Raw genomic sequence first — 116,695 nt, 5'->3', positions numbered from 1 at the left:
GAGACAGAACATGCCAAACATTTGAAGAAAAATTCCTCAATAATTTTAAACTTCTATTATTAACAAACTTGCAACTGATAACTTCGATTTCGGAATTGCATGCTGTTACAGATGTGTGTATTACGGTAAAATAAATATCTTCTATCTTCAATTCATAACAAATTAAAGTGAAGCCAGCATTGCTTTCTTCATTCCAATGAATAAATGTGAATTCAGAACGTACAGAACTGTAATAGTTGTAGAATATTCTTCTTTATAGAATAGTATATATTTTTGTATCTATATAATTCGGAAAACAACAATAAAGAATCATCCGAATTACTTGAAATAGTATTATTTGTGTTGATTATTAATACATTTTTATCGTTTTCTTGGTAAGTATTTTTAGTTTTCGAAGAATAATTTCAACTAGAATTCATCTATTCTGCTTTCAAGTTACATATTGAAATTCATATCGAGATCATACAATTATAAAATTTTGCTGTGTGGTATGTTATCTAAAAGTAATGAAGGAATAATCTATGTATATATTACTTGAAAATAAAATTTTCAAACGAAGAACATTTTGTAGTGGTAGATACACTACAGTAGGGTATCTACCACTACAATTTCATTTGGAATTCTCCGGATTTAGGTGAATGCTATGATTTTTATAATGAAATATTTACTTGTAAATAATTTTTTTTTTTATTTGATGATAGTTCTCTACACAATGGTTTTTTTACGTCTAATTAAGAACTATAAGAATAAAAAAAAGAAACAATATGAAAGTTTTTTTTCTTCAATATGATGAATTTTTAAAATCGTTTTTTTATCCAAAGAATTCTTTATTTTACGTTTTTTAGTTTGTAATAATTTTTTGATAAAAATTGTTGTCAAAATACTTTTTTTGAGAAATTAAATGGTATAACATTATGTGTTTATGTATACTTCTTGTATATTCTAATGTTTGAAGTAATATGATTCATTCCGTTTTAAATAGCACTAGGTGGAAATGCTAGACTGCTATGAGGAAATAATTTTAGAAAAAAAACATTATTTCATGAATTTATTTATTTATTTAATTATTTATTGTTACACATACGTATTTAGGCTTGAGTGTTCATTACAAGGTGCGATTTACTACAAGCTCTGGTGAAGTTGGTAGGAAGGAAGGTACTTTATTTACGTCGCACTAGATTTGCACAGTGAGGTATCTTGCTCACTCTATGGAATGACTAGAAGCCTATAAATCTACATTAGTTTAGAAACTTACGAAATTGTAAGGAGCTATAATTATATAAGAAAGTATGGGTGGAAATCGATAGGTGGCGCTGTACGTGAGCTGTCAAGGTGGACACATGTGGCTTCCTCATTGCAGGCACCGATTGCCTGAGTTAAACAAACGCTGAGCTAATGGACATCCACTTCATCTACTGCCTAGCCAATGGAAATGGACGTGCTGCTGTTTGGTAGTATTGGGAAAGATATACAACGAGGAGTCAACCAAATTATCAAATATTTCGTTCGGGTGCACCAGAAACTTTCAAAGCATCCCTCCTTCACAGTCAAGATTGAAGGCACTGGGCGGGTGCGAACAATACAAACACCCATATTCGAAGAGGGTCTGTTGTATGCTGTGCACCAAAATTCTGGTGCCAGCAGCCGTTGCCGTTGGCACCCGAGCATCTCGATCAATGGACAATTACAGCATATCATAAATTTTTTTATTTTCATACCTAACTTATAGGAAATTCTCCCCTGAAACCGAAAATCTGACTGTTTTTTCGGCAAATGTTAATTTATTTAGTTATTAAACATTTAAATTGCCCCAAAAGGCCTCCGTAAGTGATGCAATCAAAAACGACCCCTGATTGGCTATGACGTCAAATGTGCCGAAGGGAAACATGCCGTCTCCATCCGTTAAGGCTATTTCAATGCTTTTTTAGTTTTGATATCACGTATACCGTATGAACACCCTTTGTAAATTATCAGTAAAAATTTTGTGAATTAAATTTACGGTTCTGAGAGTGTGTGCAAAATGAAAGAAAGATTTTAAAACTTCAAACGTTGTTATTTATCATTAAAATATCTGAACAAATGATTATGTAGCTCTTTACAGCGAATCAACATTTCTTTTCGGCTGAAATCAGAAGTGTTAAAGTTCATAGAAAATACTATTTCATTCCACTTACTTTTAAATTAAATTAATGCTTCTAATTGCAACCTAATTACTTAACTAAAATAAGTCGCAGATTGGATAGAAAATTTTATACATTTTGATATAGGATGGATGATTTTATAATTGGTTATTGCATTAAAACAAATCAGTATTTTCATAAATCTAGTCCATTGAAAAATATCAGTCCATCATCGTTACAATCTTTGTGCTAATGATCAAAAATTCAAATAATGTAATTTAATGTTGCTTCTTTAATTTATTTATTTATTACTAGAGTTGAAGGATTTTCTTTTTAAGTAAATATTTACTAATGCAGTTTATGCCATCTTTTTTTGTTTGTTTCTCTATGCATTAAATATTTAAATACACATTAACGCTTATATTTATTATTCTTAGCTTAAATAGGAATTCCGTTACAGTTCGAAATTATTTTTATTTTTAAATTTTAATTCCTTTTTCTGCAATATAGTATTAATAAAGTATGGTTATTGTTAATTTCTCTCCTTATTTTTGCAAGCTTTTTGTCAGTGCTTGTAATGAAGAATTCTAAAATAGTAAAATTAATACATTATACACTTTTAATTAAAAAAAAATTATATAAAATAGTTTTAAAAAAATCTCAGGTTATGCATACGGTATAGCCGAAAACGTATCAACACTTTCAAGAATCTAGTCCATTGAAATATATCTGACCATCATCATCACCATAATCTAGTTATACTTAAAATTTCACTTCATTTCTCATTTATCCATATCTAATTAACTTATTTATCCACAATATTTCAGCGAATATCATTAAGCTGGAAGTTTTTGTTTCACTAAAGCTAGAGAACAAATGAAAAATTAACTTATACAAAACGGAAAGAAATTCTAATGCACATTCTTTATTATTTATTAAATAATTAAAAAATATGCTTGATTTCAAATACTCTTATAACATAGTTTAAGGCAATTAAAGTAAAGTTAATAAAATCTGCAGGAATGTATATTATATATATATATATATATATATATATATATATATATATATATATATATATATATATATATATATATATATATATATGAATTTAAAGTTTTGCTGGGATCACAAGTTTTTTAAGAGGCTACTGCTATGAATACAATTACATGTTTTGAATTCACGCTAGAATAAATAGATAAAAATTATCAATAACTTAAGCTGTCCTACATTTTAAAATCTAAAACTATTTATTCTGCATAAGAAATTGATCCAACATTTCTTTCACTTAGGATGAAAATAAATCTTCCAAATGAACTTGAAGTACACATTAAAATTAAGATCACAGTTTAAAAATGAAAAAACGAAGTTATTTTGTTTTTATAACGCATCATTTATAAGCAATACCATGCACTTTTCTTATTGAACTAAAAAATCTTAAATATTCCGAGCTAGAAAATTTCGTCATATATTAACAATGTTTCTGTGGGTACCACTAAAATTTAACATTATAAAAATACGTTATATCAAATCCACATTTTTATTAAGCGATATTAAGGCGCAATTTTTTATACAGATAGCTTTAGACCATCTAAAATGGTTGGATTTAATTAGAAAATTTAAACGAAAGCAAGAACGTATTGGTTTTCACAGCACAGCCATTGTAAGTGAACGGCAGATGGACACGTGTGACGTCAGTTCGTGAATAATCACGTGACTCCCCGTTTCAGGCGAAAACGAAAGTAAGCGTTTTTTGATTGAAAATAACTAAATAAATAGTCTTCTTAGAAAAGTAATAAAATGTTTTCTGGGAGTTTTGAGGGATTCTGAATGCATTAAAATTAAAAAAAATTTTTGACTGTAATTGTCCATTGTTCACTCCGTAAGGAAACAATTGGATTGGGCTTGATGGTCCAGTTGCTTGCCCACTCAAAACTCCTGAATTATCAATTCGTGATTTTTTTTTCTGGGGTGCCATTGTAGAGCAATGTGTACGCGCATGAATATTCTGAAATGGACATGGCGGCACGAATCTCTGTTGTTACGATCAGTGAAGCGCCAGGTATCTTCGAAAATATTCGCCAATCCATATCCCGGAGATATCATGCGTGCATCCAAACCAATGGGAGCAATTTCGAACACTCCCTGCGATGCTTGTAATTTATACATTGTACTCTTTTATTGAATAATAAAGCGTTTTACACTGAATTTTATTTTGTAGTCTTAATGTCTTCATCTCTTTATTACGTTCTATGTAAAATAGGACAATTTTTTAAGGCTATAAGGGTCTGTTGACCTGCCATATAAGGGTCTGTTGACCTGATATTTTTAAGCATTTTATTACTATGTTAATTTATGTAAATGGCCTGTTGCCATCCCGATTCTTCTATAGTCTGTTCAACGAGAACTGATAGCGAAAGTAAACAAAGCGGCGTGCTATTTGGCGCAATACAGCTGTCTACTTGTCGCCGGAATAATGACAAATAGCGCCTATCAGACAAGCAAAAACTCTTATTTTTAGAGGGTTGTTTGTTTCGCCGTGGTGTCTTTTTGTAAGTGTTTCATGAGTAATATGGAAAATAAAGCGATGGATTTAAGTCCTCCTAGAAAACGACAGAAGAAATCTTACATAAGTAAAGCTGAGAAAGAAATAATATTGAACATTTATAAAACGGAAGTGCATTCAAAATAAATATCAATTCAAACGACGAGGATTCATTTTTACTTTTTAATGATATAATTATTCGTTATTATCCATGATTAAGTGATCATTAATACAGTAATTCTTAAAATTTTGTTCTTTTCTGAGTAGTTTAATATAATTATTTTCGTTATCGGTATAGTTGTTAATTAAGTACAGAAATTAAAATGTTACGTAAAATTAAATAATTTTGACACTTGATTCTATTTTTTCAAAAACCTATTGAATTCGAGGTTTACAAACTGCTTTTTTTTAATAGGTTAAGTGGGTATATTTTTCTTAACAAAAGATTTTGTGAGACATATAAAAGAGTTCCAAGTTTCTTTTAGTGTAATTATTTTCGTAATACTTCACTTAGAAAAATAAAGATAATTAACAATTTAAAAATGCAAGTAAATGCAGCTCCTTCTAATATATTTTTAAATCAATCGGTGAAACATAAAACTATTTTAAATATTATTTAACTTCTAATAAATTTTAAAAAAAAATTGTAATTATGAAAATAAAAGAGTATTTTTTTAACATTTTTTAACATAACTTTCAATTCTATACGACTTTTACGATGGAATTATAAAAGTTATGTTTTTCATAGATATTTATGCAAAATATATTAAAACTAATTTAATCAAAACTTAAAGAAATATAAATATATATTAAAACTATTCTTAAAATAAAATTATGTGTTTACTGAAACACTTAGAAACGTATTTTCATGAAAATATTTTAATTTTGCACTTTCTTATCTAATTTTAAGGTATTAAAAACCAAACATCGTTTTCGTTTTTCTATAAAAGCAAAAGCTCTGTCGATTCAAATGAAATCGCCCATTCAGCGAAGAAACCGTTAAAGTGGCAAACGTTGGCGATCAAACAGCAACCCTTTTGTTTACTTCCACTCTCAGTTCTCGTTGAACGGACTATAGGTATATTTTTTGTATTTTATATATAAGGGTATGTTGACCTTTTTTTTAATGTATTCCATTGTATTTGGCGTATGTGCCTATTGGCCTAGGCCGGTGTAAAACTTTCAAATCTCTTTATTACGTGCAGGTGACGTTTCCTCTCAAAGCTTTCCAATGTAATTATGGCTCCTAACGATGTTCTCTACCTCCCCTCCAAGTTTGTACGAGGCATTCTGTTAAATCCTGCATAAAAAAATTTGCATTTGTAAATGAACAAATGCCTGGAAAAGGCTAAACTAAATTAGTAGTTTAACTGTTACGCATCCGGGATGTCACAGAATCCTAAAATGGAAATATAGGCAGCGGGTTCAAATCTCACAGTAAACATGGATGCATTTACTTATTTATTGTTACCCACACATACGCAGACTTAGGTGTTAATTACAAAGTTCGGCTAATATGCCCTTGTCTAAGTAAAATACAGTTGTTGTTGTACTTTAATTACGTTGCACTAGAGCTGCACAATGGGCTATTGGCAATGGTCCGGGAAACATCCCAGAGAATGATTCGAAAATATGCCATCACAATTTTGATCCTCTGCAGAGGGGATGGCACCCCGCTTCGGTAGCCCGACTATCTTGGCTAAGTCGAGCACTTTACGATAAAACAGTTTAATGAGGACCAATACCACACAGCCTCGGTCCCCTCGTAGTCTGATCCAAGTGGTCACCCACCCGCACACTGACCACAGCCAGTGACACTTGACTTCGGCGTTCTACTGGGAACCTTGCCTTAACAATCAGTCCACTGCTGGACAGGAAATACAGATAGCGCAAGATAGAGACAGACAGCACAAGTATACATTCTGGGATACGGTGAGATTCGGACCAGCTACCTCCACATTAGAATAGATACATATTTGTTATGTCTTTCTCTAATTCGAGTAATATGTTTTTCAACTTCACCAGCATGGTTCCCAGTAAAAGACCAAATTTACTCAAGCATCACTGGCTGCGGTCATCAAACGGGTGGGTGACCACTTTGATCAGCCTGTGTAGGAACCCAGGATGCACGGTATCGGTCCTCGTTAATGGCTCGACTTCGCATGCAAGTTCTTGGGATCCCAGAGCGGGTAAGTCATCCCTTTTGCGAAGGATCAAAATTGTAATAGTATATCTTCGAATCAGGGATGTTTCCCAGACCGACACCGATATTTTCCATTACAATAATTTTTTTGTTTTCTCTCTTCTTTCCACTTTTGTACACGGCATTCTAATACACGCCGTAATTTTAAATCATGGTAGATACTTACTTATAGTGTAAATCGAAAAAAAAAGCAATTTACCCACGAGAAGTGTTTAGGGACTGTTAAGTGTTTACTAAATAAAATAAAGGGTATAAAATTGGATTTTTTTTGTGTCATCTCAAACTCTCTTAGTATTTTTAAACTTACGAATTTTGGTCAAAGTTACTAAATGTTTCCTCATTTACTTCCAAGCAGTTTTGTAATAGAAACCATATTTTATTGTTAATTTTACCAAAAAGTCAATATTTTACTCAAACATGAAAATTACTTTATTTTACGCATATTTCTGAAAATTTTTAATTTTAGAAATAAACCTAGTGTTTTTTTTTCTCCATATTTTGAGAAATACTTCAAAAGAAATACCTTACATAATTAATATCAGGTTTATTTAACGTTTCAAACTTCGAAAAATGTGTTAAAAATACGTTTTTTAAAAAGTGGCCACTATTAAAAATGCTACCACTGGTTTAAATTGTTTCAATCAGAAATGAACCTTGTAATATGTTTACCCTATTTTGAGAACTGCATCAAACGAAATACCTGACATTATTAAAATTAAGTTTATTTAAAACGTTCGATTTTTGACAAAAAGTGGTTAAATGTCTTAAAAAGTGGTCACTGTTAAAAAAACGATACCACTAGACAGTAGAAGATTCTCATTATTTTGCGTTATACTTCAAGACATCAAGGTTAAATAATCTTCGGAGTTTAGATATTGGCTTATTTATCTTAGTTTGAATAATTTTTCTCCCCCCTCAAAGAAAAGCTTATGAGGACGTCTTAATTGAAATTTCAACTTTAGAATTGGCTTGCATTTCATTTGGATATCGAATCAAATGCAGGATACATAAATTTTGATTAATATTTTTGAAATTTGTTTAGTACAGTTATCAAAATTATAGATTACAGGCCCATTGAGTTTATAGTAAGTCTATAATATAAACATGCGATTTCAATCCCATTATTCTCATTCCAAATTATTAAAACTACAAGTAACATTACATGGACTTTTGTCTTCCGTTCTCCACTTTAATATTGAAAATATAGTTGGAATTAGATTTGTTATTAAGAAAGTCAAACAAGTGAGAAAAACATCAGGTCACACACAATTAGAAATTCACAATAATAAATAAATAAATTCACGATAAAAAATCCTGAATAAAAAATTCACAACATTTCAATATCTCTTTTTATTAAGCAGTTAAGTCTCATGAGTTTAAATAAGCTTCCTTTGAAACACATTTAGATATTTACAAATGTAACTATCTCTGTCTTTAACATCGAACTTGAAGACATAGTTAAGTTATGTAATGCACAAAAATTTTATCATTCTATCATTTTAACAATGACAGATAAAATTTTGTTTTCAAATCTTTCTTACAAAAATAAATATTGTTTCAAATAATATTTTTCGAAATATTGATTTTAGAAAGTTATTTGGGTTTTTCCAAGGTCAAGAGCGCAAAAAGATAAGCATGTGACGCGTTTAGATAATCAGTATTTTAAAGGCAATAAAATTCCTTTTTCATTAAAAGTAAGAGAGTCAATTATATTGGATGGAATAGTATCGCATTGTGCTGTCGTTTAGCATAATTTCTAATATTTCATTCATTATTTTACTTTATCAATAGAAAAAATGAAGAAGTTAATATTAATAGCAGTTTTCTTAATATCATCATGTACCGTTAATTCGAGTAAGTAAAGATCAACTTTCTCCATTACATTTTTCTTCAATTAATTTTAAAATGTTTGTAAAAAATTAAATCTGTTAAAATTTTAAATCTTCTCTTATTTTAAACCAGTAAGACATTTTTGTTGATACTTGTGTCATTATAAAGACCGAATTTTCATGACACTTACATATTATTGTTATTTTATTAATATTATCTTTAATTTTGCATTCTTGGATAAATTTTTTCTCTTTTATAGTGCCTTTTTTAGATACTGTAGGACCCTTTTTCAGATTGTTGGGATATTTTTCATATTTCAGTTCATATTTTCTTTTACATTTTAAAGCATTTCTTGTACATTTTTTTTTGTATTTTGTAAATCTATACATGAAACTTTTTAATAATTTTACCTTTTCTTTTGTACATCCTTTAATGAATTTATATGTAAGCTAATAAAAGTATCAATACAGTTTTCCTCTCGTTTGTTGCCTTTTGTAATCTATGGATAAGATTAAGGAGTGTCGTTTTAAGACTGAAAGCCTTGTTTATAAGGGATTTTTTATTTTAAGGAGACTTTTTTAATAATTTTAAAGTCATGTTTGGGATCATTTAGATCATCAACATGTGCGAATGTTTCCCACTTAAATAAAGCTACCTATATTTTGTGCTATAACTGAAGGCTAAGAAAACCTATGACAATCAAACATACATATTAAAGATGTCATATAAACCACATATTTGCAAGGAGTAACTCTTCACCTCCTGCTGTATCTGGATAAGGAAAAAATATCGAATAAATAAAAAAGGAGGAAATAATGTGTTCTATCGAAAAAAGCCACTTCTGATTATTGGTAATATATGCGTCGTGTTTATATTTCAATTGAAATGTACATTGTTGTGTACTAGTGACTAAACCATGAAGGTCAATATTATCAATAATATGTCAGGTTTCAATGGTGTCAAATTTCAATTCAGCCACAGACTGAAACAGCTTCTTCTTTCTTTTCTTTTTTCTTTTGCATATACAGTCTTACTAAAGATAGCCCTTAAAGTTTTCTTGGAGATTTCGGACATGATAAAGGGCAGGTGATTCATAACACGCTCGCTATTATCAAAAAAAAAAAAAAAATTCTTTGAAGATTTCTCAATTAAAATGAATACATTCTCTTGCTGAAAATTACAACTTGGATCAAACAATTCCGGGAATCCGGTATACTTCATGCTGTCTAGGAAAAAAGTCGCGTTAAGTTTACCACCATGGCCGAAGCCAATTTTATTTAAAGTATTTTTTATTGACAAAATTAAAAATGCAAATAAAATCTGATGAAATGTTATCAGGGGTGGGAAACAGAACTATGACGTTATCGAAATTTCAGTTTTCGAAAACATTTGAATCTTTTTAGCTTAAATTTTGATATCGTTATTCAAAATTAAGTTGTTTAAATTGATGTAAGAATTTATATACCATTTAAATCTTTCCAGATCATTTTCAAAATTAACCAATAAAAAAAAATAAAACCTGTGTATCAATACTATATTTTGCATGTAAATTTATCGTCATCTTTGGGTAAACGAATACAGTAATAGCTAGACGTTTTTGATTGTTTAATTAGTTCTGCACTTACAACGAAAAATATGAAATTAAAAAATAACAAGGGTTAAAACTCTTGGTCGTTATTTCGAACTAAGTACTACAGAAAATGTGCTCCGAAATTACAGCGTTTAGTATGCGTTTTTAAAATCCCTGTCAAAAATAAAATAATAAAATGTCAACAGATTTGGAGTATCAAATTAGTGAAGTGAAGAAAAATTAAACACCACCAAAATCAAACTAATCACTATTGACTGTAAACATAAAAATCCCTTGGATCGCAGAAGAAGTTGAATGCAATTAAAAACGATTCTTAGAGATACTCAAGGTATCATCAGACAATCAAACCGTTTTCAAATTTATTTCATCTCACCTTCCCCACAGGTGATTCGACACATTTTGCTACCATTTTTGTTTCGTCAGCGTTTAAATATTTATTTGTGTCATCTATTGTATATGATTGCTTTACTTCAGTTTTGTCAAGGATAAAAAAAATGCATATGAAGATTGGCGATTATGAAACACCATGAGTTTATATCAATTACTTAAAATACATATATATTAATATTATATCAATTATTTATGTGAATTATTGTTTTTGAAAGTGAATGAGTAACGTGAACAAAAGTTATGTCAGACGTTTTTGATCATCGACTTCCGAACATTTTATAATTTTCTTAACCCTTCAATAAAAAGAAATAAAAAGGGGGAAAAAGTTCCCCGTTTCTTAAATGATTTATTTCATTTTGACAAAATCAAAAATTTACATAATTTAATGAAAAGGATGTGCTATATGACACTTGGCTAGATTAACAACTTGGTTTCGAAATTTGTTAGTTTTAGTCTTTAATCACCTCGAAGCTCCGCCTTCAACTTATTTTTTTAAAAAATAAATAATTAATTATTGGTTAAAAAAAGACAACAATTGAAAAAATATGCTGGAATGAGAAAGCAAATAACACGCATAATCTGTTATGAACATTTACAATATTGTAACTACAAATAGCATTCCGATTATGTTTATAAGGGGATATTAACGACTACGTCAAACTTCATCAATCAAAAGGTACCTCAATATTAAATTAAGTTAACGCGTCTTATATACTAGTAAATTGGTATTTTATATTTGTAGTGGTAACGCCACACTGCTCCTTTTCTAAAATTTAATCTTTGATAGAATTCGATGAAGGTATGCTACTAGTTAAATTACGCTGTTTATTTAATTATTTTATTCTAACACTCATTATTTTAATCTTTATTGGCCGGGAGATTTGTATTTACTTCACCGGATTTTTGAGAGCTAATTTATGAACAAGTCAACTGTTTATCGTGGACCATTCATCAATGTTGACGAGTACATATCACGTCCGGCCGGGGGTCAACATTAATGGGATATAATTATCGACTATATCAACCTTCTTCTATCTAAAGGTACCTCAAGGTAGAATCAAGTTAACTTGTCTTATATACTAGTGAATTGGTATTTAATATTTGTAGTGGTAGTTACTGAGAGTGTTGAATTTCTTATTCCCATTCAAAATTCGTCTCTTCCTTTTCAGGTTATTGCCCAACAAGAGAGACCATTGTTTGTATTAGATCAATCAACCGCTGCTGTTCAAATGATGATTGTCCCAGAGGCGAATTATGCTGCAGAGAAAATTGTGGAAACAAATGCAAAACACCTTCCTCAACCCCTACAAATGGCCGAAATGTTGTACCGGTCGTAGGATGCCGAATTGACCCTTTCTGAAGCATATTTAAATTATGGATACTAAGCAATACTCTCTCTTAAATAATTTTGAGACTTTTTGTTCAGGAATTAGTATTTTTTTGATTGATTTTCTTTTAATTTCATAATTAGGATTGAATTTTTAAATTTTTTTTTAATTTCATTATCTTAAAGGTATTAAAAATATTTACTGATTGTTTATTACAAGACATTAATAAAAGTTTTGATTTAATCAGTGATCCTTCTGGCATTATTTATAAAAGTTTCCTAAATCTACTGTTTTTTTTTTGTTTTTTTTTTTTAATTCTTCATAAAGTTCTTAAGAATGCATCTTTACACATTGAAATGCACATTGAAATAATTTTTGCGTTTTTAGCAAACTTACAAAGTCTTGAAAGACGCAAATATACAGTATGCAAATCAGGGCTCGAAAAACCACCCGTCCTCGGCGGTCAAAAATTCCCCGCGGGCAACAAATTTCTCGAATCCGACGTCCGCGCGGACGGCCATTTTCCCGCTAATGTTCGTGATACATTTTCAATTTTTGTTTTCTTACAAGAGTCTAGCACCTCACTCCTAAAATGACCCTCTAATCTAGAAATCCCGTTAACTCTTTTATTACTGAATAATGTAATCCTAGTAACTACTAATTCATTGTGCAATTATGTAAATGTTTGTAATAAATAAGAGAAAATTATATTTTTATTTATTTAGAAGTTACGGGTTAGTTTCAAAGTAGGACGGGTACATTGTTGGACAAGCCGTCCACGGGGACGGGTAAAATTTATGAGTTTTTTCGAGCCCTGATGCAAATCAAATTTTTTTTTTAAAAAAATGCTTAAAAACATCTAATTCTTAATCTTAATTTAAAGGAACCCTTCTTTTGAGGAAGGCTCTTGTATAGACAACCGAAACTGTAATATGCCCATTTCTATAATTGATTTTTGCTTAATTCGCGTTGTTTTTCACTTTAGTTTACGTAGCAAAAAGTATATTCTATTTTTTTACATGTTTTCTTGCATCATTGACACATTCATCAATGCTAATAAAGTCACATAGCGAAACTATAAGCCTCTCCAATGGTTTCAACAACTTTTTTACAGTTTTGAGAATTGGCCTATCACAAAAAGCAGCTGTGATATTTTGGTATGTATTCCAAGCGTCCCATGCGGCCCCTTTTCCTCAGATACAGAGTGAAATAAGGTTTACGCTTTTTAAAAGTTGAACTCACTTTATTATGATTCATATCAACCAGGATTAAATTATTTATTCATAAAAATAACTTATATAGGTTACACATTTACCTTAACACAGGATGAATAAATGAAGTATCGATTTATGAGAGGTGTATTATTTGAAAAAGGCTGTTACGAAAGCTTAGTTGAGTCAAAATTTAACCAAAATTAATATATGACGTTTCGACATTTCTGTATTGCAATATTTACCCCACTAATAATAAAATTAAGAAATAATGAAATAATAAAAAAAAATTTAATTTGGAATTAATCATTCCAAGTTTTTCAAATTTTCAGTTTTGCTCTAAAACCTTGAATATTGACATAAAAGAAAATTTCATGGCAAACGAAAATTCATAAAACAAAGATTTTTTCAGTTATCAAGGTTACATTTTAATATTTAAATGCAACTATTCTGCTTTAAACAACAAAATCGATTCTATTCACATTGATTTCTTACTTTTATCTGACTCGAAACAATATCCGATAGCACATACTTGAACGAAATGTTTATCAAAAGTTGCAGAGGCTCAGATTGACGTCACGCGTCAGATAAGTAATCGTTGGAGTTTCGTGATTAACAAGATTACTTTTCTGTAACTTTTTTTAACGATCAAGTGATTTGAAATGTTGCCACATAAAGTTACAGACGGAATGTCTCTCATATTTCTGCTCATTAATCTATTTTCTATTTTGATCATCATAAGCTGCGACAGTTCCGCGCAAATTCCAGATGCAAAGACAGGTTAGTGTATTTCCCATTTTATAAAATATATTTTCTATTAAAATTGAAGTAGTGAGTTATGGAAATTGTATAGCCTAATTATAAGAAGTATTACGTTTCTTTTGATCTAGAAAAGTATTATAAGTATTTATTTCACATGAAAAAAATTTACTATAAAAGGAATGAACTTAGTCTGAAAAAGTGATGTTCTGCCTTTTTGTTAGCAGCATTATATTCCTTCAAGCCCAAAAATTATAGGGAAAAAATATTTATTTCACTCGAAAAAACAAACAATATTCTCAAATAAGTAATAAAAATATTTAAAAATGAAAATAATTGTTCACCTGTAAAAATCTATTGTTTATATATATAGTCTTATTAACTTGTCTGGTCTTATAAATCTTAAAATGATCTTACAATATTTGGTCTTATAAAGCAAGTAGATTGAAACACATTTTTCGTTGGTTGATAGATATAAATTAGTAATGTTTAATGTGGATTAAAAATTACTATGGTGTTAATAAAACTTACTTTTTTCAATAAAATAATAAGAAGTAGACCCAGTTTAATGGTAAATACTCCGCTTATATTATATTTAAAAAAAAAAAAAAAATTCTTCTTCTAAGACATTTTGCCATGATGAATCTAAATCCATGATATCTATGAATCCATCCATGATACAGTGCTTTGTTCTAAGTAGTGACAAAGTTGTTTCATAATTTGCCTAGTACCGAGATAACAGATAAACATCCGTGATTTTATAATAAATAATAAATATTTCGAGGATAAAAATGTCATAGGCTATTCGTAAAGTCTGTATCCTTTGTAAACTGTCACCGCCATTTTGTACTGGGCAAAGTTGATTGGAAAAATACCCAGTACTTTCTAATCACCGCAACAAGAGCCATGGTGGCTCAGGGGATAGAGCGGTTGCCTTCAAATGAAGTGAACAGGGTTCGAATCCAAGCGATTGCTGATTGATACGAATTCCGCACCCAGCTCGCACAGACTACGGTGCTGACGTAAATTATCCTCATGGGTAGACGGATCATGTGTTGGAGTTCCCTTACCGTCAAACTAACCGTGGGATGTTTTCGTGGTTTCCCTCTCCATCTAACGCAAATGTGGGTTAGTTCCATCCAAAAGTATTCCAAGATGGCAAATTTCCCCCAATGCTTGATCCAGAAGTTTCTTTGTCTTCTGGATTGAATTAAAAATTGCAAGCCTACGGAGTTGAACATTAGTAGTCATAAACTCAAAATTCAACGAACTGTTCAAAGATCTATATGAAATCCTCATAACACGTTTTAGATTTATAGCAATTATACCAGATACTTTTAAGGTAATAAAAAATTTTGACTTTCATTGCTCATTCAGCCTTATTTATTACAGGCTGAACACAATGAGCCCATAAAAATGTTTTTAGACTGATTAAAAAATAAATCATTTACTCCTAAATTATCCAGTCTGCAATCGAATCCCTGGAATAATACAATGCTCATTTCATAAAGCCTAAGCAAATTTAAACCGATTCGTACACTTTTTGTGGACCCTAAATCTATGTGTGCTGAATTTTAATTAGCCTGAAAATTATTGATTTCAAAATTCTTAGGACTTTACCAATTAGTTTCGCTCCTTGCCAAATGACGTTGGGAGTTGAAAACTTTTCCTTTAGAAACGCAAAGCGGCACACTGAGGAGGCAAGCGGTAAGAATATGGCATACAGGTAGCGAATTCCTATACTTTTCCATTAGGATACGCAGAGGTGATGTGCGCACGCCAATGCATAAGTATTTTATTTTATTTTTTAACAGTCGTTGAACAGCTGACCCAATTTTGGGTGTGCAAAAATATTGGAAAAGTAATGGAATCTGCCTCTAATAAGTCTCTTACTAACCGCTTGCTTCCTCAAAGCATCAAGCTTGTTTTGTTATTTTTCTTCCCACCTTCCGCATACTATTTTTGATTTCATTTTTAACAAGGATTCTAAAGGAATGTACTGAGAGCAGTATAAACCCTGTATGAGTTTACATTGCTTTGTTCCTATTTTTTTGAAAAATTAGATAGATTTAAGTCCATTTTGAGTCCTTACGAAAAAATGAGGTATTTTTCAAAGGTATAAAGGAGGTTGTTATTTATATACGTCGTTAGGTTGAAAAGGATGCAAATGAATACCTCAAAATTAGCCTCAAATATACCTTAAATGTACCTCCAGAGGTATATATTTATCAACCAGAGGTGCTTAATTTTACATCTGAGGAGAGGTAAATATTTATTACAATTAAGATGTTTCATTTTCAACCTTAGGTTATTACTTATGAACCTGGAGTATATTTTTTAACACTTGTGGAAGTATTTATTCAACAACCTTAGGTGCTTCATTTAACACTTCAGGTTTTTATAAATCTACATCAGGTGTATTATTTGACTGTTGGAAAGGTAATTTTTTACTAACGTGAGGTGTATTATGTTCGACCTCAGGTAATTATTTTTCAACCTCAGGTATCTAATTTTATGCTTGTAATGGTATTTATTTATCAACCTTTGGTTTGCCATTTTGCACATTAGGTTGTTATAAATAAACCTCAAGTGTATTTTTTGACAGTTGGATAGCTAATAGTTGGATTTTTATGAACGTGAGGTGTTCGATGTTCTACTTTAGGTTGTTATTTTTCAACCTCAGGTATAGATTTATATAGTTGTGCCATTTTACACTTCTGGTTATTATAAATCAACCTCAAGCGTATTTTTTGACACTTGGAAAGGTTATTTTTTATTAACGTCATATGTTCCCTGTTCTACCTAGGTTATTATTTCGTAACTTTAAGTATTGTGTATTTTTAGAAGTATTAATTTATCAACCTAAGATGCGACATTTTACACTTCAGGCTTATGTAGCCCAACCTAAAGCTGTTTTTTTTTTAATAATTATAAAGGTAATAATTCCTAAACGTGAGGTGTTATACGGTCTAACTAGTTTGTTAATCTTTAACTTCACTGTATGAAGAATATCATACATATAAAGATATTATACATATTATATGAAGAATAATGTATATCATTATAATTTTTCATTAGTAGAGATCTTCATTTATCAACCTGAAGTTTTTAATATTAAATCTTTGGCAGTAATTGCTTCTATTGTTATGCTATAAAAGAAAGTTTCAAATGCATAATTCTTCTATAATTTTAATAGGTTGAATTAAATCATCTTGAAATAACTCTTCTTCTTCCAAATTCTACAGTTAGGAAAAATTATTTGTGGGAGCTCATATTTTTAAACGACAGTTGTCTAAAGTGCTTGAACTTTTAAAGCTATAAAGCTGCAAATTTAAATAATTAGTCAGCTGAAATTCAAATTACTTTTATTAAAAACTTCATTTCATTTTAATTTCATTTTTTTTCAAACCAACAAAATTATTTTAAATACTGTTTCCGTCTACCAGTTGAAACTTGGAAGTATTGGAAAGAAAAAAATAGGAATTAGTAAGAAAGTCATATTTACAATAATAGTGGCAGGTTTTAAAATATTAGAAATTGTTTTTTACTCATGATTTAAATTAACTGGCTGAAATTAATTTTCTTTTTCAGATAAATAGTATTTCAGATAATAGTATACTTCTACCATTTCAATTCAATCCTCATAGCTAAAAAGCATGAGAGGTACGACAGCCACAAAATAAAATACACTGAAAACAGTACTACCATTAACAACATATACAGAAATTCAAATATATAGAATTCCAATCTTATTATGAAATTTTAACACTTTTTATTTTCCTATACATCTGGTATCATTATGGTACTTATAAGTTTGATTATTAGATTTTCTTTCTTTTTTTCTTACAAATTTTTAAACTCAATAAACCTAGTCTATATTTTTAAACTTTTTGCCACACTTCATGAAACTAATAGCTTATTTATAAGTTTTTTACGCTGATTCTGAAAAGGACTTGTGCTGCTGTCAATCACATCATAGTTTCTTAAAAAAATACTTATTCTAATATTTTTTAGTCAATGTTATCAACAATCGTTTTATTATTAAATTATTTATTAAATTAAAATTCTAAAGTTACATACCAATTTTTGTGCGTTTTTCACTCAATCGAATAAAACTAATTACAAGCTGATAAGGAGCATTTGTTTTAAAGCTGTGAGCAATTTTATGTGAGGAAAATGTCTAAGAGAGAACGATTTGAATTAATATTTTTAAAAGAAGCTGAGTATAATATCTCCTTTATAACTTATAATATTGAGCAGAATAAAACTAATAGTTAGTTGTTACAAACATTTGTTTAAATATGATGAAATTCAAAAAAATGCACATAACTTTCAAACAATTAATGTTTTTATTTGCTACTGATTTTTATTCAATTCAGCATTAAAATTCACAAGAAACAATACTGACTTATTTCTAAAAAATTCAAGCTTTCCGAAATTCACCAATTTTTGAAATAGTGACTGCTGCATAGAAATGCCCATAGCCTTAAAACGAATAGTCATATAAATTTGAAATCAGGTTTTATTAAATTCTGCTTAATATTCTAATAAGCAATAGCAATCTGCTTAGTCAATAATTAACGCGGGTAAATTGCGAAAAAATAACATTTAGTGAAAAATGGCAGTTTTGTGATCAAACATGAAGTGAGCTAGTACAGTTACTAGTTTTGAATTATCAAATATCTGGCAGACTATTATCAACAATTACATAAATTCTGTAGTTTATTATGAAAGATTACTTTTTCTTTTTGGTATAAATTCAGAACTATTTCGCAGGGGAAGGCTTGCTAGCCACTTCTTCGCTGCTGCACATGTACTATTTACAACCTCGATCATCTCAGCAATATCAGGGAACTACTTGTGAATAAGCTCTATAAATATATATATATATATATATATATATATATATATATATATATATATATATATATATATATATATATATATATATGCTAAAATATTATATACTAGGAGGCTTCGCCCCCTGCTCGCTGCCGTTCGCCAACCCCCGGAACTGCTTTCGCAGTTCATTTAGGATTGCTTCGCAATCCGATGCTCGCTTTGCTCGCGCATTGGATACGTTCTTAACGTCTAGCTTTTGTATACTTTTTTGAACACTGAAGTTCCGAAAACTTTAACTGTAGAAAATTCTAAACCTGTGCATTTCAATATTAATTTGAAATTGCAAACAGTTCACATATTTTTCTTAATCACACTATTTTAAATTTCAGTTGTTGAGAAAAGTAACTTTTGTAAGTTTTGTTTTAAAGTCTTTCCCACCAGAGGGCTAAAACCATGTGTTGTAAAACAATATGAAATGGTACTGAAAGCCGGATGTAAAGCATCGGCTTCGATGAAGATAATTTTGTGAGAATTTTTTTGATAATTTGGTAAGAATTCACCCTATTAGACATATGATACGCTCACTACGTGCTCATGCGCGCCGAAGCCTATCAATTAAAAATGAAAACTGTTGCCAACTCGAGAAAAGAAATATCATCGGTTTTATTGATACATACGTATTAGCGTTTTATATAATATAGATATGAGAATATTATATATATATATATATATATATATATATATATATATATATATATATATATGAGAAAATACGGAAAATAATAAAAATTATAACAACGGAAGAAAATTATTAAAATTTTTCAAAAGTATTTAAAAAAAAATATAATTTTTAATATTTAAAAAGAATAAAAATAATTTGAAAATCCGGAGAACAAAACAAATATAAGATATAATCTCTTCATCAGCCCACAGGATACATATATATTATATATTGCAAAAAAGAATTGCATGTTAATTAGATTTAAAATGCAGTGTTATTATACATATTTTCTCTCATAAACAACAATATAAACTTTGCATTTAGATATCCAATCAAACGATCAGCATACAGCTGTAGTAAAATTTCAAAGCAAAATTGCTATTTTAAAATCTTTCAATTTTCAATGATTTATTTATAAGAGAAATTATGAACATTCTATAATCAGCTTGCATACTGCGACGTAAAACATGTACATTCAAGCAAAATAAAAAAATAGTTATACTTAAGCAAATAGCAAGCAATAAAATATATTATACGTAACCTGCTGTAACGATTCACCGGTAACGTTAGCCTAAACAGCGAGAGAAGTATTCCGATTGTTCTTTCTTATTGCTAAGCCTACAACAATAGCCTCTAAGAATATCCTCCGACTTAAATTATTTAAGATCAGGACGCGTCTTAAAAACAAAAATAATGAAATTTAAGTTTAAAAATTGAGGCATATTTGATTAAAAGTGATAAAAATTAAATTAATAAATGTCAAGCACACTTACCGAATTTCGAATAGACTTTCGATTGTCAACACATACGCCATTTGCCGGCTCGAGCGGAACTCTGGGAAGTGAGCTAGTTAATATGAAGTGTACTTTAAACAACCTTAAAACAAGCTTAGGCATAAATAAAATGACTTCATACACCTCAATAAATACCTCACTCCATTTAGTTAAAATAAGGTATATTTTTTATACCTCGTAAATACCTCACTCTCTTTAGTTGAAATAAAGAAAATATTTTTATACCTCATATCTTGCTACAAGTATCAGAAAATCAACCTGGTATACCTTAAAAATCATCTCATAAGTCTGGTTGATAAGAAGTGAATTCAAAACAACCTCAAATTAAGCTTAGGTATAAATAAAATGACTTCATACACCTCAGTAAGTACCTCACTCTTTTTAGTTGAAATAAGGTAAATTTTTTACACCCCATAAATACCTCTTTTGTTACAAGTATCAGAAAATACCTTAGAAATTACCTCATCAGTCTGGTTGATATGAAGTGATTTTTTAAAACAATCTCAAAATGAGCTGAAGTGTATACAAAACAACCTCATGCACCTCAATTACAACCTTTACGAGGTATACATTTTATGGTTGTTTTCTCAGCAACCTCAAATATACCTCATATATACCTCAAAACAACCTCGATATCTCAAAAATACCTCAAAATAACCTTATATATACCTTAAATTTTCGTAGGGGTCGTCTTTGTCATCAAATGTCTATACTCAATATCACTATTCTCATATGATTGAAGAATTATACATTTTAATGCAGCATTTAACCATTTCACAATAACCGAACCATCTAATTTTGTAGCAGTTTATTATACTCTGGTCTAACTCAGAATAAGATACTTGACAAAACTTGAAGCATATCTGTATGTCATAGTAAGCCTTTTAAATAACTAAATATTTTTAATTTCAGAAAATATTAGAACAAGGCTCTTCAAGAACAATGGACCTTGCTCGTATTATCAATTCAGATGCCAGAATGATAAATGTGTTGAGAGAGGAGACTTTTGCAATGGTAGAAATGATTGTGGAGACAACTCCGACGAACGGAACTGCAGTAAGGTCTTAAAAATAAATTTAGTTACTCAACATTTGATGCCTCCTAATGCAATTTTTTTAATTATATTGAGTATATAATTTAGTATATAATCCTAATCTAATTTGAAATTTCTTATGAGGCCGTATTATCATTTTCATTAGATACATCAAAAATATTAAAATATATTTGTTTTTTTAATTTATGCCTCCTAAAAAATGCTTTATTTCATTGCATTTTAGTCAAATAAGTGAATTTTCTCCTTCTTATAACTTTCTTTATATCACGTATTCAAATTGTATGTTTCTTTTGTTTTTGTGCCTTTGACCAGACTGGTATAACTATGGGTTATTGTATAACAAAGCATGTCATAAGTATAATCTTCGCTATACACTTTAAAAGCATATTTATTTTATTTGTGAGTATATTTAGAATAAAAAAGATTTCTTTTTCATGATATAATGTGAAATATTTCCCAAATAAACACTTATTTTAGGAACTAGTTCATGCCGAAACGGAAAGGGAATAATATGTGGAAATGCTTATTACAATTCGAACTGTATCCCAGAAGAGTGGGAATGTGATGGAGTTAAAGACTGTACTGATGGGCGAGATGAAAGAAGATGCGGTAAGATAAAAGTACATATTTAAGTATCATGGAAATAATTTTAATGTATATTTTGTATTTCAAAAAAACTCCACCGAAGGTAAAAGTATAAATTTTTACACTATGTTATTTTCAGAAAATACACATTGCTTGCACTTCCCATTTTAAGAACATTGCATTATAGTTTGTCTAAAGTAAAAACTCGCCTAGCCATTCGTCTGGATCCGTGGCGGTGACAGTGGTAACGAGGAATAATTTTTTCAAGTTCACTTTTTAGGATAGGCTTTGTCTCGGGTCTTCGAGAGAAAGGGAATCTTTCTAATAGGTGTATTGTGTTAGCCCTAGAGTGAGGAGAAGCTACCCTCCCTGAAATGCACTATTCTTGTTTCCCTAGCAGTAGACTGCCTCAGACTTAGTTTTGGGGGGATTTCTTACCGTAGACGAACTATAGATCGTCATACTATAGGTGAAAACTGTCGAAAAGAAGGCGAAAATTCGGTGATAACTTACAAATGTATTAAACAATTTCATTCATCATTTCGTATTTTCTCCATACTTTTGCATTGTAAGCTGCAAGCAGTTTCAGACAAGTGGGATAAAACCCTGACAAATGAAATTGAGTGTGGAGGATAAGGAAGAATTTTAATTTCTGTAGTTTTGCTTTAGGCATTTTTGCATTTGCAGTGTGTGTTTTGGTAATACCAAGCACTTAGACTGGAGGCTAGGTTCTAGGTTGTTTTACATCTTTCATCTAGAATCATTTCTATATTATAACCGATGAGACACGTTTCATTTAATCATAATGGTTAACACCTGCGCCAGAGCAGCAAAAACTTACCATATGGTTTTTTAGGGAGATATTACGTTTCGAAATGTGTTTCGGTGATGCATCTTTGTTCAACAAAGACTAAAGCCAACTAACACTAGAGCCAAATATACTATTAATGTTTCCCGCAGTCTGCAATGCCGCTATTCCACACAAGAACTTATACTTGATAAAAGTGCAAATTTTCAACCCCTCGTATTTCAATGAAATTAAATTTTGAAAAAAAAAGTTTATATTTTTAGGGCTCAAAATGGGATTTCTATTTCTTAAATATAGAAATAACTGACATAGAGCTTTCACTGTGAGCATATTTCATGAACTAAATTGACTAATAGTAAACTGCTAAAGTTAAAAAAAATAATTATTATTCTGAAAGCATTATATAAAGTGATAAAATGCAACGTAAATCAGCAAAGCAGAAAAAAAAATGTTTCCAAAAACTCGTGTCCAAAGAATATAAAAGAGCGAAGAATAAAAAAGAATATAAAAGAGCGTTTTTTCCAAAGTTAAATTTTTGAAATCTCTGGAAATAGTAACTAGGACAATTCTTCAGAGATGCAGTAAATTTAAACTATATATTGAAAATTTTGTTTTCTACTGTAAACTACGAAGAAATTTCTTTTCTTGCATTTTTTTAAACAGTTTTTGACCAGTTTTTGAGGAACTTTTATGTAAATATTCTAAGCAGTTTCAGAAGGAAAATCTATTTATAGATTCAATTTCAACTTTAACGCGTTTACACTAGGAAAAATATTTAATGATCTGTCTAATATTCTTAATAATCTTATAAAAAGGCTGAAAAAGCCTGGTTGGCAGGGCACTGAACTCGCGTTCGTGAGAACGAGAGTTCGAATCCAGCCGGCCGAAGATTTCCAACGCAGTAAATGGTGATTGGTACGCATTGAATTTGTCGGTCACAAAGTCCTCCATGTTCCCATAGCAAATTATACCTCTGAGGGCACTGAATTGGAAATTACTCGTTCTTTGGTCCAGGTCAAAATTACGATCTGTGGAAGAAAGAATGGATGTATGAATGGGTCCGCTCTATAAACGGTTGTGACGTTTGGGTGTGGCAGAAGTCAAATTCTTAGCCATAGATGGCGCCATTTTAAAACAAAAACAATAGTACCCCTTTCCTCAATGGCCTATGACAGCAACAACATTTATTAAAAAGGATTGAATTATTTCATAATTTAGTTTTTAAATTGTTTATATGGAAAATATATAAATTTGGAAATGTAAATAGGAATTAAATTTTGCCTCTTTTAGCCTTGCAGTCTCGATCCAGTTCTTTTATTGGTTTCAACATTTAGTATTAAAAGAAATAGAAAAAAATATTAAAACAGAACTTAATTACTTTATTTGAATGCTTTTATTTACCAAACTATTCCGATACATTTCGTTCAGTAGTTTATTAATTTATGGACTTTGAAGTGTGCTAGTATATTTTATTATTTATAAATTTTATTATTTAATAAATTTTATTTTTAATTACAGAAGATCGTTTTGAATCGGGAGTTTATCCCTATCAAATAATCAGAGCAAAATTCCTTGCAACGAATTGGATTTTAAATGGAAGGAATAATGCAAGCCATATTCAAAAGTGGGGTGTCAATATACCAAGGACTGCAGTAGCCTGCCATTTTTCAGAGAGTTCAATTCTAAATAAGAGTAAAAATTATAATGATGAATTAGCATATGAACTCAGCATTAGTTTGCTTTCCAAATTTGCTCTGTAAGTTGAATTTTACTCGCTTTCTGATTCTGGAAGTTGGCTAAAACTTGAATGAGTTTTTCTTTTTTAAAAAAATGTACTATTTTTTTTCGAAAGACGAAACTAAGTCATGTTATTTAATTGTAAGCCATCTTTTCTTTCTTTTTTTGGCACATGCCTTTAATATTTAGCGTCTGACGTGAAACAATTGTAAATTGCATTTAAAAAAGAGTTCAGGACTCAGAAATCGATAAATCTTGTAGATAGTTTTCATTGTCTATGTTACCGGCAAAGTATGAAATCTGGTATTATATATAATGCCTAAAACTAGTCTCTAAAGTAGGAAATGATTTATATTTCACAAATGTCCCAGGCATTATAGTATGCTGCAAAGTATGAAATAAACGCCCTGATGAGGTTATTCTGCAAATGATGTGCATGTTACTGTGAATGACCGAAATTGGTGGTTGTTGACTTTCACCGGTGAATGTTGGCAATCACATAGTCGCTTTGGTGAATGTCCGAAATATTTATTACATCCGATTTGATATTAATTTATTCGTGGATATAATTACATTTATTCGATATTTTAGTACTTATTGACGATAGATTAGAAGAAACATCAGTGTTTGGAGTATCGGGCAAATGTATACCCGGTTAATGGCACTTAACTTTAAAAAAACATCAGTGCAGGGTATACCGGGCAAATGTATACCAGGCAATGGCACTTAACTAGACCTAGTATATATTTCGGACATTTACCAAAGGTCTAGTTAAGTGTCACTGCCCGGTATACTTTTGCCCGGTATATCCTACACTGATGTTTTTTTATGGTCAAGTGCCATTGCCCGGTATACATTTGCCCGGATGTTTTTTCAAGGTCAAGTGCCATTGCCCGGTATATCCTACACTGATGTTTTTTAAGGTCAAGTGCCATTGCCTGGTATACATTTGTCCGATACTACAAACACTGGTGTTTCTTCTAATCTATCGTCAGTAAGTATTAAATTATAGAATAAATGTAATTATATCCAGGAATAAATCAATATCAAATCGGATGTAATAAATATTTCGGACATTCACCAAAATGACTATTGATTGTCACCGGTGAAAGTCAACAACCACCGATTTCGGTCATTCACAGTAACATGCACATCATTTACATAATAATCTCATCAGGACGTTTATTTCATACTTTGCCTAAATAGCATCCGGCATTATGTATAATGCCTTGGCAAAGTATGTAATACTTCTCACATTTCATACTTTGCCTAAAAACGTCAGGCATTATAAATATTGCCGGCATTTCATACTTTGCCGTATATAAAACTAATGCAACCCGAAGAAAGCGCTGAATTCGTTTCTTCCTGGGGGAAACGGTAATGAAATTATAGCATTAAAAACGAAAGTTTAATGAACTAAAAATCTGGTAGTATAGTGTCGCACTGCAGCCGCTTCACGAATGCTGTCGAATTTCAAGGTTCCGTATAATCCGACTTTACTCGTTTTCTCATTCTGTTGGATAAAAGTGGTAAAATATTTGGATACATTTTTCGAAATCACTTCCAAAATTCATTATAAAATTTCGTTATATTTGAGCTTAAAAAATAAGCAAGCAAACATAAATGAAAATTATTGCCCTTACCAATTCAAAATGTGAAATTTTTTGCAATTTCAATGTGTAGCGCTTGCGGAAGAAAATAGCAATTACTGTTTGGATATAATTAGTAAATGCTTATCATAAGTGTGGAGGCAGTGGGTGGGTTCCGGTCCGGAGGAAACGGAGTTCAATCTTCGGCTCCGCTAAAACTCATCGAGTACATGCTATTTACGTACTCGTAAAACCTGAGAAATCAAAAGTCTTGTGGTCGGTCGTCGAGCAGTACCATGGGTACAGAGATCTGAAAAAAATTTCCTTCTCCTTCAGATCTATGACTAAATTGAGGAAGAGGACACACAAAATAGTGATGGCATGTCTTCGGATCATCCTCAGGGATGTTTCCCATACCGTTGCCGATAGCCCATTGTGCAGCTCTAGTGTGACCTAAATAAAGTAACAATTTCCGTCAATACCTTTGTGCTGTTTAATGCAATTTTGTGCAAATTTATGTTATCCGTTCTTCAAAACTGATAGAATTTTACTGTCCATTCCTTGTAGTAAGAGCACAAACGTGCATATGCATGTAAAACAAATCTATTTATTGCTACGCTTATACATGCAGGCTTGTATGCTCATTACAAAGTGCGGTTTGTAAGTTCTAACAAGTTGATGAACCATATCAGTTAAGCTACTGATTTAGTTCAGCCTTGTTTAGGGTTTCGCATAATTATACATATATATATATGGCCATTAAAATTGCTTCACCAGGAAGGAATGCAAATAACAGAATGATATTTATTGGCCACATACATTATAGTTGGAAGAACAAGTGATTAAATTTTCAGTATATAGATCCTGAGGAATCAGTACTCAGAGCAGCCTTCCTGGCAGCAATAACAGCAGTTATTCTCCTGGGCACCGAGTCAAACAGAGTGTCCGAGTCAAACATAACATGGACGAGTACAGCACTCTATGCTGCTTCAAGAATGGGCCACAATTCTTCGGCAGTAGTGACTGACGAGCGGTGGCGTGCCAGTCGTTCGGCAACCAATGACCAGACCTTTTGCAATTGTTGCTAGATCAGGAGAACGTACTGTGCCAGGGAAACAGGTGAACATGTTCTGTGTCAAATCTCTTCCTTTATACACATTGTAGCTGTCCTTACCTCCACCTGCTTTGCACGAATGCGCTGATAAGCTAATCATTTGCATACCACTACATGCTTTATCTATCCTGCAAATTTCACGTTCGTGGTGTGTGGCCTTTCTGTTGTAGCAATTTTAATGGCCAGCAATGTACTCAATCGTTCCGTTTTGAACGAAAAGTATTGCAACTATGTAAAAATAACGACACAACTTAATATCCTAATATATATATATATATATATATATATATATATACAGATTGTGTCGTTTTTTTAATAGTTGCAATATTTTTTGTTCAAAATAGAATGAATGAGTTGATAAGGTGGAGGTACAATTTTCCCTTATGCAACAATTACTGTTTCTGTATATATGTCATAATGGTAAATTTAGTACCATTGTTATAGACAATATTTTAAATTAATAGAATGGTATTAAGCGCAGTATTTTTTCTTAGAAGAAATATGGAAGATATCAAGACATCTGAACTTGCGACTTTTGTCAATAGTTTTCTAGCATTGTGTATGAATCCTCGGAAATTCTATATGGTTGATTTGATTGGGCAGCTAAGGAAACGTGTGGATGCTGACAAGGTAGCAAACCCGTATGCAATACTAGCACTGTGTAATGCCCAAGATTTTATCACCTTAAATGATATTGAAAAGTTACTAGCTGCATTCCATAAAGCTAATACAGAGCACAGAACAGGTAATTTTTGATACATTCTTGACAAGTGCTTAATTATCCTTATTAATCTGTAATAAATATACCCAACAAATATTCAAATCAAGATAATATCATTTATACGTCAATCCTTTGAGTGTGCATAAAATTTTAGTAATAACTACATATATCTAAAAACAACTACATGATAACTACTTTATACGCTTTTCAAATTCAAATAATAAAGTATTTTTTCTCTTTCTGTTCGTATGTGTGAATCAGAGATATTTTTGCAATACCAAGCAGATGTCTCTGTAGCCCATTTTGATGACCAAATGGTTTTATTTAGAGATGTATTGGGTCCAAAAATTTCTCCAGGTCCGAATACTAGAAAGAACTCTAACCGGACCGTTTCGAAACTGAACTTATTAAGCTAACAAGTAAAGAAACATCCTTTCTGGAGAAAATTTAATTTAATGTTATCGCTTACTCGTTGTGTTCATGCCGGTTTCGATTCAATTTAAGTGTGAGTAAGCCTAAACTGAAAAGACTCAACTGTATTCTCAAATGAGCTTGTAAAAATAAAATGGGTTTTGACAACTTCCTGTTTAAAATTATGGATAATAGTTTTTCGTGAACTGTAAACGAGGGTTTTCAATGGTTATGTTATGTTTTCAGACACTCAAGCTATAATAATTATGGCATTAGCTTGCGCATCTGCTCAGCCTGACAGCAGTTTTAACCGTGAAGAATTACCAGACTATACATTGGAAATAAAAAAGAAACAATATAGAAATGGAACTGTTGAGAACATCAAGACAACAGCCCTAGTTTTGCAGGTATAACGCATCAGTTTGTTTTATAAATGTTTAAAAGTATTTATATTCATATAACAATAGAGTTTTTGTAAGACTAATCAGAGGGTCTACAATATAAACATTCTTGTGGCATTCGAACGAAATGATACTGAGGACACTGAAAAAAAAATTTTCGCTTTTGACAAAATCATTTCTTAGGGGATATTCTGGCAGACCATTTCGACAAATTAAGGAAATCACAATTTTCACTTGTTTAAAGGATATAAATTTTGTCGAAACTTTTAAAAAAATTTATTCTTTCTTCTTAATTTCAAACTATTGACAATTATTATCATAGATTACAGATATTTAGTTCATTTTTATTAAACTTACTGTCCATCCATCTTATGGCTCTCATTTGCAAACCAGGAAGCAAAATAAACAAGAAAATAGCTGGTTTGAATCTTATAGTAGTAGTACTTTATTAACATAGCATTAGAGCTGATCATTGGGTTATAGGCGGTGGTCTGGGAAGCATTCTTGAGGATGATCCGAAGACATGCCATTATAATGTTTATTCTACACAGAGGGGATAGCTTCCCCGTTTTGGTAGCCAAATAACCTGAGCGTGAAGTCGAACACTTAGTTTAGCGAGACCGATAGAATAGTTTAGCGAGGACAGATACCGCGTATTCTCAGTCCTTTCCTTGGCTGATCAAAATAGTCATCCACATACTCACTGACAATAATAAGTACGTTTCGGAACATAATAGAGTTATTAAAGGGAGAGTAAAAATACAATAAATGTTAAACATTTTTTTTGGAATCCCAAAAGAAAAACCAATTTAACTATCGTCTGCCACAAGAGAAATTACTAGCAGACAACAAGATCTCCCACAATGTCCTCAAATGAGACCTGTCAGTAATGAATTATATCTTCGTTCACTGCACACTTGTCCATAAATGAAGGATAATGCTAGATCTGTCAAATAAAGATTCAGAAACAAACAAATATGACTTATTCATAAATCCCATTTATTGAACAAAAAATAAAAAGCACTAAAGATGAAGTATGTATGATAGTATTCATAAAAAATACGATTTTGCAACCTGGAGCAATTGTGAACCCTTATAAAAATCTCCCTTATAAAAACTTAATATTTTATGGTTGGTTTGATGATTAGTACATTGCTTGAAAAGTAATAAAATAAATCGATAAACTCATGAATCTAACCAATTGTTAAAGCTTTCGCCGCATCGTGGCGTTAAGACCGTCAGGGCGAGTGTTGCCATTTTACTGCTCATTGAGAAAAAACTCATGGTCTTTTTATATGCTCTAAGATTAGGGTGGAAACAATGTATTTCTCTGAGATTAAAAACTACTATATCATTTAGCCATTCCTTTTTAATCTAGCATTGAGAGCTTTGCAACCCATTGGGCAAAACGAAACTTTAAAAAAATATTCGTAGTGACGTAAGAAAAGGTTGTTCTAATGGATTGTTTTATTGTCCATGATTTAAAATCAGCGATATAAATATCATGCTAACGCTGACATTTATTTTGCAATACAACTTTTACATTTTGGCAATGTTAAATAATAAAAATTTTCTTTCATCAAAAAATTGTAAACCAGGTTTTACACTTTTATTTTAACAAAATGCTTTTGTAAATCTAGATTTAAAAAAATAATCATTAAAATGAAATCTATATAATTGATAATTAAAGTAAGTGTGTTTCGACTGTAGATATATTTAGAAGCTAAAATATTTTGTTCGTTTGTTTACCAAAAGTTCAAGGAAAAAACTAGAAAACTGGAAGATGTAATTTTTGCAATTATTTATATTATCAAATAATACATCAAATAGTACAAAAAAAATAGCCACAGAAAGAATTTCAATGTAAAAAACATAGGTATATAATTTTAAAATAAACAATTTAAAATTAAACTGCTACCACCGGTTTGATTATTTAAGGCATTTATGAAGTTATGCATGAATACTTTCTAGAAAGTTAAATACAAATAAAATAAATGTGTCTAAATTATGTACTGGGCAGAAACTCCATGAAAGATTTTGATATGACGCATCTAAAATTGATTCAAGCTAATTGGCTTTCTGTATAGAATATCATAAATTAAATGCTAAGTACATTTGAATTTTTGTCGCATTTATTTTAAATCAAATGCACATCAACATAGTCTTTCGTTGAGAACATTTTTGTTGAAAATGGAAACTGTAAAAAAAAAATAATAATAATGATGATGATATTAAATAATATCTGCTTTTTAAGAGAAAGACAAACATGAAGAATAAAGTTTGACGACAGTCATATTCAGAATTTTTACGTCAATTCTGAAAAAGGCGGGCCCTTTTGTAATAGGAATTGCTTATAAGGCAAGGTGAGAATTTTTCTATATCATTAGTTTTTAAAAAAATTTAAATTTTGAACAAACTAAATGACACACACGGCGTAGTATTCAGAAGGCTTGTGATTTCATCATTTTTTATTATATAAAAGTATTTCTTCTGCGTCCCTTATTAGAACTTCTCATCTCGCGTGCTCCTTAAAAAGTCCATTTTTGAATATTTTTATTGGATTAAAAATCAAATTTAGAGAAAATTTATGACTTACAAAAGAATTTTCAATGTACGTGAAATTGTATCTGTTTTCATATGCTTTAGACAAATTCTGGTACTTTTCATCATCACAATATGTTTGTTACCCTTTTTCAATGTTTTCTTTTTCCTTCTTTTTTTTAATTGATGCCTCGCATATTATGTTTGAGCACTCAAACTCCTAAATTCCATTTTCTGAATAACTACTTTTGTTACTTTAAAGATTTCACTAAATTCTTTGAGGCCTTCTGGTTGGGGACAGAGAATCTGTGGATCTTGGTGAGGTCGCTGCTCTGCGCGCGGTGCCCAACCTACATCAACCAGGGTTTTCCCTGGAGGTATTTTTGCATCCCTTGCCCATTTTTCCGACTTGTTGCCATGGATCGCCACCAAGCCTACCTTTTTTTATCCTCTTTTTCTTTTGCTGAGAGGTCACGTGCGCGCACGTAGAGTCTACAGTATTCTCCGGATCGGGGTTAAGCTTTGATTGTATGTGAAATATAAAACAATTTAAGGGTGGTCTTTAATGAACATCCTGAATGTAAAGTTTCTAAAACCTTTGGTACATCATTACAGGCTTTGTTTGCATCTGAACCAGAACCTGACGATGACAACTTTGATGAAGAAAAAGCAATAAAACAGATTCTTCGCTCGCAAGAAAAGGAAGGATCTTTTGGTGGACTCATGAACACTTACTATGTTCTTCCAGTTCTTAGCATGTCTAGTTTGGTGAATATAAGTAGAAAACACTGCCCAGAACTAATTGAGGATGGTAAGATACAGTTTTTGAGAGAAATTAACCTTTTCCTTTATAGATTACTCACTTACCATAATAGTTACGTGATATTAAGCTCGTTAAAAAGGACACTACTACTACCGTCTCAAATTATTTTTATTTATTTACTAACCAGCGAAGATAAAATTAACTAACAGCGTAACCAGCAAAAATTGAAAAAAAAGGTATACAATCCAATTCTGCAAGTTTTATGTTAGTGATACTCCAAAAGCTTATTTAAAGTAGAACAAACTTGTATCATTATTATAGATAAATATTTTTATTTGCAGTAATTATAAATTAATCGAATTTATCACAAACTGTCATTCGGTGAGGTATTAGTAACGATGTCAAAACCGTAACCAGACGCAGATCTAAAAAGTAAATGTTAAAATCAATCAAAATTTTTATCACACGTTTGTCATTGCTTAATTTATTTTCTGTGTTGTATGCATCGCATTGCGTTGCATCTGAGTAAAGTTTTCGATCTATTCCCTAGGTTGTCCAGACCGTAACCCTGTCAAACCGTAACCTCAGCATTAATTAATTGAATTTAACATATCAGAAAGTAGTTTTTCCCCTATGTTTTACTAATTGAAGATATTTTTTGACAGAAAGTAATACATTTTATACATTTATATACAATTTTAATACATTTTATAACAATTTAACTTAATATTAAGATTTTTCAATTCATTTATGATACTAATAATTTTTTATGAAAAATAAAGGGTAAATATGGAAAATTCAAATTTTAAATTTTTTGTTTATACTTATATATATGTATATATGTTATATATATATATATATATATATATATATATATATATATATATATATATATATATATATATATATATATATATATATATATATATATATATATATATATATATATATATATATATATATATATATATATATATATATATATATATATATATATATATATATATATATATATATATATATATATATATATATATATATATATATATATATATATATATATATACAGAAAAACACGAAGAAAATTTTAAAAAAAACAATAGGTTTTATTTATTGCGCACAAGCTGTAATCTGGCAATCCTGTTACGAAAATATTTTAAATCATTCCTAAAAAATTTCCCGTTCATGTAAGTTCATTTGAATTTACTACTCGCTTTATAGATTATGTTATATGCTTTATTCTGCTTTTTATTTGTATTTTATTTTCTGTTTTTACGTGTTATTTTTACTTATTGTGTTCCATTTTATTTGTTGTAATTTCTGTAAAAAGTTTTTAAGTGCTCCTCACACTATTGCATTGATATATTTTGCTTTGACTATATTAATACAATATTAGAAAGCACTCTTTTTTGCGGATATAATCGTGTGGGCTGATTTGAGGATTATATCTTTTATTTTCCGGATTTTTTAAAAAAAATTTATCTTTTTTTTCCGGATTTTTGTAATAATTTTTTTCCCCCAGTTGCTTGTTATTTTTTATTTTCTTTTTCTCCTTTTTTTCATATGTCTGTGATTTTCCTTTGTTTTATCTTCATTTTGAACTTATTTTATGAGTTCTATTTACTTGCAGCTTATGCGCAATAAATGAAACTTATTGTTTTTCTTAATTTTCTTCGTGTTTTTTTGCTTTTAATTATTATGCTATATATATATATATATATATATATATATATATATATATATATATATATATATATATATATATATATATATATATATATATATATATATATATATATATATATATATATATATGGGTATACATATATAAAGTGGTATGGTACTTGGGTATATATATGTAAAAAGAGAGAGGAAGAGAGAGAAAGCATGAGAAATATTAAAGATTAATGAATTATTTCAAAAAAAGAATTAGCAAAAATGTATTTTAAAAAGCTTAAAACAAAAAAAGTGAAAAGGAGTGCTTCCTAATATTGTATCAATATAACTAAGGCAAAATATATCTATTCAATAGTGTGAGGAGCACTCAAAAAAATTAAAACAAAATAGAACACATTAAAAAAAATAAAACGTAAGAAGCAGAAAATAAAATGCAAAGAAAAAACAGAATTAAACACAAAACAAAATCTATAAAACGAGTAGCAAATTTAAATAAACTTACATGTACGGGAAACTTTCAAGAAATATTTTCGTAATAAGATTGCCAGATCACAAAATATGAAAACAGAAGCGCAAATGGACCTAAAAGTGTAAATAGAGGGATTTTGTTTTATGGAAAGAAAACAACATAAAACAAAATCCCTTCATTTACGCTTTTATCTCCTTTTGGGTTTCTGTTTTCATATTTTGTAATATGGCAATCTCATAAAGAAAATATTTAAATTCATTCTTGAAAGTTTGCCGTACATGTAGGTTTTGTCGTGTTTATTATATTTTTTTTGCTTAATGTGCTCTAATTTGTTTTAATTTCCTTTGGGTGCTCCCCACACTATTGTATTGATATATTTTGCTTTGGCTATATCGATACAATGTTATAAAGCACTCCTTTTTTGCGGATTTTATCGTGTGAGCTGATGAAAGAACTATATCTTTTAATTTTTTTTTCGTTTCCCGGCTTTTTAATATACTTTTCTTTAGTTTTTACTTTTAAATAATTTATTTTAACAATTTTTTTCTCCTCTTTTAATTAATCTTTAATATTTTCCATGCTTTCTCTATATTTTAAACTTATTTAATGAGTTCTATATACTTGGAGCTTATGCGCAGTAAACAAAACTCATTAATTTTCTTAATTTTCTTCCTTTTTTATCTTTTTTCTTTTTATACTTTTTATCTTTATTTTATATATTATGTTTTCGCAATGTAAAATATTTAAAATGCCTTTAAATGTAAAAAAATGTGATATGATGTTAAAAAATAAACTGTAATCTATTTAGAAAATGAAGGCCTGGAACGTTTAAAAATTCAAGTAGGTGAAAAGTGGAATATTATCTATTCTATTTGGATTGGGGATGACAAAGTCTTACGAAGAAGTTTAACTCTCAGTGTTCCTGCCAATACTTCATTTTATGGTATTATGGAGTATGCCGCTGGCGTCGATGACAAGTATAAGTAAGTTCATTTTGTAACTATTCAGGTGTTTTTAAAAGACGAATTTAATAATGTTTGAGACTTTGTTGCTGGTATTAAAATAGCAGCACTAAAGGTTTTGACACGTACTTCAACTCTTAAAAAAAAGAAAAGAGAAAGTTAAAAGAGGGTTTCGCCAGAAATCAGATAGATCAAGTATATGGAATTATGCCAAAAAAAGCTAAATAATTTAAAGTTGAATTTTTGTTTCCTCAGCTATATTCTCCTAACTTATCGCCTAAATAAGTACATCTATTTACACATATGGACTTCTTTTTTTTTTCTTCTTTTTTTGCCTCCATTAGACATTCCAAACAATATTCATCATTTGAAAATATAACCTTAGTTTAAATTCATTTACCTCATTTTATCACGGCAGAAGGGACCATGTACTCCCTCTAACTCCGCTTTGATCCTTTTTTTCGGGAAGAAGTGGGAGTTCTAAACCTCTTTATGGAAATATTTAGGAACTTTATGGAAATATTAGACTTCTCATGGAAATATTTAGTAACCGCACGAAACTCTTTTCCTTCCATTTTCCTAAATAAATTAAGTTGTTTTCTTCTTCATTTATTAATTTCATCTTAATTTTATGTTTCATGACAACAATTATCCAAAATTGCATTTAAATAGGTTCAGTATTAGATTTTAAATCGCAATTTAATAATATAGTGACTAATTTGATTAGCTAGCCAAATCATTAAATTACTATTCAACAGATGTTTAGATGTGAATTTTGGACGATAATTATTAGAAAGCATAAAATTAATATGAAATTAAAACCACTTACATAAATGAAAGTACCTGCTTTAAGACACGCGTAAAAACAGTAAAAAGCCCTAAAAGGCGGACAACAACATTTTCGTTCATGGGTTCTTGTGCACAAGAACCCATGGAAGAAAGAATCTTAATCCTTAAGAATCTTAATCCTTATAATGTGCTTTACCTTTCTCTTAAGTTAGCCCCATGATTTTAGAAGTTTCTCTGTATGTAAAATATATTTTTAACATAACATATATATTTAACAGTTTTAACATAGGAATACTTTTTTTCAGATTTGAGTACAATGTTAGGAGTAGAAAACCATATATATTCGCTCTATCGGGTATAATGGATGATCCGGAAATGGAGACGTTCTGGCACCCATACTATCTATTCAGCAATTCATCCCAACCTTCACTCATATCAAAAAGTAAGACTTCCCCTTCATTTGTTTTTCATCTTATGTCGACAATTATTTATCTGTCTAAATTGGCATTTCTATGCTTTTAATTATATTTATATATTTTTTTGAGTAAATTTATATTATTACTTGTTTAGTGCTTTCAATATATATCTTAAAAACTGCAATACCCATCTCTTGACCTGCTCTGCTTCCGCTGCGGTGAGAAAGAATATAGCTGCTTACTACAACTTATTTTGCGATGCAATATTTTGAAACAGAAAAATTTATTTTTAATAATGGAAATAAATTATATAATTTCTGAGTTCAAAACTCGCTCTTATGGCAGTTCCGATTTGGCCTCTTTTTACTTGTTATTACTGATTGTTCTTGCTGCAAACCGGGTATAGACATCATACGTTAGCAACGAGATTAAGTTCATTTTACAGATTATCATTTAGGTTTAAATTTCGAAACTGGTATATTGTTAACAACGTAAGAAGTGCTTTAAAACGATTTTTTTTTTTTTGGATGACAATTCTTACGTCATGAAATGAAAGGTCTTTAAATGATTTTTCTAACAATTTTTCTTTTAAACACTGGTGTATATAATCAGGTAAATAAATCAGGTAACAAATACACGTATACAAGAAATATTACTCTAGAAAGTCTAAAAACATAATTATCACGTTGTGAGCTAATGGGTTGAAAACACAAAAAAACAGTAACCCGGAATTATAAGCAGTCAAGAGCTTGCCGCACTCCCTGGTGTAAAAAACATCATCCATAACGAAAACTTTAAAAAGACCTTGTAAAACGAAAAATTAAGAACGTTAAGACGAAGATAAGATCGTTTAGAAGAAGGTAAGAACGTTAAGAAAAGTTGGAATTTTCATAATTTGTGTGACATAAAATGCATTTTAAAGTGCTTGTATTTTTGAATAAAGTCCCCTATAAAGTGATGTCATTCCACTGCAGTTTTCTAAGATGAAATACAAATAACATATATTTAAACCTGTGGTGTAATAAAGGGTGTTGCGTAAAGATCACCCTTCATATGTGTTTTTTGAATCCTTACCAAAAACTGAAAGAAATAAAGAAAGGAAGTTGGGGTGACAAATTAGTATTTAAGGTTGGAAAAAACAAAAACGATGTCAAAATCTGAAAAATCATACTACAGATAGTGCAGTTAGTAAGTTCATTTTAGTTTTATATTTAAACTAGCTGAATACTCGTTCTTCGCACGGGGTGAATAAAAAAAAATAATCCAGAAATCAGTACCGAGAAACACAACGCAATCATACTCAAAACTGAAAGGCATACACCGACACAATTAAAGTGCTTGAAAAATAAGATGAATGACATTTTGGGGGGAATTAATTAATTAGAGAAAATAACATAAAGTGGCTGCGTTAATATGGGTATGTTTAATATAACAGAACTGATCTTAACATAACTAATCCATATTACTCTTTTGTATGCTTGCATGATTTTTGTTTCAAATTATTCATTGGTAAATATAATAAAGCAAAAAATTACTAGTCCCAAATTCTAATAAATTAATAATAAAATAATTCAGATACATTTTCTTTTTTCGTTCTAAAAATGTTACTTACCTAAGTTTTCCACTAAATTTTTCAGTTAATACGGCTAAAATAATGTCATTTTTTTAACAATATATGTTGTAATCTTCGGTGCCTTTACGTTATTGATGTAAGAAAGGCTCGTTGTTTGTATTTCATACCATTGGAATAAGGACAAAATATATTAAGCTCGCGGCCAGTTTATGGTAGTTAAAATTTACCACTATTAAGTGATTTTCTCAGGTACATATCCTTTTCGAGGGGTCGTAAAACACTTAATTCCAAAATATCGATATCAAAATTGCTTAGTATTAATTCATTATTAATAATCACGGAATATATCAATATAATATTTAATACCAATATTAGTATATTTGGTAGGTACTTATTACATATCCCTTCATCATTTGAGTTTATATATATTTGTCAATGCAAACCAACTAAAGCCGAATTTTTTTTTTCAAAATACATAAAACTTCATAAGAATTTTGGGGCATGACCATTTGTCTATCTGACCTTTAATTTACTGTTGAAATATTTATAAGTACTGGTGGAAAAAAGTTATTTTAATTCTAATTCATTAATGTATTAATACACTGTATTAGCTACGACTGGAAAAATAATTTCTAAAACTATGGAAAACCCGTTGTAAAATTCATGTAAAAGACCGATTCGCCGATTACCATAGTACCAGAAGTATATATTACCGTCAGTGATACATATTAATTAACCGTCATTTGTGAATGGCGATTTTTTACGGCTTTCTTAAAAGAATTTCCCATTAATCTTTCCACCATGAGCTTGGTTTTTTGCACATTATTTTATTTTATTTCAATTAATACACATTATTAATATTAATAGAGCATTAGTGTCAATAATTATATGCAGATCTTTTATGGCTACCCAACACGCGAATAAGTATCTTATTTCCTTATTTTTGATTTCTAGTTTCAAAGTTACTTTTTTTACTTCAATTAATACACATTACCAACATTAATTAAGCATTAATGTCGTCAATGAAAGTATGATGATTTCTAACGTTTCTTCTAGACAAATAAATATCTTTACTCCATTACTTAGGCTTTCTAGTACAATATGCATATATTACCTTGATTAACGAAGCATCATTAGCGTAATTAAGCCTCATTGGCGTCAATTTTTTATGTCTCTCCTAAACGAATTAATACCACTTTTTCAATAATTTTGCTTTAGAATGAATAAATATTTTTTTCTGTTCCATCACGGCTGGTTTTAAATAAGTAATGTTTTAGAAACCCGTTTAAAAATATTAATATAAATAAAATAAATGCTCATTGCATCAGATAAAATATAAATTTGGTGGTGTAAACCACACGTGCTATCACGTATTGTTCATTAGTTTATCTGACATAGCGAATATAAAATAATTAAATACGTGTAATAAACTATTTTTTGTTCAAATAGAGCTATAAGTTAGCAATTATCCCTGATGTTATCTTTAAAATATGTGAAAAATTGAATATTTTAATTTAAAGCAATGGCTAACACACAACCAATCATAAAATTCCATTTCGTTTTTCGCTCATCCCTCTCGAACGGTTTTTCGCAGAATGTTCTAATATCGACAGTGATCTTCCTCGTGCTTTGAACTAATTGTATGCCAAATTTCATCGCTTTCTGTAGGATGGTTTAGGAGTCTATTAAGAACACACACACAGACATTAATTTTTATATAAAGATACTAGGGGGCTAAGCCTCCTGTTCGCTACCGCTCACCAATCCCGATGATTGCTTCGCAATAATTGCTTTTTCTAATCAGAAAATAGTTTTTCTTCTAAAGTTAAAATTATTCACTTAACATATATGTACTGAAAGGAATTCTGTTTGTTTACGCTTGCGCCTCTACTTCCCACGTCCAAATACTACTATCAGTCAGCATTATAAACATTTACATCTCTTGGTGAACAGAAGTGATTTTTCGAAGTAGTCATTTTCTAAAATAATATTTATATTCTTACAACATTATGTTGTTCAAATAAATTTGATGAGTTCGCAACCATGATTTAAAATTTTCGCTAATAATAGCAGTACTGGAAAATAACTTTAAATTAGGGATACAAAAATATTTAAAGAAAAACAATATCTTTACGACTTTTGTTAATTTTATGCTGATGACAACCAAAACAATTAGAAATAAATGAGGGAAAACTGAATCCCACCACGTGATTTTCCAGCCAATAAAAATGTTCCGACAACAATGGAAAACGGTATCAAACCATTATGATTTTATGTTATATAGAGATATGGATGGTATCCTTCCGCCTTATTTTTTTTTACAGGATTTAGAAAGCGAATGTGAATTGACATTATAAAATACACAAATTTCTTAACGAGATTCAATTAGGAAGAAATGCAAAATGATTTTTTATATCATTATTCTCTCATAAATATGATATTTTTTCATAAAATTGTAATTTTAAAAAAAAAAAAATATATATATAGGAACATTTCACTGAATTAATGAGAAAGAAATTAAATTTTTGAAAACTGCAAGGAAAGTCAATTTTCTTTAGTATTTTTCAATTTCAGGGGTGATAATTTGTTTATACATATACTTAATATATTTCTTTTTTAAAGAAATTCATAATTAGTTTTATTTCCAGTGTAATAATTATTATAATACACGAATTAATTTGCGGAATATATTTTCAAAATAAAGAAATAAACGTATAAAAAAATTTTTATTGCAAATATTTAACTAAAAAAAACATAATATAGTTTATTATGTTTTTTTTATTGTTAACTTTATTGTTGCTTTATTAGTTAAACATTATTTTAATTTTTTATTATGCTTTTACAGGTCCAGCCGATGTGATACCGAAGAACAATGAACACATGTTATTTTGGTATAGAAAAGTAGACTGATTTTAAGAGTAACTGGCATTGATGAACTTAAATGAACTATTTAATCGACTGTGGATAATGAATTATTTAATCCTTGATGGATAATGATATTTTTAATAAAATAGCTTTGACTTTTGATTGAGATCAAAGTGTAGTTAAATGAACAATAATTGTATTATAAATAAGAAAAAAAGTATTTAAAATTATGCTTTTTTCTCATTGTTGTATTGCTTTTTTATGTAAGTCAATAACTCATTTTGTTAGAGTGTAAACCTGTTTGTTCATTGTTTTCCATGGTAATTAATAAAAATGGAGCTGATACTTTTTAAAATATTAGTTTGATACTTGAACTATAAGACAGAGTTTAAATTTAAAAAGTTTGGTTTGATTTTATTTGCTTAGGAACTTAAATAGGAAGTAAAATCAATCCCCAATTGCATTTCCAGATAAGCATTTGTCTTAATTGACAAGATAGAATAGAATAATATTTTAATAGCATAAATATTGATGATGACTACATAAAGCCAATATCAAAGTATAAAAAACTCGATCGTGCTAGAAGTTTTTACTTGATTCAAAAACGTAAATGAGAACAAAAAGGAAAACCGTAACAGACGATAAATATGAAACCTTAAGGTTAGAAAAAAAATCTTCTGAAAAGTCAATTTACTGAAAGATTCTTTTGCGTGCATCACCACTTAATAAAATATTAAATCTAGTTTTCCTGTGTTAAAAAAAATCTCTATGATTTAAAAATATACGAAATCTCATTGATTATATTGAGGTATTTAAACAGTTGTCAGTTTTAGTTTAAAAAAACATAAAGTAAATTAAAACATTGGTAGGAGCACACGTCCTAAATTTTTTTACCTAATTATGTAAAATGAAGTCGAATGTTTTTGAACTTGGCATTTTAATTTGAGACACTAAATCTCAACATAATATATTTTTGATCCTCAAAATATGGGAGGTAGCCGAAATTTGGAATGTATTGCTCCAATAGTCTGTCAAAAATTGAACTCCTTTGTGTTAATTTCGCTTGTGAGTATTTTACCATCTCAAAGAAGTTGTAACTTCAAATTTTTATTTCTCAATAACTAATAGACCAATTCCCTCAAATTATATTATGGATGTTACTATTTAATATTGCTTAAATTAAATTGTTGTACAAACATGTATACCTTAGAGCTCAAATTGAAATGATCAGTAATAAACTTTACAATAGAAACAATGATTTGAAAACTGATATTCTCTGCTGTTATAATTTAATTAAAGATTTCATTGACCTACTTTCTTTAGTTTCAGTCTCTGAATTTTTCTGTAGAGATTACTAAATAACAAATTCTGATTAACATTATAAACAAATATATTAATTGACATTATCCGATTAAATTCAAAATGTAATAAAAGAATATATACAAGGAAGAGGCTAAAGCAACCCCTGAACAGAGGCTGAATTTGTTTCTTCCTGGTGGTAAAGTAATAAAAAATTACAACATAAACGAAGTAATAAGCTGCAAAAATAAGTTCTCTAAATTGCAAAAGCCTAACTAATGATGATCAAACCACGAGGAGCTATATAATCCAGTTTAAGTCATTTTTCATTCTGTTGAGAACGAAAAAAAAACGGCAATATATTTCGATACATTTTTAAACTTAAATGAGGAAAGAAATGGAATTTCATGTGTGATCCTAAAATGTGTAAAGTGATGTGATCCTTGTATGGAAGAAATGTTATCATTTCTTTCATTCAGAGCTTTTTTTGAATCATAATATACAACCCAGCAAAAGTGGCAATTATTAAAAAAATAATAAATATATGTATATAATATAAATGTAGTTTTATAATTATAGTGACCAGTCCTCATAAACATTACAGATATAATTTTTATTCAAATCAAATAATATCTTCTGTCAGAAATATTACTTCAAAATTTCGTTATTTTCGAATAAAATCCCCAATATTGCGACTAATTTTGGTTAGCTTAAAACAGTCATATTTTTGGATTAGGAAATGCCTACTGCACTAAAAAACAAACTTTTAATTCTCGAAATGTGAATGAAATGTTCGTTAGAACAGTGGTCCCCATCTCTGTTACGGAATCGATCTTCTTTTGGCTGAACCCCGACTTCATAAATATATTTCATAAGCAACGGTTAATATACTAATAAAAAAAAAAGACTGCGAGTAAAATTAGAGTAAATTTTTTCTTTGTTTTGTCATAAAGAGTCTAAAAGCCTGATTTTAATATTAAGCAGCTGAATTCACAGGTCTGCAGTGGTTCTCAGTTTTATAGTTTCTGTAGTGTGCGTAAGCTAAATTATGGTTTTTAGAAAAGAATTACAATAAGCTGAAAGAATGGTCATCAGCGAAAAATATTTCTTTATTCTTGAATTTGGCTATTTTATTTTAAGTTTGATGTTAAATTCTGAGGCAATTATTTCTAAATCCTTATTTTTTGTAATTCCTTTACGTTTTCACATTTTCTTGCAGTAATATATTGTTATTAGAAAGAATATATATTTATTTAAATTTTGCTATTTCTTTTTTTATTGGCTTTTTACTTAAATAATGTCATCAAATTCAGAAAATATTAAATAAATAATGGATTATTAAATGAGTAAAAACAATGTTAGAGATCCCAAAAATCATAAGTAGTTCGCAAAAGAAATCCTAACTCATGGAACCGAAGGAATATTGTTTCAAATATTATATTTTTGAAATATTGATTTTAGAAAGTTATTTGGGTTTTTCCAAGGTCAAGTGCGCAAAAAGATAAGCATGTGACGTGCTTAGATAATCAGTATTTTAAAGGCAATAAAATTTCTTTTTCATTAAAAGTAAGAGAGTCAATTATATTGGATGGAATAGTATCGTATTGTGCTGTCGTTTAGCATAATTTCTAATATTTATTTATTATCTTACTTTATCTATAGAAAAATGAAGAAGTTAATATTAATAGCAGTTTTCTTAATAGCATTATGCACCGTTAATTCGAGTAAGTAAAGTTCAACTTTCTCCATTACATTTTACTTCAATTATTTTTAAAATGTTAGTGAAAAATTAAATCTGCTAAAATTTTAAATCTTCTCTTATTTTAAACCAGTAAGACATTTTTGTTGATACTTGTGTCATTATAAAGACCGAATTTTCATGACACTTACATATTATTGTTATTTTATTAATATTATCTTTAATTTTGCATTCTTGGATAAATTTTTTCTCTTTTATAGTGCCTTTTTTAAATACTATAGGACACTTTTTCAGATTGTTGGGATATTTTTCATCTTTTAGTTCATATTTTCTTTTGAATTTTAGAGCATTTCTTGTACATTTTTCTGTGGTATTTTGTAAATCTATACATGAAACTTTTTAATAATTTAACTTTTTCTTTTGTACATCTTTTAATGAATTTATATATTAACTAATAAAAGTATCAATACAGTTTTCCTCTCGTTTGCTGCCTTTTGTAATCTATGGATAAGATTAAGGAGTGTCGTTTTAAGACTGAAAGCCTTGTTTATAAGGGATTTTTAACTTTAAGGAGACTTTTTTAATAATTTTAAAGTCATGTTCGGAATCATTTAGATCATCAACATCTAAGAATGCTTCCCACTTAAATAAAGCTACCTTTATTTTGTGCTATAACTGAAAGCTAAGAAAACCTATGAGAATCTAACATATATATTAAGGAAGTCGTATAAACCACATATTTACAAGGAGTAACTCTTCAGCTCCAGTTGTATCTGGATAAGGAAAAAATATCGAATAAATAAAAAAGGAGGAAATAATGGGTCCTATCGATCGAAAAAAGCCACTTCCGATTACTGGTAATATATACGTCATGTTTATATTTCAATTGAAATGTACGTTGTTGCGTAGTAGTGACTAAACCATGAAGGTCAATATTATCAATAATATGTCAGGTTTCAATGGTGTCAAATTTCAATTCTGCCACTGACTAAAACAGCTTCTTCTTCTTCTTCTTCTTTTTTTTTTTTTTTTTTATATGCAGTCTTACTAAAGATAGCCCTTTAAGTTTTCTTGGAGATTGCGGACATGATAAAGGGCAGGCTATTCATGATATGCACTCTATTATCGAAAAGCAACCACTTTGAAGATTTTTCAATTAAAATGACGACAGTCTCTTGCTGAAGATTGCTACTTGGGTCAATAATTCTCCCTTCAAATGCCAGTAAATGGCACTTTTTGGTACCCGGTAGCGACTTTACACATTGTCGACTCCCGGGCACTTCTTTGGCACCGTATTTTGAAATTCGCCAATGTTACATTCGCCAAGTCGGGTTTCAAATTTTCTCGCGAAAATCTTCGAATACTAATTCGCGCATGTTTCACTTGCAACATACGATTTAAAAAACGCATGAGTGAACATGAGGGGTGAATAAATTTAGCTGCTTTAAAAAATTTTGTGTATTATCATCCTCTTTTTATTCGGACTTCCTGAAACACATATTTATTTCTTACTTTTTTATTTCCTTTTTAGGATAAAGCTTTGTTGTGGGTGTAGGATATATGAGTATAGGGTATAGCTTTTTAATTATTTTTATAAATTTATTTCAAATAATTTATGGTGTCTTTACCAAGTATGTGGACGCAATATTCAATAATGCAGCAGGGTTTTGTACCTAATTGTTTAGTTTTTAAAACCTTTAATTTAAGTAACTACACAATTTATGAGTTTAAAGCATTTTCTTTTTATATACGTGTAATGATGAGGAAATTGTTGCTGTCAGCTTTATACCTAAACTTATTCTTTTCTACTTCTCTGACACTGATATCTATGATTAAATTTGATGTGATGATTCCCATTTGCAGTGCCAATAATATTTGCGTCCGAACAATCGCACTTAGATTTACCACTTTTTTGTAAATGTTATGTCCCAAACCATAAATTCCTTTATACGTATTAGCCAATTCCACAGCTTTGGTCGTCAAGACTTAAAAATTTGTCGCAGTTAAAGTATATTTATGAGGGGAACACTATTTCGATTAACGAAAACTTTTTATGATTTGTAAAATAAAAATATAATGTAAACAGTAACCATCAACTTTGACATTCTCATATCATAACTGTACAACAATTTAAGGGCAATCTGTTTATTTATTTCTGATTCATTAAAGACAAGATATTGAGTCAAATAAGAGAATCTTAACAATTTTTAAATTTAGCAATTTACTTTAAATAAAGAAAGACGTTTTAAAGCAATTGGGTTGAAAGGCTGAGGACTTACACTTTTCTCTAAAACAATTAATCGATGTTATGATAATAAAACAAAACTCTTGCGATCAGTTATCTCAGCAAAAGTAAGATTTTTATTACCAAATAAGAAACAATTATTACCATTCTGCAAGGGACAGTTAAAATAAAATAGGTCATACAGTTTTCGGACACACAGAATGCATGAAAATCTAAGAATAAATGTTTGAACTTTTAATGCAAATTACATACAATAAAAGCTATTGTGTAAAAAAAAAAATTTAAAAAAAAACAAGTTGTTACAAATGAGACTATTATATGATTCGAGCAACTAAAAAATTCTTTTGGAATTTTAAAGACTAATGAATACTATTAAATAATAACAGAAAAGTTTTCTGAGTCTCTTTTGTCTCATTTTTGAAGCAGAATATAAATTAAAATACACATCTCATTTTTTCTGTTCCTGCTTTTCTCTGAATCGTTCTTATTAAAATAGATGAATGGTGTTAAATTACGTTACCTTAAGTTAGTAAACGTGTTTTCGTAATTAGGAGGAAAAAAAAGTCTCTTTTTTGATTGACAATAAATGTAGTAATTTTCATAGTATTTTTTCCATATCTTATTTAGAAGCTCAAAAATTGAATAAAAAAATTATAAAATATATAGACCAATTGTTGAGTTACAGAATCTAATAAGCTAAAGTTGTTATAAAATTATAAATAAAAAGTAACAAGATGGATAAGTTATGAAATTAATGAAGCATAGAATGAAAGGCTAAATATATATATCAAAATATATGATAAAATTAATTAGGAAACAATAAAAACGAAGATGAGTAATTTCAGATATATACAAATAATAGTGATAGAAGCAAGAAAAATGGAAAATATCGGAAATTTTCCTGACAAATTTAAGAAACATTAAAAAAAGTTAAGCAGCCACAATTTTAAGTTTTAATAAATATGATTTGATGTTATAAAAAATAAATTAACTATACGAAAATAGTAGTGAATATGCCATAGAATTGTTTCTTTATGTCGCGGCTTTACTATAAATATTTTTTCTCCTTGTTTTCATAATAGCACGCATTTTACAGAAAATATTTCAACAAATTTAATAAAAAATATTTTCAAATTTTTTTGAAGACTCTCTTATGAAGAAAATATTGTCAATCAAAAGCTGTTCAGTATAAAATATACGCAATTTTTTTTAAGATATTGTAAGCATTTTGAAGAATATATATTTTTTCTAAAATAGAAATAATTGAAAAAACCAGGTAAAAATGAAGGAAATAAAAATTATTATTTTTCAAACTGCGTAAAAAAATTTTTTTAATACTTTTATCTTTAAAAATATGAACACTTAATAATGTGATGATTTATATAGGGGATTATTTTTTTAAAACTTTGTTTATTAATTAAGGTATTCAAAAGAAATTGATTATTCTGAAGATATAAATATTTCATTACTCCAGATTTTTATTTAATTTACAGGAATAGTTTCTATTTGAAAATTTATTTGAACTGAAATATTTATGTAATTAACTGAAATAATTGCGTGTATGTAAATTTTTCTTCCTCTTTTTTTTATAGAAGGACGAAGTATTTTGTTCTCGCTATTTGAATTTTTCTAGTCTTAAACGAGGATAAAATTTGAACTTAATTCAACAAGCAACTTTTAAAAATATTCATGAGCGCGAAGATTCGTTTATGACTTTTGCGAGTGCTGTATTGAGGCGAGCGTAGGGTTGCCTCTCAGTGAGGGTTACCACATAAGGCGGGGAAACAGTTGTCAAATAAAACCGCGGCGAGTGGAGGTGCCCGGGAGTCGACAATGTGTAAAGTCGCTACCCGCGATCCGTCATGCGGTCTGGGGAAAAGGTAACGTTAAGTTTACCACAGCTGAAGCCAATTTTCTTCAACGTATTTTTTATTGACATAATTTAAAACTCGATTAAAAGCTGAAGGGATGTTACCGGTCGAATTTTCCTTTCTCGAAGACATTTGAGTCTTTTTAGTTTAAATTTTGGATATTTTCGTTATACAAAATTAAGTTGTTTAAAATGATGTAAGTATTTATATACCATTTAAATATATCCGGATCATTTTCAAAATTAATCTATAAAAAAAAAATAAGAGATGTATGCCTATACTATATTTTGCAAATAAATTTATTTTCATCTTTGGGTAAGCGAATACAGTAAAGTCTAGACGTTTTTGATTTGTTTAATTAGTCCTGCACTTACGAAGAAAAATATGGGATTAAAAAATAACAAGGGTTGAAACTCTGGATCGTTATTTCGAACTAAGTACTACGGAAATAGTGTTCCGAAATGACTGCGTTTAGTATGTGTTTTTAAAATCCTTGTCGAAAATAAAATAACAAAAGTCAACTCATTTGGAGTATCAAATTAGTATTGAAGTGAAGAAAAATTAAATAATAAAATTAAATAAATCTAACTAATCACTATTGATCGGAACTGTAAACATCAAAATCCCTTGGTCACCGAAGAAGTTGAACGCAATTGAAAAAGCAATTCTTAGAGATACCTCAAGCATCATCAGACAATCCAACCGTTTTCAAATTTATTTTGTCTCACCTTCCCCACTGGTGATTCCACACATTTTGATACCATTTTTGTTTCGTCAAGCGTTTACATATGTCATCTATTGTGTATATTTGTTACACTTCAATTGTGTCAAGGATTTAAAAAATGCATATGAAAAGTGGCGATTATGTAACACCATGTGTTTATTACTTAAAATATATATTAATATTATATCAATTATTTATGTCAATTATTGTTTTGGAAAGTGAACGAGTAACGTGAGCAAAAGTTATGTCAGACGTCTTTGATCATCGACTTCCGAACATTCTATAATTATCTTATCCCTTCAATAACAATAAATAAAAAGGAGGGGGGGAAAAGTTCCCCGTTTCTTAAATGATTTATTTCATTTTGACAAAATCAAAATTTTACATAATTTAATGAAAAGGATATGCTTTATGACACTTGGCTAGATTAACAACTTTATTTCGAAATTAGTTAGTTTTAATCTTCATCCACCACGGAGCTCCACCTTCAATTTTTTTTTTTTAAATAATTATTGGTAAAGAAAAGATAATAATTGAAAAAATATGCTGGAATAAGAAAGCAAATAACACGTATAATCTGTTAGGAAAATTTAAAATATTGTAACTACAAATGGCATTCCGAGCGTGTATATAAGGGGATTTAGTGAACGACTATCTTCATCTATCAAAAGGTACCTCAATATTAAATTAAGTTAACGTGTCTTATATACCAGTAAATTGATATTTTATATTTGTATGTATATCGCCACACTATTCCCTTTCTAGAATTTAATCTTTGATTGAATTCGATGAAGGTATGCTACTAGTTGAATTATTTAATTATGCTGTATATTTAATTATTTCATTTTAACACTCATTATTTTTCTTATTTTTTGGTCGGGAGATTTGTATTTACTTAACCGGATTTTTAAGCACTAATTTATGACCAAATCAACCATTTAACGTGAACCATTCATCGGTGTTGGCGAGTACATATCACGTCCGGCCGGAGGTCATCATTAATGGGATGTAATTATCGACTATGTCAACCTTCTTCTATCTATAGGTACCTTAAGTTAAAATCAAGTTAACCTGTCTTATATACTAGTGAATTGGTATTTAATATTTGTAGTGGTAGTTACGCCACATATACAAATTTTCAGTCATTTAATCTGCAATTGAATGGCATGAGTATTCATTCATCATCCCCTAATCGACCGCTAGATCAGATAACCTCGTAATTAAACTATATCACTATAGCTCCCTCCAGTGATCCCTGAGAGTGTTGAGTTTCTTATTCCCATTCAAAATTCGTCTATTCATTTGCAGGTCATTGCCCAACAAGAGAGACCATTGTTTGTATTAGATCAATCAACCGCTGCTGTTCAAATGATGATTGTCCCAGAGGCGAATTATGCTGCAGAGAAAATTGTGGAAACAAATGCAAAACACCTTCCTCTACCCCTACAAATGGCCGAAATGTTGCACCGGTCGAAGGATGCCGAATTGACCCTTTCTGAAGCATATTTAAATGATAGATACTAAGCAATAATTTATCTCAAATAATTTTGAGACTATTTGTTGAAAAATTGGTGTATTTTGATTGATTTTCTTTTGATTTCATAATTAGGAATGAATTTTTTTTATTTATTTTAACTTCAATTTCTTAAATATTAAAAATATTTACTGATGGTTTATTACAAGACATTAATAAAAGTTTTGATTTAATCTATGATCTTACTTGCATTATTTATAAAAATATCCTAAATCTAGTGTTTTTTTTTTTAGTTCTTCCTAAAATTCGTCGAAATACGTTATTATTTTCCAGATTTCGAAAATGTATATTGAAATAATTCTTTCGTTTTTAGCAAACTTACAAAGTTTTGAAAGACGCTAATATACAGTATGCAAATCATAATTTTTTTTAAAAAATTGTAAAGAAAAATTTAACTCTTAATCTTAATTTAAAGAAACCCTTCTTCTGAGGAAGGTTCTTGTACAGACAACCGAAACTATGGTATACCCACTTCTATAGTTAATTATTTGCTTAATTCAACTTTTTAGTTTACGTAGCACTTAGTATACCTTATCATTTTTACATGTTCTCTTGCATTATTGACACATTTATCACTGCTAGTAAAGTCACATAGCAAAACTATAAGCCTTTCCAATGATTTCAACATGCATTTTTTCAGTTTTGGGTATTGGACTATCAGCCAATACACAAAAAGCAGCAGTGATATTTTGGTATGTATTCCAAGTGTCCATGCAGCCCCTTTCTTCTAAAGAAAGATGCAGAGTTAAATAAGGCTTACGCTTTTAAAAAATTGAACTCAATTTATTATGATTCATATAAGCAAGGATTAAATTATTTATTCATAAAAAGAACTTAGAAAGACTGCATATTTACCTTAACACAGGATGAATAAAAAAAGTATCGATTTATGAGAGGTGTGTATTATTTAAAAACGCCTTAGTTGTGCCAAAATTAAAATATTTTAGGAAAAGTTATCGCTAATTATAAAATGACCAGTTTTTTTTGTTGCTTTATGTCTTTTATTTAATTTTAAAAAGAACTATAATTTCTGGATTGAGATCACGTACAAACTGCAGGAACCAAAATTAGTATATCACGTTTCGTCCTTTCAGTACTACCTTATATACCCCACTAATAAGAAAATTGACAAATAGTGAAGTAATAAAAAAAATTGAATTTGGAATTAATCATTCCAAGTTTTTCAAACTTTCAGTTTTGGTCTAAAACCTTGCATACTGACAATAAAAAAATCACATGGTATTCGAAAATCCATAAAACAAATGGTATTTTAAGTTATCAAGGTTACATTTTAATATTTAAATGTAACTACTCAGCTTTAAATAACAAAATAGATTCTATTCACATTCATTTCTTATTTTTAGCTGACTCAAAACAATATCCGATAGCACATACTTGAACGAAATAGTTATCAGAATTTGCATAGTCTCTTAAAAATAATTATTTATTTTAGATTGACCTCACGCATCAGATATGTAATCGTTAGATTTGCATGATTAACGAGGAACGGAAATACTTTTCTGTAACTCTTTTTAACGATCAATTGATTTAAAATGTTGCCACATAAAATTACAGGCAAAATGTCTATTATATTTCTGTTCCTCAATTTATTTTCTATTTTGACCATCATAAGCTGCGACAGCTCCTCGCAAATTCCAGGTGTAAAGCCAGGTTAGTGTATTTCCCATTTTATAAAATATATTTTCTATTACAATTGAAGAAGGGAGTTACGGAAATTGTATAGCTTAATTATAAGAAGTATGACGTTTCTTCTATAAGTAATAAGCATTTATATCACATTAAAAAAGGGATTCTAAATTTCTAAAAAGGGATGAAGTTAATCTGAAGAAGTGATGTGTATAAATCTTAAAATGATCTTACAATCTTTCATCTTATAAAGCAAGTAGATTCAAACACATTTTTTTAGGTTGATAGACTTTAGTTAGTAATATTTAATGTGGATTGAAAATTGCTATAGCGTTGATAAAAGTTACTTTAGCTCATAAAATAATAAAAGTAGACCCAGTTTCAGTTTTAAGGTAAATACTCCGCTTACGTTATATTAAAAATGTTTTCTTTGTTCCTCCTCTAAAAAATATTGCCATGATGAATCTAAATCCATGATATAAATAAATTCATCAATGTTATGATCCATCCACGATGATCCAAAAATACATGATAAAGCACAGTGCTTTGTGATAAGTAGTGGCAAAGTTGCTTTATAATTTACCTAATACTCAGATAACTGATGCATCAGCAATTACAATAAATAATAAATATTTCAAGGATTAAAATGTCATAGGTTAATCGTAAAATCTATCTCCTTTGTAAACTGGTGCAGACATTTTGTATTGCTCCAGGTTGATTGGAACATTTCAAATCATCACAACAAGAGCCGTGGTGGCGCAGGAGATAGAGCGTTTGCCTTCCATTGAGATGACCAAGGTTCGAATTCCAGCGATTTCTGATTGATAGGAATTCCGCACCCAGCTCGCAAAGAAAACAGTACTAACGTAATCTATCCTCAGTGGTAGATGGATCATGAGTTAGAGTCCCCTTGCTGTCAGACTAACCGTAGGAGGTTTTCCTGGTTTCCCTCTCCGTGTAATACAAATGCAGCTAACTTCCTTCAAAAAGTCCTCAGCGAAGACATATTTCTCCCAATACTTGATCTAGGAGTTCCCTTGTCTTCTAGATTGAGTTCGAAATTTCAAGGTTACGGAGTTGAACATTAGTGGGCGTTAACTCAAAATTGGGCCTGCTGCTCCACGATAATTATAAAATAATCATAAAACGTTTTAGATTTGATGCAATGATACCAGATACTTCTAAGGTAATAAAAAATTTGACTTTCATTGATCATTCAACCTTATTTATTTCAGGCCATGCACCCATGAAAATTTTTTTAGACTAATTAAAAAAATAAATCATTTAATCCTAAATTATCCAGTCTCACTATACTTTGCAGTCGAATCCCCGGAATAATACAATGCTCATTTCATTAAGCTTAAGCAAATTTAAACTGATTTAAACCAATTCGTACACTTTTTATGGACCCTAAAGCTATATGTGCTGAATTTTAAATAGCCTGAAAATCATAGATTTCAAAATTCTGGGGACTTTACCAATTTGCTTCGCGTATTGCAAAATGACGTTGGTAGTAGAAAATGATTTTTTTTTTAGAAACGCAAGGTCTGACACACTCTGAGGAAGCAAGCGGTAAGAATATGGCATACAAATGGCGAATTCCTCTATTTAGGATACGCAGAAGTGATGTGCGCATGGTAATGCAATCTACCTGTAGCATGTCTCTTACTAACCGCTTGCTTCCTGAGAGCATCAAGCTTGCTTTGATATTTTTCATCCCACCTTCCCCATACTATTTTTGATTTCATTTTTAGCAAGGATTCTAAAAGGATATACTGAGAGCAGTACGAGTATAAGGCCTGTACGATTTTACATTGCTTAGATCCCTTTTTCGAAATATTTATTAGGTAAGTTTGGGTTCATTTTGCGTGCATTGTCTTTGTCATCAAATGTCTATACTCAATATCACTTCTGATATGATTGAAACAAACAAATTGAAGAATTATACATTTTGATGCTGAAATGAACCATCTCACAATAACCGAACGATCTAATTTCGTAGCAGTTTGTAGTACTCTAGCCTAACTCAGAATAAGAAAGCTCATATACAAACCTTGAGGCTTATATACACCGAAGAGCCATTACATTATGACCACCCTGCTAATAACATATAGGACCACCTTTAGCCCTCAAAAGTGCTAACACCCGCCGTGGCATTGATTCCACAAGGTGCTGATAGGTAGTCTGAGGCATCTGGTACCAAGCGCTCACCTCACCAACTGGTCCTGCAATTCCCTCACATTGCGAGGGGGTAGCGAGGCAGCACGAATTTAGTTTTCCAAGTAGGACCACAAATGCTCTATTAGAATAAGGTCAAGTGAATTTGGGGGCCAAGACATGACTTGAAAGTCACTGGAATGTTCCTCGAACCAATCCATGCCGATTCGACCCTTATGACATGGTGCATTATCCTGTTGGTAAACACCATCCCCCGCAGGAAAAACTGTTGCCATGGATGGGTGAACCTGGTCTGCAACTATGTTCAAGTAGCTTACAGACGTCAGGGATTGTTCTATGAGGATTATGCGTCTTAATGTGCCCCATGAAAACATTGTTCCTGGGCGAGAAACAATGAAAACCTGGACGAGCCCATTGTTATAGATGGTGGTTGGTCATAATGTAATGGCTCTTCGGTGTATATATGTCATAGTAAGCCTTTTAAATAACTAAATATTTTTAATTCTAGAAAATATTAGAACAAGACTCTTCAAGAACAAAATTGGACCTTGCTCGTATTATCAATTTAGATGCCAGAATGATAAATGTGTAGAGAGAGGGGACTTTTGCAATGGTAGAGATGATTGTGGAGATAACTCCGACGAATGGTACTGCAGTAAGTTTTTAAAAATAAATTTCGTTACTCGACATTTGATGCCTCCTAATGCAATTTTTTTAATATGTAAATAAATATCATTTAATTAAAATTCATACTCAATTATATTGAATACATGATTAAGTATATAATCTTTATCTAATTTGAAATTTCTTTTGAGGCTGTATTATCATTTTTATTAGGTACAGTCCGCAAAAAAAAAAGATATCACCCTGAATAACTTTCGTTCTAATGATCGGATTTTCACGAAATAAAAGTCAATCTTAATGGTTCCCGGGGGTGACCTCAAATATGCTAATTAATTAGTGCTAACTATTAATTAAGTTACAAAATCAGACACAAAAACGTACTTTCTCTGATAAAACATATATTTTTTTTTACATATTTGGAATCTAGACACTTGAATTAGGGGGGGTAGACATAATTTTGAAAAAATTGGGTTGTAAATTGGGTAGCAATAAAGGTTTATATATTTGGCGATAGTCCAGAAAACCGCCAAAAAAAGTCGCCAGCGCAAATGAATATTTTAAGATAACCCATTGACGAATTCAAAAGCTTAATGCTTAATTTTACTAGGTTGCTAGGCAACCTAGTAAAAGAACTATGAATGAAAAAAAAATGAAATAATGTTCTGTGATTGCTGGGAGAGGTTTAATTAATTGTTAATAGAAAATATCTCGAAGTTTCAAGGCAATAGACAATTTTTAAGCTGATTTCTGTCCAAAAAGCAACAAAAAAAATTTTTTAAAGAAAAGAAAATTTGAATTGATATATAAATTATTTATGATTTTTTAAGTTTTTAGAATTTAAATACATGAACTTTTTATCTGATATTATTTAGATATGTTGTTTTTGCTATATTTATTCGAGGATTTCTTACTAAAATCAAATTTTCATAACTTATTATAGCTATATACAAAATTTCAGGGATAATCATTTTTACAGATTTAATCGAGTCTTCTAGGCAAGAAAGTTTGAAGAAACAAAAAGTGCTTGAAAAAGAAAATGTAGATTGTATAGTAATTCTAATACACATTCACAAGGTTTTCTACAATTTACGATATTTCTTTTTTCTATAACTCAAGGAATTTCTGAATGTTTAGTGACATTTTAAAAACATTGAAACATGTCATATTCAAGAATAAGATATTGAAATAATATGTTGCATATTGTATGATTCATTGTTTAAAAAATCGCTTCATTCTGCTAGATATTTAGGTTACATGGTTTTCTTTGGATAAAGATGATTAGCAAATAGCATCCTCATGTTTTGATACATTCTGAAACTTACGTTCGCAAATTCACCATAAAATGTCGCACAGCATATTCTTCAATTACGATAAGCTACATTTACCCCCAAATACTGCTACTATGATTATTTTGGTTTTCTTATATCTATCTGATACTCTCTTTTTAAGCAGAGCTTGTAAGATCCTTAAGATACTGAAATGGGGCACAAAAACTTAAAAGATAAAATATTTAATTTCATTAACTCAAAATATCTGGTCTCAAAATTTTAATTTTTAAGTTAAATATATCTTTTACAATATTGATGCTATTACGTTTTTAAAGACCGCATAAATCTTGTTAAAATATAGAAATGCTTATGTTTACTTTAACGAGTGTAAAATCCTTATCAAAATAATGATCAAGACTCAAATGTAAAACGGTATAATTGATGATAAAAACTCACCTTGCCTCAAAAAATATGAAGAGGGAAGTAAAAGTCGACATGTTTCGAGCTTTCAAATATAATCCCCCATTCTCAAAACTTGTCAAGCTTGAATAACTTGTGACTTTTATTATTGGACACTCAAAACCTGTCTATTTTTATTATCATCTATTATTTTTTAAATCAATGAAGTTTTTATATTTTCGATTCAGTTTCTAAGGATTATCTATTTAATTACACAACATATTAAATTATTTCACTCGATATTAAAATAAGTTTTACATAAGCTATAGGCACAGGCTCTTTGATTGAAAAAAATAATAATTCACTACTTTCCAAAAAAAATCAATGAATTTTTTTTTTTTTTTTTTTTTTTTTTTTTTTTTTTTTTTGTTGCAAGCCTTAAATTTCAAAAGTCGAATGTGAAAATGGAATGTCCCCAGCCACCAGGAATCGAAATTAAATAGTTTCAAGGACAACTATTTCAAAAAAGTTTGCGTTTCCGTCCTACTCGAAGTTGTTTGAAAAGGTATTTTTTATATATCGATTCCAAAGCTTATTCTACATATATTTTAGGGTATACTTTCGGAGTATTTTAATCGAGTTTATTTTTACACCCTTATTTGCTTAAAATTATTAAATAATTTGCTTAAAATAAAATATTCAAGCTACCTGATTTAATGCATTTTTAGTATAATAGTAAACGGGGCTTCCATCGCATATCCTTAACCTTGATACCGCTATCATTAAAAAAATAGAATAAGCTTAGATAAATAATAAAATTAATTGTTTTCTAGTTTTAATTTTCAAGGAAATATGTTTCGATCAAACAGATTTCATTCTGGAAATAGCGAAATTATTGAGTAGGTCCCTTGGAGCAATATCATTCTTATCCTCTTTTGACGAAATATAAGAAAAATTGGTTTTCACAATTTCTGAAAAAAGTATGTTAGCCTTCTTGCCACGTTTTTTTTATTTTAATTTTTCTTAATTTTTAATCAAAATAAGATCTGAAATTGCGTATTTTTTATTGAATTTTTTTTAAAAAATCAGATGATTCCAAAATTGGCACGGCTTCGGAATCTTCTTACAAATTTCAATTTTTATTATTTCCTGCTTAACAAAATAAGACATTTCTCCTGATTACAAATTATACTACAATAATATCTTGGGAATCGTGCTAAAGAAAAAAATTAAACAAAATAGTTTAGCATATTATCCGGAAAAAAATCTACATGTAATCATAAAGAAAGAGTAAAAGATATAATGAAATAATTATTGAATCACGCGTGGTCTGATAATTAAAAATTTAATTTCACAACTAAGATGTTAGGACGACATTTAAGATACTGAGATATTTTAAGACGCTTAAAAATTTTGGCTACGTATTCGACAGCTTCTTACGTTCCGTATCTTTAGACTCTTTGTAGTGACTTCTAAAGCATCAACACTATTTTAGATAATCTATGTTGAAGTCACTAGAAACAAAACAAAAAAAAGTCTATCAATGATTTATATTCCTTTTTCGAAAAAAATAGTATGCTTAGTAAATAATCAGCTGTTTTGCATTAAATAATTGTAAACAGTGGAATGTTTTTAATTTCTTAACAAGGTTTTATTCTTAGCTAGCAGACAGTAATTCTTTAAAAAAAAACTTGACTATAATTTAAAAAGGAACTTCACTTTAAAGAAAATCTAAATTAAAGTACTAAAAAATTGATAAGTATATTAATGAAGAAATAATAAACGTAGTAGGGTAAAGAATAAGATTTTTAAAAACGTTAAAATTTAATTAAATAGTTGGTAAAATAGTTTTGCGAAACACTTCCGGACAGGTGATTAAAAAATTATATAACGATATATAAGATGTTGAGAAATTTGGGATGATGTGAAGTATGCTTAAATATGTTTACTACGTATTTATAAAAAATATTTATAAAAAATATATTCAAGAAATTGATAAATATTTTATACCAAATCTATTCATACGTATGTATATTATTGGAATTGTATCAGTTATTGAGATGAAAAAACTAAAAACTAAAAAATAATCACATTAAATAAGCACAATCTGGTGCATAATCATATTCTATCAGAAGCATGCTTTTCTAAAACTCGACATTCGTTGAATAAAATGTTTTTTATTCAATAAGATGTTTTATTCAAATTTCTTTACTAAATTACAAATAGAATTTTAGACTATTAAAAAAGAAACATCGTATTTTATAGTTTTAAAAAAATAAAAATAAAAAGATTTGCAAACGATTATTAGCGAAAAAAATATGAATGAAATTTTCGCTACGCGCGCTAAGTGAAGTTCCTCGTAAGTTTATCACATTTTAATATTTATCGCCCCACTTAATCATTTTTTCATTGTCGCCAAATTATTTTTTTTTAAAATAATTAATTTTAATTTTTCTCATCTTCTAATAAATAAAAACAGTTGAAACTTTAGATTTTTCAGTTGAAAAATATGTTGATTAAAATGGTATAAAAAAATTCATACCTTTTAATTCAACTTTTTTTCATCCTCACTTTAATTAAATAATAAAAAATAATAAATAATTATTAAAAATTATTTTTTTCATGAAATTATCTTTGGGTAAATGAGTTTTATGAGTGGGTGCAATTTTTTTTCCAATTGCTTCATTAGTTTTTAAAATATGACAGAAAACGCAAAAAGCAAAATTAACATTAAGGGGCCCGAACTTTGAATCGCTCTCCTGACCAAACTATGGGGACCACATTTCCCAGATTGCGGCTACCCCCTATATTTTGAAGATGAAAAATCCAAATATGTAAAAAAAAATGCATGTTTATTCAGAGAAAGTACGTTTTTGTGTCTGATTTCGTAACTTAATTAATAGTTAGTACTAATTAATTAGCATATTTGAGGTCACCCCCAGGAACCATTAAGATTGACTTTTAGTTCGTGAAAATCCGATCATTAGAACGAAAGTTATTCAGGGTGATATCTTTTTTTTTTTTTTGCGGACTGTACATCAATGTTGTTAAAATATGATTAATTGTATTTTTAGGTTATTCCTCCTAAAAATGCTTTATTTCATAGCATTTCGGTCAAATACGCGAATTTTCTCCTTCTTATAACTTCCTTTATATCGCGTATTCAAATTGTATGTTTCTTTTTGTTGTCGTGCCTCTGACCAGACTGGTATAACTATGGGTTACAGTATAACAAATCATGTCATAAGTATGAGCTTCGTCATACACTTTAAAAGCATATTTGTTTTATCTGTGTGTGTATTTAGAATAATAATGATTTTCCCAAATAAACACACATTATAGGAACTAGTTCATGCAGAGATGGAAAGGGAATAGCATGTGGAAATGGTTATTACGATTGGAACTGTATCCCAGAAGCATGGGAATGTGATGGAATTAAAGATTGTACTGATGGGCGAGATGAAAGAAGATGCGGTAAGATAAAAGCAGAGATTTAAGTATCATGGAAATAATTTAATGCATATTTTGTATTTTAAAAAAATTCCCCCGAAAGTTAATGTGCAAATTTTTAAACTATGTTATTTTCCGAAAATACACATCCCCATTTGTCTGAAGTAAAAACTCCCTTAGCCATTCGTCTGGACCAGTGGCGATGACTATAGTAACGAGGAATAATTATTTCAAGTAGGGGTGTCGCGGGTCACTGTTTAGGACAGGTTTTGGGTCGGCGAGAGAGAGGGAATCTTTTTATTCAGTATATTGTGTTAGCCGTAGAGTGAAAAGAAGCTACTCTTCCTGAAATGCACTATTCCTGTTTCCATGGCAGAAGTCAGCCTCAGACTTTGTGGCGCGGGGAGTTCTTACCGTAGACAAACTATAGGTCATCAAGAATGAAAACTATCGAAAAAAAGGTGAAAATTCTGTGATAACTTACAGATATATTAAACAATTTCATTCATCATTTCATATTTTCTCTATACTTTTGCCTTGTAAGAGGCAGGCTATTTCAGACAAGTGAGATAAAACCCTGACAAATAAAATTTAGTATGGAGGATAAGGAAGAAGCTCCAATTTTAATTCTTGTAGTTTTGCTATTGTCATTTTTGCTGTGTGTGTTTTGGTAATGCCATGCAGTTAGACTGGAGACGATCTGTAGAGACCAATCTAGGTTGTTTTTCATCTTTCTAGTTTTTGCATCTTTCATATAGAATCATCTCTATATTATAAACGATGAGCCACGTTTCATTTAATCATAATGGTTCACACCTGCGCCAGAGCAGCAAAAACTCATTGTTTTTTTTTGTTACGTTTTGGAATGTGTTTCTGTGATGCCTTTTTGTTCAACTAATACAACAGCCAACTAACAGTAGAGTAAAATATACTATTAATCTTTCACGCAGTCTGTAATGCCGCAATTCCACACAAGAAATCATACTTGATAATAGGTCCCGCAGTGAACTGATCGTCAAGACACGGTTCCCAGTAGAACAGTGAAGTCAAGCATCTTTGACTACTGTCAGTGTGTGAGTGACCACTTTGATCAGCCTGCGTAGGGACCGAGGGTGTGCTTTATCGGTCCTCGTTAAACTGTTCTACATGCTCGACTTCGCATGTAGGTCATCAGGCTACCAAGGCAGGAGAGCAATCCTCTTTGCAGAGGATCAAAATTGATTGCGATGGCGTGTCTTCGGATCATCAGCAGGGATGTTTCCCAGATCGTCGCCAACGCCAATAGCCCATTGTACAGCTCTAGTGTGATGTTATTAAAGTACCTACCTACTTGATAATAGTGCAAACTTTCAATAAAATTAAATTTTGAAAATTGTTTTAGAACATTTTTAGAGCTTAAAATGAGGTTTCCATTTATTATATATATAGAAATAAATGACATAGAGCTTTCATAACTCCTCTTCTCTGCGAGATAATATATTTTATGAACTGAATCGACTCGTAGAACACTGGTAAACTTTAAAAAAAAATATTATTCCAAAAGCATTAAGAAAGTAATTAAATACAACGTAAATAAAGAAAACAGAAAAGAAATAAAAATGTTGCAAAACTCGTGACCAGAAAATATAAAAGAGCGTTTTTCCCAAAGTTAAATTTATTAAATCTCTTGAAATTGTTGCACGAACAAATCTTCAGAGATGGATAAATTTAAACTATATATCGAAAATTTTGTTTTCTACTGTAAAGAACGCAAAAATTTATTTTCCTGCATTTTTTAGACAGTTTTTTCATCATTTTTTGAGGAAGTTTGATTTTTTTTTAGTTGTCTTTCTGCAAAAAACTAGTACATCAACTTGTATACATATAATCGATGAAAGTTTTCCATTAATCAACTGTTGGTTCGGTCGTACACCATTATAAAAGAAAGGTTTTATGGAAGAAAAGCTATGCATTGGCATTTTGTTTAATATCGCTCTAAGGAACTATTTTTTTGCAATACACAAGTTGTGAAAGAAAAGTTCTTTAACAGAAAACTAATTTATTAAAATGTCTTACTGAGAAAAAAAAAAAAAAAAGGAACTCCGAAAATTTGCTCAATTTTCGCAGTTGGAGTGACCTTGCTCTTAATCTTATAACGGTACTCGATAATATCTACATAAAATCGATACTCGAATTTTATGTAAATATTTTAAGCAGTTTTAGAAGGACAATCTATTTATAGATTAAATTTCCTCTGGAATGCGTTTACACTTGGAAAATATGTAATTCTCTATCTAATAATCTTAATAACACATTTCGTATCACATTTCACATTATTCAGACACATTTCGTTCAGTAGTTCATTGATTTATGGACATCTGAGTGTGTTAGTATACTTTATTATTTAATACATTTTATTTTTAATTACAGAAGATCGTTTTGAATCGGGTGTTCATCCCGATCAAATACTCAGAGCGAAATTCTATGCAACGAATTGGATTTTAAATGGAAGAAATAATGCAAGCCATATTCAAAAGTGGGGTGGCAATATAGCAAGAACAGCAGTAGCCTACTATTTTTCAGAGAGTTCAAATCAAACAAAGAATAAAAATTATAATGATGAATTAGCCTATGAACTCAGCATTCGTTTGCTTTCCAAATTTGCTTTGTAAGTTGAATTTTATTCCTTTCTAAGTTGGATAAAACAGTTTTATTTATTTTTTTTTTTAAATGTACAATTTTTTTAAAAGACGAAACTAAGTCACATTTTTTAATTATAAGCCATCTTTTCTTTTTTTATGCCACATTCCTTTAATATTTTGGTCTGGAGGGAATGGTGTTCGATCCTCGACTCTGCTAAGACCCATTGAGTATATGCTATAGACCAGGGGTTTCCAACTTACATGAGGCCGGGGGCCGCAATTAAAAACACCAGTCAAATGGCGGGCAGCAACTTTATCAAAATTTTATATAGGACTCTTTTATGTTTGAAGGAACATTAAATATTACTGTCAGATTTTTATCAAGTTGTACAAAACAAACGTATTAAATTACAAATTAAAACTAGAAGTAGATTTTTAAGCAACATACACGATTATTTTTGTATTTTAATAAATATTTTCTTGGATGCGAAACTAGAGAAATAAATTTTTTTCCTCCGTTGCTATGTTAAATTTCACCGAAACGAAGAAATTAGTTTGTTTGTTTTCCTAACGAAAGAAAAGTATTTTAAACACATATAGTTTTTTTTACGAAAATTGTTTGCAAGAATGACAACTAATATATTTAAGTTCGCGGGCCACAAAAAAAAAAGGCTTCGCGGGCCGGATGCAGCCCGGGGAAAATCTGTGAAATCGAAAGTCCTGTTGTTGGGAGTTGAGCAGTACCTTGGGAACAAAGATCCCCCCAAAATTCTCTTCCTATGACTAAACTGAGAAAGGGGTCACACAAAATTGTAATGACATGTCTCCGAATCATTCTCAGGGATGTTTCCCAGAATGTTGCCAATATCCCATTGCGCAGCTATAATACGATCTAAATGAAGTACCTATCTACCTCAATATCTTTCAGCTGCCTTTTTCAAATTTATGTTATCCGCTCTTCAATATTGATAAGAGTTTACTAACCATTATCTGTACTGAGCGCACGAGTGTACTCAATATAAAGCCTGTAAAACAAATCTATTTATTGTTACGCTTATACATGCAGGCTTATGTGTTCATTACAGAGTGTGATTTATAAGTTCTAGTCAACTTGATGAACCATAACAGTTAAGCTACTGATGTAGTTCAGCCTTGTTCAGGGATTTGCATGATTATAAATGTGAGTTTTTTTGTAGTTTTAAAGATAGGTAGATGTTAACTTGTAGCTCACATGAAATGAAAAGAAAGCAAAGCTAACAAGAATTCACTAAACAAAATAGAAATTATTAAATTGACATTTTTATGTTACCTCAAATTTTACCAGAACATTAAAATTACATCATCTACCGGTAAAATTTTTAACTGTACCAAATTTACAACTAAATAATTGAAACAAAATTTTTAGTTGATTTTAATACACTTCAGCAGTAAGGTATTAATAATATATATATATATATATATATATATATATATATATATATATATATATATATATATAATAAGAAAATCATAAACTAAAAGCATTGTCAAAAAGTTCCAATCTTCTCCTCAGAAACTTTTGGGTTGTGTAGATATTTTCATAGGGTTGCACTTTTTTTTGGTTAAAAATAAAATGAATAAGCTGATAAGATGGAGAAACTAAATTTTTCTCAATGCAACAATTAGTGTTTCTGTATTATATGTCATAATGGTAAAATTAGTACCATTGTTATAGACAATATTTTAAATTAATAGAATAGTATTAAGCGTAGTATTTTTTCTTAGAAGAAATATGGAAGATATCAAGACGTCTGAACTTGCGACTTATGTCAATAGTTTTCTTGCCTTTTGTATGAATCCTCGGAAATTCTATATGGTTGATTTGATCGGGCAGCTAAGAAAACGCGTGGATGCTAACAACGTTGCAAACCCGTACGCAATACTAGCACTGTGTAATGCCCAAGATTTTATCACCTTAAATGATATTGAAAAGTTGCTAGCTGCATTCCAGAAAGCTAATGCAGAACACAGAACAGGTAATGTTTGATATATTTTTGACAAATGCTTAATTATCCTTATTAATCTGTAATAAATATACCCAACAGAAATTCAAATCCAGGTAATATCATTTATACGTCTATCCTTTTAGTGTGCATAAAATTTTAATAATAACTACATATATATATATATATATATATATAAGAAAACAACTACATGTTCATTACTCTTCTATACGCTTTCAGCTTCAACTAATAAAGTATTATTTTCTCTTTCTGTTCGTGCGTGTGAATCAGTGATATATTTGCAACATATGTTAACATATTGATGAATGAGCAAAGATGCCTCTGTCGCCCATTTTGACGACCGAATGGTTTTATTTAAAAATGTAACGGGTATAAAAATTTTGCCAGATCCAAATACCCGGTACGTGGCAAAAACTGAATCCTCTACCTGGCCGGTTCCGAATAACTGGCTAAGTGTTATAGAAGTTATACAAAAGTATGAAAAAATTCACATTTTCTAATGAATCAATATTTTGCAAGTTATAATAAATTTATTACGCTTTTATGTTAATGTAAACATATGAATTTATTATCTCATTTTTATACATTTTTGAAACCATATTTAAAAAAGAATACAGAAGGAATTCGAGGGGGGGGGAATTTCGGGTGTAAAGCTAAGATTATATAAGAGCTAAGATTTAGCTATGAAAACAGCTGCCAAGGGTAGACTTACTAATTTATTCGTTTTTCATTTATTTACTTAATTTTTAACAATATTTGTTAATGTAGCTTCTGTTAAACGTAGGATGATTTCAAAGTACTTTAATAAAGTGAATGAAAAATTTCTTCACTAATTATAAAGCATATCTTATGTGCATTTGGAACTGCATTACTACAAGCTCCTAAATCTTTTGATACTCAGGGTGAAAATTTTATATTAATACTAACGCTGAGCAGAAAACGTTGAAACCAAAACGTGTACGCAGATTTGCAATTCTAATGATAATGATTCCTTGCACATTTAAATCCAACATGAAAAATAAAATACTTCTTAAACTCGCGAGAAACTTTTTCAGAAGAATTCAATTGCTTTTGCGATTCATTGAGAGTAAGCATGGTTAGCCCGACGATAAAGAAACTCTAAACAGACCGTTTGGAAACTAAACTTATTAAGCTAACAAGTAAGAAGCATCCTTTCTGGCGAAAATTTAATTTAATATTATCGCTTACTCGTTGTGTTCATGCCGGTTTCGGTTCAATTTAAGTGTGAGTAAGCCTAAACTGAAAAGACTCAACTGTGTTCTCAAATGAGCTTGTAAAAATAAAATGGATTTTGACAACTTTCTGTTTAAAGTTACGGATAATAATTTTTCGTCAGCTGTAAACGAGGGTTTTCAATGGTTATGTTATGTTTTCAGACACTCAAGCAATAATAGTTATGGCATTAGCTTGCGCATCTGCTCAGCCTGATAGCAGTTTTAACCGTGAAGAATTACCAGATTATACAATGGAAATAAAAAAGAAACAATATAGAAATGGAACTGTTGAGAACATCAAGACAACAGCCCTAGTTTTGCAGGTATAACGTATCAGTTTGTTTTATAAATATTTCAAAAGTATTTATATTCATATAACAGTAGATTTTTTGTAAGACTAATCAGAGGGGCTACAATATAAACATTCTTGTGGAACGAAATGATTATGGGGACACTGAAAAAATATTCGTTTTTGACAAAATCCTTTCTTAGAGAATATTCTGACAGACCATTTCAATAAATTAAGGAAATTATATTTTTCTCTTGTTTAAAGGATATAAACTTTGCCGAAACTTTAAAAAAAATGTATTCCTTCTTCTTGATTTCAAACTATTGAAAATTATTTTCATAGGATACAGATATTTAGTTCATTTTTATTAAATTTACTGTCAAACCATTCTCTGGCTCTCTTTTGCATACCAGCTAACAAAATAAACTCAAAAAAATAGCTGGTATGAATCTTATAAGTAGTAGTAGTGCTTTATTAACATCGCTTTGGAGCTGCTCAATGGGCTATAGGCTGCGGTCTGAGAATCATTCTTGAGAATGATTCGAAGATATTCCATCACAATGTTTATCCCATGCAGAGAGGACAGCTTCCCCGCTTTGGTAGTCAAATGACCTAAGTCGAGCACTTTACAATAGAATAGTTTAGCTGGCTGATCAAAGTAGTCACCCACACACTCACTGCCAACTGATAGTGATGCTGGACTTCGGTTATTATTATTATTTATTTTTTTTTTGGATCTCAAAAGAAAGACAAATTTCACTATCGTCTGTCACAAGAGAAATTGCCAGGAAAGAACAAGATCTATCACAATGTCCTCAGGTGAGAGCTTTCAGTGAGGAATTACATCGTCGTCAACTACACACTTGTCCATGAATGAAGGATAACGCCAGATCAACCAAATAAAGATTTAAAAACAAAACAAATATGACTTATTCATAAAGACCATTTATTAAACAAAAAATAAAGAATACTAAAGATGAAGTATGTATGATAGCATTCATAAAAACTACGATTTTCACACCCTGGTGCAATTCTGAAAAATATCTTCCTTATAAAAACTTAATGTTACATGGTTGGTTTGATGATTAGTATATTGTTTAAAAATAATAAAAGGAAACGATTAACTCATGCATCTAACCAATGGTTAAACTTTTCGCCGCAGCGCGGCGTTAAGACCGTCTAGGCCAGTGCTCATTGAGAAAAAACCCATCGCCCTTTTATATACTCTAAGATTATCGTGGAAGCAATGTATTTCTCTGAGATTCAAACCAACAATACCATTTAACCATTTCCTTTTAATCTTGCATGAGAGCTTTGCACCCCGTTGAGCGAAACGAAATTTTTAAAAAATCGTCAAGAGGATGTTAGAATAGATTGTTCAAATGGATTGTTTTATCGTCCATGAAATATAAGACTTTTAGTGAAGATTGTTTTGCGTCATAGGAACAAACAAAATAATAATTATAAAAATGAAATCTATATAATTGATAATTAAAGTAAGTGTGTTTCTACTGTAGATATATTTAGAAGCTAAAATATTTGATTCTTTTGTTTACCAAAAGTTCTGGGGAAAAACTAGAAAACAGAACGATGTAATTTTTGCAATTATTTATGTTATCAAATAATACATGATGTACAAAAAAATAGCCAAAGAAAAATTTTCAGAGTAAAAAACATGGATGTATAATTTTAAAATAAACAATTTAAAATTAAACTAATACCACCGGTTTGATTATTTAAGACATTTATGAAGTTATTCATGAATACTTACTAGAAAACTAAATACAAATAAAATAAATATGTCTAAATTATATACTAAAGAGGAACTTCGAGAGATATTTCGATATGACGCATCTAAAGTTGATTCTTAGTTCAAACTAATTGGCTTTCTGTATAGAATATCATAAATTAAAAGCTAACTACATTTGAATTTTTATCGCATTTACTTTAAATCAAATGCACATCAACATAGTCCTAGCTTGAGAAAATTTTTGTTGAAAATGGAAACTGTAAAAAAAAAATAATAACAAATAAATAAAATCTGCTTTTTAAGAGAAAGACAAACCTGAAGAATAAAATTTGACGACAGGGATATTCAGAAATCACAGTTTGGTGGCAGTTTTTATGTCAATTCTGAAAAATGCGTGCCCTTTTGTAATATTGTTTATAAGGCAAGGCGAGAATTACTCTATATTATTATAGTTTAGAAAAAAATAAATTTTGATCAAACTAAATGATGCACACGGATTAGCATCCAGAAGGCTTGTGCTTTCCTCATTTTTTTATTATATAAAAGTATTTCTTCTGCGTCCCTTATTAGAAATTCTCATCTCGCGTACTCCTTAAAAAGTCCATTTTTAAATATTTTTACAGGATTAAAAATCACATTTAGAGAAAAACTTTTGACTTACAAAAGACTTTTCATTGTATGCGAAATATAAAGCAATTTGTGGGTGGTCTTTAATGAACATCCTGTAAGTAAAGTTTCTAAAACCTTTGGTACATCATTACAGGCTTTGTTTGCATCTGAAACAGAACCTGACGAGGACAGTTTTGATGAAGAAAAAGCAATAAAACAGATTCTTCGCTCGCAAGAAAAGGATGGATCTTTTGGTGGACTTATGAACACTTACTATGTTCTTCCAGTTCTTAGTATGTCCAGCTTGGTCAATTTAAGTATAGAACGCTGCCCAAAACTAACTGAAGATGGTGAGATACAGTTTTTGAAAGAAATTAATCTATTCTCTTATAGATGTGTTTACCTTAATATTTACGTGATATTAAACTTGTTAAAAAGGACACTACTACTACCGTCTCAAATTATTTATATTTATTTACTAACTTTTAAATTAGTTACATACTAGGTGGCTTTGCTTTTTGAATGCTTCTCTCACCAACTCTCATGCTCCAGAATAATTTTTTCGTTATGAAACTGAAATTTCCTTGAAAACAGAAGATGTTTTATTTCATAAATTTTATATTATTATTATATATGGCACAATAAAGTTTACCTTTCATTTTTCATAATTTTGACAATTCAGAGGATTAATATTGTGTTAAGTTCATCTTTGAGGAGGATATATATATATATATATATATATATATATATATATATATATATATATATATATATATATATATATATATATATATATATATATATATATACTCACACAGAGAGAGAGAGAGCGAGAGAGAAAACATGAAAAACATTGAAGATCAATGAATTATTTTAAAAATTATTAATATAAATTATTAAAACTGATTATTTAAAAGTAATTATTTAACAAAAATATATTTTAAACAGCTGGAAAAAAAATGAAAAGATATAATCTCTTCATCAACTCACACGATTTATCCGCAAAAAGGAGTGCTTTCTAATATTGTATCATTATAGCTAAAGTAAAATATATCAATACAATAGTGTGAGGAGCACTAAAAAAATTTAAATAAAATAGAACACATTAAGTAAAAATATATCGCGAAAGAAACAGAAAATAAAATGCGAAGAAAAAACAGAACAAAACACAAAACGAAATCTATAAAGTTATAAAATCTATAAAGTAACGTATTCAAATGAACTTACATGCACGGGAAACTTTAAAAAAATATTTCCGTAATAGAGGGATTTTGTTTCATGGACAAAAAAAAAAGAGAAAAACATAAGCAAACTCCCTTTATTTAAAATTTTACCTTCATTTTGGCTTCTGTTTTCATATTTTGTAATCTGACAATCTCATTACGAAAATATTGAAAATCATTCTTGAAAGTTTCCCGTACATGTAAGTTCATTTGAATTCGCTACTCGCTTTATAGATTTCGCTTTGTGTTTTGTTCTGTTTTTTCTTTGCATTTTATTTCATGTTTTTTACATGATATATTTTTTGCTTAATGTGCTCTATTTTGTTTTAATATTTTTTGGGTGCTCCTATTGTATTGTATTGTATTACTCCTCACACTATTGTACTGATATATTTTGCTTTGGCTATATCGATACAATGTTAGAAGACACTCCTTTCTGCGGATTTTATCGTGTGAGCTGATGAAGAAACTATACCTTTTCATTTTTTTCCCGGCTTTTTAATATACTTTTCTTTTAATTTTCATTTTTAAATAATTTATTTGAATAATTTTTCTTCTCCTCTTTTCATTAATCTTTAATATTTTCCATTTTGTCTTCATATTTTAACTTATTTCATGAGTTCTATACACTTGCAGCTTGTGCGCAGTAAATTAAACTTATTAATTTTCTTCCTTTTTTATCTTATTTCTTTTTATACTTTTTGTCTTTATTTTATACATTATGTTTTCACAATCTATACATCTATACATAATAATAAAAGCGGCTGTGTGTGTGTGTGTGCGTGTGTGCGTGTGCGCGCGTGTGCGTGTGCGTGTGTGTGTGTGTGTGTGTGTGTGTGTGTGTGTGTGTGTGTGTGTGTGTGTGTGTGTGTGTGTGTGTGTGCGTGCGCGTGCGCGTGCGCGTGTGCGTGTGCGTGTGTGCGCGCGCGCGTGCGCGCGTGCGTGCGTGCGTGCGTGCGTGCGTGCGTGCGTGCGTGCGTGCGTGCGTGCGTGCGTGCGTGCGTGCGTGCGTGCGTGCGTGCGTGCGTGCGTGTGTGTGTGTGCGTGCGTGCGTGCGTGCGTGCGTGCGTGCGTGCGTGCGTGCGTGCGTGCGTGCGTGCGTGCGTGCGTGCGTGCGTGCGTGCGTGCGTGCGTGCGTGCGTGCGTGCGTGCGTGCGTGCGTGCGTGTGTGTGTGTGTGTGTGTGTGTGTGTGTGTGTGTGTGTGTGTGTGTGTGTGTGTGTGTGTGTGTGTGTGTGATCACAATATATCGCCCCAGAAGCCTCGCCCGGGCACGAAACTCGGCCCATAATTGTGTTTTTGACATAATGAAGAAGTATTTTTTTTCTTTTTCAAAAATTTTGATTAGTTATTTAGTTATCAGTCATTTTGTAAGTCTATGCTTTTCGTCTGCTTTTTCGTCTTCAAAGAGCCATATTCAAAAAACTATTAAAAAATGCATATACTTTTCCCCACTCTTATAAATGTATGCTAATGCGAACCTCACAATTGAAATATTAATTTTCGACAACTTAAACCAATAATATACGAAGTAATTAATAATTTAATTGTAAAGTTCGCATTAGTTTACATTTATTAAAGTGGAGAAAAGTTTAACTTTTGTATTAAAAATGTGGCAACATATTCGATACGTAAATAGAACGCTTCGCTTTGATATATTTGTCGCTGTTCATAATTGTTATAATAAGTTTTTCTTCTTCTTTCCACGCTCTATTTTTTTTTCTTAAGCGAAGACGATAATTTTTATAGCGATATTGTAGTACTTTGTACAACTAAAAATTCTTTTCACAACACTTTAAAAATATTTGCTTTATTTTCTTTATATATACAGAGAACAGTCGGCAAAGAATTCGATTAGGTTGAAAAACATTTCGCTAAAAAGGAACGAATTCCAAAAGAAAAAATAAACAACTTAAAGAATAAAAATGTTGATGCCAGCCAATTTTTTGAAAGTTAACTTAGAAATAACAAACCAAACGATGTTAACAAAATGACGTAGAAAGCGCAACTAGATCAAAATCATACAAGCACAACTAGATCAAATTATAATACCTGAGTGCTTGACGTAACAGATATAGAAATAGAATTTGATACCATAAAAAATTATATAGAAATAGAAATTGATACCATAAAATGTTTATTCGTTTTCGTGTTCTTTTCATGTATTTAGCATTTTAGTTCTTTTTTTCCTTAAGCGTTGCAGCTATATAATTTCAAACATCCTCAAGAGCTATAACACATCTGCAGCAGAACTGGATATGAAGACAAAATTGCTGGACAGGAACACTTTAATTGTCCACTAATCTTCAGATTTCCTGCCATGTTTTAAAAAACTTTATTTGTGAAAACCTTCAGCGTGGCGGACAGCTGGCCGCCTTTGGCGGCTAGTATAAAATATTTAAAATGCCTTTAAGTGTAAAAAGATGTGATATGATGTTAAAAAATAAACTGTAATCTATTTAGAAAATGAAGGTCTGGAGCTTTTAAAAATTCAATTAGGCGAAAAGTGGAATATTAGCTATTCTATTTGGATTGGAGATGACAAAGTCTTACAAAGAAGTTTAACTCTCAGTGTTCCTGCCAATACTTCATTTTATGGTGTTATGGAGTATGCCGCTGGCGTCGATGACAAGTATAAGTAAGTTCATTTAGGTGTTTTTAAAAGACGAATTTAATAATGTTCGAGACTTTGCTGCACGCATTAAAATAGCAACACTAAAGGTTTTGACACGTTTTTCTACTGTTAAAAAAAATAAAAAGGAGAAGTTAAAAGAGGATTTCGCAAAAAGGCAGATAAATCAAGTTTATAGAATTGCACTAAAAAAAAACTAAATAATTTGAAGTTGAATTTTTGTTTCCTCAGCTATATGCTCCTAACACGCATGGACTTCTTCTTTTTTTTTTTTTTTTTCCTTTCTTTTTTTTTTGGCGTCCATTGGACGTTCTAAACCAGTGATTCTCAACCACTGTTCCGCGGCACTTTTGTGTGCCGCCAAATATTAGAAATGATATAATAAAGATAATAATGTTTTTTTTTTTAATTGCGAGTAAAGTTTAAATTAAAGAAAAGTGTGTATATATATAAAATATTGTATATATTTATATATACATTTTATAATTTTTCCACGCTTTAAGCAAGCTAAATATTAACTTTCAAACGGAAATAAAAGTTAATCATTAAAGTAAGCTTTGCTATTAATAGTTATAAAAACAAATTGACAAAGGATAACTAACAAAAAAATAAGCTAACAATTAATAATCAGCGAAAGAACTAGTTATCAAGAAATCACAAAAAAATAACAGTTAATAGCTATAGAAAACAAGCTAACAATTAATAACTAGCAAAAAAAAATAATAATTGTTACTAACTAATAAAAAACTAATCGAAAGAAATAATTAATCCCTTAATAAACGTGCTTTTGTAGTGCATATTTTTTTATTTCACATTCAAAATTATTATCACAAACTATTTAACACGGTGTATTATAGGTAAGTAAACAAGTTTGAAACTAATTTTTTTTCATTGTGTGCCGTCAAATTTCGAAATCGTTTAAAGTGTTCCGCCCCCCAAAAAAGGTTGAGAATCACTGTTCTAAACAATATTCATCATTTGAAAATGTACTCCTATGTTTAAATTGATTTACCTCATTTTAACACAGCGGATGGGACCATCTACTCCCTCAAACTCCGCTTTGATCTTCTTTTTCTCGAGAAAAAGTGGGAGTTCTAAACCTCTTAAATGGAAATAGGGACAAGGTGGACGACGACATTATCTTTAATGGGTTCTTGTGCAATTCTTACCTTTCTTTTAAGTTGGCCCCATGATTTTAGAAATTTCCCTATACGTGAAACATATTTTTAACATAACATATATATTTAACAGTTTTATCATAAGAATACTTTTCTTTCCAGATTTGAGTACAATGTTAGGAGTAGAAAACCATATATATTCGCTCTATCGGGTATAATGGATGATCCTGAAATGGAGACGTTCTGGCACCCATACTATCTATTCAGCAATTCATCCCAACCTTCACTCATATCAAAAAGTAAGACTTCCCTTTCATTTGTTTTTCATCTTATGTCGACTGTCTAAATTGGCATTTCTATGGATAGTGCTTTCAATATAAATGTAAACAACAACAATGCCCATCTCGCCGGCCAGGTGGCAGAGCGGTTAGCGCGCCTAACTGCGAAGCCAATGGCTGCGGGTTCGAATCCCGCTCTGGGCATGGATGTTTCTCTCTCTTGTGTTGTCCTCTCTTGTGTGTGATGTGTGTACGTGGCCCACCCTATAAACGGGTTTGTGGCAATGTGGCGTGGGTAATGTTGCTCGCCTCCGTGACTTTGGTTAACAGGTGCCCACTGGGTAACGTGAAATGAGTAGCACTTCCGGCATCTTCTAAGGCGAAGAATAATGTTCAGTGCTGCCATTTGAAAAAAGAAGAGAAATAAAAAGAAGAAAAAAACAATGCCCATATCCTAACCTGCTCTACTTCCGGTGAGAAAGGATACAGCTGCTTACTACAACTTATTTTGTGATGCAATATTTTGAAACAGATAATTTTGTTTTTAATAATAGAAATAAATTATGATTTCTAAGCTCAAAACTCGCTCTTTTGGCAGTTCCGATTTTGCCCCTTTTTACTTGTTATTACTGCTTGTTCTTGGTGCAAGCCGTGCATCATCATACGTTAGAGTTAGCACATTGTTCGAGCAATGAGATTAAGCTCTTAAACACAAATAATGAATCAGGTAACAAATACACATATCAGGGCTCGAAGAAAGTCAGAAATTTCACCCGTCCCCGAGGACGGCTTGTCCAACAATGTACCCGTCCTCCTTTGAAACTAACCCGTAGCTTATAAATAAATAAAAATATAATTTTCTCTTATTTATTACAAACATTTATATAAATTGCACAATGAATTAGTAGTTACTAGGATTACAAATACTAGGTTACTAATAGTAAAACCTAGCATTTCTTTCATGAAATAATTTATTTCTTTTATGAAATAATTTAAATGACAAAGGTCAAGTTATCTGGAATGTCAATTTATCCGAGGGTACTTCGTTTTTTTAAATGAAACAAATATGACGTTTGCCAGTTCCACAATCAAGCCAATGATTTACAGAGGTTTCTGCGCAGAAATCTGAAAGGGGTTTTCCATTTAGGTGGATGTTCATAATTGCGTTTAACGCTTCGTGTTTAAGACCAGTACGTAATGCGTTTTTTTGTAAGCTCATTGCTGAAAAGCCTCTTTCAACCACTGCAGCACTCCCAGACAGAGAAAACATCAATTCCACCAAGCGCAGTATGTTGCTGTATTTCTAGATTAGAGGGTCATTTTAGAAGTGAGGCGCTAGACTCTTGTAAGATAACAAAAATTGAAAATATATCACGAATATTAATGGGAAAATGGCTGTATGCGCGGACGTCGGATTCGAGATATTTGTTGTCCGCAGGGACTTTTTGACCGCAGAGGACGGGCGGAAGGGTGGTTTTTCGAGCCCTGATGTACAAGAAATATTGTTCTAGAAAGTCTAAAAGCACAATTATCACGTTGTGAGCTAAATGGCTTCAAAACACACCAAACGCAGTAACCCGGAAGTATAGGCAGTCAAGAGCTTGCAGCGCTCCCTGGTATAGAAAACACCATCCATAGCGAAAACTTAAAAAAGACTCTGCAAAATAAAAAATTAAGAACGTTAAGAAGAAGATAAGATCATTAAGAAGGTAAGAACGTTAAGAAAAGTTGGAATTTTCATAATTTGTGCGACATAAAATGCATTTTAAATTGCTTGTGCTATAAAGTGATGTCAATTCCACTGCAGTTTTCTTTCATGAAATACAAATAACATATATTTAAAGCTGTGGTGTTATAAAGGGGGTTGCGTAAAGATCACCCTTCATGTGTGTTTTTTTTAATCCTTATCAAAGCATGAAAACAGTAAAGAAAGAAAAGTTGGGGTCACAAATTAGTATTTAAGGAAGGAAAAAACAAAAACGATGTCAAAATCTGAAAAATCACGCTACAGTAGAGTGAAAGAAATAAACAGCAAGGCTAGTTTGATTACTGGAGGAAACAGAAAGGAATCGAAAAATTATTAGAAACACATTTTAACTTAAATGCTCAAATAAATAAGCTTGGGTGTTTGTTATATTAAACATTAATCCTCAACCCCCAATGTGTTTACTTTTTGCTTTCATTTTTCTAGATCTACTTCTAGATATACATATTATGGGCAGTCATTTCTGAACATCCTGTTTAGTCTAAAGAAACAATAAAAATCAATGTTGGGACAAAGACCAAAAAGATACTTAGAAATGATATTGTTTTCCATCACTAGTGGTCACATAAATTTGTGATTAAATTAATCTAATGACATTATATTAATAAAAATTGCAATGTTCCCACATTGAAAGTTGTACTTTTTTAAAAAAAAAAGAATAGCAATGGAATTTAGAATTATATCATTTAGTCGGTTTGCAGTCAGTTTTACAATTGTAATAAAATGGCACTTTAAAAAACTTTATTCAACTAAATACAATTTAGAGTAAAATTCTAGTGTAACGCTTTAAAAAAATCTGCATTTTAATAAAAAAAAAATGAAGAATTCAGTCGCAATATAATCCCTTTTATTTCATATTATGTTCCTAAAATTATCAATATGATGATAGTACAGTTAGTACGTTAATTTTAGTTTTATATTTAAACTAGCTGAATACACGTTCTTCGCACGAGGTGAATAAAAAAAAAAAAAAAGAATCCAGAAATCAGTACCAAGAAACGCAACGCAATCATGCTCAAAAATGAAAGGCATATACGGACACAATTTAAGATCTTGATGTCATTTAGGTGAAATGGCATTTCACCCAAATGAAAAGGGTGAAAGACATTTTTCAATGAAAAGAGTGAATGACATTTTTAGGGAATTAATTAATTAGAGAATATAACATAAAGTGGCTGCGTCAATATGGGTATGTTTAATACAACAGAACTGATCTTACGTTCCATATTTTAGTTAAGTTCCATATAATCCATATTAGTTTTTAGTATGCTTGCATGATTTTTATTTCAAACTATGCATTGATAAATAAAATAAAGCAAAGAATTATTGGTTCCACCTTCTAATAAATATGGCAATAAAATAATTCGGATACATTTTCTTTTTTCGTTCTGAAAATGTCACTTACCTGGGTCTTCCACTAAATTTTTCAATTAATATAGCTAAAATAATTTCTTTTTTTTTTTTTTTTTTTTTATTTAACAATATGTTGTAATCTTCGGTGCCTTTTCGTTATTGATGTAAGCAAAGCTCGTCGTTTGTAATTCATGCCATTGGAATATAGATAAAATATATTAAGCACGCGGCCAGTTCATGATAGTTAAAATTTATCACTATTAAGTGACATTATAAAATACAAAAATTTCTAAAAGATGTTCAATTAGGAAGAAATGCAGAATGATTTTTTATATCATATATTCTCTCATAAAAATGATATTTTTACATAAAATTGCAATTTAAAAATATATATATAGGAACATTTTACAGAGTTAATGAGAAAGAAATAAACTTTTTAAAAACTGCAGGGAAAGTCAATTTTCTTTAGTACTTTTCAATTTCGGGGGTCATAATTCGTTTCATAATTTATTTATACATATATTTATATAATTCTTTTTTAAAGAAATTCATAATTAGTTTTCTTTTTCAGTGTAATAATTATTATGATTCACGAAATAATTTGCAGGATATATTTTCAAAATAAAAGTTTTTAAAAATATTTTATTACAAATATTTAAGTAAAAAAAAACGCAATATAGTTTACTAGTGGGCTGCGCCCCCTGCTTGCTAATGCTCGCCAACCCCCGGAAATTGCTACGCAATCTTATATGGTTTGCTTCGCAAACCAAACTCGCTTTGCTCGCTACTAACTTAGGTACATTGCAAATGCACAAAATTCTAAGAATTCAAAACAATCATTCAAATCCATATAACAACTTTTTTTTAAAAAAAATTACATCTTTTTAGTAAATACTATGTCATTAAAATAAATTTGAATTCAAATAAATGACATGTAATTCGTTAAACCTATTAGAAATATGCTATAGTATAAAATCTTAAGATAAAATTTCTAAAACTGATATCTCTTTAAAAAGGTTAAAATTTTGGCTATAATTAAGTCTATTAAAAATTGAAATAAGTGAATTGCAATGGAAAAACCTGCATAAACAAATAAATTCTAGTAAAGCAAATAAATTCGTGATATAAATCAAAAATCGTCAAGTAAATTCGTAATATATAAATTCGTGAAAAAAAGCGCTTTCGACAAAATACTAAAATAGAGACCTATCGACAAAGACTACTCACTTCTGCCTAGCTTACACACTCTCTGGTTATTTCAGTTTCTAAAAGAGCTATATGTTGAGCCATCTCAGCTAGATTTGGCATGTGACATTTTTAGCGGCAATCACTGGTCGATTTTCTAGCGTTGCTATTCGGGGAGTTGTAATGAGGCTTTTTTTTTGTCGTCGTGTAAGAGAAATATATAATATAGATTGTTTTTTTATTGTAAACTTTGTTGTTGCTTTATTAGTTAAACATTATTTTAATTTTTTATTATGCTTTTACAGGTCCTGCAGATGTGATACCCAAGAACAATGAACACATGTTATTTTGGTATAGAAAAGTAGCATGATTTTAAGAGTAACTAGCATCGATGAACTTAAATGAACTATTTAATCCACTGTATGTGATGGATAATGATATTTTTAATAAAATAGCTTGAGCTTTTGATTGAGATCAAAGTGTAGTTAAATAAACAATAATTGTATTATAACTAAGAAAAAAAGTATTTAAAATTATGCTTTTTCTCATTGTTGTATTGCTTTTCTATGTAAGTTAATAACACGTTTTGTTAGAGTGTAAACCTGTTTGCTCATTGTTTTCAATGGTAATTGTTAAAAATAGAGCTGATACTTTTTATAATATTTGTTTGAAACTTAAACTATAAAACAAAGTTTAAAATTTAGAAAGTTTGGTTTGATTTTATTTGCATAGGAACTTAATTGTAATTTTTAATTTGTTTGAATAATTTTGAACGCAGCCAATATAAAAATAAGATATTTAGCATTAATGTTAAAACCTTATATCAATAGATAAAAGTACAACTGATAAAATTACACAATGCAACTTTTTAAATAAAAAATTTATTCTTTTTCATGAAAACAATGAAGGACTTTAAAATGATTCTCTAACGATCTTGGTTCACCTGAAAAATGAAGTTTTTGTTTTACATTCATACCTAACTTAATTAGCGATTCACGAAACAATTTCTCTTCTTTACCTATTCTCGGTCTGGTATCACACAGAACTTGGTACGGTGTCACATGTAAATGAACATCAACGTCTAGTTTAGAGAAGCTCTCTAATACTGACTTGTCAGTAATCCAAGTTGGAGAGTTTCCAGAATGACCACCATCAATCCAATAAAAGCAATTAATTTTTTTCAGGAATAATTCCATTTCTTCATCTGGCGAATTTCTTAAGAAGTGAACTGAATAAAGAAATTGGTTTAAAACAACACATCCTTTACTGAACCCAATTAAAGTCACTGGTTTGCTAATAAACTCACTGAGATTGAATTTGGAAACACAAACACTCTCAACATTATGCAAAAGTAAATTAAGATGTTTTAAGCTATCTAAATCAGAGGAATAAGATGGAGCACCAAAATTGTTTGTAGTCATAAAATTATCATAACAACTAAAAGTCTTTAGAGCCATTTTAGAGGGCTTTATAATTAGAACCACATAATCAGGGAAATGTCTGTTAAGTATGGTAGCAGTGGTTTCCAGATCCCAATCTGAATAGTATTTATTGTCTCTGTGAGCCAGCATGTTTTCCTTATAATCCTAAAATTAAAAATATGTAATTTGTAATAACTATAAATATCAAAAAAGTTAGAATTGAAGTTAAGAAACAAAACAGTATGATTCAGTTCTATTTATTAATTTACCATACATGGTACCAGACCAGAAGCCAGCAACTTTATTTTGAGATGACAGCATTGCATATTTCAAATGTACACTACAGTCAAAGTTCAATTTAATGACCAGTCGTTGATCTTACGAGGGATATTATAATTTGAGATTGCTACGTTGTGAATGCTAAGAAATTATCCTAAAAGTTAGCATTCCCAATTGAAAAAAATACTGGACTAATTTTGACGAAGCTGTTAGCAAACGAACAGAAGAATTGATAATATACCACAGTGATGCTAACTTGCTCTGCCCTGAAAGCAATATTTTAACAAAAAGCTAGGTAACAAAATTAAACAAGAGTCTTTGTTTTTAATATTCTGTTGCACCACAAAATATTTTGCTGAAAGCGAAGCGATTGGCATCTCTGATGTTATTAACAATACGCAAAAATTATGACAAATATATTTCTCATATAACTACCAGAATAAAACCAAATTAGGAAAAATTTAAATTTTTAACATATGTAGAGGCGTGCAGGGTAAGACTGAGTACCTTAATTGTGTGAAAATTAGTTCTGTTTTTCAGCAACAAACTCTGAATTACACCTTGCTAGCCAAGAAGGTATGTTGTCAATTAATTCACAGTGCCCATGTAGATAAGTTTTACTACGCCAACTCTCTCAACTCTTACTACGCCAACTCTCTCAACTCTCTATTAATGTGTATATTAATAGAAGGATACAGAATAGAAAATTAATTGTGTATCATTGATCATTTTTTTTCTCTTTATTTTGAAAACTCCTTTTCCCTCCTATCTTGTTTTGTTTTAATTTTGAAAATATTTGAAGTGCAAGCTATTTTACTCACTATTTATTTTTTGTAAATTTTTTTTGTAACGCTAATTCATTTTATAAAGAAAAATGACCATTGCATGAGACCATTTTTTTCAAGACCATTTTTTTATTTACTTTTACAGAATCATTTTTCAGGAATATTTCTTAAAAATAAATTTTAATCACTTTTCTGTACAGTAATTATTTTTTGTTATTAAATAATGTTGCCCTATAAGTTATTAAAGGTAAAAATAAAAGTAATTTTCTAGAAAGAAAAAAATTTATTTAATAAAATAACATCCCTTAGAATATGAAATAGTTGCAACTTATTTGTAATATTTTTCACAAGAATTCGATCACAATAAAAACTTGCATTGCATGAGAATTTTCATATTTTAGTGATTTGTGCCAGTAAGCAATTAAAACTTTCATTAATCTTTCATATTTCTTTATGAGAAACAATTGTTTCTTAATATTTACTGAAATATAAAAGTACACGAAAATCAACTTTAATAAATGCCAAAAATATAATCGAAGCACTATCAGGGGTCTGTCCAGGCAGAATTTACTACCGTTTAGCGGTACCTTCACAAATTCAACTTTAGGAAAAACGGTAGTTTCACAAATTCAATTTTAGGAAGAACGGTAGTTTCACAAAATACTTTATCGTAAAATTTTATTTTCGTATCCTTTAAGAAACGATAAATCCATATTTTTACAATATTTTTGTGCGATTTTTAAATACAATTTTTTATTTTCACAAATTATGTCTACATTTTCACAAAATAGGTACCTTTCAGAAAAACCTGACAGACCCCTGACTATAAAGATACTTTCAGCATGAATTGAACGTGTCAAAAAGCGACTATTTAAATTTTACGTATAGAAATAATATCAACTAAGAAATAACTGTAATTTTATAAACCAGATGGGAGTTCGGTAAAGAGTAGGAAAAAGTATGTTGAAAAAAAACGAGGAAATTGTCACATTACATTAAAACTAAATAATCAAATAAGTGATGAGTTTTGAATGTAATAAAATTTTATAAAAAATGTCAGAATTTGATTTGTAAAATGAGAAAATTTGCTGCAATAACTGTTGAAAAAATGGTTGAAATACCGCATGAATGAACAAGAGTTTTTGACTCTGTGACTCGCTAATAATATTAGATTTTTTTTTTTAAACAAAGATCACAAGAATGTCAATAACTTAGCAATAAAAGCTATTGGGATTAATAAAAACAAGAAGAAAAAAAAAAGAAAAAAGAGTAAGAATTTGTAGCAATAATTGCCAAAATAATGATAAAAACACTACATGTATTTACAACGAAATTAGCATGAACTGAGAACAATAAAGTGAAGACTCAAACAAGAAATTTAAAATTTTCACGTCATTACGAGGGTTGCTATTTATATTTCTGGCCTTGGCAACAGTAAGTGTTGCTAGGCCACCGCAGACGATTTTAATCGAAAGTTTGATATTTTTAAACATAAATTCAGCAGACGATTTACCATTATTGCTTCATTTGTGTTGTTGACAGTAAATTGAAAAGTTCTTCTCTTTCAAAAAATGGAATTGAATCGTGAACATTTTCGTGCCATTATTTTTCATAACTTTCGACGTGGATTGTCAAGGCAAGAGTGCTTTGATGAACTTAATTCTTTATTCAGCGATAAAGCGCCATCCTACAGCACTGTAAAAAATTGGTATAACGAATTTAATCGTGGCCGATGTTCGATCCAGGACCAGGGGTCTGTCCAGACCGAATATACTACCGTTTAGCGGTACCTTCACAAATTCAACTTTAGTAAAAACGGTAGTTTCACAAATTTAATTTTAGGAAAAACGGTAGTTTCACAAAATACTTTTTCTTAAAATTGTATTTTTGTATTCCTTAAGACATGGTAAATCCATATTTTTGTGTTGGATTTTTAAATATAATTTTTAATTTTTCACAAATTATATCTTAAATTTTCACAAAATAGGTACCTCTCAGAAAAACCTAGACAGACCCCTGAGGACGAATCCCGTGCAGGTTGTCCAAAATCCGTTGCTGTGCCAGAAAAGATCGATGCTGTGCGTGAACTGATAAAGCAAGATCATGTGACATACCGTGAGATAGAGGCGTCTTTGGACATTAGTATGACTAGCATCAATTAAATATTGCATGAACATTTGAGCGTAAAAAAAAAATTTTCGTGTTGGATCCCGCATAATCTGACAAACGCTCGAAAAAAGGCTCGTGTCGATTGGTGCAAGGAAATGTTGGAAAAATGCGTTCAAGGTACATCAAAGGCTGTGTATAACATCTACACAGGAGACGAATCATGGATCTATGCATATGAGCCGGAAACAAAACAGCAATCAACTGCATGAGTCTTCCAAGATGAGGCAAAACCAACAAAAGTTGTTCGAGGTAGAAGCACATCGAAACAAATGATTGCCTGTTTCTTCGGCATTAACAGTCATGTGACAACAGTGGCGTTAGAGCAACGCAGGACGGTCAATTCTGAATGGTACATGACCATTTGTTTGCCAGAAGTCATCGGAGAAAGTTGAAAAAAGCAGAAGAACAGGCGAATGGTTCTTCATCATGACAATGCGAGCTCTCACACATCGACTCAAACAAAGGCATTTCTGACGGAGCGAAAGATCGAACTGATGGGTCATCCGCCGTACAGCCCTGATTTTGCACCCAATGACTTCTTCTTATTCCCACACATCAAAAATAAATTACGTGGACAACGATTTTCGACCCCCGAAGAAGCGGTTGATGCATTCAAAGCACATGTTTTGGAGTTACCTCAATCGGACTGGAAAAAGTGCTTTGAAAATTGGTTCAAACGCATGCAAAAGTGTATTGATCATCATGGAGAATATTTTAAAAAACAATAAAACCAATTTTGATCCTACATATTTGTTTTTTCATTATTAGGCCAGAAATATAAATAGCAACCCTCGTATACTGAAAATATTAGAATGACTTTATTTCAACCAATTTTTTTTTTTTTTAAAAAAGTGGGACATTATTTCTCTACAAGTTCATAACGAAATTCCTACTCACAGTCAAATTTAATTAAAATGTAAAATATGGTGTATAATAAATAAAAAAACGCAAGAAAGAAAATCAGTTCTAGAGAAAACTCTGCCTTTTGAACTTTCAAGATTTCAAATTTATATATACACTGTAACGTCCCATATCCGGGCGTCCCTTTTCCGGATATTTTTTAACCACCAAAATAAACATCTCTTCATCTTCCCCTCTTTTAAAAGAAAAGAAAAGGTTTTTTGACAAGTTCAATCCTTTTCTAGCTTCTAGTGATTTATGCATTGAATCCATAAATCACCAAAAAGGGGAAGAGAAGACCTCCCAAGGATGTTGAGTGACCGTTAGTGACGCTCCTCCTCTAGAATGCAGGAAAGGAGGGAGATTTGTTTTCAAAAGAACATAACCGAGTTCCCCCCGCCTTTTCTTTCCGATGCGGCTGGCTAGTAAAAGAGGCATTTCCTGGGACCTTTTTATTAGAGTGTTAGGGAAAAAAGAAGTACTGTGAAAAAGGGTAAATGCAGCAAACGTTAACGTGGAGGGGGCGTCACTTTCAGTCACACACACACACACAAAAAAGAAAAAGAAGAACCCAATCAGCATGCCGCGCCTTTATGCTCGATTGATAGCCAATCATCAGAGAGAAAATAAGGATTTGTCACTTCCCCGCCCTCAACTTGAACCACAAATAAGGAGTTAATGAATTTTTCTCCTCCACCTACCCACCTTAATGAATGACAGGAATTTCCCCTTCTTGCTTGAATCCTTCTACTTCAAAATGGCGAAGAGAGCAATTAATATCTTCATAACTGTCAAATTTTTTTTCGTTTCTATATTTTAAGCAATAATTATTTTTTTCTAATATATTGTTTTTGATTCATTAGATATAATTCTAATACTAAAACATTATTGCCCGAAAAATGATGTTTATTTATTTTTTGCTTCTTAGATTCAGACAGGGTTCATGCTCTACTATAAAAATAAAATTCAAGTACTTTTCAAGGACTTTTTAAGACTTATTATAAAATTCTCAAGGACTTAAATTTTAGTTAAAGATAGAGTAAAATTTAACATTTTAAACTAAAATGTTTTGACGATAAATGTTAGTCGATAATAGCAGTACTGAAAAATAAGACTTCCATTGCTCTCCCTTGATTTCGGAAAGTGATCTAAGTATAAATATATATATAAAAAAAAACAAAACAAGGGTGATTGGCATCAAGTCGAGAATAAAATTCATGATGCATAAAAACGTCAGGTTTGAATTTTGCATTAAGCCTTATTTTAAGCTAGGTATACAGTCTGAATAAGCAAAGATTCGGGCAAAAGGGGGGAATGTTCTATATAATACTGTGATATCAATTAGATATTTAAAAACAACTCTGCCGGGAGACTTTTATTTAATATTTAAAGTGGCAGAAGCATTTAGACAGTGAAATTTAAATTGTTCTTAAATATAATTTTGAAATTTCGACCACTTTTCAATTTAAGAAAATTAATCAATTATTGGATGTTGCGGCTTGATTATCATTTTAAATTTATTACCAGTCAACCATTTTAAATTGAAACAGATGCCAACTTTCACCTCAATACCTTCTGATAGATTCTTAGTAACAACTTTAGTCACTGACTTTTTTAATTAACCACTCATACTTGAATTAACTTTTTTTCAGTAGCATCGATCATACGCACTTGACATGGTCACGTGAATATGAATTGCAACAAGTAGTTTTCAAATCGAGTATAAATACGAAATCGATGTTTGATATCGCAAAATGCGTGAATACGAATAGCGACATTGGATTTTAAACTCGCGGAAAAACTAATTGCGCTAAAAAAACGCTTAAGTACAAATCGCGATATTAGATTTTTAAATTGCTTTAATGGGAATTGCGAGTACGATTTTTGAATCACGCGAAAACGAATTGCAACACCAAGCATTAAAGTGAACAAAAATAAAAAAAGCTGAACTTTTACAACGCAGGTCACGAGGAGGAGGGGGGGGGGAGTGTTCTATATGATACTGAGATTTATAAAAGCAACTTTTAACTATGCTGGAAGATTTTTATTCAATATTTAAAGTGGCAGAAGCATTTAGACAGTTAACTTTAAATTTTTCTTAAATATAATTTTAAAATTTTGACGACTAATATATTAAAAAAAATTAAGCAATTATAGGGAGGTCTATTAAATTACTTACTAATGAAAAATATATCACATCTTTACAGTAACTAATTCAAGAGAAAGCTTAGTTCTACTTCTTTCAAGAATCGCGATATTGGGTTTTAAAATCGTGTGAATATGAATCTTGATATTGGATTATAAAATTGCATGAATATGAATCGCAACTTTGGATTTCAAAATAGCGTGAATATAAATCACGAAATTGGATTTTAAAATCGCATGAATATGAATCACGATATTGGATTTTAAAATCGCGTGAATATAAATCGATATATTGGATTTTAAAATCGCTATATTGGATTTTAAAATCGCGTGAATATAAATCGCTATATTGGATTTTAAAATCGCGTGAATATGAATCACGACATTGGATTTTAAAATCGCGTGAATATGAATCGCGATTTTGGATTTTAAAATCGCGTGAATATGAATCACGACATTGGATTTTAAAATCGCGTGAATATGAATCACGATTTTGGATTTTAAAAACACGAAAATACAAATCACGATATTGGATTTTAAAATCGCGTGAATACAAATAACGATATTGGATTTTAAAATCGCGTGAATATGAATCGCGTTTTTGGATTTTAAAATCGCGTGAATATGAATCGCAATTTTGGATTTATAAAATCCCGTGATTACGAATCACGCTGTTGGATTTTAAAGACACGAAAATACAAATTGCGATATTGAATTTTTAAATCGCGTAAATAAGAATCACGATGCATAATTTTTAGATCACGTGAATACGAATCGCAGTGAGTAAATTTGGATTTTGAACTCACGAGAATACAAATAGCGATATTGGGTTTTAAAAACGCTTAAATACAAATCGCAATATTGGATTTTGAAATTGAGTGAATAGGAATTGCTAGTACGATTTTTAAATCGCGTAAAAAAAATTGCAACACGTAAGTTTTAAATCAGTTAAATACAAAAATCGATGATTGATATTAAAATCGTTTGATTAAAAATCGCGATTTTAGCAAATTACGGTGCAGTTCCTAATACTTAAAATTCCAAAAATCAGCTAAACAAAAAAAAAAAAAAAAATCAAATATCGGCGCTCGTAACGAAACGCTTAGACTCCTTTCCACTTTATAGCAGAAGTCGCGGTAATCCGACTATCGTTCGAGCGGCTTTGGTTTCTCCAATAGGACTTCCCAAAAATTTTAGTTTTTGGAACATGGTCGGAAATTTTCAAAATTGGGGGAAAAAAAGCGGATTTCCGCTTTTTCGTGGAAGTCTTTCATCCCTGCAACACATAATATTTAAATAAGTCTAATACGAAGATCGATATTAAAATCGCCTGATAAGAATAGAGATTTTGTCAGAATCTGGCGCAGGTCCCAATATTTAAAATTCCTAAAATCAGCCAAACGTACATAAAATCCTAAAATCAAACAGTACGTGTCATCATCTGAAAGACGGAGAAGTCATTCTATCACACTTACGCGCGTTAAAAAGTTAAACATAGAAATACTGGAAATAGGGCTGTTTTCCTGAGTTTTCGATACTTTTCAAGGTCATTTCGAAATTTTCAAGGATTTAATATCATTTTCAAGTACTTCTAGGGGCCCTTGAAAATCAAAATGAAATTCAAGTACTTTTCAAGGCTTTTTCAAGGCCGCGGGAACCCTGTTCAGATAGTTTATTAAGGCCTGTTTACACGGTTCAAGTTCTTGAATCCGAGAAATTGGTAGAATTTCTCTGTCCAAGAAATTGGATGATTCGTCGACACTATACAAGTTCTTGAATGTCACTGATTGGTCAGAAGAAAAACTTGCGCATGCACATTGTTCATATTCAACATTATAAAAATCATACTTACACGACTTTAAAATGACTGAATAAATTCAAATAAAATCATAATAACACCGTAACAGATCAATTTTCACTAAACAGAACTTATTTTCACTAAAATATATGAAAATAAACTACAAAATGACACAATCTGATGTCAGCTTGTTGATGTCACAAAACTTAAGAAGCTGATTGGTTAAGGGAGGAAAAACTTGGACCAAGTACTTGGATGATTGTTTAAACGATCCAAGCTCAAAGCAAAAAAGTTTCCATCAATATCAATCAATCTCTGTTCAGGAAATTGGATTGTCTAAACAGGCCTTCAGATCATTTTAAGCTTTGTTTACCTTGGGGGTCTAATATACGGAAAAATCTAATATCTGGACTTCCGGAAGTCCCACCGATTCCCGATACGCAACTTTCCACTGTATATATATACACACACAGAAGTAATTGTAACACAGAGTGAAAAACCACGGAAACTTTATGTGCAAAAACTCGATATAACGATACCAATTTATAAACTATTCATGTGTAACGTGTCTTTAAACTAAGATTTAAAATTAAATTATCTACCAATGAAGAATATCACACCTTTATAGTAACTAATTACGCAACATTCAATTTAAAATCCCATGAATACAATACGTGATACTGATTAAAATAAAAGTGTAAATACAATCACGAAATCGAATTTTTGAATAATTTAAATAGGAATCATCATGCAAGATATTAAAATTGCATAAATACCATTCACAATATGTAACTTTTAAATCATTTTAATTTGATTATCAATGTTTGATATTAAAATTATAAAACACTATATTAGCGAATTTCAAATATTAAAAATGTCAAAAATCCGATAATCATAAAGAATCAAATTGGCGAAAGAATAACATTTATGGAAATTTCTCGTAGTGAAATCATAGATCTATAATACAGACTGCTCACGATGCATTACACATGTTGCGTGAAAGGGTAGAGGTTCTTTCATTTTAGAAGAGAAACATTTTGTTTTGTTTCTCTTCTGAAATTTTTTTCCAGTTGTATGTTATGTTGTAAGTCTATATATTTTTTCACCTATCCAATTATTACTATTTTTTTATTTTTCATATTTGATGACACAATAACAATATCAAGGCTTTGTAAATAATCGTTCTGACACCTGTACCATAAACCTTATGAGAAGATATATTAAAAATTATAAAAACCATGTTTTTTTTTAACTTAGAGATTTTTTTTTAAATTGTGGAATAGTGTTTCGAAACTGATTGATTTACATAAATATGCTAAGTTAACTAAAAATATTTTCCTAGAATAATAACAGAACGTGATAATTTGTTTTTTAAAACAATGTCATGAAAACATGTAAGGATTAACCGAGATATTTATAAGAATAGTTTTTATTTAATTGTAAAATAGAAACGGAACATTCAATTAGAAACCAATCTAGAATAAATATGATTAACTCCTCTAAATAAAAGTGTAGATCAAATTAGTCTTTAAATTTTTCAAATTGATTGAATTTTGCATTTGCTGGTCATAGAACACTACATAGTCAATTATTTATTTTTGAATTTCCTAGTAGAAAGTTCCATGAGAGATTCCACAATCGCAGACATGAAAAATCTCATTTTATTTCTTAAAAAAGGCAAATTTGGGTAATAGAGAATTACAGCATTAATTTTCCTTGTGATTTAATGATGTGAAAAATATAAAATATTATAAGATATATAGACCAGTTAACAAGATATCAGTTCTAGAAATTATCAGTTGATATTGTCAACTAAATTCTAACTAAAATGTCGACAAAGAACACAGCTACATTTTTTATATAAAAATCAAAGCCTCAAATGATTCGACATATTACATTCGAAGCTGAATTTTTATTTTGTTTAACCAGCAGCAAAATGGCATACAGAAATGGTCTCGCCAAAAAAAGAAGAAAAAAAAGGTCTTAGATGGTAGGTCATCCACAAAAGGATAGAAAAAAATGACATTGAAGAGAAAAAGAAATGCTAAACGCATAATAACGATAAAAGATATAACATAATAGATACGCATATTAACGATAATGATAAGAGATATGCTAAACGCAAAATCACACGTCTCAAATCATTAAATAATTATAGAATTAAATAAAAGTAAGGGATAAATAAATTAAACAAAAATTGTAAAGTTATAAATACAAATATATTACAATAAATTAAACATTCCCATGCTTACATATCAATAATAATAAATCATTTTAATATGTATAAATCAATTAAAATACACAAATTAAATTATATTTAAAGAATATTATTGTAAACTTATAATAAAATTAATAAATTTTAAAAAAAATTTAAGTTTTAATATTTACTTATTTAAATAAATTACTATGTGTAACATGGTGGTGGAAAGGATATAGACTGCATTTATAAATAATTCTTTCATTTTTTTTTTATGTTAGTTAATTCATTAGGTGCTCTGAATTTTTTTTTTTTTTTTTTTTTTTTTGTACAACTAGTGTTTTTCTGCTAACTTTTATATTTGTTTTCATAAATAGCTAGTTTTAATTATTTATAGTTTTATATTTTTATTTTAAATGGCATTGCATCATATGTCAAAACATATCTTATTATTCATATTTAAAAATTATAAAAAATATTATTAGAAATGTTATTTAATTTTAAGTTATGAATTGTTTATAGAAGTTATTAAACTTTGCTTAAAATATTCTAAACTTTTACCGAACTTGTTAAATGCTAGTGATAAAAAAATTTATGTATGAAAGCTGAATAATCCATTTTTAATAAAAAGTAATTTCGTCATTAAGGGCAGTCAACTTTTATCTTAAATTTCGCTATATGAGGAAAATACGAAATTCCAGGTACTATGTCAAAAAGCATTTTGTGACATTGAAATTTTTTTTTTATAATATATCTAATATTGCCAAATATAGGGAAGTACTATGTAGTACGGAAGTAAGATGTATGGTAGCTAACATTGCTTACCGTACCTTTTTTTACATCACATGCTTTGGGAATAATCCAGACAGATGTTGGTTTCAAAGTGAGTATGATTTAACCATAGCGAAAGCAGTCTACTTATAAGTTTATTTGCAGAAGATCACAAATCAATTGTCTTGAGATACAAGAAATTAATGGAAAAATACTTTTTAGAACCAGTTATGAAACCTATGATTATCTATAAATCTAACCTATAACTCATAATTTATTTTATCTTTCGGTTGTCTTTATGAAATTATTTAAGTAAAATGTCAGGAAATAGAAATGGAATTTTTGAAAGAAAAAAAAATACATATATATATTTCAACTAACAATATGTTAAACAAATTATGAAAAGAACAAGCAATTATATAATATTAATTAGTATATAATATTATATTTTTCAAATCATAACAAAATATTGGGAAACGCTGGCCTAACCTATCAATAGATTACTTGATGATTAAAAAATGACTATGATTAATGAAAATAAAGGAATTTGTTAAATCTAATAATGATAGAAAGTATGCAATTTTATCAGAGTATACAAAAAGCACATGCATTCCTTATACAGCAGTCTATATACACCACATTGGGAAGATCAGCTGCAGGTAGGACGTGTTTATGCAAGTAGTAGGTAGTGTAAACATGACTTTGTAGCAAAGTAAAGTATATTTAAAATTTCAAAATGTTATATTGTAAAGAAACTACAAAAAAAAATATAAATGTAACTTACTTGCATATCTCCACCAAAATATACAACAGTTCCAATGATAGTTGAATTCTCATGGGGAGGATATAACACAATTTCATTTTTTCTCCCTTGATAACCTTCAACAACTCCTAACCGGTGAGGGCCAGATACCTTCTTTGCCACTTCCATAACGATTAGGTTTACAGCCTGTTAGATGCCATATTTGATAGCAAAACCTAAAATATACACAATGCTCACATTAAAACTATGTTAACTATTAAAAAAAACACACAATTTCAACACATCAATAATAATAAAAGTCACTCACAATATATCTAAATAAATATCAAACCAGTCAGAGAATAAAGACAGATTCTCAGAAAAAGAAAAAATACATTTCTTAAATATTACTACAAAAAAGTGATATTAAAGAGTACACAAACATAACATAAAAGTACTTCGGTTGACTTAAAGCAATTATAAATTATAGCTAGTAATACAAATAAATTTATGTTATAATAATACAGGGAGAGTAGTAAGAAATATCAAATTAAAAAGTTAAAAATTAATCAGCAAAATATTTATTACACAGTTTGACTAACACATTTTTACATTTAAGTTACAGTATTTGTTGAAAAAATCATTGGCTAAAATAAATTATATAAAATATACTATGAGTAGTAAAGAATGTGAAAAGATAATGAAAATCCAATGCAATTTGTAGAATATGAAATGATACAGTAATATTTTGTAAGTTTTATTTTCTACTGAATTATACTAGGAGCGATTTGTGACAAAAATTGTTTTAAAAACATTTTTTTTAAATGTGGAGGAAAAGCACATGCAATACAAAAATGTAATTACAAAGTCTTAATACATTTTTAAAGTTATTTTCAATGAAAATAAATACTTATTGTAGAATATGTTCTATTTGCATATATCATAATATATACATTTTTAATTTGCACTGCCTTTTCATTCCGTCTTTTTTAAAATTTAATATACATTTAAATATATTAATTATTACTTGCAACATTAGTTAATAAAAATGGATACCCATTACAGATAAACATGCATGCTGGAGAAGGTCACTAAGATAATGAAATGTATTTTTATAATCAATTTAATATATAGTTCTGGTAATAAAAAAATTATAACATTTACATAAACCTACTGAAAATTCCTACCAATATAGTTTTTGTAAACAAAATTTTTTGATAAATCTGCTTCTTAGAACAATGATTTGCAAATTGTCCATTTTCAAAATAAACAAAAACATTTAGGTATTAGTCAATGAGACAAGATTTTAAAATTAATGTAAAAGTAATTAATGTAACAGTTTATAAAGGTAACCTTAAAACACAATTTTTTTTAGAAATAATTTTTCAAATAACAATTATTCCAAATAAACCTTTCGCAGTGAAGTTTTAACAAAAAAAAATTCTTAACTGTCACATCATTTCTATTCTGCTACATCAAACTGGTAGACATCTTTTATTTAAGAACTAAATTAAGAAGAAAGAAGAATATCACAACTCTTAAATTTTTTTAACTGAAGCCAGCAATAAGCTCCTTATGTTTAACAAATGTAAGCAAAATCCTACATTTGTAAATCATATATTTTTTTTTAAATCATTATCAATAGAAAAGTATTTGATTTACAAAGTTACACGTATGAATTATTAACATACACCATAATTAGATTTTTGAATAAAAACAAGATAAGAGCTGCATGTGGAATAAAAATGTGGAGGTGCATGTGGAGGTTTATATAAATTAAAGATCACTTTGATGCTGCAAAAGATTTCATAACATAACTCTCAAAACGATAATTTAGTACTTGTCTAAAATAACAGCAGCTATCTATTAAATATTTGAAAATGTAAAAGAAATCCTTAAATATAAAATAAAATTGTTGAACAAAAATATACTAGAATGAATGTTAAGACAAACATCAATTCTTAATGTTAACTTAGCATAAAAATTTACAAAAGCTAAGGAAAACAGAATCACAAGGTTTCTGTAACTGAAAAAAAAAGAAAAGAGACCATCTTTTTAAAATTGTATTTTCTTCGTGAAAGGGACAGGGTAGCCCAGTCATAAAACCATGTAAGACGAACACTAAAGCATTTTGATTAATAGCCAGCAATGACTAATAAATACAAGTGATTTAGTAATCATATTTAGAAAAAAAATAATAAAGATTACATAAACTAAATTTTGCTCAAAAACAGAATTTCTCTATAGATAATGCAGGGAAAATAAAATGCTTCTGCATTATACATATAAAATAGCTATCATATTCACAAAACATTTAAGATTTAAAAAAAAAATATTGTGTTAATTATGAATGTGATTTTAACACTGTTATAAAGTGTTAAATAAAAATTTAATAATTAGATACAAACAATGCAAGTTCAAATTAAAATATTAGAAAGTCAATTTTCAGATATACTTAACAAAAAAAAATCTTCTAGATCCATTTCAAAATTCTTTTATAAAGTTGAAAATATATTAGAATTATTAATCCATATTATTAGCCTCAAACATAATGTGGGTATGATTATCACAATGAAAAAAAAGACTCCTGACGTTCTAAAAATAAAATTCATTAAACTTAATACCAATCTTAAGGAATTAGAAAAGGTAAACAAATAAAAAGGAAAAGCATCAGGTTTTTAGCCTGTAGTTTCCCCAATCTAATTTAGACAACAATCATAGAAAAACTTAAACACAGATTTTAATTTTTATAGTAAATATTGCAAAATTTCCAAAATCAATCTTGGTCAAGTGTTAAATGCATTCTATACGTGATCCTTTTACATAAATTATCGTATCATATTAGGTAAAATATGTTTCCTATAAAACTTGATACATACGTTTATACATTAGAGGTTTGAGAATACAGCGTAATTGAGAGCCATTTTGTATTATAAGGGATACAAATACATAGTAACATGAATAATCTAGAAATGATTAAAGTTGCATTTTTAACTACAATTTTTTGTAACAGATACAAATATAACACATTAAAAATGGAAATAACTTAATTAAGAAACTAGTGACAAAACAGGTTATATCATTATTTTTGATAAAGCAATTACATAAAATTTTATCAAGTTATTTCAGTGTCTTACACTTATTTGAAAATTTTAACACACGTTAAAATACTAACACTTTAAAAGGTAACGGCATAAATTTCTTTTAATCTAAAATTTTAGTTTGAATTCTGTTAAATTTTAAGAAGAGAACTGCCCCATGTTTAATTTTAAAACAATTCCATAACAGATCAGTAAGACAGAATTTGATTTTACCAAAAATTTATTTGAAAATATTATTTGAAATAATTTCATTATATTTTTAGTAGTAAATTAATATACCAATTTTTAACTACAAAACAGCTTAATTCTTGGATATAATCATAATTAATTTAACCCTTTTCTTTTAACAGAACAAAACTGTCACAATTGCAGCTAAGCTGCTGTACAATCTAGTATCTATAATTGAAATTTTAACTTACATTAAAAATTACTTCATTATCTGGAATAAAGAGTTAATGTAACAAATACCCAATGTATGTGATAAACATGCAAAAGTATACATATATAAAACTGGTTATGGTTACATATTTGTAAATATACTATGCAGTGTTTTATATTTAGACAAGGAGGAAAAAAAACTGCTGCCAAATATGAAACTTTAATAAAATACTATTAATTTTCATATTTTTGTAAACTATTATTTTAATTGCTAATTTGTTAGCAGAGTTATATGAATTTCAATACTTATTGAAATATCTCATATTATCCCCAATAAGCTATGAAGCTGAATTAGGGGAAAAAACAAAACAAAACAGTAGCATAATACCAAATATGTTTCAGGTTCTGGTATGAACACATCATAATTACATTTTCTCATTGTTCATAAATACAAATCAAAATCAATAATAATTCTTTTCCATTAGACAACATTATGAAGTTAATATTTTTTATAAAAATAGAAATACATATAAAAATGTATTAATGAACAATACCTTACCTCAGTTCAGATTACGAGAACGATAAAATCTCTTTCGGTTCACAATTTCTTCGTCATTTACGACTCGTCCACAATTAAATAGCCAAGATGAATTACATAAGTTGTGAAGAAAAGATCATATTAAACAGATTAAATAACAGGGTGATAGAAATAAACATTTTACTTTTAAATACTATCTGCATGATAAACACCATAAAACAGCTTTCTCTTCTGCAGAATAGGTCTGCATCACATGATAAAAAACAGTAACCTTATTTTCCATTAATTTGAAATCGTTAATAAAATTAATGAAAGGAATTTTTTTAATAAAATGGAGAAAATGAAAAAATTTGATCTTAGTATCTCTGAAAGTTTTTGATGTTTTATAATTTTTTACAAATTATAATATAATTTTAATAGCATAATATAACTAAGAAGAAAGAAAAAAAACTAGATTATTTAATTAAATTAAGATTTATAAAAAAGCTTTCAGAAATACTTGTGTCTAAGTATTTTTTTCCCACAGACCTCATATTTATAAAAATTATACACATTACCTGTAACTACTGAACAAAAACTTATTTGAATATATACGATCTGGATGCTTCATTGCACAAGCATTTTCATTATTCAAAAGAAGGAATGTTTCACAATGAAATTTTCAATCACATTAGCTTTTTAAATGAAATTGCTATAATCTTGTCAACTATTAAATAAACATAGAATATAGTTAGTTTTAAATTCATTACCTGACCTATTTTAAAACAAAATTTTGTCATCTCTAAAACTATTTAAAATCCTAAAATTTCTTAAATAACAAGTTCAAAAGATCATCAAATTTTGCAATACAGAACAATAACACGCATTCCCTCAACATATTAGGCACTAATAGATTAGTATGTCAACTCTCAATCATTTTAACAAAATAAACCGAAACCAATCATAATTTGAAAATTTTCAATCAAATATCCTGAAGATTTGTTACAGCACTAAATTTTCTTAATCATTTATGTATATATAAAAACACTTTTACTATAAGCTAAAAGACCTATGTATCTATGATTAAATTCATTGTAATGAATTTCTCAATATTGAAAGAGAGTAGTTCACAAATATAATTTAAACCTTGTAACAACTTGCATTTAGCCTTAAATTTAAATAACTTTCAAAGACCAACATCTTTGTGTAACAAAAAATTTAACAACTTTAAACACAAAAAAATTTACATATTAGCTTGTTGTTTCAATGAAGTATCTCTTTCCAGTTTTGTAGAAGGTGTAGGCTTTCATCAGGCCTCTTCTCTGTCTTGTAAAAACTAGAAAGCTCAATGTCGCATAAAACATTATTGTAAGAACATACAATATTAACTTAAAATGGATAAGTGTCACTCGGCCCAAGAAGAAAATAAAGCAATAACATTGTAAAACAATTTTACAAGCAAATAAAAAGAACTAAGACAACTCTTTAGATAATTAATGTAAGATATTCAACTAAATTATAAAATTAATATCAATTACCACAATTTCTTTTAATTTAATTTTTGAAATTTATTAATTTGAAGAAAATTATTATATTTAATTGATGTATATAATATTCTAAATCAAACACATCAATTACACACAATATCACACAAAAGATTTCTTTACATTAAGATTTCAATAACATATTTTTATAATGCTTTATTCAGATTCAGAAAGATACAATGAATTATTGTCATCGAAATGTCGGAATGATTAATGTTTAAAACAATGCATTTTAACCAATATAATTACATTTCTAAGTGATAATAGTCAGAATACATCAAAAGTAGGCATATATGAATTATAGTAACAAGCAAATCTATAATATAGAGTGAGGAAAAGAAATTACATTTAGTGTCGGGAGCTTCTACGGTCTCGGTCATGATCTCTATCTTTGTCACGATAGCGATCATCGTGATATCGATCTCTTTCTCTGCTACGATCCCTATACTCTCGATCTCTGCTTCGTGAACGATCACGACGACTTGATTTTTCCCTTCTTGAAGATCTCTCTCTTGACCTCTCTCGTTCACGAGAACGAGCTCTATCTTTACTTCGAGAACCATAAGACTTAGATTCAATGCCATGCAGCGTATCTTGCAAAGAACTAATCAAAATTTTGCACCTTTCATCATTCGCAACTTTGGATTGCTTAATCAAAGATATAGCTGTAACAAGAGTTTCAATAGCACTGGCATAGTCTCCAGCACTTGCATCAGCAACCGCTCTAGCGATGGCACTACTAGACACAGTACGATTGCGACCCATGATTTCTTCAAATTCAGCATCACTTATTGATGAAGAAGGTTCAGGACCTCTGTCAGTGATTGATCTATAATCAGAGAATTGAACAGGAGGAGGTCGATTGTATAAGTCTGGAGCTTGGGATGCAGGAGCAAGTCCAGGCGGCACTCCTTGCTGGTGAAAGAATGCAGGATTAATATGAGGACTTGGAATCGGTGGTGCAGGTGGCGGTATTGCTGGGGGCATACCTTGCCCTGGAGCTGGAACTGGAGGAGGAGGCCTATTAGGCGGTCCAACAGGTTGTGGAGGTAAGCCAACATGCTGTGGTGGAGGCTGTGATAAATGTCGGTCCCAATCATTTGTAGGAGGTGGTCCCCTGGTGTCAGGTGGAGGTATGCCTCTAGGACCCATTGGAGGCAAAGGACCTCTCGGAGGTGGGAGCCTCAAGTTATTTGGAGGTGGTGGTCCGGGTCTAACAGGTGGTGGAGCTTGCAATCCCGGTGGAGGAGGAGGTGCACCAGTGTTCACCTGAGGAGCTCCAGGTCGTCCAGGTGGAGGAGGCATTTGAATTTGGGGAGGAGGAGCCGACATCCACGGAGTTCGTCCAGGTTGATATTGTGGAGGAGGTGGTCCTTGTGGAGGTGGTTGCATATGAGGCCCAGGAGGCATTTTTTGTTGCTGATATCCTTGATTCGCATTGCCACGATTTCGGGATCGATCTTGTTGCATACCTCTACTATCATTCCTATTATCTCTACCATCTCGATCACGTTCTCTGTCTCGATCCCTGCTGCGCCTTTCATTAGAATTATCGTGGCGATTCCCACCACCATGCCCGCCTTTTCTAGATTGCAGCTCAAAGTAATTCAAATTTTGCCGTGTACAAGCAGTCACTGCAGGATTTTGGCCATGTAGCTCTTTCTTTGGCAATTTTTCCATTATTATACGGAGAGAATTTTCAGAACTTAGGGCAACAATACAAAACCCTTTAGATTGACCATTTGCACGATTTTCATAAAATTTTATTTCTAAAATATCATTAACACCAAGACTTTGCATTGCTTCAGTCAAATCTTTATCAGTTGTCCACCACGTCAAATTTCCAACGTAGGCGGCGACTCTTTTACCACCATGGCGGGAATGGTGCGGAGAAGCACCGCTACCAGCAGACGATGGTCGTCCTTCATCATTATGATGATCATCAGATGGGGCAGTAATAACATCATCATAAAGATCTACATTAGTATCATGATTATAGTCACCGTCTTGATTGAAATCATGGTCTATATCGTCTGCATACAAATCAATATCAGCATCCGCCATTTTATTAGCTAACTTTAACAAGCAGAATATAAAATATACTGAGTGCCACAATAACTAAATCAATAGTTTTCTGTTTTATTAACTTCTTTTATTTTCACAATCTAGATACGGTTAAAATATTATAGCATAATAATTCAACAATAAAATGGCGACTACGTAAGCTATTCTACGTATAACTGTTACATGGCCTAAACACTGGTTTTAATCATTGACTAGAGCAATTGACTTTTACAAATAACAATAGAGTGATAATTTAAATGCATTAATGAGTTTATGAATGATAGTTATGAAAATTTAATTCCTTACATTTATCAAGATATGCAAGCTCCTCGGCGAATTTCATTCAAGGTGAAGTTTACAGTTAAAAAAGTAGGGAACGGATAGTTGACCGTGTAAAGCCAAGCGCAGATGGCGCTAGGGGTTAAATTCGTCGAACACCTACTGGATGGATTACTACTTCCGACTGAATTTGATGCTTAAAAAGAAAAAAAACACCATGAGCTCAACGAATGGCTGAGCTCACCATGAGCTCAGCCTTCGAACGAGCTAGGAAGAGAAAAATGACGTCATTTTGACGTCACGTGTCTACTCCTAAGGTAAGGAAAACCTGAAACCTCGCGCTTTCGAACGGATTTTGCTAACGGACTGCGATCTTCATTTTTGCTCCCTTCTATCGGAAAACTTTCACCTAACAATTTGCTGGTGAAAGCGATTCGAACATTCGAATAGGACGCGTTTAACGCTGGGATTAAATTAGATTTCCGATTTCAAAGATAATTTTTACCCAGATATTTTATGATTTTTTACAATCATTTACCTAGATATTTTATGAATATATTTCAAACATAATTTTTTCTCTCACAAATTTATTATTTCATATAATAAATGGATTAAATAATTAGTTTCGGTTTCTAGCAGAACCTAGAATAAAATTTATAATAATCTTGCACGACTTTAAATAAAACGTGAACATTTTTTCTGTTCTAAATTTTTGTGTATTCTTAGCCATAATATGTTTAGTATAATTATTGCCGTGTTTTTATTAACTTTTATTTTAATTACCTCGTAATATTTTCAAAATATTTGCAGAAAAAAATAGAATTTTTTTCTTTAAAAAATTGGTGAGTTATGACTAAGATTAGTGCATAATAAATAAAAAAGATTACTATAACTAAATCGTATATAATTTAAATAAGAATTACTATAAATTGTATACTTATTTTTAATCTGCTATGCATTTTTCTACCAGAGACTTGAAAGAACTGAAGCTTTTAAAATATGATCGGTTTTGTAATTTTTATAAAGTGGTTGATTAGTTTAGATGCATAATTAAGAAGCATAATTTCATTTATTTTCACTTGTCTTTTGAGTTGGGTAGAATACAAGTGGGTAATCGATATAATCGTTTTTTAATTATTATTAAGTTGCAGTTAAATTTAGATGTATAATTAAGAACATTTTTATTATTTTTTTTATTTTTCTGTTTATACTTTAAATGCGAAAATTTCATCTTTTATTTTCTAAGACAAAAAGATATTTTTACTCTTATATCTATCTATAATGCCAAAATATATTCGACAATTTATTTTTTGAAAAATTATCTATTGTTTTTAGGAATAAAATTTGTTAAGATTAAGATTTAAAAAAATTCTAAAATGACCTTTTTTTAATTTTTTTTTGTTAGAAATAGCATTAAAAAAGCAATTGAATAAGAAAACCGTTTTAGAGTTATTTCTTAATTTTCTGTTTGACATTTGATCTTTTTAAAATAATTACTCCTTTAATAAAATGGTAAATAATAAGTTTTAGGGTGGAAAAAAAAAACTTAAGCATTATTTTCTTTTTTGTTTTGAGATTCTCCATTAAGTATCAGCTAAGTTATTCTTAAGATATTCACTTATATTTATTTGTTATTATTAAACAAGCGTTATTATGTTTTTATTCAAATAATACCTTAAATTATCTTAATGTATGCGATTAATTCTACTTCAAAAAGCTTTTTTCGAATTTATGCGACGTGTTAAAAGAGAGAATTTCTTTTTGGATTGCTTTAGCATATTTCATTTATATACAGAATGGTAAATCATAAGAAAAAAATATCCTGCGTCAATCAGAAAAACAATTGAGAGAATTTTGTTATTAAAAATGTGTGCAATAAAAACTAGTTGATATTTGCATCGAGCTAAACTACTAACACGAATTTGTAATAAAATAAAATCACGAATAATCCTTATGGCTGGACCATTTTCCATTGCTGTACAATGAAAATGTATAACTAAAAGTTCTAACTCCCAAAAGTTCTAACAAAGTTCTCACGACTTGGCACCTTGTCTTCTGAGTTGAATTCCATATAAAAAGACCGGAATATAAAGAAAGAAAACTTTTTTAATAAAATTGCTTTTGAATTAATTGTTTTAAAGTTGCTGGTAAATTTAGATGCATAATTAAGAAACCTTTTTTATTATTTTTTTCCTTAATTTTCCTGTTCTCAATATTACAAGAAAAAATTATTTACATTTCTAGTCTTATAATTATGACATCGAAATATACTCGAAAATTTGTTTTTTAAAAATTATGTAATATTTTAAGAAGAAAAAATTGTTAAAATAAACATTAAAAATTTTCTTGAAAAAAATCACGTTGTTTTAAATATTTTGTTTAAAAATTGTACTAAAAAAATTCTAGACTAAAGAAAACTTTTTAGTTATTTCTTAAACTGTTGTTTGACATTTGAATTTTTGAAAATACTTATTGCTAGTATTACAAATTTTAGGGAGAGAAAAAATCAAGCATAATTGTTTTCTCTGTTTTGAGATTTTTTTTTAAATATTAGCTAAGTATTAATAATTTGCTAAGTATTATTAATTTTTAAATATTAACTAATATATTCTGTTTTACCTGTATTCATTGGTAATTATTATATTAGTCTTTTTTTTGGTATTATTCGAATAATATTTTATGTTATCCTCATTGATGCAATTAATTCTAATTCAAAAAGTCTCTTACAAATTTTTGTGGCACTTAAAACAAATATTTTTCCGAATAACTTTTTCTTAATTTATTTACATGCACAATGGTAAATGATAAGGCAAAAAAAAATAAAATCCAGCATCAGCAATAACAATATAAAAACAATTGAGGATATTCTGAAATTGAAAATGTGTTTAATTGAAAGTATTAAAAATACTTGTGACGAGTTAAACTTTAAAAATGAATTTGTGATATAAAAAAAATCACGAACTGCCCTTATGGTTAGAACGACAATAGAGAAATTGTGTTACTAATAACTCTAGCATGAAATTCTTAAATAAAGTACAAGTACTTGGCATCCTTGTCTTCTGTGTTGGGTTTAATGTAAGAGGGTAATAAAAGGCGGAAAATTAATTGCAGAGAAATTTTTTCCAAATCTAGTTCAATATAACACAACGATTGAAAATACCATTTTCAAAAAAGAGATAAATTAAATTTGAAAAATAAATATTGCATTGTTTGAGTTGCGAATTGTAATTTATTATAAAAAATATTATAAAAGAGAAGAAAATAATGTTTTTTTTGAAAAAATAACTTACAATTATTAAAATGTATAAGATTGCAATTGCGAAAAAAAGAAGAATAAAAAGAGGATCATAACAAAAAGAAAGCGAAAAATTGAAAAAGCAGTTTCTTTTAAAATTGTAAAGCAAATTTTTTTTAAGATTATTTAAACTAACAATTATTTAAAAAATGCTAGTTTAAAGTTTATTTCATGCATTCTACCTATTTATTAAAGTTTATTTATTGCGCGTTATTTTGATACTTATTGTAGTTTTAAAACTAAAAGATTTTAGTGGTATAAATCTACACATTTTATCAATTGCAAATAATAAAAAAAAAATAATAATAATTATAAATAATAGAAGGTAATAAAGTAATCATAAATATAATAAAAATTTTATAAATAATAAAATAAGTAAAAATAGAAAATTGCAAAATTTTGTGAAATTAAATAACCTTTATTAATCCTTAGTTCCTGAAATCTAAAAGCTCTCGATAATATACATAATCTCGATAATATACATAATATACATAATCTAGTGATAAAATTTCTGAATGACTCAATTACATTTATTTAAAACAACATTCAAAGTATGATTTTTAGAAAAGGTAATAAATAAAGATGTATTGGATTTGTATTATTTGATGTATTATTTTTTATTTTAAGAATATTTCTTTTTTTTGGCAAACTGTTAGTAAATATAGTTATAAGTGAATCGATTCTCTAATAATAAATACAATAATGCAAACAAGTTTAAAACGAATACTACATGTTTTGACTCTTTTTATAATTTCAATAACAGATGGCGCCAGTGGTACTGTTAATCAAGAAATATTTTGTTTTTGTTATTTTTCTTTCCTTTTTTTTAGTTTCAGTTTAGATTTATTCATTATGTTGGTAGATGAGTAATATTTATGTTTGGTAATATGGCCATTGAAATTTCAATTACTCATTTATAATTCAATGAAAAATATTTCAGTGTTATCTATAAATCATGCTCTGATAATCAATCAAAGAAATAAAAGTATATATCCGGTAAGATTTTGAAAACTTATTTGTTGTGCTAAGTTGTCATAATTTTCATTTTCCCACATTGTATTAGTTTCTATCATTTTAATGACATTCTATTTAAATTTATGATTTTTCCATTATATAAGTTTATGATTTATTTAAGATTCATTCCATTTTTTGGTCCTTCGAGACCGGAGTGAAAAATCTGAGCTATTGTTTATAATTTAGTTTCGATTTCAATTAAGAGAGCTAGATAAAAGTATTTTATATTGCTCTAGTTAACATTGTTTTTTTTATCTTATTTTCGGTCCGTCGATAAATATTTTGATCTTAAATCTTGTATTTTGTAATTATAATGGAAACTTTAAAGAAAAGACGTAGTATTTTGAAAGGTAAAGTAACCCCAGGTAGCAAAAAGATATGATCTAATATTAGAAAGATGCAATATAATACTGCCCTGCTAGAAAACGCAACGCTCTTGAATCCTATCTTCTAATTTTAGAACTAATATTATATAAAATTAAATAGTATTCGATCTAACATTCGAACTTTCAAAATAATCATCTATTTCATTACTTTTGGTACAGCGTCACATTTTTGCGAAAGGTTATCCCATATTATTAATAAATAAACATTTATTTATGAAAGAAAACAATAAATTAAATATTACTTAAAATGTCATTTTTAGCCAATGCAAAGAAAGCGAAAAATAATATTAGTAGTAGTTTGCGAACGATTGAACTCAAAAAACTTTTTCAACTGTTGAATCTTGTCCCCCTTCTTCCTCGTTGGCTTCCTCTGTTCGTTTGTTTACGGCGCCATTGTTAGATCTTAGCTGCTTTCTTTTCAATTACATAAGGTATTTATAATTTAGTAATTATTTAAAAACTTTATACATTTCAATGATAGTTACATGAAACGTTAAAGAAGTATTGTAAGTAATGTTTTTGCTTTAGTTAAAAATCATGTATCAAATAAAGTCAGTTTATATTATGAATTGTGATCATTATTGTTCGCACATAGTAGTTGACTTCTGTGTTAAGTTATTGTTTAGCTATAAATAATAAGTAATGTAATTAGTTCAAAATATGCTTGTAAAAGAACGTTTGCTAAGTAATTCGACTGTAACAAAGTTTTTCTGCAACAGTGGAAAAGATAAAAATAATTGTCTGTAAACAAATTAGCCAAGTTAAAACAATTAGAAAATTAATGATCTGCTACTTTAGGCTCAGTTTAGACCATTACATTCTAGAATGTTTAACGTTCAATACAAACAATATTGTTACCGTATTAAAATTTCATGTCTAAAATATTGTAAAACAAAGAATTAAACATTTTTATTTAAATTTCTTGGGGATATTTCAGTATCGTGATTTGTCCCGCCAAGTGCAATCACCAAATAGATTTTAAACTTGTAACTTTTTTAAACAAAAATATGTATATGTTTGCCTGGGGTTGTACCTTTCGAGTTTGTCCTATTCTGTAATGTTTCTTTTAGTTTAATAAATATTTATTAAATAATTATTATGATAACAATTAGTCTAATAAATAATTAAGTTAATAAATAATTTAATAAAATAATAAATAATTTAATAAAGTTTTTAAATAAATTTCTATTACATATAATCTGAGACTAAAAATTTAATTAAGCAATAAAAAAATAAGTGTTATGCATACTGACTTTTAAGTGTAATGTAAATATATTTGGGGGGAGGGACAATATATATATTACAACTTTGAAATATGTGAATTGTTAAAGAATTCTCCGAAATGGTTTTTTCAACCATAAATTGATGAATTTGAATTCTTATAGTATCTTTTTATATTGATGTACTTATACGAATTTTCAAATAAGCATTTGTTTATTTAATATTTTTCGGCACTCTTTTTGTTGATTTGCCACATAGCGAGTAGTTATTTTCTGGTATAATAAAAGAAGTTAAAAGGTTTTGCAATTTGATTTTATTTTTAAATATCTGAGAGTTTATTTGGGAGTGCATATGAGCTAAATTCTTTTAGTTGATCTCCTTCCCTCTGTGTTATTTTTTGTGTGACACTAACGAAATTTTTTTTACGCTGGTATCGATACCGAAATTTATCATTTAATTTCATTGTAAAGGATATTTCAATTTCTTAAAATCATTTTCAAATTAAATAATTAAAGTTTCAAGTAAATATTCAATGTTAAATAGTTTTAAATGTGTTTTTTTTTTTTCATTTCAAAATCTAATTTCTATATATAGCTTTTCATCTTCAAGAAAATCTACTATTTTTAAAATAAGCAATGGACGAAAGTAAGCAATTGTTTATTTCGCACTTTTTTTGTTGATAGCTTGCCACATAGTGAGTATTTATTTTCAGGTCTAATAAAAGGGGTTAAAGAGTTTTGTAGTTTGAATTTTTTTTTTTTTTTTTTTTTTTAAACATATGATAGTTTGCTTGAGAGTGTTTATGAGCTAAACTCTTTTGTTAATCTCCTTCCCACTATGTTACTTTTTGCTTTTCGTGTGGCTCTACCAAGAGTTTTTGATGCAAGTATTGATACTGCAATTTACTCATTGAATTTCATTGTAAAAGATATTAAAAATTTTTAAAAACATTTTCAAATTGCATAATTTAAGTTTAAAATAAATATTCATTGTTTAAGAATTTTAAATTTGGTTTTTCCATTGTAAATTTAATTTTCCTTTACAATTTCAGATATAGCTCTTCATCTTCAAGAAATTTTAATTAAAATTTCATGTTTGAAATATTGTACAACAATGAATTAAAAAATTTTATTTAAATATAGACTGATTTTTATTTGAATGTTATTGATGCATCATTATTTATATTAATTTGTAAATGATTAAAAAATAAACAATAATATGGTCTATTCAAAATGGTGAATGTAGAGCTTTGATTAAATTGTATTTTTTAAATAAATTCCTATTAGAAATAATCTAATGCTGTAAAAATTTGTTAAACTATAAGAAAAAAGATATTTGACAAATGTTGGGTATGCATACTGACTTTTAAAGAATGCTATGTCAAAATATTTGGGGGAAGGGGCGAACTATATTTAATATATATTTACAACTTTGAAATATGTGAATTGTTAGAGAATTCTCCTTCTATATGATTTTTTCATCCATGAATTGATGATTTTAAATTCTCATAGTATCTTTTTACATTGATGTTCTTTTACATTAATCAAATTTTAAAATAAGCAATGGAAAAAATTAGCAATTGTTTATTTAACACATTTCGCCACTTTTTTTGTTGGCTTGTCACAAAAGAGTTTTGCAGTTTGAATTTTTTTTCATTGCAACGATAACAAAAATATTTTAACAGTTAAGTGTCATTGTACTTAATCTTTAAAAAAAATTAAAAAGTATTGAATTTGATATATTTTTGTATCTGTATATATACTTGAATATTCACTTCAATTGAAAAGAGCTTAAGCGTTTTGACCTATAATTTCTTCTTTTTTAAAAAAATAATAATTAAGAAAAAATAAAATTATTATTTGAAGGCCGTTATAAGTGAAATAATTTTCTATTCTTGCTTGGTGATACTGAGATTTTTTGGTGCAGGTATTGTTACGGAAATCTACCCATTAAATTGTAAACATTTTCAAATAAAATGATTTAAGTTTTAAAGAAATATTCAATGCTTAATAGTTTTAAATTTACTTTAACTAATTTAATGTTTTCAATATAAAGTAATATAGAGGTTTAAGTTTAGTGTTTTCAATGTAAAGTTAACTTTTTTCTCTTATAATTTTAGCTTCGTTTGCTGGATAAACAAGCTTATCTACCAGGAAGGAGCCATTCATTTTTGAGCTTGGGTGCTGTACAGTGCAAATGGAAATTAATTTCTGGTAGAAAACTAGGAGCCATATGATCAATCCTGACAGAAAACAAAACGACTGGAGGCTCTCTTTAAATCTGCCGGAGCTGAAAGTTTGAAGAAAGGTGTATCCCTGTGTGATTCGTTTGTGTGATATGCAAAGGTGCTGCTGACCAATTTATAAAATCTTTCAGTAAAGCAAAGATTTTCAGTTTATTGCTCTGAAATATAGTTCAGTAGCACAAAAACAAAAAATTGAATTGAAGAAAAACTTTAAACTGTATGAAATGACTGTAAAGTTTTGAAATTTTTTTTAATTTAAAAATAATAATAATTAAAATGATAACACATGGTCCTACTGTTGCTTTTAGAAAAAAAAATTATTTTATTTAATTACAAATACGTGTTCTTAACTTATATTTTAACAAAAGAATATTGATAGGCTTATATTAAACAATGATGGTGAGAATGTATTGCTTTTATAGTTTAGTGAAGTTATATTTATATTGTGTTTTGTTTTAAAATAAAATAATTAAGTAGTGAAATGTTTGTCATGATTTGATTTGATTTATTTTTTTATTCTTAACTACTGCATTGTGTAATTTATTCTAGTCATTATACTTATGTTTAAGTATTATGAAAATTCGAGAAATTTTGAAGATATCAGAAGCAATTTTATTTTAACATCATTGTTAAACATTAACTCTGACTTATGAGCAATTATACTACTAGCATTGTATTTATTAACTTCAATTTTGCAGTTCAAATTTGAGATAAGAAGTGTATATAGATTTTTATGATTTTATAGATTTTTGCAAAGATTTAAATTAATGTAATTGTAAAATAATGATAATAGTAAAAATTTCTTAGGCTTAATATTTAAAATTTAGCAGAACATTTATTTACATTATTGTAAAAACAGAAAATTTAAATCAACTTAAAGAAGAATCTTGTTTAAATTTTTATACATAAAATTCTTTGCAAAAGCAACTTTTTTAAATGCATAATATATGTTTTTTTAAGGCTAATTCTTCATAACGCATACTATGTAATCAGAGAAAAACGATTTTGATCACTAATACTAAAGGCAACTTTTAAAAGATAATGTAAAAAAATTTATTATTTTTTCGTCTCATTCTTGTATGCAATTATATGTTTGTGCAAATTTAATTTAGATAACATGATATTTACTGACAGTTTTGAAATTAAAATGTTATGTTAATTTTTTGCAAAGATTGTTAGTTTAATAGAACATAACACCTTTAAATAATTATCGAATTGATGAAAATTCCTGAAATTATTCTAACATTATTAAAAAAAAATATTAGCAAATTTCGTGATATTAGTTGCTTTCCTGGTTTCATTCCCTGGAAAAATTTCTACCTTGCGTTTGAGTTTTGTTTTTAGGTGTTTTGCTAAATAAAATTTCAAATACTAAAAGAATAAAGTTACGTAAGTATTTCTCCATTTAGCAATTCCAGTGAAAAAAGAAGGGGAAAAAAATATGTGTAAATTTGTTGAAGTAAGTAATTTGAATATTTTTAAATTTTTTTCTTTATTGTGCCAATTATTACAAGAAATGTCCACTTAAAAATTGAACAATTGTAAGGGGAAAAAATTTTAAGTTTAAATTTCCACTCAGTTCAAATGTAAATATATAACTTTATAATTATATAGTGTGGTTTTTATTATATAATTTCAGAATATAAATAATGAATATTAATTGTGAAACCATTTAAAAAAAATATATATTACAAACTAACAAATTAAACTAAGATTTTAATAAAATAAACCCAGTTTTTTTTAAAAAAAATTAAGAGTACATTTTAAAATTAAAGACTTGGAAATTATTAATGATATAAAATTTGTCAGAAAACCCATTGTATGAATAAAAGAAAAAAATATCAATAAAAGTTGCAATAAAATATTTCCTAATTTAAATACTCGAAAAAATCAGCTGAACATAAGATATACTTTGGAGTAAGGAGGAGAAAAATGGAAGGTAGCAGAATTCGCTAATATAATTTTATTTAGTATTTCTGTATTGCTAAGTAAATAATGCATGGAATGACATAAAACTACTGTTCTATGTTTTACTGCTTCACAACAATACAGAAAATTAAGTAAAATTGTATCGTCGAATTATTCTACTACCATCCATATTTTCCTCTTGCTTACTCCAAAAAAATAAAAAGCAGAATAATATCAGAAAATACGAAATCTAATATTATATAGCATCAAAACTAACGCAAAAGAATATTGTGGCGAACGCTAGATAATATTAGTTTGCATTGAATCTAATATTATAAAAGGCTGAGCAAACAGCGACCTTTTATATCTTTCTAATATTACAAGTTGTGTAATATAACGTTAGATTTTGCCGCTTTTCTGATATTATCTAATGTTATGTGCTACTTGGGACGCGTATAAACAATATTCTGAAACCGAAATTTGTGTCTGGGGAAATAGAAAGAGCGGAATTAGATGTTTTTTTGGCTCAAATGAATGAAATATGGGTGGAGCTTAATGAGATTCATACGGAAATTATCGTTTCTTGCAAGAATGAGGAAGAGGCAAGCAATATGAAAGAATTTGATGATTTGGCATCTAATATTGATACGTTGCGAATTAATATTGCACGGGAAATGTCGGAATTGAAATCAAAAGTAAACAATACTAATAATGGCGGCGTTTCTCTAGATGATTCGAAACCGAAACTAAATTAATCTTGTTTAAAGTTGCCCAAATTCGAGTTACCGAGTTTTTATTGAGATTTCAATAATTGGATGTCATTTAAAGAATTGTTTTTGAGTTCCATAGATAAAAATCCAGAATTAACAGAACTTCAAAAATTTCAATATTTGTTTGCTAGTTTAAAGGGTACTGCACACAAGCTTATTTCAGGATTTTCGCTCACAGATGAAAATTATAAGCATGCTTGGCAGACTCTAGTTGCGAGATATGATAATAAACGTGAATTAGCGTTCGCGCAAATTTCAAAACTATTTAATCTAAAGACAATTAAGTCTAATTCTGCGATTTCGATATTTGAAATTTTAGATACGTGTAATGAAGTTATTCGAATTCTTTCAACTTTAAAGTTAGAAGTTAATCCTATGGTAGATGTTATTTTAATATATTTTATTTTGGGAAAACTAGATGATACACTAAGGCAAAGATGGGAATTATCTTTAACTAATCAAGATATTCCAACATTTTTAGAATTGGCTAAATTTCTTGAGCAACAAGCAAAAAGTATTTCAAATCAAACAGAGTGCAAGCCAAGGGTTCTTCCTAAAAAGGCTTTTGTAAATAATGTGGTAGTAAACAAAACCGAAAATTTATGCAATATTTGTAATGAAAATCATTCGATTGTTAATTGTCCCATGTATAATAAGATGTCTGTTGATGACAGGTGGAAGGTAATTAAATCTAAAAGGCTGTGTATAAATTGTTTAAGAAAATTTCATATGGCAAATAAATGCCGTTCTACTAACACCTGTAAGGCATGTCATAGAAAACATCATACTTCATTGCATAGATTTTATTCTAATTCTGAAGAACCTAATGTAAGCAATACAGTTTGCTATTCTAATTCAAATTTAGATAATGCCAATTCTGAAAATGTTCCTACAGTGAGGGAAAACATTCAACTTAGCACAACTTGTCTAAATTCTAATAGTGTAGATAGTAATACTTTATTATCAACAGCTTTAATAAAGGTTAAAAATGCTAAGGGACATTTCGTTAATTGCCAAGCGCTGATTGACAACGGCAGTCAGAAATCTCTAGTGAGCAAAAACTGTGTTAAAAGACTGCAATTATCAAAGACTGTTACAAATCATTCGATTTCAGGAATTAATAATACGCTAGTAAAGTCTTCTTTATCTGAAGTATCTTTGGTCTTTTCTCCACATTTTAATGAGAAAATGTTTTGCTGTAAAGCCTTGATTGTAGACTGCATAGCAAGTGATTTACCGAATTTCACATTTTCTTCATGCAACTGGCCACACCTGCATGGTCTAATGCTTGCAGATCCAACATTTCATGCAACTGGTCCAATAGACATTCTGTTAGGAGCCGACTTATACGCTGACTTGCTAATTGGAGAACCAATTTTAGGGAAGAAGGGTACTGCAGCTGCACTCAATTCTCATCTAGGCTGGCTATTATCGGGAAGAGTGTTCTCAAACTCCAATAAGGAAAACTCCTTTGTGAACTGTCATCTTACCTCATCGTTGGATTGTCAATTGGCTAAATTCTGGGAGCTCGAATCTTTACCTCAAGCTGAACTGAAATCAAAGAATGATTCAGATTGTGAAGCATTTTACGAAAAAACGGTTGCTAGAGATCCATCTGGACGTTATATTGTGAGAATACCTTTCAAACATTCTATAGAATTTGGTGACTCAGCTACTCAAGCAAGTAAAAGATTCAACTACATTGAAAGAAAACTAAGTAAGAATAATGAACTTGAGCATCAGTACACAACTTTCATGTCGGAATATCTTCAACTAGGTCATATGGAAAGGGTTCCTTCCGACGAACTGATTAAGGAATCAACATTTTATCTACCTCATCATTTCGTTATTAAGGAAGACAGCAACACAACCAAACTAAGAGTGGTCTTCGATGCGTCAGCTAAGGATTCTTCAGGGAATTCTCTCAACAATGCGTTGCATGCAGGTCCTCGTTTGCAGCCCGAATTATTTTCTCTATTACTAAAATTTAGAACTTTCAAAGTTGCATTTACTGCTGACATCGAGAAAATGTTTCGCCAAATTCGTATTCATGAAGAGGATGCTGATTACCAACGAATACTCTGGAGGTTCAAACCTGATGAAGAAATCCAGATATACAGATTATTAACTGTCACCTATGGGACAGCCTGTGCTCCCTATCTTGCTGTAAAAACACTTCAACAACTCGCTAAGGACGAAGAGAAAGCTTTTCCTGATGCTTCAAGAGTTCTTAAGGAAGAATTTTATGTTGATGATCTGTTATCAGGTACAGATTCCATCCCCAAAGCCAAAAATCTAGTTTCAAACTTAAAATCACTTTTGCAACGAGGAGGTTTCAATCTCAGAAAATGGTCGTCTAATTGTTCAGAGGTTCTATCAGATCTTTCCAAAGACTCTCTCTCACAGCAGCACAATGTTACCATAGAAGAAAATCAATGTCAGAAGGTCTTAGGACTGTATTGGAATACACAGCAAGATACTTTTCAGGTGAACATTTCATTTCCAGAGATAGTTACCTCAAAAGGAGAACTGCTTTCTGTCATAGCTAGGATTTTTGATCCCCTGGGCTTTCTTTCACCTGCCACAATCATCTTAAAAATTTTGATGCAAAGCTTATGGAAAAATAAATTAACTTGGGACGAACCTTTAACCGAAGAGCTCTTATGTGTCTGGAAAACCTTCCAGGCTGAAAAACTGGCTTTAAAGGAAATAGCAATTCAAAGAAGACTGGTGTCTGTAAATAATTTAATCGTTGATGCCCAGTTACACGGATTTTGCGACGCCTCACTCAAAGCATATTCAGCTGTTTTTTATTTGAAAGTAGTGGATAATGAAAATAGAGCTTCAGTGAACATAGTGGCAGCAAAAACCAGGGTCGCCCCTTTGAAAACAGTATCATTACCTCACCTCGAACTGTGTGCAGCTCATTTGCTAGCAAAATTGTATAGTAATCTTCAAATTTCGATAGATCAAATTTGGAAGCAAGTGTTCTTATGGTCGGAATCAGAAATCGTTCTGAGTTGGATTCGATCAGACTCTTTAAAGGATCAGTTCGTAAAAAATAGAGTTGCAGCCATAACATCACTTACTAATATTGGCGACTGGAACCATGTGGCTGGAGTTACCAATCCTGCCGACTGCGCCTCTCGAGGAATTTTTCCAAAGAAGCTTAAGTACTTGGAACTTTGGTGGCAGGGCCCGGAGTGGCTATCTAATGCAAATTCAGCATTCACCGAAGAGGTTAAACCAAACTCTGTTCACACTTCCAACCCTGACACTTTAATACATGCCTTAGCAGTTGAAAGTAATTCGATGCAAGAGTTAACTCAAAAATATTCATCATTCAGCAAATTAATAAGAGTGATTGCTTGGTGTAAAAGATTCGTGTTCAACTCGAGAAATTCGGAAAATCGGATAAACGGTTGCCTTCAAGTTTGTGAACTGGATAATGCTCTTATCGCAATTATTAAAGAAATTCAAAGGGTGGAATTCAGTACTGAAATTAAGTCAATCAAAAATAAAGGCTGTGTTCCAAGAAACTCTAAAATAATAACCCTTTCACCTTTTCTAGATTCTGACAAGGTCTTAAGAATTGGTGGGAGACTCAAAAATTCAAATCTGTCACTGTCGGCTAAACATCCTTTTCTTTTGCCGAAAAGTCATCATTTTGTCACGCTTATTATAGAATATTATCATAAGCTTTCGTTACATTCTGGCATTTCTGTAGTTTTATCTTTAATTCGGCAAAAATTTTGGTTTCCAGCTGGGAGAAACACAGTAAGAAAGATCCTCAGAGGCTGTATAACTTGTTTAAAGGTAAATGCTGTTTCTTCAAGCCAGCTCATGGCCGATTTGCCTCGTGATCGAGTTATTCCATCTAAACCTTTCCAACGTGTTGGGTTGGACTTGGCAGGTCCAATTTCAACCAAACCAAATTTACCAAGATCTAAAGTCACCTTAAAGTCGTACATTGCACTTTTCATTTGTTTTGCTACGAAGGCTGTCCACTTGGAACTTGTCTCTGATTTGTCAACAGAAACCTTCCTAGCATCCTTTCGTCGATTTATTGCTAGACGAGGGTTGCCATCTGATGTATACAGTGATAATGCCACAAATTTTAAAGGAGCCAGTAACTATTTGAAGTCTCTGTTCAAAATTGTTCGAGACAATTCAGTTCAAGATTTTTCCAGCAATCTTCAAATCTCTTGGCACTTTATTCCTCCAGCAACACCTCATTTTGGCGGACTCTGGGAGTCTAATATTAAATCAACCAAGAGACACCTGCTGAAAGTATGCGGCTCAGCTACACTGAATTTCGAAGAATTGGCTACGCTCTTGTGTCAATTCTTGTGTACAATTGTGTCGACCGTTATGTCCATTAACATCAGAAATAAGTGATCTAGAGGCTCTTACCCCTGGACATTTTATTGTGGGTGCTCCACTTCTTTCATTGCCTGAGAGAGACCCATCACCATCCATGTGTCTCAAGTCTAGATGGTCTTTAATTCAAAAACTTCGTGCTCAATTTTGGATCAAATGGAGTAAAGATTATCTCCAAACTCTGCAAGCAAAGTCTAAATGGACTGTTTCTGGCTCAGAGTTTCATGTTGGAGATTTAGTTCTTCTCAAAAATGACAATGTCCCACCTCCATTAAAGTGGACTCTTGCACGAGTTGTGCAGGCATTTCCTGGAAACGATGGTATTATTAGGGTTGTTAAATTAAGAACAGCTCATGGAGAAACCACCAGGCCTATCTGTAAAGTATGTCCATTGATAAAAAAATAACATTTCCACCTCCTTGGCTGGCAGGATGTTTTGACTCTTTTTATAATTTCAATAACAGATGGCGCCAGTGGTACTGTTAATCAAGAAATAATTTGTTTTTGTTATTTTTCTTTCCTTTTTTTTAGTTTCAGTTTAGATTTATTCATTATGTTGGTAGATGAGTAATATTTATGTTTGGCAATATGGCCATTGAAATTTCAATTACTCATTTATAATTCAATGAAAAATATTTCAGTGTTATCTATAAATCATGCTCTGATAATCAATCAAAGAAATAAAAGTATATATCCGGTAAGATTTTGAAAACTTATTTGTTGTGCTAAGTTGTCATAATTTTCATTTTCCCACATTGTATTAGTTTCTATCATTTTAATGACATTCTATTTAAATTTATGATTTTTCCATTATATAAGTTTATGATTTATTTAAGATTCATTCCACTACATATTAAATTCTTGAAGAAAGATCAAAGATTAAAATATGTAGATATTTATTTTAGACTATGTATGTAACTGTCAAAATGAAAGAAGAATACATTCTCTTTCTGAAAGAACATTGCAAACTCTGGGATAAAGGTCACGACCCCTAAGCGAAGGGAGAACGATTAAAGGATAAACAAAAGCCATTGGTTACTTTCTTATAACTATCGATACAAAACGTCACTTCCTAGGGGGAGGGTCCGAACCTTTGTTCGAGGGCTGGCATTCCCTTCACCGCTCTCTTCGAGAGTTGCGAGGTTTGGATTTTGTTTTACTATCGGACGGTGGTATAGAATAGACTCCGGGGAATAGTGACGTCACCGTCCGTGTTCGGAAGCTGCGAGGTTTGGGGTCCATCACATATTAATAAACTCGTAGCGTTTTCAATAAAAAGAGTTCTTTAAATCAAACAGTCACGAACAAACAAACGAAAGAAACAACAAATGAATTCAGAAGACCCGCAAGTTAGCTATGATGCTACCCAAAATATAACAAACGGTGCTATTTTACACAAATGTAGCCAAATTAGGGATAACACTCAAAACAGGGCAAAACTTGCCCTCCATGTATGCTGTGATATTAATTTTGTTAAGAATGTTTTAGGCTCACAAACTGAATTTAGAAATTCCAATAAACTCTTATGAATAGTAAAATGACGCTTAAACATATCCTGATTATCGCCTAGGCCTAATAGACATGGGCCTAGGGTCCAAAAATTCTGAGGGGCCTCAAAAATTAGTAAAAAGTCGAATGAAAGGTGGGATAGCTTTGTGTTGGTTTAAGTACTAAATAAAAAATAATTACAGCTTACAATAAAAAAAATTATTCAGCTGATCAGTGAATTTTAGCAAAAATCTCAGCTTTCAATTGTGCGTGGCCACGAAACTATTTTTATTTTGACATAACATTGTTTTATATTTTGCCTTAATTTATAGATACGTAAACTTTATCTTAGAAAAATAATCCTCAATTGCCTGCTTTCACAATTTCTTACAATGCTTGTCTTGAATCATGCTGTTCATTAGATCTTTTCTATTGTTAGGACGAATTACTCAAAATATTTTATTTTATAACCGTCGTTGAACAGCCGACCCAATTTCATGGGTTTACGACTACTTACGTTCAACTCCGTAGCCTTGTAATTTTGAACCAATCCAGAAGACAAGGAAACTCCTGGATCAGTACCCCCAGAGGTATTGATTTGTTGTGGGAACATGGAAGACTTTGAGACTCGACAGATTTAACGTGCATCAGTCACCATTTACTACACGGGGAGTCTTCGGCCGGCGAGGATCGAACCCACGACCTCTTGGATATGGGCCCAGCGTCCTACCGACCAGGCTATCCCGGCCCTTACTCAAAATATTATGTAAACTTCAGTAATTTAATTTCAAAATATTTTGTAAGGGAAAATTTGGTGGACCTTGTGCCTGAATTAGTCTAGATCGGTTCGCACACGTAAATTTAAACGCGTAACACAATAATAAAACTTACTAGAATATTAAGCCTGCTCACACATCGCCTACTAAACAAACATAAGTGCAGGAATACACCGGAAGTTATCAACATTTTTTCCGGTTTTAAGAAACTTGCTACTGTGTACACTCAGTCAACCATTCAGGTACAAACAATTTTTCAGTTGATGCATTAATCTTGTCCAAAAATTATCTTATCCTTAAAACTATAATCTTATC

At 29.8% G+C, this 116,695-nt stretch overlaps 7 protein-coding genes across 9 annotated transcripts; 5 read left to right on the top strand and 2 right to left on the bottom strand.

Annotated features, from left to right (window-relative positions):
- Positions 1 to 8,487: 8,487 nt before the first annotated feature.
- LOC147807219 (U15-lycotoxin-Ls1a-like) lies at positions 8,488 to 12,257 on the top strand. Its single transcript, XM_087167974.1, has 2 exons — positions 8,488 to 8,722; positions 11,849 to 12,257. The coding sequence occupies exons 1-2, from the start codon at positions 8,665 to 8,667 to the stop codon at positions 12,037 to 12,039; spliced, it is 249 nt and encodes an 82-aa protein (XP_087024100.1). The 5' UTR covers positions 8,488 to 8,664; the 3' UTR covers positions 12,040 to 12,257.
- A 1,534-nt stretch (positions 12,258 to 13,791) lies between these two features.
- Positions 13,792 to 41,164, top strand: LOC107455883 (uncharacterized protein CG3556). 2 transcript variants are annotated; one of them, XM_087167966.1, is made up of 10 exons: positions 13,792 to 13,998; positions 21,247 to 21,390; positions 21,866 to 21,997; positions 24,300 to 24,537; positions 27,716 to 27,966; positions 28,600 to 28,760; positions 31,911 to 32,106; positions 35,013 to 35,187; positions 36,261 to 36,397; positions 40,790 to 41,164. In XM_087167966.1, exons 1-10 carry the CDS (start codon positions 13,881 to 13,883, stop codon positions 40,852 to 40,854), a joined length of 1,617 nt encoding a protein of 538 aa, XP_087024092.1. In that variant the 5' UTR covers positions 13,792 to 13,880; the 3' UTR covers positions 40,855 to 41,164. The 2 variants fall into 2 exon arrangements, with proteins under 2 accessions (XP_087024092.1, XP_087024094.1); XM_087167968.1 differs by having other exon boundaries at positions 13,822 to 13,998; positions 27,719 to 27,966.
- Positions 41,165 to 43,647: 2,483 nt separating this feature from the next.
- LOC147807218 (U15-lycotoxin-Ls1e-like) lies at positions 43,648 to 50,361 on the top strand. The gene is made up of 2 exons (XM_087167972.1): positions 43,648 to 43,832; positions 49,956 to 50,361. The coding sequence occupies exons 1-2, from the start codon at positions 43,775 to 43,777 to the stop codon at positions 50,144 to 50,146; spliced, it is 249 nt and encodes an 82-aa protein (XP_087024098.1). The 5' UTR covers positions 43,648 to 43,774; the 3' UTR covers positions 50,147 to 50,361.
- Positions 50,362 to 51,568: 1,207 nt separating this feature from the next.
- On the top strand, positions 51,569 to 78,355 carry LOC122270503 (uncharacterized protein CG3556). 2 transcript variants are annotated; one of them, XM_087167969.1, is made up of 10 exons: positions 51,569 to 51,852; positions 54,515 to 54,661; positions 59,640 to 59,771; positions 62,157 to 62,394; positions 64,133 to 64,383; positions 65,769 to 65,929; positions 68,409 to 68,604; positions 71,940 to 72,114; positions 73,389 to 73,525; positions 78,113 to 78,355. In XM_087167969.1, the coding sequence occupies exons 1-10, from the start codon at positions 51,735 to 51,737 to the stop codon at positions 78,175 to 78,177; spliced, it is 1,620 nt and encodes a 539-aa protein (XP_087024095.1). In that variant the 5' UTR covers positions 51,569 to 51,734; the 3' UTR covers positions 78,178 to 78,355. The 2 variants fall into 2 exon arrangements, with proteins under 2 accessions (XP_087024095.1, XP_087024096.1); XM_087167970.1 differs by having other exon boundaries at positions 51,633 to 51,852; positions 64,136 to 64,383.
- A 314-nt stretch (positions 78,356 to 78,669) lies between these two features.
- Positions 78,670 to 91,203, bottom strand: LOC122272154 (mitochondrial protein C2orf69 homolog). The gene is made up of 2 exons (XM_043055424.3): positions 91,057 to 91,203; positions 78,670 to 79,393 (listed from the first exon to the last, which is right to left on the bottom strand). Exons 1-2 carry the CDS (start codon positions 91,201 to 91,203, stop codon positions 78,689 to 78,691), a joined length of 852 nt encoding a protein of 283 aa, XP_042911358.3. The 3' UTR covers positions 78,670 to 78,688.
- Positions 91,144 to 98,952, bottom strand: LOC107455882 (cleavage and polyadenylation specificity factor subunit 6). The gene is made up of 2 exons (XM_016073602.4): positions 96,901 to 98,952; positions 91,144 to 91,250 (listed from the first exon to the last, which is right to left on the bottom strand). Exon 1 carries the CDS (start codon positions 98,616 to 98,618, stop codon positions 96,903 to 96,905), a length of 1,716 nt encoding a protein of 571 aa, XP_015929088.1. The 5' UTR covers positions 98,619 to 98,952; the 3' UTR covers positions 91,144 to 91,250; positions 96,901 to 96,902.
- Positions 98,953 to 110,924: 11,972 nt separating this feature from the next.
- On the top strand, positions 110,925 to 114,134 carry LOC147807217 (uncharacterized). Its single transcript, XM_087168832.1, has 2 exons — positions 110,925 to 112,223; positions 112,422 to 114,134. The coding sequence occupies exons 1-2, from the start codon at positions 110,925 to 110,927 to the stop codon at positions 114,132 to 114,134; spliced, it is 3,012 nt and encodes a 1,003-aa protein (XP_087024958.1).
- Positions 114,135 to 116,695: the final 2,561 nt, after the last annotated feature.

Source organism: Parasteatoda tepidariorum, chromosome 7 (assembly GCF_982258835.1).
Source record: "Parasteatoda tepidariorum strain Cologne lab strain chromosome 7, Ptep-v5.0, whole genome shotgun sequence".
Lineage (NCBI taxonomy): Eukaryota > Metazoa > Arthropoda > Arachnida > Araneae > Theridiidae > Parasteatoda > Parasteatoda tepidariorum.
This window is presented reverse-complemented; position numbering and strand designations above follow the sequence as displayed.

Excerpts from the sequence above, each read along its gene's own strand:
- LOC122270503 (XM_087167969.1), top strand. The coding sequence starts at position 51,735 with ATGTTGCCACATAAAATTACAGGCAAAATGTCTATTATATTTCTGTTC. Across the intron at positions 62,395-64,132 it reads TTGCTTTCCAAATTTGCTTT|AAGAAATATGGAAGATATCA; the intron begins GTAAGTTGAATT and ends ATTTTTTCTTAG. Across the intron at positions 73,526-78,112 it reads ACCTTCACTCATATCAAAAA|GTCCTGCAGATGTGATACCC; the intron begins GTAAGACTTCCC and ends ATGCTTTTACAG.
- LOC147807218 (XM_087167972.1), top strand. The coding sequence starts at position 43,775 with ATGAAGAAGTTAATATTAATAGCAGTTTTCTTAATAGCATTATGCACC. Across the intron at positions 43,833-49,955 it reads ATTATGCACCGTTAATTCGA|GTCATTGCCCAACAAGAGAG; the intron begins GTAAGTAAAGTT and ends ATTCATTTGCAG.
- LOC107455882 (XM_016073602.4), bottom strand. The coding sequence starts at position 98,618 with ATGGCGGATGCTGATATTGATTTGTATGCAGACGATATAGACCATGAT.
- LOC147807219 (XM_087167974.1), top strand. The coding sequence starts at position 8,665 with ATGAAGAAGTTAATATTAATAGCAGTTTTCTTAATATCATCATGTACC. Across the intron at positions 8,723-11,848 it reads ATCATGTACCGTTAATTCGA|GTTATTGCCCAACAAGAGAG; the intron begins GTAAGTAAAGAT and ends CTTCCTTTTCAG.
- LOC107455883 (XM_087167966.1), top strand. The coding sequence starts at position 13,881 with ATGTTGCCACATAAAGTTACAGACGGAATGTCTCTCATATTTCTGCTC. Across the intron at positions 21,998-24,299 it reads GCGAGATGAAAGAAGATGCG|AAGATCGTTTTGAATCGGGA; the intron begins GTAAGATAAAAG and ends TTTTAATTACAG. Across the intron at positions 32,107-35,012 it reads CCCAGAACTAATTGAGGATG|AAAATGAAGGCCTGGAACGT; the intron begins GTAAGATACAGT and ends TAATCTATTTAG.
- LOC122272154 (XM_043055424.3), bottom strand. The coding sequence starts at position 91,203 with ATGGAAGTGGCAAAGAAGGTATCTGGCCCTCACCGGTTAGGAGTTGTT. Across the intron at positions 79,394-91,056 it reads ATTTTGGTGGAGATATGCAA|GATTATAAGGAAAACATGCT; the intron begins GTAAGTTACATT and ends TTTTAATTTTAG.
- LOC147807217 (XM_087168832.1), top strand. The coding sequence starts at position 110,925 with ATGTTTTGCTGTAAAGCCTTGATTGTAGACTGCATAGCAAGTGATTTA. Across the intron at positions 112,224-112,421 it reads CACAGCAAGATACTTTTCAG|GCTGAAAAACTGGCTTTAAA; the intron begins GTGAACATTTCA and ends AAAACCTTCCAG.